General features: G+C 41.3%; 2 protein-coding genes across 7 annotated transcripts; one reads left to right on the top strand and one right to left on the bottom strand.

The window, feature by feature from the left end:
- The first annotated feature begins 1,063 nt into the window (after window positions 1-1,063).
- On the top strand, window positions 1,064-10,697 carry SHH (sonic hedgehog signaling molecule). Its single transcript, XM_065629612.1, has 3 exons — window positions 1,064-1,372; window positions 6,133-6,394; window positions 9,991-10,697. The coding sequence occupies exons 1-3, from the start codon at window positions 1,064-1,066 to the stop codon at window positions 10,695-10,697; spliced, it is 1,278 nt and encodes a 425-aa protein (XP_065485684.1).
- A 31,154-nt stretch (window positions 10,698-41,851) lies between these two features.
- On the bottom strand, window positions 41,852-141,940 carry RBM33 (RNA binding motif protein 33). 6 transcript variants are annotated; one of them, XM_065628251.1, is made up of 19 exons: window positions 141,830-141,940; window positions 130,967-131,045; window positions 127,473-127,521; window positions 125,378-125,454; window positions 122,935-123,235; window positions 121,737-121,847; window positions 115,200-115,371; window positions 107,948-108,156; window positions 105,831-106,140; window positions 100,613-100,671; window positions 84,724-84,883; window positions 83,508-83,839; window positions 82,057-82,299; window positions 80,949-81,236; window positions 72,838-73,482; window positions 59,459-59,671; window positions 57,844-58,032; window positions 45,203-45,291; window positions 41,852-45,006 (listed from the first exon to the last, which is right to left on the bottom strand). In XM_065628251.1, exons 1-19 carry the CDS (start codon window positions 141,855-141,857, stop codon window positions 44,958-44,960), a joined length of 3,603 nt encoding a protein of 1,200 aa, XP_065484323.1. In that variant the 5' UTR covers window positions 141,858-141,940; the 3' UTR covers window positions 41,852-44,957. The 6 variants fall into 6 exon arrangements, with proteins under 6 accessions (XP_065484323.1, XP_065484324.1, XP_065484325.1 ...); XM_065628252.1 differs by having other exon boundaries at window positions 59,459-59,668; XM_065628253.1 differs by having other exon boundaries at window positions 105,831-105,987.
- Window positions 141,941-144,179: the final 2,239 nt, after the last annotated feature.

The raw sequence follows: 144,179 nt of genomic DNA, 5'->3' as shown, positions 1-144,179 counted from the left end.
CGACTTCGACCAAAGAAACAAAGAATACAGCCCCAGCGTGCTCAGGAGACCATCTATTTTTAATCAGTTGACTTTCCATGCACTTCTGAAGATACAATATTATTTTAGACTGGGTTATACTCTTGATTTTATTTTTTAAAAGAGAAAAAAAAAGTGCCATTTAGATCTCTTCATATTGCAGTTGTTTGCCACAGAAGTCAGACACGCTAACTTCATGTAACTGCTGTCTCCCATCAGACTTACTTGTTTCTGCCTTTAAAGTAGTCATTTATCAGCTAAAAAGCGACTGTGTTTAAAAATGTATGTTTTAGGAGGGAGAGCAATCTCCCTTTTCAGGGGGAAGAAACCTGTTACAAAGCCACTGAGGTGGGTGCGCTCTTACATGGCATATACTTCGGGCTTTAGTATTTCCCCAATACGTTTCTATTTGCCTGGCTCCCCGATAATTCGGCATTTTATTTAACTGCAACTGCCCTTAGAAACTTGACGTGCACTGAGGCAGCCTGCTAATCTTATTTATTATTTTCTTCCTCTTTCACAGAGGCATCTGTTCCTCTTGCTGACAAATGTACCATTCTGCCAAGAAAGTTTTTGAAAAAAAAAAAAAAAAACCAGCGTGTAATTGATGTTATCCCAAGAAAGCGCGATCTCCACCCCTCTCAGCTCCAAGCCCTTCAGGTAAAAGGAAAAAAAAAAAATCTTTCAAGAATTTGTTGCCTTTTTGAGGGTTAAAACATCAGAAGACAAGCTTGTCTCGCCTTGGCCAATCAGCTCTCGGCCCTGGCAGCTATAATATAGAACTAAAGGCAGACTCCTCTCACAAGCGTCTTGCTTTGCTACCATTAAAATCAGACCCTTTTTTTGTCTCTCGATTGCTGTCTCCCGACCAAACTCCGATGTGTTCCGTTATCAGCGACCTCACGCCTGCCATTCCAGCACCTGTCTTGCTAGGGATCGGTGGATAGTATAACGATTCAGAAAGCAGACAAGGACATAGGAGGAGAGAGAGCTGTAGAGAAACAGCCAGGGATAGGCACAGAGAGCTTTGAAGTAATTGGATTCAATGGACGAAATGCTGCTGTTGACAAGAATTCTCTTGGTGGGCTTCATCTGCGCTCTTTTAGTCTCCTCTGGGCTGACTTGTGGACCAGGCAGGGGCATTGGAAAAAGGAGACACCCCAAAAAGCTGACCCCTTTAGCCTATAAGCAGTTTATTCCCAATGTGGCAGAGAAGACCCTAGGGGCCAGTGGAAGATATGAAGGGAAGATCACAAGAAACTCCGAGAGATTTAAAGAACTAACCCCAAATTACAACCCTGACATTATTTTTAAGGATGAAGAGAACACGGGAGCTGACAGACTGATGACTCAGGTAGAGCCACAGAGATACCTGTATTTGTGTTTGTTAACCTCTCTGAGCAATCCTAAAGGACGCATCTGTCTTAGTATTTTTGAAAGCCCCCCCTTTCCCTCTCCCCCTCCTTCCCCCGCCCCTCCAAACTCGGCTAGTTTCCCCCATTGAATGTAAATACCATCTATCCAGACAAGTTAGCAGGGGCTGGAGCTTGAGCTATGTAGATATTTGGTGGGGGAATCTGTGTGATACTTACAGTCATTACCGTGCCATGGCGTTCCCTGTAACTTGGTTAGAGATTGCTGTTTGCATTTGTCCCCAAGGATGCACTTTGATCAAACGAATTGCATACAGCTCAAAGGACCCCAAGTGTATAGTGACCGCCAGGCCACTCACTCATTATTACAAACACAGTCCTCGGTTGCTACGCCTGCTGACTTGATTTTTTTTTCTATGATTTATTTTTTTTTCTTAATTTCATTTTAGCATTCATTATTATTATTATTTTTCCTCGCGAGCATATTCTAAATTTAGTAAGCATGCTGTCGTGCACTCACAAAAGGCAGCTGAAGCCGGATCGACCATTCCTCTCCTGATTCCGTATTATATAGCTCGTATTGCAATACCATCATTTGCAATTGTGCCCATCAGAGCGTAAATATATTGATATTTCTTTAAGGATGCTCGCCACCAATGCTCTGGTACTTCCATAGGGGAGGGACTTGCAACTTATCGGCATTGCATCACCTTCTGTTTTAAAAAAATCCGATGGCACAAGGTTTACAACTGGGTAAATATTGGATCTCGGGTGGAATCAGATTGCGGAACCATTTTATGAAAAAAAAAAAAAAAAAGAGCGAGAGAGACAGAACCTCTCCGAGAGTCACCTCATAATTATTATTCATGCTCAACAGAGAGCTCGGTGAAGTCAATTGCTCTGCCAATCCCGGAGTTTCTGAAACTACATGCAATCTAGACACTGGCAATGGGTTTCCTCCAAATATAGGTCAACAGCGCTTTTTTAATATTAATATATTTAAGCCCCACCTTCAGTGCTAGAACAGGACTCGCCTGGAAGGACTAGGCGGGGAGTGGACGCGGGGCAAGGGGGGTGAGGGGTGGAATTTCCCAAACTCTCCCGGTTCCTCGGCCTGATTTTCCGCACGTTTGCCGGGTCTCCCGGGGCGAGAGACCGGCGGCCGCCACCATCTCCTCCCGACCACCTTAAATCTCACCGTACCTCCGAGCGCGGCGGCGCGCCTCTGCCCGCCCGCCGCTGCCCCGCGCAGGGGTGCGGAGCGCTGCGGAGCGGCTGTGGGTTCCCTCCGGGGCGCGGCCCGCTCCGCGCCCTTCTTGCGCGCCCGCGGTTCCTCCGCCCTGGCTACCGCCGGTGCGAGGCGTGCGGCGAGTCAGCCGCATCTCTCGCATTTTCAGCTCCACTTACTCCCCTCGCGTATCGATCGCGGCGGCTCGGGTTTCGCCCTTCCCTCCGCAGCCCGGCGGCGGCGGCGGCTCCGCGGGAGACAGGCTCCCGGCGGGGCTCGGCGCATCCCTCCCTGCGCGGCTGCGCCGGTGCGTGTGCGTGGCGGAGCGGGGCGAGGCGGGGAGCGGGGAGCCGGCCGGAGAGGTGGGCTGCGGGCCGGGGCGGTGTGCGGGCTGCTCCCGGCCCTGTGGCTCTCTCCCGGGGCACGCCGCGCCGGCTACGCGGCTGACCGCTCTCGCTGCATTAGCTGGCAGCATCTGAACCCCTGACCTTCTGTCAACTTCCCTCAGACGAACGAAACGAAAACAAATACTTTTTTTTTTTTTTTTTTTTTCCTTCTCCTTCAGTGCTTATTGCTGTGCCTTAGACACAAAGGAGGGAGGTGGGCTGGGGGCAGCAGAGACGTGGAGGCCGCAAGGCCGGGTCCCCGGCGGCGAAGAGGGGAGTGAGGTGGGGGACCGAGCCGGGCCCCGGCACCCCTCGGCGAGGCAGGGAGCGGGGAAACGGAGTGGGGCTGGGGAGGGGGCGGAGAGGCTGCCCTTGCCCACCTTCCCCCGGGCATGGCCGGGTCCGCAGCGCCCCGAGGTGCCGACCTGCCGCCAGCCTCCCTGCCTTGCTTTTCCGTCCTTCCCTCCCTCAGCCAGCAAGCTCTCGTTAAATCCCAGCCTTTAAAGCCCTGCTTCGCGAGCCCTTCAACCATGGAGAGATCTTCCCTGAGCAGTATCGTTAAACTTGCAGAATAGTTGCCGAATGCATTAGCCGCTAGTTAATATTAACTCCAGAAGGGGGGAAAAAACGCAAACAGAGGTAGGTAAGTCAGGTTCTCAACTTTGCAGGTGACAACCGCAGTTTGCTGAAGGCTCCCCCCTTCCTCTTCTCCCTCCCCCCCACCCCAGCCATTGGCTGGATCCGGGGGAGAGATAAGGAGGCCAGGTCAGTATGATAAAGCTGGAATTTGTATGAAATAAAATGGCAATCTCGTGTAACGCAGGCACACAACCGGGGCGTGATGTGAGGAATTTAGAGATCAACTTGGCATTTAGGAAGCCCACCAGGTTGTTTACACTGACAGGTACCTGTTAAGTGTTTCCTTCAAGCAATTCATTTGTGAAGAGATTAGGAGCTGGCAGGAGAGGGCTTGTTGAACAACTTTGCCTCCACACAAAGCGTCAGTGGAGGCAGCCCTGCTGAGCTTCACGGTGGCTGAACAGAATTGGGCTTGATTTGTGGCACACGACCCAATGAATTAATAAATAGTCTGGGCTTCACGGCTTTTGACTCTCACAATCCAGCTCAGGCGGTATAAAAGAGAGGAAAGTCCTTTAGGAGGTCGTTTCTTCTTCTTTATTTCGCCTGAAGCCGGGAGCTGGTGACGGCAGGGCCGGGGCGGCAGGAGCCCCTGGGCACAGCCCGCCCCGCTGCCCGCCCCGCTGCCCGCCCCTCGGCGCCCGGGACGGGACAGCGCCGTGTCGCGCACGTCTGTCGCCTTATCAGTAGCCGAGATGTTTGATCCTTCACCCTCTTCCCCGTGTAAATCAATGGAGGAGCGTATCCATCCTCTCAGGTGTGCGAGGGCCCAGGGGAGGAAAAAAATAAATCAACTTCCTTGTGCTGCTGGGCTTTGCTGCTGGGAACAGTGCCGAAAACCAAACACCCGGCTCTTTCCATAAAACGGTAGGCCAGAGAGGCCAAAGTGAGCTCACGATTGCGTTTTATATCTCTCGGGGACCCTTGTGTTGGTGGAATTGCTTTTTATGGCTGTTCATGGACACACGCAAAGTTTCTTCTTGAGTAACGTTGTTGCGTTCCTTAAAAGTACGGTCGTCGGGAATAATGGAGAGGCTTTACCTTTCCGGGAGCTGTGACGGGGGCCTTTGGGGTCTGTTACTTGGCATGCTGGGAGCAAACTGGGGAGAGTGGTGCTGCAGAAGGCCAAGCATCCCAGTCAGGCCAGCAAAAGTGAGGGAAGAGCAGCTTACTGCATCCCGCCGTGGCTTTAATCCGCATAGATATTTACATCGAATGAGCCACATCGTGTATGTCCGCTAGTTATTTTCCTCTCAAACAGGGCGGAAAAAAGTTGGCAACGTGTGTGTTTCCAACCCTGTAACCTTCGGTCAGGTGCTTTTCAATGCTTTCGGTGCTGATTTCCTATTTCGAGGAGGCTGAAAGTCCTTTACCTCTACGGCTGGCAGGTCTATTCTCCCCCTTGGCTAAGATAGGAATCCCCCCCAAACTTTGAGGGTTTCATGTAGAAATCGCCCCCCTTCCATGTAGAGCTGTAGCCACTCTTCCCCTACCTCCTTCCCATCCTATCCCCCTTATTTGCTCGGTCCCCGCAGGCCCCCCGGCCCTGCCGGGCACGGTTCAGCCCCGGGGAAGGCCGGCGGCTCCGGAGGGGTGATGGAAAACCCTCTAGTGCTCCCCGCAAGGAGCTGGAAAAAGTTTCACTCCACACAAAGGGTCTCTTAGCTTGCATAGCATCCCGGCTTCGCTTAACTTCCCTTCTTGGCCCTCCCTTGCTTTTCATCTTCCCACTAAGAGCTATATTATTGTGTGGATTTGCTCGGCTTTGTAGGTAAGCGCCGATGTATGTTTGAAGCGGAGGGAATGCTCCCAGCCCATGCTGCTTTGAGGGCTCTAATGAGTGATGGGAGAAGAGAGAAAAAAAAAACCAAAAACACCACAAAACCAAACTCAAACTACCCCTCCCTCCAGCACATAAAGGCTGTTAACATGTATTGAGACCCCTTTCAACACAGAATTAAGCTGAAAAGACCCGGAGAGACATTCCGGGGTGGAATCCGTGACTCCAAGATACACGGCGAGTGTTTGTTCTCGGCAGAAACTTTGCTCTCGGGAAGGGGACAGGGCACTTAGCGGCAGGAATTTGCTCCGTGCAGGTGGCTTTGAACTGACACACACCCCAGCGCCAGTGATGGGGACGGGGGTCCCCCTGCCCCTGCGGCAGGTGCTGGGGGAGTGGGCGGCTCCGTCTCGGTGGGTCTTCATGGTGTTTCACCCCCTCTTCCCCTCGTGTCCCCAAGTTTCACTCTCCTCCTCCTCCTCACCTGCCTCCTCGTCCCTCCCTGGCACGGAGGAGAGGATGCTCAGCCCTGGCTCGGCCCGTCGCTGTTCGGGGCGGAGGGGGGAACACACACCACCAACACCGATTTGCCTGGGGAGGGAAGGCAGGATGCTTCCCTGGGGGGGATGGATGGTGAAGGGGGAGGTCTGCCCCTGGCTGCAGCACCCCTCACAATGCGCCCTTCCCCATGTGCCCGTATCCCCGCAGCGCTGCAAGGACAAGCTGAACGCCCTGGCGATCTCGGTGATGAACCAGTGGCCCGGGGTGAAGCTGCGGGTGACCGAGGGCTGGGACGAGGACGGCCACCACTCCGAGGAGTCCCTGCACTACGAGGGCCGCGCCGTGGACATCACCACTTCGGACCGGGACCGCAGCAAGTACGGCATGCTCGCCCGCCTGGCCGTCGAGGCCGGCTTCGACTGGGTCTACTACGAGTCCAAGGCGCACATCCACTGTTCCGTCAAAGCAGGTAAGGCGGAGAGACTGCTCAGGGACACATCGGGATGGGTGGGTGGGGGGACACCCCCGGGACACGGCTCAGCGCCCTCCCCTCACCAGAGCCTTCTGCGCCCTGCCCGGTGCCCCCTGAGCTCCCTCCTCCGCGCCCCACAGGGTCCCCGTCAGCCCTGCCCGCCCCGTCGGGGCTCCCCGGCGATGCGGAGCGGAGCCCCCCGAGGGCGCAGCCTACCTCTCCCCGCCTCTTAGTGACCCCGCCAGCGCGGGGAGGCGGAAAGGGAGGAAAAGAAGGGGGAAAACAACAACAAGAAAAAGCCCAGCCAGCTGCAGCATTTTTTTGGCAGCGTTTTATTTGGGTGATTTGCTTGCCCAGCCTTCCCGGGAGCGCTACGCCGCAGCCACACACCCTTCTGCTCCCCCCGAGGGATTTGCTGCTTTCCCCATCCCAAGAGCATGTTCAACACAAACACTAGTGGCCGTCTCCAGCCGCCCCGCTGGCTGCACGCCTTACTCGCGATCGCTAATCTCAGAGTGGGAGCCGGCCAGGAAAATAAATAAGTAACGTGGTCCCCTACCTCCTTCAGCGGCAGCCGCTAGGAAATTCCCAGATAGGGATACAAGTACATGTAATATTTTTCTCTCCCCTGTGCTTACAACGCCACACACTGTCTCAACCCGGGAACAGCTTGCGAGAAATCCCCGACTCACCGAGTTAATTTTTTGACACTTGGCACCACTTTGGGGAGCAAAACGGTTGGCAAGTGCCAGCCCACCCCCCGCCGCCTCCCTCCGCCCAGCCACATGGCAGCTCAAGTGCCTTTTAATAGCATCCTCTAGCTCAGCAGCCCGATGGAAGTGTCAAGAAACACTTGGTTGCAAAATAAAATAATGGGCTTTATTTAAATATAGCCGTTTGCTTCTAAATAAGCAGCCCCGCAACAGAGAAACCAGCCTGGCCTTGCCGTGCCTGTCTGCAAAAGGGGCTTATCCCTCAGCTCCAGCCCAAAGCTCCTCAGGGGCTGAGCCGGGGTAGCACCTCTCCTGGCCCACTCAGGCTTTGTCCTGAGAGACTGCTACTGCTTTTGTTCAGCTCCCCAGTCCTTCCTAGCCAAAAAGAGGCCCTGCAAAGCTATCAGCCCTCTGGTGATATGAAACATCCCTTTCAATAGTGAAGATGGGCTTTAGAGCGCAAGGCGTCCGATTGTGGTGCATGGTGACCTCAGCCCAAGAGCACCCCTTAATCCACCCCTATGGGTATTTCGTAGGAGAGAAGTAACCCCAAGCTGCTCATTGAGATTCGGCACACACGGACTTGGGGGCGATATTTAGAGGGTGTCAGGCAGGGTCGTGTGACTGTACCAGATGGGCTGCAAAGGAGCAGGCTTGAATTCCACCCGCTCAGCCTGATTTCAAACTGTCCAAACCTCATTTCATGACAGAGCATCTTATGAGAAGATTAAACCACATAATACCAGGCAGGAAGATTCTTTATCTAGATCTCTGTTTGCAAAAAGTATGATCCCAGAGACTGGAATGCAAAGAAGAGTTCCTCCAAGGCCTGAATTATTGTAACCAGGACAGAGGAGGGAGAGGCAGGGGTGGTAAAAGGGACATTGATAATGCGCTACAGAAAGTATTTAGAGCAAGCTTCTACATTTAAAATTCAAATACACATCTTGAGTGCCTTGGAAAAGTGGCTCTGCTGTGCAAATAGTGCTTGGAAGGTCCTGGGTTTTTTGGAGAGTATGTGTGTGAATTGGCACATAGGGTTTCTGCACCTGAACAAATAGGGAGGGGGAGAAAAGGGGGGGAAGAAGCTGGGAAAAAAATGGAAGTGTCCTCTCTTCCAAGAGTGTCTGCATTTATTACATGAATCAGAATGACAATGCTGATCCTTTATTGGATTTTAATTAGAGAACCCAAACAAGCACTGCTCAAAGCAGCGGATTTTCACACCTCTGCCAATTCACTGGCATGTTTGTAGAGCTGCTACACTACTAGATCTATTCATCAAGTCCCTGAATATGCAAACAAAGCTCAAGCCAGACCTTTACCGCCAGCTTGTAGGAAGGTGTAGTTTGCTAGCAGAGGGCTCCACATAAAGCACATAGCTTGTTTGTTGCCATGTCCTCCCTGAAGAGGCCTTGGAGATCTCGCTGCTTCATTTCTGAAGGAGAAGTGATAAAGTCGTTAGCAAATCAATAACAGTCTAATTTTTGCCCTTCCTGTCCTTCCTGAGAAAGTCATTAGGAGACACTCCGTGGGTTTATTTAAATCATAAGAGCTTCAGTACCAGCCACAGGGGCAAAATATAAAATCTGACCACTTTTAGGAAATAAATTACCAGGACTTTCAACACATATAGGGAGTAACTGAGAGAAACCAGGCAAGGGAGGGATGAAGAATGTCAACAGCTGTAGCAAAGACACTTGTTTCTGTGACATACCATGGGCTACAATCCAATATATAGAAAATCAGAGCTTTTAGGAACATCTCAGCATCCCTTGGTTAAGTCAGAGACCAGCCTGGAACAGGGCAGAGCTCCTCTCCCACTGTCCTGCATGTGGCTGAGCTTCCAGAAAGGGATTTGCAAGAGAGACTCAAAGTCTCATTACTATTTCTGCTTTCTTTAAACCTGCAATTATTCCTCTTGGGAGCACTGGAAAGCAACAACATTTAGTAGCTAAACTCTGAGTAACTCTGAAAGCTGAAGGAGGTGAAGGAGGGATGTGCTTGGGTCTGGAACAGGTGTGGGGTTGCCTGGGGACCAAGTGCCCCACGACAGAGAACAGCATTTTCCTTCCAGTGGGGTGGAAGAGATCAAGGAGATGTTTTGGGGTTTGGTTTTTCTGAAACAGGAATGAACCAGAGAAGTGGAAGTGCCAGGCAGGGTTGTTATAGAGGACGACACGTGCCCCAGCAGCCGTTGTGTTGAGCAGAAGGGCAGAGAGGGCTGGGGGGCAGCGCGGGGTCACACACAGGCCAATGGAGGGGGCGCTCGGGAAATCTGGGGTCTTGCTTTTCCAGTGGGGTGATGTGCAAATTCGTGTGCTCCTCGAGCCAAAGTCTCCTCTTGCCCTTTGCTCTTTGCTGCCCTAGATGGGGTCCTTGAGTAAGAGTGGCGTGGAAACCTTGAGCATTGAGAGCACAGTTGCTCACCTAGAGGAGGAGAAACCTTATTCCAGCAAAATCGCTCGGCTTGGAAAGCCTGCAAGTTATCCGACATCAGGTGTCAGGCACAGGGCAAACAGTATCTGAGTGGGAAGCTCTTCCAGACTAGATTGGTTCTGGAACAGCTTTTTCAGGGGAAATATTTTGGCCCATTTCCATAATGAGACAAGTGACCCCTGTAGCTCCGAACCCAAATGGAGATGCACCACCTCAAATCTGGCAGGAGGGGGACTGTCATTTGACCTGAGTGCAAACAGGGCAAGTTGATAGATGATGATTAAGAAACTTCAGTGGGGAATGAGGCTGCATCCTGCACCCATGCTTCTTGGGCAGGTCAGGGCAGCTGGAGAAGTGGCACATGTCCCCACGCCCCGTATCCCCATGCCCCAGCCTGGTGGGTGCCCTGTCTAACCCCACTGTGCCTCTCTTCTTGCACAGAAAACTCGGTGGCGGCCAAATCAGGGGGCTGCTTCCCTGGCTCAGCCACAGTGCACCTGGAGCACGGTGGCACCAAGCTGGTGAAGGACCTGAGCCCTGGGGACCGCGTGCTGGCAGCCGACGCAGAGGGACGGCTGCTCTACAGCGACTTCCTCACCTTCCTCGACCGGGAGGACAGCTCCCACAAGCTCTTCTACGCCATCGAGACACGGCAACCCCGAGCCCGGCTGCTGCTGACGGCCGCCCACCTTCTCTTCGTGGCCCCCCAACACAACGAATCACAGGAGGGGATCCCCAGCAGCCAGGCGCTCTTCGCCAGCCGCGTCCGACCGGGCCAACGGGTCTATGTGTTGGGCAAGGGCGGGCGGCAGCTCCTGCCGGCGGCCGTGCACAGCGTCTCGCTGCAGGAGGAGGCTTCGGGAGCCTACGCCCCCCTCACCGCCCAGGGCACCATCCTCATCAACCGGGTGCTGGCTTCTTGCTATGCCGTCATCGAGGAGCACAGCTGGGCGCATTTGGCCTTCGCTCCCTTTCGCTTGTTCCAGGGGATGCTGGACGCCCTGTGCCCCTCCGGCGGGGGGACCCTGGTGGGTGCTCCTGCCACCCCTGGCATCCACTGGTACTCTCGCCTCCTCTACCGCATCGGCAGCTGGGTGCTGGATAGTGACTCTCTGCACCCGCTGGGCATGGTGGTACCATCCAGCTGAGAGCATCCCAAGCCATCCCGGCCGCCCGCCAGCCGCTGAGGGTGAGACAGAGACACAGAGAGAGAGAAAGGAGAAATAAAAGGAAAAGAAAGAAAAAAAAAAGAAAAAAGAAAAGAAAAACCTAAAAGAAAAAAAAAGGAAAAAAATTACATATTTTTAAAAGAAAGCACGGATTAAGACTTAAAAAAAATAATAATAAAATAATAATAATTAAGTAGGACAGTCCAAAGTAGACTTTAAGGGAAACAAAGACCCCAGGAAGTTCTGTTCTGTTTAGTTTATAAATATATATATATTTTTATTTGTTCTTTTGTTTTGTTGTTTTGTTCATTGTTTATTTTTTTTTCCTTCTCTCCTGGATATTTATTTCTTTGGTATTTTGAATAGATGTTTTAAAAGATATGAACCGGACCTTCAAGAGCCTTAAATAGTTTCTTTGATAATTTATTATCATGTGAACTGTACTCACAGGGGAAAAAATTATTTTGTGAGGCCAAGCAAAACTGCGCAGAGTCTATTTTTCTACATGTCACGTGTGTCCTGACTTTCAGAAAGCAAAATTCTGTACTTTCCCATCTCTCCATTACATTGCTCCTTCATTTCAGCAAGTCTAAAAAACAAGCAAACAAACAAAGAAACACACAAAAAAGACAAACTTCACGGGGGTCCGTAAATTATATTTTTATACACAGAATTGTAAATTAGATTTTTTTGAGAGATCAATACTTAACTGAATCACATTTCGTTTTTTGAAATAGTGTAAAATATGAGAATATATTATTTTAATTTAAATAGTTTCAAATGTAACGTCATTTTCTGTATTGTTTTCCATGTTTTGCTTTGTAAAAACACCATTTGGCCACGTTCATGGAAGTCAAGACTGTTACACAAACTTTTTATTTGCAAAAACCGTAAGAAACTTTGTTATTTTTAACTTCAAAAAATTTATTAGAAAATAATATTTTTTAAAAAGCGCACATGGTGGCAATTCTGTGACGATGGAGACGGTAGTTTGTACAGAGGGGAGAAAAGGATGTTTTGCATTAATAAATTGAGAAATAACTGCTGTAAATTTACTAAAATGTATTTTTTGAATATTTTGTAATAGTTTTAATAGTTTTATAGAAATAAAATGTGCCATGCACAGTCTGGTTAGTATATAATAACTAAGAGTTCCTGGTGCATCCCATTTTTTTTTTTATCTTTTTGCTTATTGGTTTAGGAAACGTGATGCCTAAAGGAGTGCCCGTTATTTTATTTTGATGTGTTGCTGATATCTTTTAATTCTGGTACTTTAATTAAGGAAATGAATCCATCACATCCGTGCGTAACCTGGAATCTCTTGTACTAACAGTAGAACCTCACTTATTTGCATGAGTGACCAGGACACGTGGTTTCCCTTCACGGGAGCCCCAGCTCCCCATCCACTCTCAGGTGATGTTCTCCTCTTGCAGCTCCAGCCCCAGCTTTGTGTCCACCTCCTGGTCCAGTCTGGAGACCACAGATATCTCCTAAAATTTATTTCTGAGAGTGTTAAGTTTGCCCTTTGAAGCATGTAAATCTGAAGGCAAGCAGCTGCCTTCACCTCTCAATGGTGCCGGGATTTTAATTGGCTTTTATTTGGGCGCCTGGAAGACAGAAATCTGGAGGACCAACACTGACTTCGGTGAATTAGCCAGGATTCATGTGGCTGACGGTGGAAGTATGAGCTGGCCACCTTGCCTGAGTAAAGATGTGGGACTTGGGGCCACCAAGAAAAGAACAAAACATCCTTTGCAAAACAAACAAACAAAAGGGATAAAAATGCGTTCATTTATTCTGAGAGATGTTCCTTAGCTCAGAGTCCATCCTGAGCCATCGAAGGGTGAATGTCTTGGAGATGTGTTTCAGGAGACACGTGGTGGGGCCAGTGCTGCACCCCGATCTGTTCCCAGCTCCACCCCTGCCGAGGGGTTTGTCCTCGTCGGGTGCTGATGAGTGAGGTTCTGCTGCACTGGGTGCTCCTCCCTGAAGGGTTTCCAGGATCCCTTTAAAAATTTTGCAAAACATTGTGTGTGCGTGTGTGTGCGCATCTGTGACAGGACCGTGTCAGAAGGGAGCTTTCCTTGAATGTCTTCTCACCTTTTCTTTGGTTTCCATTACTTGCCAGCCTAGGATGTTCATCCATCGGGCAGCCTTTTGCTCCAGAAATGCAGCCACGTCCTCTGCTGGGATGGACGGCAACTCCAGGTGGCCTCTCAGGATGTCCGTGCCTGGGGCCACCTTGGGAGAGCACAGACCATGGTCTTCCACACTCAAAGCCTGGGAGCTTCCAGAGCAGTGTCAGGAGTTGGTGGCTGAGCCCCAGGCATGAGCACCCTCATGTCTATCCCTAACAGATGGATGTGGTCTCTCCTTCCCAGCAGCTTCTGTCCCACCTCCGTCCTATGGAGCTCAGTCATGGCCAGGGTGGTGAGACTTCGGTGAGACCGCCGGTGTGCTGCAGTGCCCATGTAGACCACTGGGACGGGAACCGAGCCACCTCAATGGTCACCAGGTGTGGGGCATCGTGGGGGAACGTGAACTGTCCAGTGGTTGCCAGGGACCCTCTGCCCACCTAGCTCGGACTCTGCCACCTCCGTGTCTTTGGGGTCTGCTGGTGCATTGCGGGCTGCAAACACGTCTGTTTTGCGGCATGTAAAAATGTGATTGCGGAATGAATGATTCTCTGCTGTAAGAGTTCAGCCTTTGTACGGCAGTGCCTGGGCATTTGAGCTCTCTTACCCTGGTCTTTGAAGGGCAGCTGGCATTTTGTAGAGCCTTTATGGTCGAAAACCAACCATGTCAGAGCCTCCTTCTCCAGAGGTCAGGCACTGGAGGTGTTTAGGCATGGCAGTGATCAAATTTTAAGCTGTTGGCTTGGGGGCTTCAGTCTAAATAGTAATTGAGATGAAAAAGAGCCATTAGACCAGAGCCCAAGCTTGTGTCAGGGCAGGGTACATGCCCTAATAGGGACCATATCAGACATTGCTGTGTTTAATCTTCACAGAAAGGCCAAGATGAGCTCAGAGCTTTGTGGTGTGAGAGAAGCTGAGATGCTGTCTTTTACTAGGACCAACCTGTTTTGCCAAGCGAAGAAATGCCATGCTATGTTCTCCATCACACGTATGTCTAGTGATTATATGCCTCCCACTCACCGTATATTTATTACATCTCTTTCTCTGGCGCCTCACGTCCGGATCATTCCTCCGTGGTATGTGTTAGAAGTGCTTCGTTAGGTGAACCGATCCAACCTATAGCTACAGCTCTCGTATGAAGGATGTACTGTCATAACATTGTGCAAAACGTCTAGGAGATATCACCGTCCATTTTCAGGGTCTGAGTATGGCAATAGTTTGTATGAAATGTACACATAGTGGTGGCTACAGAATAGTTTATGACTAAATACATATCTATTACTGTTCAAATAATGTATAAGAATGTACTTGAAGATATTACCCTTGTGCTCTGTTGTCTGAATAATTAAAGAAATTACAGAGACTTCCTGAAATGTCTGTTATGTGATGAAATTCTTATCACACATGCTCAGCTCTCTGTTTTTTCCCCGATGACACTGAAATGGGGTGTGGGGACCCCGGTGCTTGGTTCAGCGGGATTTGGCACAGGACCTTACAAACATGGCAGGAATTTTGCCCGTGCCATTTCATGTGGTGGTGGCAACCTCCCTCTTCTCTCACTTTGAGCCACGTAGACAGTCTATCATTTACCTGAGAAATACCGCGTGGCTCTGCAAAGCCAACTCATTTGGCAGGGTGCTGTGGGGACGCAGAGATGCCCTGAAGGTTGGCCCATTAGTGCTGCCTCCCCATCCTCCCCCATCCAAGCCAATGTGAGAAGTGACCCTAATGAGACTGGGGCTAGTTCATGTTTGTCTGATGGGTTTTCCACGCAGTGCCTTGATGCCCAGACACCAGATAAACCGAGGGGAAGGTTGGATACCCCAGTAAAAAAAGGATCACGTCCACTGTGCAATTAAAATCCAAGCCAAGCACTGGATCAAACCAGGTCTTTCACATCTAGGTAGCCATGCCATGTCACTGTTGGCAGCCCTTTACACCCTCATATGTGAAAATTTGCTTAGCTATATCTTTTCAGATATATGTGTGCACATGTATGAATATATATATAGTGTTATTATCCCTACATTAAGAGCTCAGCATATCCTACCAGGCTATAAATGTGTTTACATTGGCCCTCCTGAGCATTTAACTTCAAGCCAAGGTTGAGCAGGTGATGTAAATCAACCCAGTTGGGTGATAATTGGGCAGCGGTTTTGTAGCTCTGGTACAACATCTATTTCAATTACAGGAGGAAGGAAATCAGAAAGAGCATTTTATTTTACTCATTACTGCAAGCCATAAGGGACCACTAGATTTTCTAAGCTTTTGAAATTCTCTCTTCAGCAGTTTCTGCCTTAAAACTAGTACAAGCTTCACCGAAAATAAGGTCAGTTTTCCATGTACAGAACATTTCAGAGCTTTCAATGGAGCAGTGTTAATGCCTACACAGGCTGAAAGGGAAAGAAATAATCTTTAAAAAGTGCATCTTAACAAGCGAGGGGATTGTCTCAGATTTTGATGGGAGCAGGATGAGGCCCATAGGCACTGTTTATGGTGAGATTGTTAAATATAATTTTTAATACTTTGTATTTGGGGTGTTTAGGCTTATGTATTTAAATTATTTTGATTTTCAGGACTGAAAATAAATGAGAAAATCCAGGAAATATGAGTTTAATAATCCTGTCCTGGTTCCAGTAAAATCAAGAGTGGCATCCAGAGCTGATCTGGGTGCACAGGGAGTTGTGCTGTTATCTTAAAGCCCAGTGCAGGACCCTGGATAATTTCTTTTCCTTCCATTTTTAGGTGAGAGCAAGCCAGCTCTTTGGATAAATATTGTTGCAAATTGGGAGTCAGACTACAAGGTCAGGAAATCTGTTTGGGGTAAAAATATTTGTTTTGATGTCCTGTGACCTAAATGTGAAATAAATATTAGATTTGCTCAGTTCGGTGTAAACAAATGTCCATTCGTATTACCAAGGAGGAGAGGTGACAAGGGATGCTCTGTGTGGCGTGACCGCAGAGGGTCCCTCGGCCACCAAACTCGCATCTGGCTGCTGCCCAAGGGCAAGAGGGCTTGTACATGGGTCGGGGAGCCGGGATGCTGTGGGACACCGTGTGCTTTGTGTGGCTCTGCCCAGTTCGCTCAGCTCTGGGGATGCCACGGGGACCTCATCCTCTCCTGGGCAGCTCATCCCATAACTGGGGAAACGCTTGTCTGGAACAGCTCTCTGGGACACCACGATGTCTCCCTTGAAAAGGGGATGTGCTCACAGGAAAAATATACTTGGGAACACTGTATTGTTCCAAGCCTTGAGTCTTTTGATGGCGTTCACTGCAAGGGAGCAGATGATAAATCTGTATGCAATTACAGCAACATCCTTTTGGTATCATCACACACAGGCACTATGTCACAGACCTGTCACAGGGTTTTGCTGGGTGGAGGAAGCTTATTTTACAAGCAGGCTTTGGTGACTTTGGAGCATTAGAATCTTTGATGAGGGATTTTTTCAACAGTTTAAACTGGAAGTGGCCTCTGAGGGTCCTGAGTCCCATATGGGGCCAGCTCAGAGCGGGCTGCTGGAGACCTGTCTGGTCCCACATGCCTTCAAGGGTGGAGAGTCACCACCCCTCTGGGTAACTAGTATTGGTAAATAAGCTAACATTTTTCCTAAATATTGCAGTATTGTATTCATTCCACCAAGAATCTGCCTTTATATTCTCTGTATTTCTTCTGAGGGGAAAGAAACCTAAGAGTTAAAACAAGATCAGTTTTAAGAAATCCCAGTTTCAAAATCTGGGACGCTCAGAGGTGTGATGAGCTCTGCTTCTGCTCCTGCAGCCTGCGCCAAGTAGTGACAGCCTAAACATTACTCGCCCAGCTAACCTCTTCTCTAAGTCAGTCCTGTCCTGTTTTCTACAGCAGTAAGCACTGGTTTTAATTATTAGACTGTGATGAATTCAAATAAATATTAGTCTCAGGATTGCTCATGAACAATTCTCTTGGAATAGTCAGCGGTTTGGTGTAAGCTTTGTAGGTTTTGCCAAGTGATGCCCTTTCTACTCTGCAAAGTTTTTCTAGAAACAGGAGCATAATAAATGTACAGTATCAAACAAGTCTATTCTGGCACAGTATTTGTATGAATAACCATTTTGTGCTAAAACTGGTGGAAGCTATGGGGTTCACAGGCATCAGAAAGTCCAACTGTCATTCAAATATTTGCAAATAATGAATCATGTGATCCCACAAATAACAACAAACCAACCTGGTTGCTTTCATTGAAGAAAATGATTATGAATCACTGTGTACTGTGGGCTCAGTCCAACAACCACCAGCGTCAGAAGGAGTCTTTTCACAACTTCAAACAGGCAGGGAGCTGAGCTGTGTTTGCTCAGCTTTACTCGGTATATCCTTCGCTTTCATATTGCACGATTAAATAATAGAATTTATCAGGCAAGCAGGAATTTCCTAGAGCAGCCAAGAGTGGGCAAATGTCATCTCCTGACTGCATATGTGCAGCTCCCACTGATGTCAGTAGGGTTATGTATGGGCAAAATGAGGTCAGGCTGTGTTGTCCTACTTTACGTGCCCTGTGGTATTACACTCAATTAAGTTTTGTCTCCCAGGACGCAGCCTCCCTCCCACTTAAGTCACCAGGAACTTTGTCACTACACAACAGTGCAGGAGGAGGCATGAAATGCTAGTGTTTGATCTAGAGGGTAATAAGGTTTGACTCCTGTATTTAGAAGCGCACAGCTGTACTTTGAAAAGGAGGGGATTAAATTCGGTAGAAAAAAAAATTCATGAAATCCCAATGTGCACCTTCAGGAGAAGGTAACAGCTTTGCAGAGCATGGTGGCCTCAGCAAGACCTTCTTCCTGAGGCAGCAGAGCATCTTCTCTGCCCTCTGCCAACAGCTCAGGATCAGAAAGATCCTGAATATCACAGGCAACACTTTTCAGGCAGCTCAGGAGAGTCAGCCACATCTTCTGTGCAGGTGACCACATGCTAGACTACTTTGAAAATACCAACCACCGGTTATGAAGTGAAACTATAAATAGCTGTAGGAATGCCAGCTGAAGGAGAAAGCTGTAAAAAAAAAAAAAATCCATCATTACAGACAAACAAGTTGCCAGAACTATGCTGTTTGGACCTCGCCCCTTTGATGGGGTTTCTTCTGATTTTGAGCAAGTTGTCTCTCTGCCTTCATCAGAAATGTGCAGAAAAACATCTCTGAGGGTAATTTTCTGTGGTCTATGTGGTCTACATGATGAGAAACACAGTGATGCAGATACCATCTACTACTTGTGTGTCATGCTGAGGGATCTCCTCTGTGTGTACATGATGAAAGCCAAAAGCGATCCAGAACCTTTACAAAGCAACCTATTTGAAAGCCCTCTTATTTATATATTGGTTAACATATTACATTTAATTTTTAAATCTCTCGCAACCACCAGTATGAGGCATCTTTGTATACAAAATAAGCATGTTTCCTACAGGATATTTAAGTCCATTCTAAATACCTTTGGAAAAGAGGACAGCTGGCTTTTTACATGATGTTAAACTTCACACCGCACGTGTACGTCACAAGGAGGACCCACAAGGTAGTATGCAGCTCAAGACTAAGACACGGTTTTGACTTCTGATTGCGTCTCCATGTGTCTCTTACTGCAGTCAGTGGGGCCTGGAGGGCAGTTTGGTTTCCCATGAAGTAGGTACCCGCTGGCTGGCAAGAGAGGTCTGGGTGGACAAGGTGTCGATGCTCTAATGAGGGAGCTGAGAAACCAAGAGCTCACATAAACACCCGCAATTTTGTGCCTGAAGGTAGGTATCCTAACCTAGAGCTGAATCCTGCCCGAAATGTCACTTTAGCCCTCCATTTTCCACGGAGGCTCTCCATGGGGTGCTGGGTGACATTTGGGGCATCCTTGACTCATCCAGTGGTCCTGGTTTGGGGACCATGTAGACTTTCCATAGCTCTGCAGAGTGACAAAGCTCTGGGTGTTAACACGCTCTGCGTCTGTGTCCAAGCTGGGGTAAGCCTGGTGTAGTCCAAAGCCAGAGCTTTCTCTGAGGCTGGTTCTCTGCTGTGGGACAAGCTCAGGACTTCAGAGCAGCCACAAACCTCAGCGCCTCTCTTTCCAAGAGTGAGGCACGCTTGTTCAGCCTTGCCTGCATTGGTATAAACACTGTGCACGTACAGTGTAGTTAATGAAAACTATTCCCACTCAGTTTTCCCCCAGGGGAAGGAAAGGAGAAGAGATAGATACTCATGGGAGAAGTTATCGTCACAGTGCTTAATGTGAACTGGATGGGGGACACACAGCGCCATGGGGATAAAAAGTGGTGGAGGCCTAAGGGAGCACCATGGAGTGCATGGAGAGCTGTCCCTGGGAAATCTTCCTTAATCCCCGTAGTGTCGAAGGGGAGAAGCAGCGTGTTTCTAGGAGAGAAAAGAAGAGACCAAGACCATCCACTCTGCAAGGCAAGGACACATGGATGGAGGCTTGCCCTGACACACACCCAATGCTGACTTCTTGCTCAGGACCTTTGGGATCTCAGGAACCACCTGTCCTCCAAAGCCCAGTTTTTGGGTGACTCATGGAAAGGACAAGAGAAGCCACAAGCGGTTGGGTGTGGGCATGACACAGCCAGGTCTGCGCACCAGCTCTTGGTCTCAGTGACTCAGCCCTGACGCCAGGAGCTGTTCCGGGCATCAGACGCAGAACAAGAACAGCCAACAGCTCTCCCGCTTGCTGCTCTCTGACTTACTCATGGAGACACAGGGAGTCGCTCCGGCCTTTGTTTTGTGGTGTGTGGATGCGAAAGGGCTCGTTCAGGGAACGTGAGTGTCCTGGTCCGTGCAACCAACACTGTGACATGCAGGGCTGCTTTCCACCTCTGGGAGACACAGCCAGCTCCGTTCCCAAGCCTGAGGGCAGGTGTTCTCTGCACTGAGCACAGACAAGCCCTTCTGAAGAATTTTCATTTCAAATCAGCTCGGGTGTCTTGCTTTTGTCAGTGCTGAGCAGCTTCACACTGAGCTGGTGGTGCTGCCATGGGAAGGATGCAGCCGGTATCCACCAGCACGCAGGGCTGTGCAGCTTCATCGGGGCCCCGGTGCCTTCCAGCAGATGTTGAACAACACCAGGTGCAGGAGAAACGGTGAAGCTTTGTGGGACTGGTGGGCCCTGGCAGAGGTTTGCAGCAGAAGTTGAGACACGCACAGCAAGAAGGACCCAGGCATCACCAGGGGATTCTCACCTCCCTGTTCAAGATCCCAGAGATACAAAGGGGCTTTGCTTTTCCTAAAACAGGAACAAACCAACCACACATAGCAATGGGCAGGATGCTGCCACTCATTGGGGTAGGGGGGTGTCTCTGTGGGTGGTGGGGCTGTTTCAGAGGGAGCTTGGCATGGGATCCTCACCTGGGCCTCAGGTACTTGTGACCCCACAACGAAAGGGGCTGGCGGGGTAGGGCCCAAAGGAGCCCAGATGTCCAAAATGAAAGAAAAGTCAGATTTCATGCTATAGGTTCCCAAGGAGGCAAATTGTCACTTTACAAGTATAAAAGAAGTGAAGTTTGGGATCCTGTTGGAGTTGCTCTTTGCAGCAGGAAAATGTTTTGCCTGATCATGAGTTGTTCTGTTTTGGTTTTTTTTTCTCTCATTGACAAAATGTCTGTGCTTTAGTCATCAACTGAAGCTGAGAATGCAACACATCTAAATATTATTTCACATTTGGGTATAACAGAATAAGCATCAAAATTAGAATATCGTCTTGCAGTTTTATACATCGGAGCTATTCTTCTCCTGTTTATAGGGATCCTGACAGGACAGAAGTATTTATTGAGAGTTAAATAATGACATCTGTTATCAAGAATATCAGATCCATTGGAAGCTGTTTCATATTAAAAAAGAAACTCAGGGCCAATTTTCCTGTTGAATATAGGCACAGCTTTATAAACTTCTTTAAAGTTTCACCCTTTCCACCAGAATAAAATTCAGCCCAAGGAGCTTATATAAACAAGTACTATAAAAATGTGCAAAAATGTTTGCTTTTAAAAAAAATGTCTTACTGAAAAAGAAGAAAGAAGCAAGCAGAAACAAAACCCCAGACCTTTCAGGATTCACTGCTTTAGGTGGAATCAAAGTGACCTCTAGTGATTCCCTGTTAACCGTGCAGCTCGACAGCTGCCAGCACAGAGCAATGGTACGATGCTCTCTCATCTGGTATAAAAGCAATCAATACTTGATTAAAGCTAAATTATTGCGATTAATGACTGCTACAGTGACCATTCCTACAATTCAAGCATAAAATATTTTCCCGAACTCTACCATTTCCTTTCATGCAAGTCACACACTGTTAAAAGAAGAGGATTGTTTTTACTAGTCCATTAAAAATAAGCAACACAATGAATTTATTAGTAACTTATCATCCATGTGTCTTCTGGCACTGCTGACGTGCTGTTCTTTGGGAACAGGCAGGATAAGAAGTGCGCTAGATTTGTGATTTAACTCATTTGTTCCTACTTTTTGGAACAGTCACAGGCTGATTGCAAAATTATTACCAGTTGTGTAGCAAACATGGAGTGCTCCTGTGGGGCTGAGCCATTCCCACCCTTGGGTTCAACCAGGCTGGGCAACAGGAGAGTTTCACCTCTACAAGGTCATCTTTTTCCTCCCAAATTATCATATTTAAAAAAAAAAAAAAAAAAAAGAGCATAGAGAGAGGATGTTACAGTTCATCAGCAGTAGGAGAAACTAAATATCTATATCAGCAGCATTATGTTGGTTTACCATGAAAATCAATAGAAAAAGGGGTTAGAAAAGGGAAATAATCATTCAGGGGTAATGCGAGGGAAGCTCAGTCAGCAGTGAGATGGTTGCGTGCTCTGGTCTAATATTCCCCAAGGATATTTCAGGGTTGGGGAAAGCAGTAAAAATCATTGATTCCTTTGGCACAGGCGACAGGGATGGGCACGAAGGAGGTGCTGAGCTCTGCTGAGACTCAGAATGCAGATATTTTTAAAAAACATATATTCTGTAAGTTAGATGTGTCAATCTCTGAACCACAACTGGGTGAAAAACAGGACACTATTCCTGACAGAAAAAAATGGCCCAACTTCTTTAGTTTCATGCATGTTTTGAAGAAGTTAATTTCTGACTTCTGATTCTTTCCTGCCCCAGCTCCACATCCATTAGAGACCACGAGGTTTCACATCTGCTGGAAGAAGGACAAGAACGTTGCGTCCCTTTTGCTCTCTTTCCCTGTTGCCAGCTCTCCATGATGGTCATGTCAAGACCAAATTGCTGTTTGACTCCTTTCCAGGGCTGCTTTAACATTCCCTGTAATTTTCGCGGAGGCTCTGCCGCAGCCGCCGTAATGAATCACGCTCCCTTGTTGTGGTCAGTGTTACTTTCATCACCCATTTGCAATAAAGCTCCTTTTTTTTTTTTTTTTCCCAGATTTGTCAGCACCTTCCACTCCCACCAGCGAGTATTATTTAGGACATTCCTAAGGTACGTCTCAGAAGGACTTTCCATGGAAATGAAAAATTTCGCAATTGGTGTCATTCAACTTGCCAGCTTGGCCTGACCCTCTACCCGCCCCACCAGCCCTGCGAGGGATGCAGGAGGATCCTCCTGCCTCTCTGGGAGGAGTAAAACTGGGCTGTATTCCTGAGAACCGCTGCTCTCTATCCCAAAAATGCCCAAGTTGTGCTGTTCTTAATTATCAACCTATGGTTTCACCTGCCGCCACTCAGGAGCATCTTCTGGACTCAACCTCCTCCATCTTTGGGCATGAAGAAACTTGAATGAGTGAAATTATTCACATGTTTGTCCAAGGCTTAAAAATTAGCCAGAGAAGATGGATTTGTCATCAGATAATGAATCCAGCTACCAGAAAGACTCAGCCCAGGCTCTCAGCTCTGCTTGGGTAAGCCTTCGTCAGGACCACGTCTTGGGGGGCCAAGTAACAGGTTCAATTCACGTTTCTCTGTTAAGTCAAATATGGCTCAACATCTGTTTGCTTTTAAGGCTTAGAGACCAAAGAAAAACATTTTTATTTGTTACAAGAAGCAAAGCTAATAAAAACAGGCGGGTAAGAAGAAGCAGGGTGCTCAGCGCAGGATGGTGCCAACTCTGAATTATCTTTCAGACCCAGATATCCTTATTGGTCTTAAACCAACCTGATATCTTTCTGTATTTGGGTTCATTTTTTTCCAAAAGAAACTTGCACATTTTATTAAGCTCCTTACTAATTTTATTTTCATTTTCAATAAAATGATACAACTTTAATGTAAGGTAAAAGCTAGAAAAATATGTTTTGCCTTGAAAGAGTCACTTTGCGGTAAAGTATCATTCCCTTATTTTTAAAGCCAGGGCTGTGATAATTCAAAATACTTGCACAGCTTTTGAGTCCCAAACCTGAAAGCTGTAAAAATATAATTTATTTTATACATGCATGCTGTGGGTTTATTTTTCCAGCTAAGGAATGAGAATACAGAAGCTGGTTTCACTTTTGTGGTCTAATAGGTCAGTGCAGATTTACCAGTTTAAACATGTGCAGCCATAAATATATAACCAAACAAATTGTTGCTGCTGCTGTGATCCAAACCCCAAATTAAAAACAAACACAACTTAGAAATCCCCTTTAGAAATCTCATATGTCTAAAGCTGCTGAAATATCATCTGATGACAGAACTTCTCAGATAACAACAGTGCATAACAGTTGGACTTTTTAGAGTATTTTTACTAAATCTCTTTTCGTTTGTTTTGAATATCTTGATACTTAGAGGCATTTTTAAATTTCTTATTCTGTGAGCCATGTGATTGTGTGTGAATTTCAGATTGTGTTGGGTTTTTTTCAAGTTAACTTCCAGCCTTCATCGTTTGCAGCAAAGACTGTGAACCTGAAACCTTGAAGACCTGGAGAGAAAAAACCAACAAACAAACAAACTTGAGTTTAAAATTATCTTGTATTTAAGTCATGGTAAAGTTTGCACAGTTGAAGCTGGCATGGGGAGACAAGTCAAAAGTAGCACGGTAGAACATTTAAATTCTTTGATGCTGGAAGCTCTGGAGGAGTATAAAACAGCCAGTTGGAAATGAGCCCCCCCAGCTCAGCCTGTCCACGGGAGAGCAGGTCACCCTGGTTCTCCATGGACACCCATTCGAAGGAAGTGAAACATGATGGTATTACGTATTTCATAAAAGGTTCACCGCTGTCTGAAGGAAAGTTTTCCTAAGGAAAGTAAGTTTGACAACCTGTTCCTTAGAAAAGTTCTCATTGGATTCATTGGGAGTGAAAGCAATGGTGGGTTACAGACACCGAGACTACTCATGGAGTACAGACACTGGGACCACTCGAATAGCCTGGAGAAATAGGTGGGGCATAATATGCTCTTCCAGACCCTTCACAACAATCTGTGGAGTTTTATTTTCCTGCCCTGGCGCCCAAGAGTGGATTTAGAAAGGACGGAGGAGGGAGTGAGCGAGAGGAAGGGCTCACAGTGGGTTCGGGGAGGTCCCTCTGCTCCCGCCTCCCCAGCAGCTCCTGTTTTCCAAATGGAGAGAACCTCCCTGACTTCCCGCATACCAGAGGCAAGAGTGTCGCCAGATGATAACAGCACAAGGCTCCCTGGACATTTTGGGGCCAAAAGAGAAAAAAAAAAAAAAAAAAAGAGTTTGCCAACAAAACCTTGTGTTACCTGAAATGACCATGCCCTGGCATGCTGCCCAAATGCATCATGAAGCCCTTTGGAGGTATTTAAACTAACGGCTGTTCTCCCCATGTCTTCCTGGGCTGTGTCTGTGTTTTAGATATTGTGTTACCAATAAAGTGTTGAAAATGCATTTCTAGTTCCCTTTAGGTACTCTTGCACAAAGCAGAACCAGACACTAATATAACTGCAGGCAGATCACAGTACTGGACGCAAGCTGGCAAAACACTGAGCAGCAAAGAAACCAATCTTTTTGAAGGTTTGAAAGGAAAATTGCCAAAAGTCAGATTTTGTAGCTCAGCTTTGCCTAGGAAAAAGCTAAAGGTTCTTGAAATAAAGATTTGTAAGGATAACTTTGTTCACCCTGCAGAGACAAGGGAGTCAAAGTAACTGAGTTATGGCTTAAAAAGTACCTTGCTGTGGTTTGCAGGAGGATGCTGATGTTGAATGTGGGAGTGACAGAAAAATGGCTAATGGTAACAAGGATATGTATGGAAAATGACTGCATCCACCATGGAAATGAAATTTGCTCTTTAATGCACTTAAAACAAGAAGCCTTGCAACTCTCCATCCAAGAGCAGGAGGGAATCAACATGTGGGTGACACGTCCAGGAAGGATGATGTTAAACACATCCATCAAATCTGCTGTGTTGGCAGGTGACTGGACAACTGCAAAGGTAGAAAGTCTGATTTGTGGTAGGGAGAAAGGGGCCTGAGCAATTGCAGGACAAATACTTCGACACCAGCATTGCACAAGAAAATGGAACAACTTTTAGATGAAAGAAGGATCAAAGATAGAGAGCCAAAAGGAAAACAGGATATAGTACCAGATTGATTGGGTCAGTTGATGTAGAATGGTTCTTTCATAAAGTCAGCGATTTCATTTTATTTTTAGACAGAACAATTGATCTAAGAAGAATTTGCAACCATGTTATATTAGTATATGCTACCTAAGCCCAAGAAGATGAAAAAAGTGTGGGAGCTACAGGCTTGGCAATGAGGGACTGTGAAGGGCTCACTGGGAAAATGGAAGGAGACAAATGGATTTCTTTAAACACTGATTGTTTTACTCACCTATTATAATATCCCTGGCAGAAATTTAGGAGTATGCCATGGTGGATGACAAAGTGAGAGTTGCCATGGTCAATAAAAGTGACCAAATGCATGAGATGACCTTGACTAAACAATGGAAATTATGTCAAAATGAATAATAGAAAGTATTCCTTGTGCACATAAGGAGGAAAAAAACATTATTCCTATTAGAAACTGGCAGCAAGAAAAGAGAAGTTTGTCCTACAGGCATTAGCCGCGTCCATACAACTGTCATGAATGTGGCACACCCATGCAAAAAGCTAATACAATGCTAGGAGGTATCAGGCGAGGTATTTCCACCAGAGTTAGCAGAAGAGCTTTGGGAAGCAACATGTATGCATATGAAAGAAGGGGGTTTGAAGTTGAAGTTTTTCCTTAGGATTAGAGTGAGTCTGGTGATGACAGAGACATTGGAAGAAACCCAGTGGGGTATGAACTCTAAGAGATAAAGGCGTAGAGACAGATCCTCTGCTGAAAGGTTACCTGTCCTTCATGTACATTAACACGGGTCAGTCACATCAGTCATGGAAAAATAAGCACTCGGCAGTAAATCGCATCTCTCTAGGAATTTCATCAGGTTTCACAGATGTCTCTATAGCTAATTACTTGTTATTTAAAGCAGCATTTAACTTGCACTTATATGTCAGAACAGATTTTCAGGGCTGACAAGCCTAACCTATAGGTGTAGGAGCAGTGGTTAAGGGATGGATGGATGCAGAGGTCACACTGAAGATATTCAGCCAGACTTAAGCACAAGTAAATCAGGCACGTCAAACCCAGAGGTGAGGTGTTTGTCACGAGAAAGCTCCCGAAGCAGCTGCGGGATGCGTGTGCAGAGCCACAGCCCTGCACAGATGCCTGGATGGTGTGTCCAGATGAGACGTCCCGGAGAGCTCCCTTATGGCTGTCATTATTTTTGGTGGCTGCAGTGAAAGGACTGGAATAATGGGGGCTAGGAAGTGAAGTTATGACCTCTAAGGTGTGGGCACCAACCGGCTGTGCTGCTGTCCAGGAGCATCACCCCACCCCAGAGGGGTGCACAGGGCAGCACCTAACAGAGCCTCCAATATTGGGCTGTTCCCGCATACAGAAACAGTGTGCACTGGCCAGAGCAGAGCCCAGTTTCTTCCCAGTGTGAGGAAGGGACGTTTGCTTGATCAAACCTTCAGGTGTAAAAAACCCACCCCAAATATCTGTCCCCAGTCCTGAGCAGGTCTGTGTGCTCAGCAAGCAGCATCCCTGCCTGCCCTGCATCCTGCCCACGCCACAGCCTGCTGCAGGAACTGATGGAGAGACATGAGACTGCAAACCTGTGATTATTGAAGATAAATTTGCATGTCATATTGGCACGTCATTTTCTGTTCGATTTGCTGGGTTGCTGCTTGGATCAAGGTGCTTCCAGGGCTCTGTGTTTGAGCACAGAGATCCAGTCTCCATGTTTGCTTTTCCCCTGCTCTACATCTTTCCCAGGACTGATGTGCCTGACAACAGGTCTGAGCCCCACTTGAATGGGCTCTCCAACCCCTGCCTGGGACGAACTGGGATCTTCCAACCTGACTACACAACAGGTGTCCATTTAAAGGCAGCCAAAAGGCAACAGGGAGGGCAGGGGAGCGTCTGGGGCCGTTCCCTGGTCAGGAATGCAGGTGGCTGAGTCACAGCCCCGCTGCCCACTGGGGATGCCTGATCCATCCCCCAGCCCCGGAGCCCACGCTGCCACCCAGCTCTGCTCATGTCTGCTCTGCTCCAGTTCCCAATTCACTGTTTCTCATAGTGCGTTTCCTTCTGTTCAAGAGTCTGCGTTGATATATCCACAGTTATTATTGAAACAAAACAGGCTACTTTTCAGCCTCACTCCAGGTAAAGAAAACGACAATTAACCTGATTTGGTTGTGCGTTAATTCATTTAATCTCCAGGTGCCCTTAGTCTTGAAATTAATACCCCCAAAACACCACTAACTATCATTTAAATCCCTTCCTTTAATTATGTGTGTAATGAAGCTCATTTAGAACTAGCAACCAGCAAGATGAAGATCACACTGCAAGCTTCACGCTTCTTTCCCACTACTATCCAAATCACTTTTTCCAGGTTAGGCTGACACTCAGGACTTCGTTCCCCTGCCCTGGATGCAGCCGTGCCGGCAGCCTGGGGATGCTTTGCCGCCTTGCCCAGCCTCCCAGCACCACCTGCCGACACCGGCCCTAAAAACAGCCTCACACAGCAATCTCTGCCAAATACAGGGCAGAAACAGCCTCTATGGACTCCGTCTGTGGTATGCTATGGTTTTCCCTGCCATCCACCAGCTGGTAAAGAGGTTTCACCGGCAGCAATCACTTCTCATCCCTCCCGCCTCTCCCTGTATTAACCTTCCCCTCTGCCACACATCAGCCAGGCTCCCGCATCCCTCAAACACTGTAACTGAGCAACAAAATCAAGTTAAACTACAGGGTGTTTCAAAAAGATGGATCCAGTTTTCTAGATGATACACTGCCTCAACTTTGGACAGGGTGCATGGGACCCAAAGACCTGGCGCTACACACTTGGCCCCCAAGATCCCCAGAGATTACACCCTGCAACTTTTTCTTGTGGGGGTATGTCAAAGACGGTGTTTTTGTGCCACCATTAGTGACTAATCTGAATGATCTCAAAAACAGAATCACAGCAGCAGTGACCTCAGTGCAAGAAGACACTTTGAGAGGCATTTGGGATGAATTCAACTATCATCTTGATGTTGTCCATACAGCAGGTAGAGGGAATATAGAGCATTTATTATAAGGTTACTAAAACTTGACAACTCATTAAACCATTTGTAAATTTTAGTGTAATTATAACATGTTGCCATTGCAAAATGTGCTGCTTTGGAAGAGGGTCCATCTTTTCAAAACACCCTGTATTGTTTTCTACCTGATCTCCCCTATAAATCTGCTACTTTGATTTCCTACCTGGAGCAGGTCTGTGAGCTGGACCGTGTTTCCAGCGATGCCTACAACAAAGTCCTTGCTTCCATCACCAAGGCTGACACTAGAGTTTGGGAAAGCTTCTCCCCTGAGGCAAAAACCCAGCAAAAGTACAGAGGATGTACAAATCTTGCAGTGACCTCCTTCAGCTACAGCAAGGATGCTGATGGAGAGGGCAAACGCCTGCAATGGGTGCAGCCCACAGTGGTGGGCAGCAAGGGCAGCATGGGGAATGAGGCTGAGCCTGGATGTCCCTGTGCTTGGGGGTTCGAGCTCCCCTGCCATCACAGGGTGGCATGCAGGGCTTATTAATTTAGTTTTTTGGCAAGTTGAATGTTTTCTTCAGGATTACTTTGGATGAGCATCTCAAACCAGCCACCTCTCACGCACAGGTCACCAGGCTCCAGCCTGCTGCCACCTCCAGTGCCAGGACCCCAGTCACCAGCTTCCCTGGGTGTTTCGCTTGGCTTCTACAGTCACAGCTGCCCAGCTCCTGGCATGGGGCATGAGCATGGCTGGCTCATCACCACCGCACGGCATGGAGATGTGTCCTGAAAGGAGCACCCTCCCCGCCACCCCACGCTGCAGTGGGCTGCATTTCCAAGAGCTGGTTGCCTCCTTGCCTGTTTGTTATCCTTCTATCGAAAGACCTTGCTGGGGATGCCAGGGGAAAACAAACAAACAAGCAAGCAAAAACCCAACCAACCAACCAAAACCACAAACAAACAACTAAAACCCCAAACAAACACACAAAAAAACCCCCAAGGAATAAAACCACACAACCCCCTTGTAATTAGTTCCTTTAAATGGGTTTTGAGCCTTGTTACATCTCTGGTTCAGTCTGACCTAAGGTTTTTTCATTCGCTTTGCAAAATCACATGTTAAAACCAGTTCTCTGAGAATATTGTCTAAAGCTGCAACCAGTGGCTCTTTGCATTTTTTCCTTTTGTTTTTCCCTAGGGTGTTTCTCATAATGGCACAAGAACCCTATTCCTGTGGGAAATGCAGTCTCACTCTCCCTGCCCGCCTGGGCAGCCCATCAACCACCACACAGACCTCAGCAACCAGCTCCTGCCCAGACCCCTCTCCTGGCACCTCTGGGCTTGGCATGAGAAGGCAAAACTCCAGCAGAACCAACACCACATTCAGCATCGCCCCCCTCCAGTGGCCTTGGCAACACTCCTTCCCACCCCACTGCTCCATATGGGTCTACGTCCCTCCATTGTGAAATCTTACTGTAGAGGCAGGAGGAGGGATGGGAAGGTATCAGGAATAGTGTGGCCAGCAGGACTAGAGAAGTGATTGTGCCACCGTACTCGGTGCTGGTGAAGCCCCACCTTGAATCCTGTGTTCAGTTTTGGGCTCCTCGTCATAAGAAGGACATTGAGGTACTAGAGAGAGTGCAGAAGAGGTGCCAAAGATGGTGAGGGGCCTGGAGCACAAGTGCGATGGGGAACAGTTGAGGGACCTGGGGGGTTCAGCCTGGAGAACAGGAGCTGAGGGGAGACCTTCTGATCTCCGAACTGCCTGAAAGGAGCTTGGAGCATGGAGGGGGTTGGTCTCTTCTCCCAAGGAACAAGTGATAGGACAAGAGGAAATGGCCTCAAGTTGCCTCAGGGGAGGTTTAGATTGGATATTAGGAAAAAATTCTTCACAGAAAGGGTTTTCAGGCATTGGAACAGGCTGCCCAGGGCAGTGGTGGAGTCACCATCCCTGGAGGGGTTTAAAAGGTGTTTAGATGAGGTTCTTAGGGACATGGTTTAGTGCTAGAGTTAGGTTATGGTTGTACTCCAAGATCCTGAGGGTCTCTTCCAACTGAAATAATTCTATGATTCTAAGGTAAGCACTTAAAATACAAAATGGATTAGAGACGGTCTCAGGGTCTTCTTGGGATGGAGGGACCCCTTCCCAGGTGGGCTGGGGCTCCCCCCATCCCATTGTCCACCCATGAACAGGTCAGAGGAGGAGGGAGGGGGGAGATGCTGTCCTGGGGGCAGAATTTCTCCCCGTGTCTGTGGGAATTGCATCAAAAACTGTTGGCCTGAGAATGGGCAAAGTTGTGGTTGGAGGACATATACCAGACTTAATTCTCTATACTTTACGAGGCTGAGGAAGAAGAAAAGCCCTTGTACCATCATGCCCAGCATGAGTCCTTGCAACCAGGGCCAAAAATCACCTTTCTTGATGCCTTCTACAGAGCTGGCAGCAGTCCTTCCCTCTCTCTCTCATGCTGGCACATCTTCCTTTAAGATACACTCGCCAACATACGGCAACTTAAAAAACTCCTGGGGACATTTGTGAAGCTTGGCTTTTGTGCAGCTTGTCACGAGTAACTTCACACCTTCATTCAGGAAGAAAAACCCAATATCTTGTGACTAAATACCACCTTCATGGAGGAGGTTCCTGTCCCTTTAGTTGTCTGCTCCACAATGAAAACCCAGGGGATTTGAATAGAGCATGTTGGGATTTTTTCATTTGCTTTCAGATTTTTGATGTTTCAAAAAGTTTGCCTTCAAAACCTTGACCCCATGGGCAGGAGCCAGTAAGGAGGTGGGTGCTGATGAGATGGCTCCTGGAGATGTGGCTTGAAGGACACTCTGGAGTATGGTGAGGATGGGACTCATGTCTCCCTTCTGGCTGAGCCTTCCTGGTGCATCATGGCCCAAACCCTGCCCGGGGCTGTGTGCTGGGGGCTCCTGTCACCCCAACCCCTTCATTTGCTTCATAAGAGATTTTTAGAAAGGACAGAAGCAGCTGGGTACAAAGGAAAAAGCCTGAGGGAGAATAAACCTTGAACCACTTGCTTTTCCTAGGAGGCAGGAAAACTCATTTCTTTCTAGTTGTCTCTGCACCAGTGTGTTTGGTCCCTTGGACCATGCTTTGGCATTGAAGGTTTCTCCTCACCTTCCCTCAGGTCTCCTCCTGATCCCTGATGTTAGGATCACCCTCACCTGACTCCTCACTCTGCTGCCAAGACCCCTGAACTGGAGATCTTGGGTCTGATTCATGTCCTCTATGTCTATTTTTTAGCAGACGTGAAGCTGGGAGAGCCACAGGGCATCCACTGGTGACCAGGACCACTGGCGGTGGATGGAAGGATAGAAGTCCTTTCCTGGTTTGGGGGATTTTTTTTTTTTTTTAATTTGGTGGGTTGGCTGGTTTTGTGGGTGGGTTTTTTTGTTTCTTTTGGGGTAGTTTTAGGCTTTGGGTGATATTTTTTAATGCTCTTCTGAATAAAACAAGTATTTCTCTTCTCACTAAATCACCCCACCTTGATTAACCATTCCAACAGAAGAGGGAAAAGCAAGGGTGCTGCAGCTCCCAGATACATTTCTTAACCCTTCCCTTTTCCAGCGAAGAAAAACGGGTGGCTCCTTTCCTACCAAAATGGAGAGACACCAGCAGTGCAGCAGGGAGAGGATGCTTGGAGGATGCTGTGGCTGCTCTCCCCCAGCTTTGTGGAGATGAACCCTCTGATGAAGACCATGGAGGCTGGTCAGGGGCTGGCACTGGGGTGGCCACGGGGCTTGGCTGTCTCTTTCATGCTGCTTTGTCACCAGCGATCACCCCATCTCCTTCTGAGACCAAACCAAGGGGGAAGAAGCTAAGAAGGCAGTAGCTCACATTAAGAGGAGCAGCTCTCATCAAGATCACATCGATGCTGTGTGCGCGCTAAATGGCCTGTTAAAACCCCTGAGGTCTTGGCCATTTATTGGGATAATCAGGGGTGAAATTCTCACCTTAAAATCCAGAGTCTCATCAGGCACAGCCACATAAAAGAGGAGTAACGAAGCAGAGGCTGATGCAGAGCCCCACTGAGTTGGTCCTTCACTGCTGAGGCTCCACCAAGCCCTGTTTGCACCATGGTGGCTCACAGCAGCTATCTGGTGACCATGGCCACCATCTTCCAAAGAAATGAGTGATGGTGACAGAGCACTGCCAGGATGTGGCCATAGCATCCTCTTGAGCTCATCTGTGATGGTACCTGGGGTTGCTTGGGCAGAATGCAGCACAACCCTGGACAGTCATCTGTTTCACTGTATCAAAAGTGTTTGGATCCTCATCAATGCAGTAACATAACTAATAAAGCCAGAGAAACACAGTGGCATTCAAGCCACCATGATCGTGCTTATTTTTGTGTCTCATTTCATCTTTCTTGCATACTCAAAATATTTAGGTTTTGATTTGTGTTTAAAAAGAAAAAGGATGTGGCTTCAGTGTGATTTGTGTGAACGCAGGTTTTGCACTGGAGCTCTGCAAGTCCTTTACTTCCCAGATCTAAGTCAAGGTATTCACCATCTCCAGCCTGCAAACAAATGTACTCATTAGGTTTGTTACCTGCAATTGATTAGAAAATAAGAAAAAAAAAAAAAAAGAAGTGCTTTTAGATCCTAATGCACATCCTTGCAATAAGAAACATCAGGCTCTTGCTTTGAAATAAAAAGGGCTAAGAGGTAGTCGCCAGTTTTAATCAATAATGCAAGGAATATTTTGGCTCTGGGCTCATCCCCGCAAGATGATGTTGCGTCAAGGTTTTGAACCTCTCTGGGACTAGAAAGACAGGAGAGGTGTGCTGAGTCACTGAAGGACATCACCCTGCACAAGAAAAACCTTAACGCAACATGCTTGCAGGGGTTGAAGCAGCTGAGATGTGTAGGCATAGAAACTGTCGGTGAGGATCGTGCCTTCTCCTGGGACGGCCCCTTCATCAGCAGCATTCACAGTGTGAGGACTCATTTCACCTCTCTGAGAGGGGCTAATTATTTCTTGTCAGTTAGACTCAATCACTGAACTCTCAACAGCTGGTGGTAGAGAACCATTTAGCCTCATTTACCGCCGTGATAGCCTTTTAGCTCTTCCACATTTCACACGGTGTCTGCTATTTCGCCCATAAATTTTCTTTTTTTAAAAAAAAGATCATAAAAATTTGAGGGGGAAAAAAAAGGTATAAAATGAAAGCGGCTCAGAGAAAAGGTACTAAAATTTTCAAATGAAGATGAGGTTACGTGCCCCCAGCTGTTTGAAGTGCAGTGATTGAGGGTCTCGCTGATGAGGGATGATTACATCCCTCCTGCTCCTCACCCCCATTAAAGGCAACTTGCATCCTCCCCCTGGATACAGCTGATTAACCGTAATGCAGGGAAGACCTGGGAACAACTGCATCTTCCCTGTTTTGATGCGATACGTGAATCTTCCTGACCGTAGTGGATTAAAACAAGCACTTTCCAATCAGCTAGCACCGTTAAACAGGTTTATAGCAATAGGAATGGGGGAGGTATCACTTTGTAGAGAGGCCAGCTTGTGGCAGTCTTTAAGACGAAGAATATACAAAGAAATGATCTCCTAATTCGGCTAAGCGGGGTTTGGCTTCCAAGATGGATTTGCTATGCAAAAATCCAGGCTAGAAATAGAAGAGGGCATATTTACAATGCAGGGGTTCTCAAACAGCACCTGGGGCTCCATCGACCAAATCCTAGTTACTTCTCTGGGACCCAGATTTTGCATCCAGCTGCTGTTTGCATAAGCCCCAATTCCAATAAGAAAGTTAATAATGATAGTAATAACAAAAAAGAAAAGCAAACGATAGGAAGTGACAAAGAACAGGCAGATATCAGAGCCACTGAATATCTGCAGAAAAATTTTGAATCCATCCTGGAGCAAATTCACAGCAGACCCCATTTTATTAAAGACCTGTCTAAGCACAAAGTAGTAAGGATGCAGATGACAAGTGTTCAGAGTGTTATTTGTAATTTGATTTTCTATCAGCTTTTCTTAAGGTGTTAGATTTCAGAAAGATATTCTACATGTTTAACAATTAGATCATGTCAATGAAACAGATTTTGCCTGTGTGCAAAATACTTGGTGCCAGCCATTGCTACCAGCATAAATATTACCCAGAGAGCATCATATGATTCCTGACCCAGGACCATTTTGCTCTGTGTGGTGCTAAATAGATGATTCGTATTTGAGAAGGTGCCCAAGCTCCCTGTGATCTGTCTTTTGCTGGAAAACACAGGGGGACACCCCAGCCTCCCCTGCCACAAGCAGCCAGGCATCCCGACCCCCTGAAAACCCGTCGTGGTTTGATTGCGGGGTGGCAATAAAACCGCAGCAGATGTATCTTTAACCCTCTCTCTCCCCGCTTCCCACTAAGGACAGGCGATTGGGAGGGAAAGGAGGACCGAGAGAAGAGAGTTGGAAAAATTAAAAATGTTTTACTAATGCTACCAATAAAAATAGAGAATACAATACAAAATACACAAACCCAACCTTGAAAGTCCCGGCAGCTGCTCCGACAGATGTGGGGCCGGCGCCCGAAGTCCTGGACTGGACTCTGCAGCCAACCGGAGCTGGATTCAGTCTGTCACTACCCCTCAGTTCGCGGGGACAACTCGCAAGGCCCTCTCCCAATGTCGGCCATAAGGAAAAGGGACAAGATCCTTGTGATCCCCCACTTTTATAAGAAGTATGACGTGAATGGGATGGAATGCTTTAGTTGGTCAGTTTTTTGGTCACCTGTTTCAGCTCACTGCTCTCGCGGGATGTGCATCCATCCTTATCAATGACCTCGCATTCCATTGCTATGTCTACCAAAACATGTATCTAGCTTTCAGGAAAACTGCAGTTAGTAAGAAGACTTTAGCTGACAGGGAAATTCACTAAAAGAGAAACTTGTTTTTTAACAAAACCAGGACAAAAGCTTTTGACTGCTGTCAAAACAAATGGAACAGCTACCTTTGACCTTTTTCCTCAAAGCTTTTAGCTATTTCTACAGCCCTCAGCCATGCAGAGGGGGATCCACTTTAACTAAGGCTGCGGAAGGCACAGAGCTCTGTGTCGTGTACTTGACTCACTGCAGATGCATGAAGGATAAAAGGCTCCAAAACCCCTCTCTCTCTGTTCTTACCAGCTTTGCTGCAAGTGCAGGTTGTGTGGTGCTGTGTGGAACACCCAAGTTTCAGAAGACACAGCTGAATTTGTTTGCAACCCAAGAAAACAGGGCTGGAAAAGGCTGCTGGGCTATTTAGTCCGTCTTCTTGCTGTTGTCTTAAAATCCTTCTTAGGGAAGTAGAATCCTCTCCTCATTAATTTAATGAAAAGTGGTTGTTAATTTCCTAACAATCAGTGGAATACGGGACTAGAACGAGAAGAAATGGAAATGCTCAGCTCCCAAGTCCTCCCCACAGCATCCGCAACACAGACCACATCTCACAGAACAGTTTTCCTAAGTCAGCATCTTTAATTCTTCACCAGTTGAAGGCGTTCCTTCCCCTGAGACCTTTTCAAAACAGCATGGATGGGTGAAAATATTTAATGTATAGTCAGCAGTTACCAGAATTGACATTTGAAACCAAGGAGCAGTGGCACCGTGTGACCAGTCAATTCTCATTGAACCCATCTAAGGATGTTTTCTGTAGCTTAAGCCCTGGTCTTTGAAAGGCTGAATGTGTAGAGCAAAAGCAGAGAAAATCTTTGATAGCTGAATCATTGAAAAAAACTCCCTAAAATAAATATTCACAATGGGGTTTCTACTTAGGGCAGTAGCGAGATGGTCGACTGGGTTGCTGTTTTGAAGTCCAGCACTAGATCTTCACACTACACATACACACGTTGATAGTTCAATTCTGGAAGTGCCTGACCCATCCATCCTAAAGAGGCGGTCAGCTTCTTTCTCACAGTTCACATCTGTACATCAGTTATCTGCGAATAATTTACTCATCTTTCTCTTTTTCTCACTGACTTCTACAGCAAAAATCCTTATTTATTAATACCAGAGTGCATGGTCTTGCACTTTGCAAGATTAAATTTAATCTCATCTCTATTATTCTTATTCTCTAGCTCATGCAATTCCTCTAAAATGCTCCGATCCTCCTCCTCATCCGAGCCCTCCCTCTTTTGCTTGGTGAGCACACTCCAACTCTTCCTGCACAAATCATTATAAATTAATTAAGCTCAATCAAGACCAATTTTCAAAGCACTTCTCTAGGCATCTTAAAATTGTATTTTAAAGGTTGATTTGTACCTCCCTTGGTCACTCCCTTTCCGTCCCCTTTAACAACTAGTTTTTAGCCCCACTGATTTCCTCCATCACTTTGTTGTCAGCCTTCTGACTCTCAGAAAATCAATTTATCTTAAATGTTTTACCAGTTCATCAGCTGGAGATTTTAACTTCTAAAGACCACATGGACTCATATGCCCAATCCTAACCTGTACTCTCAAAAAGGGAGGTTGTTTTTGCCCTGTGCTGTGCAATAGTTAACCTGTTCCGTTTATTGCAAGAGTGAATCTTGTGCTCAGGGATGTAGCAGATTCACTAAAACACAATTTGTGCCCCAAAACTGCAGACTGCCAGAGGCAGGGAAAGAAGGTACAAAGAAGCAAGGAGATAGAACTCACCAGGTTTGGGTTTCGAAGGTTTTTGGTGAGGTTTGCTTACGTTTGGAGCTTTCTGTAGAGGAGGAGATGCTGAACAGGCGATGCTGCAGTTGGATGGATATTTACAGTGTGTTCTTAGGGTTAATTCAAAACAAAATCACATGTTGAAAGCTAAGTTGGAACTTTGTAAGCAAAGATGGTTATTCTTACACATTGCTCACTGTAAGTATCCTTGCATCAGAGGCATTTTTTTTTACCTTGATGAGCTAAGGTCACTGTGTTGCTGGTCACTAATACGTCATAGAATAATAGAACAGTTTGGGTTGGAAGGGACCTCCCAAGCTCACCCAGTGCCACCCCTGCCATGAGCAGGGACATCTGCACCAGCTCAGGTTGCTCAGAGCCCCGTCCAGTCTGGCCTGGGATGTCTCCAGGGATGGGGCATCCGCCACCTCTCTGGGCAACCTGGGCCAGTGTTTCACCACCCTCTTCATAAAAACAATTTCTTCCTCATGTCCAGCTTGAATCTCCGCTCTCTTTTACTTCAAAACCATCACCCCTTGTCTTGTTGTAACATGCCCTTCTAAAAAGTCTGTCCCCTATCAGGGTACAAGCAGAAACAAGCAACTGGGAACATCACTGGTCTCATCCCAGGTAACCATGTTCTCTTCAGATCTACCCCCAGGAATGACGTGACACGCCAGTGATGCTTCCCTGAAAATGGACCATCCTGGATCACAGGTTGCCACTTCCAGTGATATCACGGTAATAGTGATTGTGAATAATTTTAACATACTATTAAAAAACCCTACAAAGTGCAAGGCGGCCAACTCTGACCTCTTTTCTTGATGCACAATATGCCAGTGGAATTAGCTTTCATTATGTTGCTATAATTGTGTTCAGAATATAATTGACGGTGACCATACTGAGCTTGCTGAGAGCTCCTCTTCATGTCATAAATTAAGATGGGCAATATTTGAAAGTAGACACCTTTTATCAGACATGTCAGTACAGCTGAAAAGAAGCCAAAAAGCTTCTACACTCACAAGTTTTCCTCCTACACCCATGTTGTGAGATCCTAGTTTGCCTCCGGACCCCCTGAATATTCACACCAACACTAGCCCCCTTTACCACCCCCGATCTATCCCCCGTCACTTGTTTTTCCATCTGGTTCTGAAAGAACATCGCACTACAATGCTGACGTAAAAGAAGGGGCCCAGAGATGCCACCCTAATAAAAAATTGTAAAAGAATACGACACGTGAAGCTTTTTCTGACAAGTTTGAAGTTCAAGTTGTACGTCAAGTGACAACAGATGAAACATAATAAAGATCAAGATTTATTGACATGTTTTAGGTACAATAAATATATTTACACATTGACATTTTAAACATGGAGTTACACGTAAAAAAAACTTGTACATGAGATCATCTTTGTGTTTCCATTTTTACATTCACTTAAATAGGTATGACAGAAAGATCTCTTGTGCAAGCAGAGGATTTGATATAGTTCAGTATTACATTTAAGAAACGAGTAGTAAACACCTTGTGCAGATGATGCTGTAGAAAGCATGAGGCAGACGAACCCCCAAGTGGAGTCAGTATGATACAGTCGGCTGTTGAATTTATATCCTGAACTGCTAATAAACAAACTCTGCAATCCAGATTAGAGCAATACATTTGAAGTGATTCTCAAAACACCCAAATATATGCAGTGTTTAAGACTTTACAGGTTAGGAAGGATCACATTCAGTAATAGTAATAGGAGGTAGAATTGTGGTGACAGTGTTCGTATTTCTACGTGGTAATAAAACAAAAGTGCTATTACTATCACTGAATTCAAGAACAGAACTCCTGGAAAAGTGAAAAGGATAAAAGAGTTGTTAGTCCTGTTTCGCCTGGCTTGCCACAAACACTACAGCATGTAAATAAAATGTTTTAATTCTCCAACACAGGTAAAACTGCAAAGCAAAACAGTTAAGTGATGCTTCTCCAGGGCTTTGGGATGTGCAGCATGTCCCAAGGTGTGACACCTGTGAAAGCAACCTGAGCTTTATCTACCAAAATCTGCAAAAGTGCAGTACAATGGGCTTTCAGAGTGGGAGATCCAGGTTCCTGGTATCCTCGAAAGAGCTATCAGAACAGAAAACAGAGCAAAAAGCACAGGAATGTAACAAGGATATAAACATCCTCGTGGGAATGGAAAAATGGGAGCAGATGAGACGGAAATGAGCTAAAACATAGGCGGGAGGCAAAGGGTACCACAGGAGAAAAAGAAAGTTGACTTATTCTAATGGCACTTTGTATCAACCAAAATTGTATGCAATGGCACAAAAGATCAGCAGTGAATAAATGCGCATTAGCACCTTGTCTTCGCTGTAAGTGAAAATGTGTATTAATTAGAAGCTAAACGGCTGAAAGACGTTTCACTGCCTGCAAAAGAAATCCTGCAAAAAAAATATTTTTGTTATTATATGAAGAGAAATGAAACTGTAAAGTTCCAAAGTCAGCCTGACAGACACTAGGAAACAAATGCAATGATGTTAAAAACCATTAGATGCACAGAAAGCAAATCCTGAACCACTGACCGAACATAACATTAATACAGCAGCTTGTTTTAAACTGTGATCTTCCAAGTGACTACACACAACATTGCGATACAGCCACGTTCAACTGCACAGAGGTTCTTTTACAAAAACATTCTTAATCTGTAATATCGCTTAAAATTATTTAAATGGTAAAAATCACTTAACCCGAGTGCTGCTACATTAAATAAAAGCAGTGTAACCTGTTGAAAAACAGTGTGTATAAAAAAACCCCATTTCCAGTTAGTTAGAAAAATCAGTGCATCCAACCAAGAAGTGAGAAAGCAACACAGGCACATATAAGACCCAGTGAAATCAACTTTCCCCTTGAGGTTTTCTTTAGTGCAATAAGGACCATACTTTCCACCAAAATAAGCACAGAAGTAGAAAACGGGTGTGTTTTTAATAAAAAAACCCCAACCCTGAAAAAAGCAGCATTTTAAAGAACAAAATGATCCTTCCCAACCATATTGTACCAGAAGCTGGTAGACGTAAGGATCCAATATGAATCAGTGGTTTTGTACACAAGACCCTGTGCTTATGTGGACAATAAGTCATCTCCATGATTAAAAATCAGGTTACAAAAAAACCTTACATAAAATCCTTAGGATTTGATAATAATTGAAGATAAAGTACTTTCAAGTATTATGTTTATGAGTTAGATAGAGGTTAAGGCATGATTTAAGGTAACACTGAAACAAAAGCCTTATGTTACCCTAAATGACCTTTATAATAGAGCTAACTTTCCGCAATCTGTTCAGTATTTGTTTCCTTCGCATTTAATTTCTCATCCAACACGCTGCTAAAAAAAAAAAAAAAAGGCAAAAAAAAAAATTTAAAAAGGTTCATGTCTCTCTGAACAAAAATCCCTGTTTGACAGTGAACAGGTGCACTCAGGTTTCTACCTTTGAGTATCACAACCCACATAAGATACACAGCACTACGCGAAGGACAAGAACAACACAGTGCTACGTCAGAGAACAAATCCAGGATATCTCCTGAGTTAGACAAAAAACACGCCAAAAAAAACCCCAACCCAACAATAACCCAAGAAATGAAACTCCGCACCCTCCCGCCCACCCTCGCACCCCGGCTATACGGGCAACGCACCCACACACACATACAGACACGCAGTTACCACGGGGAACTATAGGAAGCACCTACAGCAGCTTTTGGGAAAATTGCACAATTTCTAGCTGAACAGGTAAAATATACCATGTTTTTAAAAAATATTAAAAATTCAGTACCAAGTAAAAGGTTTTTTTCTTATTCCAAACAGCTTGATAATGTTAAGAAAAAGCAATGAAAACCCTCAAGGTTATTCTGATTTATAAAAAAATATCTCATCTATGTCCTTGCAGTTGAAACCTAACATCAAAGACCTTAAAGGCTCAGTCTACTCAGCATTTTAATGGCTAGAAGGACCTTTTAACAGAAATTTGGAAATCTGAAGTGAATCTTCAGAATTAAACTGGGGAATAGACTACGTATCTGAAGATATTTTAGAGAGGGGGTGCCAGCGTTTACTCTTCTTTTGTGAAGTCGTATTGGCGATGAATGTCGGCCAAGAACAATATCCCTGTCTAAATTTATTCTCTGCCGTTACTAAAACATTTGCGTGGCAGCTCCTCCTCCCGCTATGAAGATGGTACAGACCTGTCCTCCTCCTGCCAGTGCCACCGAGCTTTGCCAGCACCGCACATCCCTCCAGCAGACACTACATGTGCTGCCTCCGCCCGCACTGCGATGAACCAACGCGTTACACGACCAACTTGAGTTACGTGTCAAACCGAAATATCCCAAACTTTTGAGAACAATATTATGCGACAGACCTAATTTGCACTTGTACAGCGCAATGGAACAAACCTAGAAACCCCATGTCTTGGTCTGACAGTGCACTGTATTTCCCCTTGAAAGTTAAAGGACAGAGGTTTTTTTTTTTTTAGTTAAAAAAAAAAATAAAACATTCTACTAAAGTACCACAGATCATACGGCCAATCCAATCTTTTAGTCAAGGCAAAACATTAGTTATAAAGTGAATTCTCCAGTGCTACAAGATGAAAACAAAATAATTTGGAAAAAAAAAAAAGTTGGCTCCATATAATCACCTACCGGAGTTGCCTATTAAAATCATTATAAAATTATGCTAATAAAAACTGTGAACAAATAATACACAGATCAGGATATATGTATTGACTTACTAGCATCTTTATAAAAATTTGAAGATATACACAAAAACACATCAACATTTATGGAACTGTATCCATTAAACTTAGATAAGACAGCACAAAAAAACTAACAAATAGCTAAGATGTGTTTGACTGTAAGCACTTCGAGTAACATTTTAATTTTAAAAGGTCAATATGTACATACTACATTAAATGTCATTTTTGTCTTTTTTTTTTTTTGTCATTTTGCATCATATTTTGAATGCATGATAAAGAAAGAACAAGATAATGGTTGCAACAGATCTTCCAAGAAAATTAACTTAAGGTGTTCAGATTTAACTATGCGCTGAAAGAGAACATGGCAAGAACACGTCCGACTGGCTTTACCTCTACTTCCCTTGGTGGTTTTTTTTGGGGGGGACAACAAATGGATCTAAAGGAGCTGTATTATCCAAACTCATCATTGCCAAGAGATCCATGTTCAAGTTAGGATTTGAGAACTAACGAAACACAAACATTTTAACAAACGACTCACCTAACTGCTACTTTTGCTCCCGAGTTTTCAAAGATATTAGAGAGATGGTGACAACACAGGGTGTGTGTATGTATGTGTATAATAAAATGCATATAGACATACATACATATAGTATGTTTGCAGGCAGTAAGATACCCAGGTGCTGCAATAAGCAGCTAAATCATCCCCAGCGATCTGCCCGTACTCTGCCTGCGCACAAACAACATCTCCTGCAACCACCTTGAAAGAGGATGCATCTGGTCATTCCACAGGCATTGCTTATGTTGCCTCCTACATTTAAATAGATCTAAGGCAATGTTTTTATTCCAAAGCCACACATCTGTCTCTAAAAAAAAAAAAAAAAAATTAAAAACCCAACTGAATAAAAATTGTTAAAGCTTAAGTTGGCTGAACCTCAGCCTCTTTGGGATGGATTCAAAACCCAAAGTAGGAGCTTTTCTACAATCATCTTTGACTTTTGAATCAAACCCGCATTTCTCAGGCTCCAAGAAACCCTCTAACCCCAATAACACTTGCTTCTGACAGGACAGCTGATCAACTGCAGATGTTCCTACTGCTGAACTCAGCTGCTGGCTTGTCTGGTGGCTGCATCTCACCCAGATTTCCAGACACGCACTACGCTCGCTCCGCTCCGAGATGTCTCCCCATCCTTCTCATGACAGAGAAAGCTGGACTCTAATGCTGGGAGGAATAACTGTTTAATGACTCGTCTTAAAGATACTAATTTATTTCTTAAAAACAAAGATGACACGACCTGAGGAGGTAGCGTAGGGGTCCTAGTGCTCCCGGTGCGAGGAGCTGACCAGCACGGGACATGTCACCTCGCAGGAGTCTTCAGGGTCGGCTCCCACCAGGCACCTCCTACCTGCCGCTCACTCTTTGTCCTGGGCTTGGGTCGACCCTGAAGCGCTACCAGCACTTTATGTAGAAAAATTGTGCTATATTGTATCAAGTACTACGCATAAATGGGGAGCTATACAGACAGGTGTAAAACTCCCACGTAAAAATTCTCATGAAGTTGCTGCACCTCATCACTAAGTTGTAAGTAAATGGGCTTAGAGCAGTCTTTCATATTTTTTTTTTCCCCAGTGTGAATATTTCCAAAGGACCACATTATTCTGTATTATTTCAATGAACAAAGAGAAGTTTTATCTAGAAGTCTTTCGACAGCATTTATTATTCGATCATTACTTTCAGTAACTCTTACTTAATGGAAAAATCTGGAACAAAACTGTAAGAAAGCCAATTAGGTCTTTATGACTTGGTTACCATTAAATCTTAAGAAAAAAAAAAAAATCTATGCTACTATAAACTCGCTTAGTCCATCCTTCCATGCCTATTTTGGACCCATTCACAGCTGTTTCACTACATACCAATAGTGTTCTTCTGCAGTCAGTCAGGTAACAAACCTATAAGGTTTCTATAAGTCCCCCCCTTCAAATAGTAGGTAGAGCGTTTAAAAGTACTCCTAAAATAAAGGATGAAGCAAAAGCTCAGAGTCTAAAAACTAAAGAAATGTTCATAAAAACTGGAATCCAATATAAAGATGACATTTTAATAAGTTTATTCAAAAGTAACTGAAAAAAACTGTTCTTTTGGCAACACCATCTAGATGGTTCTAACCAAAAGGAAATACTATGGATTTTACTTTGAATAAAATGTAAGCTCCTTAATGTTTGCACATAATTTTTGGGAACTGCCACGTTCACCAGTAGATTCACAATGTCCTTACAGTCCTGTATTTATCGGGAACAACACATCAAATCAAGTCCTTTTCAGTTATGGGTTTCTTATGGTTCAGCATTAGTCACAAAATAAATCTCAAAGAAAAAAACTAATCAAAATAAAGCATAAGACAATCATGAAATGCTACCCCAAAAAGAACTATTAGGAATGCGTCACTCTTCTGTGTAACATTTTTGAAATGAGCCACCAAATATTTATTTTTTCTTGTATCTGGCAAAGCCATTTAAAACAACCTAGTTACAACTCGGAGTTCACTACCCCGTGATGCTACTGAAGGGCAAAGATCCTTGTTTTTAAAAACCAGGGGAAAATACAACAATGTTATTCCTACACGGGCTTTTATGGAATAAGTGGAATTAGAAGGAGAAGATGGAAGTCTGTGGTGGAATAGAAAAATGGAAAGACAGGCTTAACATATTTACAAAGATCGAAACTACAGTTTTCCAGTGTCACCTCCAAAGCTTCTCAGCATACTGCTATTCAGTGAAGTAAATCACATTTAAATCTATGCGAGAATACCTTCTGTGCTCTCAGATATACAACGTAACTAACGTGTTTTGTTTAGAAAAGTGAGTTTTCATTCAAATACCTCGTGCTGAAGATAAGAGCAACCATTATCAAATATTCTTTGCTATGAAGAGAGTTTTTAAATCTTTCGATGTAAACGTTCTCTGTCAAGTCACTGTGGTGTCACAGCAGGATCTTGAGGAACAGTGTCTACATGCATTGAAAGCATTTTGAAAAAAAATCTGTAGTTCCATGTGGTTACAACAGAATGTGAAAAACCGAACAGAAATTCCACCTTTGCAGATCCTCTCAAGTTCAGCTCTTCTGCAGGACATCTTGTTGCCTTTCTGTAGTTCAACAGAGCAGTTAAAGACTAAGCTGAGAGGTTTCACAACCCGATGGTTTTGCCCCTGTGTCTCCTGTAGCTCCACAATACGCTTCCATTAGTGTCAGGGTTTCTCTCAGCAGACATCACTCAACTATCAGTGCCACGTTTATATGGGACAGATCTATCATGTGCCTGTTAAAAGTTAAAAGAAATTTAAACCTGGTACTCAAACTGATTCTAGGGTTGGAGAACAGACAAGGAGGTTCTATGAAGGTCACTAATAAACAGACGCTTGATTGGCTTAAGAGAAACACTGAGCAGAGGAGGTTGATTTAATCTTTTGAAGGGAGGGAAGGAACCGAGGCGGCAGCAGCACTTAATTATTTACCTGTGGAATTTCTGTTGAAATGCTAAAGCATGCGCTGGCTCCTTAAATTTTGCTATGGCTTTCCGCTGTTGAGGAAGCATCTGTAAACTCTGCAGAGACAAAAAGCCAAAATACATTTTTAGCATTCACTTAAAGTTCCACTTAAACTGATTTTGCATCAAACCCATTGAAACGTTGTCGTGTTTCTTTTCTCAGGAACAGTTAATGGTGTCCAGGGAATGGAAACAAACTTCTGAGATTGCAGTCAGGGACCCAGCTCAAGGTGTTTGAGCTGGTGCATGAAGCCACTGTAATAACTGGAAAACCCAGACCCATCAATGGTTAATCAAAGGCAACAGCTCTGCAATTCTATCCATACAGATGAACCAAACCCTGCAGCCAAACTCCCACCAGCTGAATGAGAAATATTCCAACAGGCAGAGCTCAACTTCACATGGGAGCGCATGGGAGTCATTCACCTGATGCACATTAAAGGGCTGGGGCTTTCCACAGGTTCAACAGGACAGAAACAGGAAAAAAGTGTTAGGTTTTGATCTCTAGACTGTGTCCCCTCACACTATTTTAACAAAAACATGCAGCTAGCTTTTGACAGACACCAACAACCACCTGATGCCAATGAGACGGCTTCGGTCACCGCTTCCAGGTCCTCCCAGTAACGGGAAACCACACAACACACATCTACCCCCACAAGTCCACGGGATATGTGCTTCCCATACCATGAGAGCAGCATTTCACAATACTGCAACTACCAGAAACCCCCGGTGTCATATAGAGGTCTCCAAAACCACAGCATGCCTCAGGCAGGGCTTTGCAGAGCTCATGTCCCTGCTGCAGCAATCACCAGGCAATGCCACGGTGATCTTAGAGCGCAGTCCTGTGGCCTTGGCAGTGAGAAGTTATCAGACTTTTTGAGGTTACAGTTTGTAATTTTTTTAGCACTTCAGTTGGAACAGCATATTTTTCAAAAAGACACTTGATAAATTCAAGACAATTAATTTTTACACATGAAGTATGTGCATGTCCAACAATGAGAACGCACAACAGGTATTCAGCATCACAGAATATTCAGGATGGAAATATTGTGATCCTGTCATCCCACCGTCTGGGAACACAGGCCACAGATTTCACCGTAGCTCGGCTAAACCAGACCTTCTAAAGCTCCACGTCACAGTGATTCCAGTATCTCACACCAGGTTTTGGATGTTCGATGGCCTACGCTCCAGCACGTTCAAGACAGAATTGTTCTCATTCAGAATACAGTTTCCAATTGTTCTGATAGCTTTGGATGCAAAAATAAGGAATTCCTAACATCTCTCTCTCCTGTGCATAAGTTTCTACACAAAGCAAATCCAATTTTGTACTGAGCTTTGCACACAGACACATAGATGCACAGAAACCTTAAAACTTCTAGATTTCATCATAACCTCCTGGTGGTTACATATAAACACAATTCTTTGCTCCTGCATCTCGCCTGGAACTCAGTAGCATCCCCCCACATTTGGGTGTTTCCAGCACTCTGATGGACAGTCTCTAGGATTTTAAATTTCACCTGCAAAAACTCTGTATCATCATCTAGACTACTAAAAAAGGTACCATACATTGTTACACAAACAACTATTCCTTGGGAAATGACACAGAACCCCACTTGTTGATACATTTTAAGGGTGACATACTTTGAGAATTCTCAGTGAAAGAATTTTTAATTCGGCTTGTGTTCCCTGTTCATTCAATCTAATGCAGCATTTTAAGCAAGATGTGAAATGCCTAGATGAAATTTGCGATTTAAATGGCCTACTTATATATTTTTTGAACAGGTATGACTCTCATTGATACGATGCTTATTTAACAAGAACCATGGTACCTGATAATCACGTTTCTTCATTTCTAAACCTGACAATTCAGCTCCAGGCTCTCTCAGTGACTTATCAGTCGGTGATTTAAATCATTCATTTTGGCAGCAGCTACTTTGCACCTTCTTGTAATTGACAGGAAACTTCCCTCTTGCCAGGAAAATCACAGAAGTTTAATACTTCCATCACTCCTGTGATTTCCAAGTGAAAGCTGAGGAAAAGTTAAAGGATTCAACAAACCTGATAAGTGGGTTATTTCCACTGTATAGTTTTTGGAAAGGTGCTATGAGGGAGAAGTTTAGCTAAATCGCTGCAACTTCTTAAGTCTCTGAGCTGGTAGGAATGGGATTTATCTTTTTTAAAAAAACAAAACACTTGGCAGATGATTTTTTTTTTTTTTAAATCAGGAAGCTCTTGACAAGGTTAAGCACATCTTACCAAAGAGAATACGGTCATGCCACACAAAGCACCAGCGAAAGACCTCGGACAAAGCTCAGTTCTCCTGGAGGTTAGTTACCTGCTGGAGTGGGTGAGGGAGCTGCTGAAGTTTGTGTTCTTCTCCTTGACCGATGTCTCTCTATTATGATTTATAGAACTGTATCTAACACACATTCTCTTGACACCACTTTTCTGGCTAGGAAAGGACTAAAGACTAAGTAAGTCCTAGTACTAAGGACTAAGTTTTGAAGACTAAGAATTAACCACAGACATTAAATAATGAAATTTAGAAACAAGAGACTTGTAAGAATTAAAAAAAAAATCTCTGAACTACAATTAAAAAAAAAAAATCAAGAGAAGTAAATCTGGCTCTTTCATTCTTTTCAAAGAGCTTGAAACTTCTAATATGAGAAAAACCTATTTGAATCACTGAAAGGATGAATATTTCAGAGAGCAGTGGGAGAAGAGGAGCTGGAAAAGAACCCAGGGATGCATGATGCATCCCTGCGGCTGTACCCTGCCTGTCCTGCTGTCCCCTCTCCCGAACCACCTCCAGTCGCCCAGCACACAGCGACCCTCCCAACAACATCAGGTCTCGCTCAACCACCACAGGACATTCTCCCAATGCTTTATACTCCAGACCCCTGTTGTGATCAACTGAAGAGGAGGAGCTGCATTTAGTGACTTTTTCCACAACAACTGAGCTATCGTTGCATTAACATTCTTGAGAGGCACAAAAGCAAAATGTGATCTTGGAATTTATACACCCATAATGATAAATTATTAAGAAACTGCTCAGTAATTAGCATATAAAAATTGACTAAAGGAAGGCAGCCTGGTGTAGTGCAGACTTCTTAGTGAAATTAGGTGAAGTATCTAAATCTTATTGTAGACAACTTATTTATACTTTCTTAAGAATTAATAAATTTTATTAAATGACTAGTTTGGATATTATGTCACAGACTGTTCTTATGTTGTTTTACTGCCTTATTTTCCAAAGAAAAAAAAAATGCAAAGCTCTAAATACATTTTAATTTTAATACTCAATTGCTTCGACAACAAGGCATCATTTCTTGGATAAATCTATTGAAAAGCATCTTTATAAGATTTAATTTCACTTGTCAACACAGACAACTGTGGAAACAAAAAGCCAACCCATCTGATCCTAAACACCCCCCGTTACACAGCCCACGGGTAAGGCTGCAACTTCCACTGTCAGGTTCTTCTCAACTACTTCAGTTACACATTCCTGTGCCTTAACAAGAGAGAATTAAGAAATACAAAATCAAATATTAACGGTACACAAACAATACATCTCCAGTTGGAAACTGTTAGAAAAAAATTATTTCAAACTGTTTTAATTCAAGTTCTCAGCCTCCACAGCACTCAAACTATGGCAGTGAAAATGATGCAGGATCACTCTGTGTTTGTTTAGGTATATTAGGGATATACACCTTATTTAGGTATAAAAAAAGTCCTGGTTTTGTTTTAACAAGAAGCAAGTTTAAGGCAATTACTAAGCTAAGTTACTTTGATATGAACACCACAGCCTGAAACACTGTACCCTGAAACACCATAAATCTTTGCTGACAAACATTTCAAATATCTCAAGGTGAATCACAATTGACGCTGTGCTTTCCAACACATCCTCATGCATCATAACTTGCAAATGTGAACATTATTCATCCTGCTAACAAAAATCTGAAAATTTATGTTCTGATTTTGGGACAACATCTGCTTACTTGCATGACTATTTGAACCCCGAGTTTTACGCTTAACATTGATTGTCAGGCACAGAACAAGTAGGTCTGATTTTGATGGAGTGTGTAGGTCCCGAGCTGCTGCTGTCCCACCCTGAGCAGATGGGTTATCGGCTGGGAATACAAACTAGTGTTCCACTTCAGTGGAAACCTGAAGTAAAACAACACCATACTCATCCTACTGGATTATTTCTGTCTTCCGCAATTCAGGATGATACGCAGTTTAGAGCTGATCCTGCATTTAGATGATGTTAACAGCGACGGTCTGAAGAAAACACTTTTTTTTGTGTAACCTGTGGAATTTAATTAGCTCGAAATGTTGTTCAAGGCATTATCTTAAAGATTTACTTCACTAGTTTCTGATTTTTTTTAAAATTCCAAACACACCTGCTAGGGAAACACATACAAAACTAATTCTGCATATATTAATTATGCCACCTCATTAGCTTAATATCCGTAATTTTTCCAACTTCTCAAAATAATTTGGCAGTCATTACTTTCAGCGCTAAAATTCAGTATTTCTAGCATCCGTAACATTCTCAGGACAGCTTGGGTGCTCGCACATTCATTACAAGTCGAGCTTGAAATGACCTCCGAGAAAGCTGTTATTTTTAACCATGCCCTTTCATCAACCAGACTACCCCCTGTCTTAGCCAGCTTACTTGTAAAGAATGCTCTAAAAAGTTTCCAAAATTACTGGTACAACTGCCAACATATATCATTAAGGTAAAAACCTGTACACGTGCAAGCATTCATCTTTTATTTTTAAAGTAATATCTGAAGTAGTGCATTACCTATTGTAAACCTGGCACAAAAATAGATGCTAATCTATAATGTTTTCAACACTATTTTTGTTTCCCAAAATCCAACTTTATTTCCAACACTATACTGTACATTAGGATACATATAAACCTTAGTGATTTCTTTTCATATTGCCTATTTCAGAAGATTTTTTTAACAAGTTAAACAAGAGTTCCACTGAACAAAAGTTATTTTTGCATGATTTAATATATAACTAAATCAAATAATCTAGTATTTGTACATTTTATCTATTGATCTTGTTTACTTTTTAAGTTAAATGACATTAGGCTGAAATTACTACGTGTTCAGAGACAAGAGCTTTTTTAGTTAATGTCTAATTTCAAGAACAGAAACTACATTATTTTAAAGGAAGCATTTAAGTCTGATTTTTGGACTACCAACCTCAATGGCTGCTAAAACTTCTACATGTAGCATGAAATTATGGGTGTCTCTCCTACAAATCACCATACAAGGAACCTTGAAGCAAGAACTAACTATAACAGCAAGAGGCTGGAAAGATCACTGCCAAAGTAAGGTAAGAAAAAATACAGATCTGAGAGGAAAAAAAAAAGAAATATAAATCCTCAGTGCGTGACCATTAGTAGGAAGCACAACAATTTTTAATCCTGAAAAAAATATTCCTGCTTGACAGTGTTTAATATGGTCAAGATTTATAAAATTCTAGTTTGCTCAGAAAATATTTTATCCATCATTTGAACCAACAAAGCTGGATGGACATACAGCAAGTCTCTGCAATAATACCAGCCCCTGGTGACAGGTGCTAATCCTCCACCACCCCACTTCCAAGAGTGCCCCAAGGATGGCCAGAGGGGACTGTGCCAGTGACCTGTCCCAGGGTCAAGCACTTAAGAGCCAGTGCCACAACTGAAATGCCTTATTATTGGTGGTAAGCTGGTTTTTTTTTTTTTTTCCTTACAGAATCTAGATGATTTCTGGTTTACACTTTAAGGCTCGCGCAATGCCATACCAAAAGCATAACTGTATGTTAGAGGCAGACGCATTCAAATCTATGTTAAATCCTCCTGTCCATAATGTTCAGACACAGTGAGTACCACAGATTAATGGCATTTCTGAAAAAGTAATTCAGCGCGTTTGTTTTAGAACTGAGGCAGTATCTGAAAGAAGCCAAGAGCATCAGACAGGTCTTCATACGCTACCAATGACAGCTACTTGCTCATTTTCAAAGAATACATCATAGTAAAGTAGTCCTTAGTCGTACAATCTTCATTATGATGATAAAAAGATGAGTCTATCTTTCCCAAAGTATCAAGTCCCATTAGGAATTTGATCTGAATTCAGTATTACTCTGTTATCTACTGATTTTGCAGGATGCCAAAGGCTGGTCGGGGAGGCAGGACAGGGCCAGCCAGGCAGCGCTGCCTCCGGAGACCAGCGGGTTCCACCCAGCATCGCTTGACTTCCCAGTTAATGGGAGGACACTCACGTTCCCTCCACGGGAGATTTCCCTGCTGCCACACTGTGCTCCACTGGAATCTCCTCCTATCATGAATTCCTAAACTGAAATATCACAGTCCTCCCGAACGTCACAGCTCTGAGCAAACAACTTCATTCACATCTTCTCTTTCAGTTGACCCAGTCAGACGTTCATGAGAGGATGAAAACCCCTTCCCGGATCCGCTCAGGTGTAAAGGATTGACAATACACACAATAACTTCCAAGGGATTTCAAACGACTGGTTACTTTACAGATTCGGGCGTACAGATCTACTGCACAGCACCCCCCGAGATCAGGGGTTTTCTGGGCATATTCCCATTTGGGTCTGCAGAACAGAGATTACATTCTGACACATTCTCAGCTTTAAAAATAAAAAAATGGTTTAGGTTGAGAACGTCTATGTTATACGGAAAGGATTTAGGCAGCACGGAGCTCATGCTGATCTTGGTTATCTCCTTTTTCTGCTTCCTTAAGCACCGCACTGGGAAGATGCAGATCTTGTGCTGAATGGAAAATGCAGCAATCAACCAATATTTCATGACCATCCATGCTTTTGATTTAGAGTTTGCCTACAACTGCTTTAAAACATACTACCTAATTCAACAACTAAAAAAAAAAAAAACCAAATCAAAAATCAACCTTTTTCTGCAGCTGAACTATTACCAATGACTAAAGCATGAATATCATAAAAGGACCATTCCCTCTGCAGACATTTCTTTAGACCTGCAGACCTACACTGCCCTCATATTTCTCCTTTACACACATTCCGTAATTAAATCTACGCTTTTACAATCTCAATGAAAATAATATTGAAACAGCCTGTATGACAACAGCAGCGCAATAATCTCTAGTTAAGCTTCACTGCAAAACAAAGAGCCTTGAGAGAAGCAGCAGGTCATCCATGAGCAGAAAGCAAGAGATCTCTTGCAGAAAGCAAATATCTTTGACACCAAAACTCTCAGAGGTTACACAGAGAGGAGGAAGTTACAAGGGAGATAACAGAACACTGGAGATGGAAACCAAACAGCCAGGAGTGAGACTGGAGCAAGCACCCATTTTAATTATAGGAGACATATGGGAAATAAAATAAGGAGGGAAACTTTTATTTTTTTTCCCTGAAGCCAATGGACATGTACATTCAGTTCATCGGTCAGTTTGGGATTAGGAAAGGCAGTGGCAGTCCAGACGAAGCTGCTAAAAAAGGGTCTATGCAAAAAAAGTATAAACTTCTCTGCCCAACATCATCTCCAGTGAGTGAACAATCTGCTCTGCAACAAGTGAAGAGTAGCACGGCAGGCGTTCTAAAAACTATCAGATTCTACTTATTCTTCCCTCTCATCACTAAATGCAGACACATTTATTTATCCTCACAGTCTCCTGACACCTGAAGCACCTTTCCTGGGAGCAACTTTCTGGGACAGAGGCTGGGACAGAATCTATTTATTTTATCCTCGGCTGTTGCACCTGATCTCTTCCTCATCCTGTCCCTCCTTCCTGCTTTTCTTCCACCTTTGACTTCCTACCATCTGCCTTTAGAAGCACTTAACTCTCCATCTCCGTATGCAAGATGAGATGAGAAGGATCTCCTGTCACTGCAATGGCATCTCCAGCTCACACACTGCTCCACAGCTGGACATTATGGACCATTCTGGAGCTGCTCCTTCCCTTCCTCCAGCCCCAAGGATGGAGCAGGACTGCCCGGGTCTTCTCCCACAGCTTCTGCAGCAGCTGAAAACGTTCGTACACGTAGAAAGACCACGGAGGTCGCCACGCCAGCCCTGTGCACCGTGTCACATGGAGAACTGCCCTGCTGATCCTGCAAGAGCACTCGTGTTCCGGGCACTTGTCATCTCCACCGACACGTCTTTGAACTAAAGATAAATTCAGCAATTTTGAATACAGTCAGTGCAGATGGCTGTCTTTACCCCAACTGAGCACTAGGTAGCACTGTCACTCTAAGAAAGCAATGAAAAGCGCATCAACATGGCAACTGGTTTTCCCTTTTGCAACCAGAAAAGAAATGACTATGTTATCAGAGTAAAATTCATATTTGTAAAACTACTCAAAATACACCTACAATCCCAATATTCTCATCACCTCTGATATATAACCGTGGAGTTTTTTGAATATTTCTCCCCCCCGCCCCCCACTTGTTTTTAGCATCAGAATTTATGCTCTTAAATCCTCACGAAGCAACACTTCGATTTTGCACTCATGTTTTATGTTTGCAACCACGCAAGAAAATGTAACGAAAGATGACAGAACACCTCCACAGAACGATCACTCAGTACTCAAATTACCTGGAGATATGGTAAACGATCCCCCTTTACCTGCCACCGTTCTAGAAAAAGTAATAATCTGAAGGTGGCAATAACTAGCTGAACACAACCCTCTTTAGACAATATAAACATTAAACCTGGATTCAAGAGCACCAAAAAATATGCCGAGTTTTTCATGACCTTTGCAACTTATTAGTAATCTACTTCAGCAAGTGGTTCTGGATGGATGTGCACTGAATGTCACTGCTCCGGCACGGTCCCCAAGAGGCTCCATTTTGGTGGTGTGCTTAGAAATCTTCTGTACTTACCAACACTTTGGAATGCATAATTTTATTTATAGTATGTAATTATTTTAGATTCAGCCCTCAGATTTTACTGCAGGTACATTGTGTGTATCTGAAAGCTTATTCTCCCCAGAAAGAGTCTTACAGCAAACCGTATGCTGAAAAGAAGAACTTTTCCTGCTAATTTAATCATGTTTGAGTTGTAAAATGCAGCTATGACTAAGGAGCTGCTCCTGAGGCCCCAAAGATTTTCTTCTATCCCGTATCTGGAGAATCTTACTGGTATTTTTTTCTCCCGTTAATAACAGAGCAGCTTTAATGAAGCAAGGATGAGAATTGAAGTTTTCAGTGACTAGGCAACAGAGGGTATTTCAAAGCTCATATACGAGAAAATATAATTTTCTCCGTATTTGGGTACAGAAGGGAAAAAATAGTGAATTTCCAACTTCAACCGTAGAAATCTCCTCTATCTTCTCTTATGCATGCCCAGCTACTCCCAAACCCTGACCTACAGAACCACCACCTCAATGTGAGCTGATGGCAAAGCCGGGAGCACCGAACGTCATAAACTGAGGGAAGTTTTCAACTTCCCTTCCCCAGGTTTGTGCAAGGTACTTGTACCTCGATAACAATACTAACACGAAGAAGCTAAAAATAAAAATCCAACCCTCCTGTACACAGAAAAACAAAGTAATCTCTTCCTCCCCATTGATATATTATAGACTTTTTCCATAAATATGTTAAAACTTTCTGTTATGCCAGTAAAGATCCTCATCCTGAGAAAACACATTCAGGATAAGCACACTGCAACAAAATCAGGGGCCAAATTATATATTTGAAAATAGGAGCTGCTGTGGCATCAGTTGCTCTAAGGATGCACCAGGAGGGAAGGTGCAGATGAAGCAGAGGTCCTGTACCAGGTGGGACAAGCACTCACAATCTGTCCTTGTAGTCAAAGAGCAGAGAGCTCACGGGGAAGTATCTCTTTGCCCCTCTTCACTCCCACATTCACATCTTGACTGCAGCAAATATTGATACACAGGAGGCAATATTCAGATTTACGAGCTCTGTTTGCACTGCACGTGGAAGCAAGATGCTTGTTTACCACGTACTACAGTTTAGGAATCTTTACGTTAAACCAGGGATTTGGGTGTTGCATAATTGGTACATGTCATTTCAAGACACCATCCAGGCAGGAAGGTAACTCTTTAAGTTCTGATTCAGATTAGAAATTTATTTTATGATTGCAAAAAAATAGGCATGAGTTTGACAGACCCTCTCCCAGGCTAAATAAAATTCAAGAAAACAATGTCTCAGAGTTCAGCTCATTAGGGAAAGTTTTGTTTAATATAGTCAACAGCTAAACACAGGATATATTATATCTTAAAGATGGAGTCAGCTACAACTGACTCACCTTTCTCCCCTTTCATTATCTCTTGAACTCCATCTGAACCAGCTAAAAACCTGGGCACCTTGCTTAATTTCAAAAAAGCGGCTAGAATTTCTCACTGTGCAGTTTTCTCACAACAGCCATCCCCCCGAATCCCTCCTATTTCAGTTCACCAAGCTGCCACCCTCCATCTTAGAAGACCAGAGCTCTCCACCACCCGAGATCTCTTTTCCCTGCTCATGGCCATGTCCTGTCCTTGCCTCTCCATTACTGTCCCCACACGTGAAAGTCCCAAAGCCCACCTGGGAAGGAGCCCTTCCATTCATTACTCATTCTCTTCAGCAGCTCACTTCTATACTCTGCCTTGTAAATCACTTATATGAAACACATTTTAAAGGAACAATGAGGAAATAACCAAGTAGAGTATCCCTCCACTGTCGGAGCCTCCTGACCATTTCCAGTTGCAGGGCATTTTGTACAGCACTGTAAAGCACAAGTAAAAACATTAATTTACAGCTACAAGAAAATTCACTTGGGTGCTTCGGGATTTTGACCTGTTTCAAAACCTAGCACCATCTGTATAGAAGTGATTACTGCAAACAGGGACAACATGGATTTTCAAACATTTTGTTTCCAGTTCTTGCCTCACAAGGCACTTAAAAGTTGCTGCTACCTCTTCCTCTTCTGGTGTGTTACCACTGCTGTGGCACATCATGGTACGATGAAAAAAAAAAAATATATTGCTTATGATGGTCCCAGTCTCACATTCTTCCTACAAAAGGATCTGTTCCCTCCTGCATCTCACTATCTACATTTTTGAAATGTTCAGTCTCAAACAAGCCAGGAATTTTCTAGCTTTCTACAAGTCAGACTTGAATTCAGGTGCAGAATTAGCACAAGCTTTCTGCGTCATTAGCTAAATTCGAGCATCTCTTTCAAGTACAACTTCTAGATATCTGATAAGGGGAAAACAGCTGATTTAGAAACCACAATTGCCAAAGCTATAGTTGACACTGCTGCAAGAATACAAGTTCTGTAGGACGCAGGGATGTCTCAAATCCCACTGGAAAATGAGTTATCCATTTGTTTCCTATAACAACACCCTTCTACGTTGGTCTGTGACACTGAATTGAGACACCAGAGTTTGGAGTCTGCAATGGGGCAGCAAGTACCAAATAAATTTTTTAGCACATTCTCTATAACTTCTCTTAATTGTGACTATTTCCTAGCAGGGTTTCTATGAATCTCCTAATATTCTCATGCAAGATTCAGCAAGTATACATTGAATAAATGTGCTTTCAAACTGTATGAATAATTTCCTAAAGTACTACAGAACATGAAGGGACAAAGTATTTTGTGAAAGTATTTTTACTTTCACAAACAAATTAAACCTCTCTGAACTGACAAGGTAAATAAATCAGCATTATTCCGTTTACTAAATTGGGAAGGAGTGAGGCAGACTGTACATCTTTAGGAGAGTTGTGTGATCCCTCTCATAAAGAAGTCCCACAGAACAGCTCCAATTCCTGCATTGCATTTGTATGAAAATGTTGACCCTGCCAAAAGAAGCGCCCAAAACTGAAAAAAAAAATATATAGGAAAAACTCTCCTCATCTGTATATTTCATTATTTATCGGCTGATAACTTTCAAATGCAGTAACAATAAGTCAGACAGGGCTTCCTAAGCCCTTTGGTGCTTTGCAAACCACCTGTTTTCCTCAAGTCAGCTTAACTGATCCATCGGTTCTAGGAGGCAGTTTATGAACAGAAGCTTCACTGAGTGTGTGTGCGTCATAACCTTGCTCACAGGCCTCTCCTAAAGAGAATCTTGTAAAAACATTAAAGGAAAAAGAGAATCCTTCAAAGGGGACTGTGTTTTCATCTGAAAAAGTAGATGGTGCTACACAGTACAAATATCTCTGCTGGGCAGTGGTCATTAAGTGCTCTTACTCCAAAACTCCAATGACAGGAAAAGGCAAACGTCAAAAAAAGAGGGTAGGTGCAAGTCAACAATAAACACAAGGACAGCAATTTGCTTTGAACTGATTATTTGGCTTTAACAGCCTCACAGAATTGACAGGCTTGTATTGTCTAAGAAAATAACAGCGATGGCACAGGAATTCTGAAATGAAGGCGACTCTTTTGCAGCAGGAACGTGGTGGTTAGCAAAATCCCACCGTACCTCCCATGCCGCAATATCATCACGTGCTTGTCTTTGCTACCAGGTGTAGCTTGTGTGGGTGGGGGTGCCTTCAAACATAAATTACCAATAAACACACATTGTATTTAGTGTCAGGGAATTAATTGAGCTTTCCAGAATGAAAGCCTTTTGGCACAAAAATGATAAACGGAGGCTGACCTACCTGAATGGGTCCCACTGACATCAGCAGGTTTTTCAGTTGGACATCAGTGGTTGATGAAGAAAGCCCTTCAACTGACACAACACAGGGCTGAGGTTTGCACTCCACCACTCGCAGGTTCTGTTTATTTGGCATCAAGCGTCCTCGGCCCATCTGGCCTGCTACTCCTCTGCCTCTGCCGTGCATAATGACCTGCCAACAACAAAAGTAACAGTATTTTGATTTACTTACCTAGGGCTTCTGCTCGCTGCATTTGACAGATGATACAGAAGTTGGCGATTTACTTGAAGGCTTGATTAAAGTACATGTTGATTTAAACCAGCTTGTTGCTGTTTGCTGATTTGAGAGGCCACTTATTGACATACTCATCCATTGCTTATATAAACCTTTTTTAGGAGGATAGCAAGTTATATATTGTGTTTTTTATATATATATAAAAAACATGGAGGATAAAAGCCTCAGCTTTAGCACAGATCAACCAAGCAATGAAGAGTCTCAGACCAAAATATATAACCTCATTTTCCACACTGCTCACATTAGCAGCATGTGTTCAGCTCCCATATTTTGAGTCTGGCCAAAAACCAATCAGTGATCTCCCCTCCTTTTTCTCTTCTCAACCCACAGGTAAATTTAATGTACCCACAGGACCAGTAAACTGCTTCAAGTGCCTCCAGCATCTACTGCTACCAACTCTTGGGCTGTTATCAGGATGGAGTACTTGCATACAGTGAATAACTTTGAAACAATTTTTTTCAGTTTCTTTCCTCCAAATCCTGTAGGATCTGGCACCACAGTATCCTTGGGAGCAGGATCTGTGCAGATTTAATTCTTATAAATTAAAAGTTGAACAGTTGGAGAGAGGAAAAATAACAACGAAACAGTGACAAACATTAAACAGAGTTAACACTCAACATCTAGTTAACACAACACGGTTTCTCGGTTCCTACTTAGAAACCCTATGGAGGGTAATGACTTTTCACATCCCTCCGCATCAGCAAGGGATTTTTATCCTTACATGAAGCAGGAAGATTATGGCAAACAGTTCAAAACCAAGGTATAACTTAAAAGCCAAAATACCAGCTATTTTCAGGGATCGTGCCATTTGCAAATGCAGAGAAGGCACAGGGCAGTGCCACTCAAATTGCCTCCCCGCCTCCTCCCAGTGCAAAATCCCAGTTACGAGATCACCGACTATTTTGGGCAATACCAACTTTGAGGATCGACCAAAGAGCATCCTGTAACAGTTGGTGTGCACTCCTACCTACGCAGGAAAGAGCCAGAATAACTTAAGCACAACTTCAGAAAAACTCTCATTTTTCAAGCCAGAAAGCACGTCGGACACCACCTCCTACAGCAGCTATCTCGGGATGCACACATTTCTCCCCCAAGGAGCAACTGTGCTGGCCAGCAAGTCAGCAGATGAAACAACCTGCAGGCATCTTCAGTATGTGCTGGGTACAAACAGGCCTCTCTAGATTAAAAGATTTATATGCAATTATGCATCTCCTGGGTCATGCAGCCCTGCGCTAGCAATTGACAAACAGAATGCTAATTATTAATAGAGCAACACAGCCAGACAGTCGAAATTCTAGCAGCAATATGCATCCAAAAAAATCACCTTTTTAGGCTGATGGAATCCCTGGATGTTTTTGACTCCTTGAGGAGCTGGTGAATGGATCTGTGCCTGCTGCTGCTGCTGTTGGTGCTGCTGCTGTTGCATTCCCTTTGTCAATGTGACCTTCCGCACTGGCTGCTGTTTCGGCTCCGGGGGTTGTTGAGGCCGCTGGGGTTGGCCCTCTGGGTGAAAAAAGCCATCATCCTCTCCCCCCTGCTGAGATCAACAACACAACAGGCGGCTCAGTGTCCAGGCACTGCAACCCTCCTCCTGAGCAACCTCCTGCCACGTCCAGCTCGCCCAGCCCACAGAGAACCTGCTCGCTAACGCAAACGGGGCTCAGCCTGGCAGCCTACAATAAATCCATGGTATCTGAGTACAGTTTGCTTCATTTTGACTTTATTAGAATTACAATGTTCAATAATGTCTTTTCAGATACAAAGCAGCAAGGTGTTTTCACTTCTCTTTCCAGATCATTCATTCTTCTTTCCAGGGTTACATGTGAACTATGGTGGAGTTGTAAGAGACATATACGTTGTAGGAGGAGGAGCAAAGAACTGCAAAGGCTGGAAGAACCTGGCATAAACTCTGCTCATCTTTAAAACTTCAACCTCCCCTTAGTTAAAAACTGATATTTATTTTGAAGTGCATATTTATTCTGCCAACTTCTATACCAGCAGCCTTTGAAGCAGCTTCCTTCTTCAAACACTGTCTGTACTTGGAATAATTCTTCTCCAAGGTTTTGTTTGTTTCATTGCTCTTATAGATATTTATAATCACAAGCACAACAAAACACCACCTCAGTCCCTCTCTCATCCAACGTAGCTCTTTCCACTACATGTCTCAGCGCAATGAAGTACAGTAAAAGCATAAACTGAAAGCAGTAAGAAATAATTCCCTTATGCTGCCTCTACCCAAACAGTTCAGCCTTTTCTACAGAGACAGGTGATCCTTGAATTTCTGTCCCGCTATCCAGATGAGATCAATCACTGAAATACACTCTGTAGGGCAAGAGAAAGGAGAACCTGAACAAAAGATCTAGTACTTTTGCATCTATAAAGCACATCATATTATTGCATGGTTTCAACAGCAGTATGTATACCCTAACTGGACTCCAACTTTAGAACTCAGACACTAGTGAACATTATATCTGCACATGCAAGGTTTTGTCAAAACCCCTAACCCGCCTCAGGCACCCCTGCAAAACCTCTCAAATAGAAGGCACACCTGAAGGGTGGGGGGCGGTATTGAAAGCACCCTTATTTACACAGGTTTTTTTTTTTTCCATTTCCTTATATATTCAGAAGTCAAAACTCCTTTTGCATCTGTAACATGTCACCAACCAGAGGGCTTCACACTAACTGGCATGTTTTGTGTGGACAAGGAGACAAAATACAAGGCTGCAGAAGGAATAGGTTTATGGTCTAAGAGTGAGATTATTTTGCTAGAGAGTATAAAATCATTACGTCTCTACCACGATTACACAAAAATGAAAGAAACACTTACTGAGGACTGGTTACCAGGTCTCTTCACCATCATTTGAAGATAAATAGTCTGGTACAGATGATATCCAGGATACTCCGATGTTTGCAAATTCACATCCCTAGATCACGTTCTCTGTGTTATCAAATATATACAGGCAACGGTTTCTCTAACTCAACTACTTAAATCCCAGACAACTGAAATCCCAAACAAATCAGCTTCATCACCCGCCATGTACCATCTTCAAAAGCCCAATCTGTCATTGGGAAAATAATCTTGAAGCTCTTCCCACTTAAGGGCTTTCGTCCACAGTGTCTAAAGCAAGAAAGCAACAGAAAACTGCATCTGTTTTTTCCACTTCTAATCAAATATATGTTTTTCTCTGCTAAACTGAATGGCTCCGTGGCTTCACAGAAAATGTTATACATAAGCCTTTGAGAGCAGTAACAACTGAGAAATTATAAAGCTTTCCCTTCAGAGTCTCCCTCTTCAATTGCTGCTCAAAAATATAAAAGCAACAGCTCTCCTACTCTCCTGAAAAACCCAAACACATGCACACAAACAAAACTTTACCAGGAAACCAGCATTTAAGTCCTCCTCATTTTAGTCTTAGTTCTAATACCAGCATCACCATAAGCCCTGTACCCTGATCGGATAATTTATTTCTTTCAACACTACAGAAGCTAGAAAATAAAGCTGGGAACAAAAAAATTCTAGCAGGAATTTAAACACAATAACCGGGAGTTAAAATCTAATCTCTGCTAACTGCCTGCTGTGAAAAACGACCACAAATATTTGCAACCATTTATTTCCGAACCAAAGTGCAATCCCAGCACATAGGAAGAGCATCTGAGAGTGAAGCCCTCAGGTACAAAACACATCGAACGTGCTCATTACTGAAACTTCAAAAGCAAATATTTGCCATGAAAGGTTAGGATGGCCAACAACCACCCAATATTTAACTACCAAGCCCAATTATCACCAAATAAAACTGTATACACTAAACATACAACTATAACAGAGTCAAAGGGATAAGGACACAACATGGGCTCACATTCCTGAAAAAATGGAGAGTGGTTCCCTGCTGAGGTTTCAAATGCCACCTTTGGTTTTCAATGCCAGCATGATGCTCCCACAAAACTCTGAAAAGGCAGAAACATCTCCAGACTTTTTAATGAATTAATACATGTCAAAATTAAGAAAACCTATACAAAACACTAAAGAACATCCATAGGGTAAGGGAAGGGGATGGAACAAGGTCTGCTTGTTCCTGCACCAAGAAGGAAGAAAGGGCAACTGGATCAAAGCCCTTCTCTGTCCTACTGCTCTGAACATCTGCTGCTTTTTGAGAGGACTTGGAGAGGGGAAGCAGAGACGGACCTGCAGTATCACTTCTCAAGAGAGGTCCGTGAGTGAGGGACTTGGTGCTCAAGGACTAACACCAAGTCAGCAATACATTGCTTCACCTCGCAGACAGCCCTGGCTTCTACTGAGAACAAAATCTAGTGGTTTCCTTAAGAAAATGAAAATCAAACGTGACTCCTAGGTCACTTAGAACACTAACAAGCAAAACAGCAAAGCCTCAGATGACAAATTTTAGCAGCGATTCCTTTTTCACTGGTTAAAAACAGGGCTGTGCAAGGACAAGCACTGTCCAAGCCAAAATGAACCACTGATGTAGCAGTACTTAGTGGCAAATTAGACCTGCCACCAACATCATCCTCTAAACTTCTATGCAAGACAATTAGTGGCTTCTTCAGGCATCTTGATGAAGAACTAAGTCAAGCAAAACACCCACAAAGAGCTTTTAAAGTCTGGACTCAAAGCTATAAAACCTCAGAACATTCCTTACAGGTCTCACGCTCATATAAGAACATTAACATTTTGGAGGAAAAGATTGTATAGATGACTATACATATGTTGACTCCTGATTTTCACTCCTGAGGTATACAATAAGCTGGCACCCAGAAGGTAAATCAAAAACGCAAAGCCACAGGCAAGCAGGTCAGTGAACCCCAAATGACGTCTAAATCCTGGAAGCTAAATTGCTAGCATCTCTTCTACTTAAAATGTCTCTGTTCTAGTTCATTTGAAATTAACTTTTGCTTTTCCTAAAGACAATTTCCATATTGCTATTTTTTTGTTAGCTTACACCACCGCCCTTTGCAAATGTATGCGGCAACGGACGGAGGTATTAAAACTTTACTTCTTCTCTTGTCAAAACGCATTTTTATCTGACCTTTTCTATAGCATTGTGGGATGTACAAGGCAACACTACTTTTTTCAGACATGCATCTATTCATCATCATGGCCTGCCTCATACAATTTGATGCACGAAGTACTGAAACCAGGCAGAAAACTTCTCAGTCCACCACTGAGGCCTGAGACTGGCTGATACAAGCTCTGATTTTATACTGCAGATGTCCTCTGCAGAAAAGTGAATTTCCACTCTTTGTCTGCAAACCAATAAAGGAAGAATGTTTTTCTGTTATTGTCTATTACTTAATTTCTATATTAAGTATCATTCTGACTTTCATGGTCTGAACTTCCAAGTTTTACAAAAGGTCTACCTTCCTAACGTATAGCCAGGAAAGAGTTCTCTTGAATTAAACTTTACCATTACTCGGTTAATTCTGGAGTAATGACAATGCCTTTTTTTAAGTGGCAGAAGTTCCGTTCAGCGGAAAGTGTAAGAACTATCTTTCAAATTTCAAGTACTGCAAGATTGTTAGCGGTGCCAAAATGTCAAGTTAATTTCAAATACTGTGTGTAATTAAACAAAACTCAAACGATCGAGGCAAAAGGATTTTATCTACATGGTGAATGGTTTTCAAACTTCTACTGAGAAAGAGTCTACAGTTTGATCTGAAAACTGGAATAACGAAAAAAAGAAATTATGCCATTCAGTGCCCATGAATTTTAAAACTGATTCCCTGATAGTTATCGAGGCTGGTTTTCAATAGTGAGACTCACTACACACACACACACATATATATAGTCAGTGTTGTGTTCTGAGAAACATAAAGACCATTCTGTCAAATATTAGATCACAAATTCTAAAAGCAGAATTTTATGAGGGACTGCTTGAATTTAGCAAGCTGAAGCTCTCTACTCTATCATAATCATTATGACAGTTTTACAATGAAGATGAAGTTTATTTGCCACCAACATTAGCAGGACAAATTTATTTATAACAAATGCTCTAAAATGTACTGATAAAAATGCCTATTGATACTGTCAGAGCGGCTTGCAATTTGACAGATCAAATCTTATTTTCATTCTTAAACCCCATGAAGGAATGGTATCACCAACTTGCATTCTGTAGTGAGCAAATTGATTAATCCCCCTCTATAGAAATCTCAACTCTTGATTACACCTATCAGACGTTAAGCAGCATTATTCTAGAGTGACAACACTTGACAAATTCCCAAACCATTTTTCTCAGCCTTTGTGGCCCTGCTAGCTTGTATTAACCCTGATGAAAAATTAATTTTCCTTATCTTCTGCTAAACCCCAAAATCCAAATCCGCCAAACTGGCAACTCTTTCTGTAAAGGTATTATGAAAACCTCTAAAAGATTAATTGCATGTCTTCAGGTGACATTAAATTAATTTCTGTACTCGTGACAGACATTTGATACTCCGTACTGAGAGGACAGATAACATTGTCAGGGTACACAGAAGGACAGTGGTGCGGTGTCCCAGGGCAGCCTCTTATGAATTCTCCTTTCGATAAGGCCATACTTCACTGTCACCGGCACTGTTAGGGATCTTGCAGCCCATAGACCTCACTGCACAGGTTTCTATTAACTACGACAATGCTGTGTCTATCCACGTAATCTTTATAAAGCTAATTCAAAAAAAAAAAAAAAAAAAAAAAAAAATCACTCAACAGTAAAGGGATGCGCATGCTAGATAAAGCACTTAAAGGAAATAAACTCGGGTTGATTTGTGTAAAAATCACACAGAAAAGCAAGATGTTTTCAACTTTTCTGAGATGCACTATAACTCAAATTCTCTGTAGCATGGAGAAGGTTTAAATCTTGCAGGGAAATCTCAATCCAGAAACGTCTGGTAATTGATTTCCTTTAAAAAAAGGAGATACCCCTCATCTGTTACCAGTTTAAGTCAATATTTCTAGAAATGAGTACCTCTACAGTATCACAATAGTTAAGAGGGAAAAAATGCCATCCTTTGGGTTATTATTTTCATCTTCACTTCAAGGAGAAGAGAAATTACTATTCATCAGCTATATAGGTTTTCAGATGCAAACTTAAATTTTACTGATACTGTGATGTCTATAGTAAAAAAAGACATATCTACACAAACAACTGCGATCTCCACGTAACAAACAGATAAAAACAGTAAAAGAAAAACCATGTAGAGCAAGACTGACTATAATCTAATACATCCAAATATTTTCTCACTACAGTTATCAGAATTGTATATTAAAGGCAAAATCCTAATAATGATATATTTCTCTTCAACTGGTGCGCCAAATCCTTTACCATTTGGATATGGCCAGTTGACAGACAAGAAGCCTCAACGCTTGCCAAATATCCCACAACAGATGACACAACCAAGCCCTGTTCCCGAACAGCCAAAGATGTGTTTTCGATCTGTCAAACGCCAAAGAGAAATACCTGGAGACCTTTTTTCAAAGGCCTTCTAAGACCTTTACAAGTCTTTTTTTTTTTTTTTTTTTTTAAATTCAGACTAGAATACACTACCCAATTAACACACAATTCATCAACAACTGGTTTAAGGCATACAAGTGGTACGGTTTTGACTCAGAGTAAACAGAAATAAGCTACACCAGACTCCAGAAGTGGTAGAATAACCAAAGCATTCTCTGTTCACACCAGAAAAAAAGATACTTCTAGTGCTGGCCAGTAAATTATTGCTTATTTTTCCCAGCCTAAAACATCTGGATGGGGCAAACTTATCTCGAATAAGAGCACCCAGACTAAGCAATGAATAACTAAAATGCAGAAACAATTCCCTTCCCTTGATAAAAGGACATTTCTAAACGGCTGCAGCGAGCCAGGATGTGATGACTATCTTCTTGTCTGTGCCTAATGGTGTATGAAAAGTCAGAACAGCAGAAGAAAATGTCTTGTAAAAAAAAAAAAGCAGCTAATTCCATTTAATCCCATGTACTAACAGAATTCTTACCTTAAATATCTCCTCATCTGCCTGAGAGGAGAACTAAGGCATGGAGAAGAACTGGCCGAAGAGATGTTAAGAGAATCCTGGCCACCCCTGTGCTACAGTGAAGTTTCAGCAGGAGTGCCAGAAACACAGGTGATGAAACAAAAGCAACAAGCAATACCAGTGCCGAATCACAACTACGCCTTTTTCTAATACAATAATCCATCAGTTCATTACGAAAAAAAAAAAAAAAGTTGTGTCAAAGCTGCAGCAAAATCAAGGTTCTGGACTGGGCATGTAAATTACTCTCAGAAATACCCTGATTTTTATGTTTCTGTCTGCAAAATACATAATGTAGATGTCAACAAATATGTTTTTGAGCAAAGTTTCCTGGTTCCCTTTTCAGTTGCCTGTCTCAGGGATAATTTTTTTTTTTACACAGAGAGTTTTAGTGAAGACTGGAGAGAAATCACCAAGAGAAAAAGTTCCTGTTGGAAAATTTCAGTGATTCCAAAGCTCCTGAAGGAGCGCTTCCCAGCCAGACACCAGCTATGGCACAGAAAGCCAGTACTGGATATCGGAAATCAGCACAACTGGAGCCTCCTTTGTCACATCACATCTAGTTTTTCTAGTTCATCTTCCTTGAAGCTTAAAATTAATGGCAAGTCGGACTCCTCTGGCATCTTGCCTTAAGCTCCTTGCAGTCTTGACAAGGACAACCCACGTTACCTCCTTCCCCAACCACTCAGTGCCAGGATTCTCCCAACTCAGAGTCACCGCTGCACTAAAGGCATATTCCAAGTGGTCAAACCTAAAATACCATTTAACAGAGGCATGTATGACTTCTGCAAATATTAAATTTAAATTGGACAAATCTTTGTGTTTCCCTTCCAAGTTCAGAGATGGCATGCAATTAATTTTCATTTGAAAACTGGCTCCTTCTCTTCATAATGTACTTCAACAGTGTTCCAGCCGCCTTTGTTCATTTCTCATCAGGAAACTGGGCTATTAGACACCAACATTGTATTAGTTGAATTTTGTACTACAACACTTAGGATGGCAGAAAAAAATCTCCTTTGAGACTTAACAAGAGCAACAAGCAATAGCAAATGCCATATTTTCGGGGTGTCCAGGAGGAAGCAGCAGTCTTCAACACACCATTTAAAAGTCTCCTGAAGAAAAGGAGAGACCTGTTCTACAGTCTCCAATAGGAAATACTTTATTGCACTTCAGTTATCCACAGCAAAGTTAAATTCAATTTAGGTAGATATCTCTTCCCCCTTTTGAGGATTTTATTACAAACCCATAAAAAGTACCATCTACGCCTGGTTTGGTTGCCACCCTAAGTCCCTCTAGTTGCTAAATGTGTCCACACAGGCCCTTACACTTCAATTTCCCAGTAACCAAACATGCCCCAAACAGCACGGCACAGCCTGTATCACCACCTCCGAGCTATTAAATACTCCGTCTCTATAGGGACCATCCTCACTGCAGGTCTAGAGAACAGGACAGGGTTTATTGCTCATTTCCAAACGTTTCATGAAAATACTATGCTTTTTGCATAACCAGAATACCACAAAACTTCATCTTTCTTTTTTTAGGTGGAATTAAGAAATTAATGTCCATTTGTGAAATATTTCCAGAGTGTAATCTTGCAGGTTTTGGCCCACAGAGACCTTTTTCAACCGCATTTCCATCAGTACTGCTTCAAAGGTCTTGCCCATTTCGACATTATCTAAGCGACAAACATGGTATTTGGGCATTCAGAGATTGTGGTTTCTGCAGCCCCTTCAGCCCACTGCTGATAGAAAATGCATGTTATCCATACCTCCTTCATATAGTGGGATACAAATGCCATTCTGCTTCTTAAAAAGTAATAGTATGGTATTCAGCGAGAGTTCCTGTGTTGTTTCTCGCAGCTGGCAGCACTGCAGAGCTGGGTGAAGGGCTCCCTCAAGAACTTGTCACGCAAATGCCAAAAAATTTAGTGTTTGCAAATCCTGACATATTTAGATGAAAGGCGCTATAGAGCTTTCAAGTCAAATATTTTAATTACACTTGAACATACACACACAAGCAGAAACAAGTACAAACATTAAGCAAATTTGGTTGATAAAGTTACATTATCAAACAAGAATCATCTCAATCAGTATCTTTTTCCATATTTAGAAGACCACATTTATCTCTTACATTTTTCAGTTAGTTTAGATAGGAATAAAGTCGTCTATCTTCCATTCCAATTCTCTTGTTCTTTTTACAATCCAAGGACATTTTTTTTGTGACAGGCTTTTCAAACAAAAGAACTTGCCAACTCTTTCTTCAAGTTTTCAGAGGAAGATTCTCAGGTTTTCAAGAACTATGATCACTAATAAGATATTGCTTCTAATCCAATAGGGAACACTGAGATTTTTACGTATTTTTATATATACGTATTTATGAAAAAAGCTCATTGTGCAGCTTTCCACAGAGACAGATTGGTGTGTTCTTGGTGCAGCATAAGAACCAGCATTTTCAGGCCTTTGGGACAGACACACATCTCTCTGAGCATGGCAGGCCATTTTCTGGCTAGGGAGAAATCACCCAACAACAATATAAGATGACCAAATGATACAGAGATTTAAATATATTACCATTTCCCACAGAACCGCCAACTAAATGAAAAACACATTCAGCCATATTTCATAAGATTTTAAGATATTTAAGGTTGTAGCTGGTACAAACCTGTTCTTCCAGGATTAAAGACACTTCCAATACATTGGGCTTAAGGAATTCAATTGTACTTGGTACTGGAACTATTTACCAACAGACTGATCACAGAGAGACCAAAGGAAACCACCACAAACAGCCAAGGTGTCAGAAAACATGCGCCATCAAGAGAGAGTGAAGGATGTTAGTGCTCAGAAATAGTCAAAAGATCTATAAAGAGGAAGACAGCCACAAAGAGCAACATAAAATCTTTCCCATGTCTCAAAGTGTAATAAAATTAGTCATAGATTCAAAATTGCAGCAAGGAAATGTGGTTTGGTCACTAAGAAAACTCTCCTAAACATACAGGACAGACACTGGAATAGGTGGCCAAAGAAATCTCCAGTAACAAGATCTCAGAAAAAGGTTGGTCAAATCTGTCAGGAATGCTACAGAGTTCATTCCCCCTTCAAGACAGAATAAATTATTTCTATGGTCCTTTCACCCTTTTTTTCTATAATTTTATGATCACATTCTTAAGTGATTTATTAGGGTGTTTCTTCCCATCAAACAACATTCTACAACCTCACTGAGTTTATTCTTATGCATATCTTCAGGATAGACTCCGGGCTCCTCACCAAGCCAGGAAAATCTCAGGCATCTTTCTTAGCAGAATAAGTATACTAGTATGAATACTCAGCAAATATGCTGAACTCCTTTCTCTGGAAAGGATGGCTCTGAAAACATGCCACACAAACTGTAAAGCAGACCAGATCCATCAAAAGACGTTCGGGCCTTCATAAAAAACAAACCAAACAACCAACCCAAAACCAACCATAACTAACAAAATACCAAAACCCACAATTCGAAATTTACCTATCTGCTAAACACCAAGCACTGCCTCATTTTCCAGGAACATAACATTTAAAGGAAGAATTAAAATTTAAAACTATTCACTGTAGTGCCATTCCTGCATAAATTACAGAAGCGTTAGAAATGGATGGGCATATCAGTATTGGGGGGAAGGGAATTTGTTGTAAGAGGCAGGCAAAATCATTAATGATGGTATATAACATGTCACCTTGACATGCAGATGTATTCTGACACACAAGAAAGGCTGAATCATTTTATACTTAAAGAAAACGGAAGTATAAGAAGCCATAAACTAAGGCATCTTATGTGTCAGACAAAATGAATGAATTAAAGTATTTATTGGAATTTAATTAGTAATTCTTACAATTCCAGAAAAATACTTAAAAAGCAAAATCCTCTCAAGAGAGAATACTGTGGAAACAGATGAAAGGCCATTTTACCTTCTTAAGTAACAGGGCATACTTCTACCTGGAGGTCACCGATCCTCAGCAGTTCTGCAATGCCCAGCAATATAAATAAATACCATTAGAATCTCAGACTGGGAAAGATACTGCCCTCAAGAGAACAAACCATTCTCTTCTGACCGTATTTGTACATTATAAATCTCACCAATACACCAAGTATATCTCCTTAACAACGAAACAAAAAACATCACCAGCAACACGCCATCATTTAATCTTGTTCTACGCATAGTCCTACTAAACCTAGAATAGCCCTTGCTACCAGCTCCTGGTTTAGGTTAATTTGGTCTGGATGAAGTTACTAAAGGTCTGGCCTTAGATTCTTCAATTGCCAGTTCTGCCGCAGTGCTGTACCATGGCTGGGACTTTCCAAGCCTTTACGAACATGAATCAAAGAGCTTTGAATAAACAACCTCCATTTATCTAATCACGAGCCATCACACTTGTCCATGGCATTTCAAAACATCGCTGCACTAAAGAGCTCTAGAAAGGAAAAGAAGTACAAGAGCAAGAACAGAGCTGTTTAACTGCAGGATCAAGTCAGTGCACATGGATAAGAGATACCAGGCCTCCCTTTGGCCAAAGGCAGGGAGCAAGAGGAAGCACAATTAATATGCTAAGGAGAACAGTGAGAAAAATGAGATTTGGCTTTTGCTTTATATTTAGGGTTTAGGCAAAAGTTGTGAAAATAAATAAATAAAGCATGTGGCAGGACTAAACAGTAGAGACGGAAACTAAAGGTGATCTGCGATCTTTACAGTATTAAGAGTCCAAGCAGCTTTTAATTCTTCTTTAAAATACTGTCAAAACAGACAAGATTGACCCCCCAAACCCCGCTGCTCAATTTTTTTCTTTTTTCCTGTGTGGTCAAAGAAACAAAGTCATAGATTCAGCTTGTCACTAACTGATTAAAAATTAATCAGCTATCTTGATCAGTGTTAAACGGCTAATTGCAAAGCTTGCTTTTATTCTTCTACAGTTGGAAGGAAAACTTAAAATGTCTATGGCAATAAGAAAAAAGTAACAAAGGCTACGTGTGAAGAACCTGCTTTACCTTGCTAAAACCTCGGTATCTGAACCTTAAGAAGGACAGCGCAAGTCTGCGTCTGTATAAACGAAAGAGGGCTTCCACATGCATTTAGTGAAGCTAATTGCTCTTGCTTACCATGAGACTTATCTGAAACATACAATTTATGGTTTTCTGAAATAAAGCATTATGACAAAAATGATTTCATTGTTAATGCTACTGTGGGCACTGATAACCATTTGTTATGAAGAGCTGTACACAGTGGTGACTGGCATCATTTTGTTTCATCAGATAATAAAAGAAGTTGTGCATGATTACTTTATTCAATTATTCATGAATAACAAACCTGCCAAACCTCTTGTAGGCCACTGGGATTCGTGCAGACGTATTTATATAAAAATATTTTTAGCCCAACAAAATCCATTTCTTTCAACTTTTTGTACTTTCTTCTTCTGTACTTAAGTTACTATGTCTGAGGAATCAGATGTCCCCATAGTCAGGTTACTGTCAGCTCTATGGAGTCAATAAGGCCCTTTATGTTCATATTTTGAAAGCCCACATGGTCATTATGCAGTTCACAATTTTAAGTGTATTTAAATTTTATGAGCTGTAGAAAAACATTTATAAAAAGTAGTTAAGACTTTGGCATTTCAACTTCCCCCTCATTTCTATAGAGTGAATCCTAGCCTCTGAGGTCTTGTTCAGTCCCTGTTAACACACTGTTCATTACAGATTTACAGCAGTTCTGCAAGTCTCCCTAATTAATGCTCTGAAAAATTTAAGAAGCATTTTTCAAAAAAACCAAACACCTCCAATGTACCACAGCATTAAACCACATCGAATGCTTCCTTCCTACTCGGCATAAATCTGAGGACAGATTTCACCCTGACAACACGATCTGGCTATGTCCCCCCATTTCAGTTTCTTCCGAGCCCTAACAAATTAACTTGTCTTTTCAATAAGACAGGAGAAATTTGGTCAAGATACTTTCTAACCAAATCCCCAGATCTTAAATATGCACATCACCATCAAGACCAGCATTGTGAGTCCTCCACAACACCAGTGCTCAAGGGACACTCTGCAGATAATAGACCCCTCATCAAAAGATAAGGAAATCTCATTTAGATGCAGAAGTGAATTGGTAACGTTTTAAACCCAGCTTCTAACAGAAAACATCCCCCTGCAATATACTGCTAAAATTAGTTTCACAACATGCTTCCCAAGAAAATAAAAACAATCTTCCCTTGAGTACAGAAACCACACTAACGCCAGCACCTGCACACAGTTAAATCAGGTGGCTTCAACTATCAAATAAGGAGAGCCTGGCATTTTAACTGAGCCTTAAGAACAGCCATCCAAATAATTTTCTCTGACCAGTTATCAGAACTACCAACTGTACGCAAGAGCTCAGTTGAGGAGTCTTTCAGACTCAAGTTACAACAAACTCAATAGAAAGGAGGATTGTTTCTACGTCATTTCAGTGATAGCTGCCTGGCAGTAAAGCATTACAGCAAACATTAATTTCTGAATAACTGCTAATAACTTACAGTTCTGAAAATACAAAATAAGGATGATTAGATCTGTTAAACCTGCTACTTCCCTCATCTGCTTCGGCCCATTTTTTATTTTGGGATTACACAGAATGAAACACACAAAACCAAACCATGACAACACACACAAATGAGATGAGCCTTGAAAACTTACCCCTCCTGACAACTTAATCACCCTGACTTTGCTGCCGACATGGGGCCCATCGCCACTACCACTGTGTGTCCGCTGCATGACAGTCCTTTTCACGCCAGGTTTCAGCTCCTGGGGCCTTGCTTGTACGGAAGCCACTCGAGCAGTCTGTGTGCCGGGCAGCGACGCTGCAGCTGGTTTTGTCTGTAAGACTTTCTGCGGCGTCTGGGGCTGACTGGGAGCTACTGGTCTTGTCTGCCTCAGCTGCTTCACCGGCTTCACCTGCTGTCCTTGATACTGCATGTTCGTCCCGACCGGTGGGAAATCTGTGGGTTTGGGTTGGAGATTTGGGACTACCATATCTTGCTTTTTAACAAGGAGTCTGTTTTTCACATTTTGCCTGGTCTGAAAGCCAGAGTGGGGTATGTAAGGGCTGCCGTTGGTGGGGTACTCAGAGGAGTCGTCGTCCTGCTGCATGTAGGATTGTTGTGTGGAAGGTTGTTGTTGTTGCTGCTGCTGCTGCGCGAGTCTCTCGAGCAATTCTCTCTTTCTAGCACCAGCCTGCTGCTGCCGCCTCAGCTCCTTTTGTTTCAGAATTTCTTCTCTCAGGCGCTTCTGCTCTTCTATCTTCAAACGATACAATCTAGTTTCTTCATCCTCGTCTGGATACTACAAAGGAAAATACAAATGAATTTATAAAATTCTCAACAAATGCCCAGCTTGGTCAAACCAACGTTAAATTGTGGTTTCAGATGTAGTAAAGCTGTGTCTCTGAAGAGGTTTTTAAATTATACCTGACACCAAACTAAGACCACTAGTGGAGCATATCTCCTGGTAAGGTTTATTTGCTATTCATTACAGGCAAACAGCTCAAATCTGGTTTAGGACTTAGATATACTACTTCCTAGACAGAAAGAAAAAAAAAAAGCTTTAATACCAGTTGAAAAATCTTATCAAGAGTGCTAAAAAAAATAAAACAAAGTTTTACAAATTGGAACTCATTTAGAAGTTTCTAAAACTAATTAAACTATTAATATAATTCAAGATATCAAAATATGTTTCAAATGGAAAGTAACAATACGGAGGCAACCCACTGTCACACAGGTTTTATCTTGCTCTTTTCTGACAAAGTAACAAAAGGTAGGGTGGTAAATGACCTGAAAGGCCCTGATTAGAACTATTGATTTTTCTCACAGAATTTTCAGCCTGATCTCAAACTCATTTGTCACACAATAATTGGTTATAATGAACAGCACAAGTCAATCTCTCTGACCTTGAACTCATGCACTCTCTTCAGAATCAAAATGTCGCCAAATGCAGTGTTGGAATATTAATGGTATATCGAGAATGCCTTTAATATTCTAGCCCTGGGCCCTTCGGAAAATATTACACACCATCAAATAACCTTTCTTCAACTTTGGCACAATGAGTTCTTATGAAAAGCTGTATGAAATGGGCAAAAGTCAAGGAAATACAGATTCTCATCATTCCAGAAAAGAAATCAAATTGCTCTTGTGATAAAATCACATGCATTTTTCAAAAATACAAAGCATATTTTTTCCTTATACTGTTTATTTTCAACGTTTGAAATATTAAGTTAGAGATGTGTAGAGACTGCTTATAGATGGTAATGAGCATAACATTCTACTCAAGATATTAATCACTCTCAAAGTAACCATACTTTGCATTTTGGTAAATTACAGCATAAAGAATGCTAAAATGTTTCTCAAAAACTGTGAATCCATGATGAACAGTTATTTACCTTGCAGTAACTGGATGCAAGCTCTCATCAACACAAATGCCATTTTTTGCACGTATAGGATCCCAATGTGCAACAATTTTTTTTTTTTTTTTTTTTTTTTAAATTCAAGTGCTTTTATCTCTGGTATATCCCAGAATCCTACACAGCCCAAGGAAAAAAAAAAAAAACCCAGAACAGATGTAACCATGAAGTTGGTCACAGATGTAAAAGCTCAGTAGACCAATACCTGTAATCATAGAATCCAGATGCACAAATCCTGAACATTCACTTCCTTCAGATGTAAATGCTTCTTTCCTGAGCACCCACTGATAAGGATTATTAGCTGCATGTCTCACACTAGAATTCCACCCTAAAAAATGGCTAAAATAAGACTTCGACAAGAGTGTTTTGTTTTGTTGGTGGGGTTTGTTTGTTTTTAAATATGGGCTATAGTTCCAAGATGAAGTCTAACACTGTCCTTTTTAGGAGAATACTTGATATATCAAAGGATTCTCATCTTCCTCTATACTTTCCAGACTATGAGGATGGTGATGAATGGCTAATCATTTTAACAACTAGATTACATGTCCTCACTGATAGATGGTAACGGGAACGTATTTCTAATAAGCTAAAATGGATAGTAGTAGGAAATTCAATATTTCATCTGAAATTGAAAACTGGATATGCTGGACTGTAGTAAAAAAAAAAAAGCCTTTACAAAATACAGTGAAAAGAATAAGACCTTTAAATATAGTTTGCATAGGACAACAAAACACAGGTAAGCTCCAGACAGGAGGAGGATGTGCTGTTATGCAGATGCTGATGCAATGAATAAAATTTTCAGTCACTTTCAGAGACAGTAAATATCTCAGTTGCTGAAATCGTCCAAACACAAAACCTCTTCCACTGAACTTAATAAATTAGTTTACTCACCTGCTTTGCTTTAGATCAGAATATTCCACATTTTATGTAAACAGGCTTCATGGATGCCAGTGAGCCAGTAGGAAATTTACCTTTGGAAGTAGACTGTATTTTTTTTCTTTATGTTCAATTAAGAGTGTCAATACCAGCAAGAACCTGCATGAGACCAGTTCTTCTATCAGCTTTATTATCAGGGACCTGTCTGCTCATATTATCATGTAGCCAGTTCTGAAGGCCTTGGAAAATGCAGATCATGATCTAGTAAGTACAAAACACTAATTCAGAGGCTACATACAGCAGTACAGAGATGTGACTTTGTGGCACACTTAAATGAGTCTTGCCAGCAGACAAGGAAAGAACATTCTGTGGGACTCTGACCAACATGTCTGTTCAGCATGGACAGATAAACTGGTTTCAACTACACTTGCATTAAATGCAGAAGAAAACTGACAAAACTATATTACTGACACATACAAAGTTAGAGGAATGCTTAGCAGAATCTTCAAGCAACTTGATCTCAAATATAATCTGAAATTTTCCTTTCAGGAACTCAATACTTAGGAAGCCAATATGGATCCTATGAAGCCAAATCCTTCTTCAAGCATAAGCTTTGAAATCAAGGTCCAAGAGCTCTGAGGTTGTATGACAACTGCAGATCAGCCCATTAACAGGCTACAGGTAGAGCTAAATCCTTCATCTTTATAAACAATTTGCTACTATTATTCTCAGTAAAACACTCTTGCAGCTAGAGTAAGACAAAACAATATAATGACTCTGTGATCATTAACAAAATATTTGAATTGGGAGTCAGGTTTTATTTGAATTAGTTGTGCAATGACCCAACAGTACAGATTCAGAATGGGCAAACTTCTCACTAGGCTGAAAACAAGGGCAGTTAAATCCTCTGCTGCTTAGCTTTAAGAGCACCTTATCTATACTACACTATACTATACTGTAGCGTGTGTATCTGTGTATAAACATATGACCTATAGTATATATATAAATGATCTATACTATGTATTATAATAAAGAACCTCATCATACAGAACAGGCAAGACAGTACATCAGGTCAAGACAGAAACAGTACGCAAAGTCTTCTGCTGGTGATTTTCGCTCCATTAGTTTAATAAGCCCAGTACAGATTTCTCCAACAAGCAAAAAAAAAAAAAGGCAAGAGGCAACTGCGAGAAAGTAGACATACCTCAAAGATGTCATACAGTTCACAGCTTGTGTTTGGAAGTTCCCTGCCAAAAGCAACATTATCTGTAGGCGAAGAAGCATTACAGCTTGAAGCAGCCTTTTTCCTAGATAAACTCTTGACACTTCACCTTATTCTGCAGAAAACTCCACAACATAAAGAAACAGTATATTGCATATGGATCCTCCTTTTACAGGAGGCTACAGAGTACCAGGCCAGAGACACAAGGCAGTTTCCCTGGTTTTGTGGAGGGTTTTCTTTCTTTGTTGGGTTTCATAGTGGGTTGTTTTTGTTTGGTTTGTTGTTTTTTAAGGGCTTGTGTGTGCTTAGGGATTGGTTGGTCTTTTGTTTTTTGAAACAGAGATACTCAGATGTCTTTGAACAGTTCTTGAATACAACACATCTCATTGTAGTCTGAAGAGAAGACCTAACAGTTTTCTTTTGCCTTAAGGTCCAAAGAAGCCTTGATGAGTGCTAAAAGAAAATGTTCCAGGCTGGTTTTCTGAATGTAACTGAAGAGCAGCTGTCCCACATCATTCTCCAGGAGAACTTAGAATGGCACTATTGATTAAGAAAAAGACAGCAAAGACATGCTCTAAAACAAATTACAGTAGAAAACTGGATCTCTTAAGTCTTTGCTTGATTTAACAAACAAACAAATATACCAACATTTTTAGAGGTCTGCAGGTTTTATTACTAGTTAACAAAATTAAATGCAGAGTCCTAAGAACTGGATACTACAAGTGTTCCAGCTTGCTATCAAGGGACAAAAAAAACGAATCATGCAACCAGGCTCACCTGTGTCTCTCAGTAGAATGGGTGCAAGGACAGAGCAAAATGGTTTGATATGTGCCATACACAAAGGCTATTCAGCAGTTTTATCTTTCCCCGCCCCCGCCCCCAGTGGTAACATTAGAAACAAGAGGCCAGAAAAATTTGTCCGAAAATCCATGACAAGTCTTCATAAAAGGCAGAGCCAGATCCAAATCACATCATTTGGCTGCTTATCTTCAAAACCACAAAGTATCTTAAATAAAGACACCTACATACACATAATACGTTTCACATTACTGATTGTATCAGCTCCTGAGCCCTAGGAAGGTGTGAGTCACCCTACTGAACACAGCTGCTGTGCGCCTCAGACAAACAGAAGAGAATTAAGAACAAGGTTAGAAGTTGCTCAGAGAAGCACGCTGCCCTCTTGAGATCTCTTAACTGGAAAAAGACTGTGACAAGAAGAAGCTTCAAGACAAGGAGGCACCATTATCAAAATTTGGAAATCAAACCTGTTTAGACTACAGAAAACTCAAATTTAGACATGTACAATTTTTCAGGTAGTTCATTTCCAAAAATATGAAAAGGATTTAGATACATTTGCTCCAATAGCAATGTAGCAACTATTTTCCATTTCACAAGTCATTTTTAAAAAGAGACAGTAACATAAAACCCAACAACCCAACTTAAAATTTACTGGATTTGGGAGACTGGAACATGAAATTTGAAATATAAGTGGTAATATCATTACACCTATGATCATACAGCGCTTCACTAAATTCTCTCCCATTCTGAGCTCAAATATATCCACTTATTCTAAGAAGATTCACATCACCTTTCTACATTCTCCCTCTTCTCTAAACTCAAAAATGCTTAATATCACCTTATTCCCTCTTAACCTAAACTGACTTCGGCATGACCAGAATCAGGCCCACAGACATCACCCGTACTTGCCAGCTTCATTGACATACAATTTTTCAGACTGAGAATATGCAAGTGTAAATCTTGGAGATTAACAGATTCTATTCTAAACAGATGAAGGCATTTAAAGTCAGTATTTTGCAGCCTCACAGGAACGGGAACATGAGCACAACATTAGTAAAGCAGAAATACAGTTTTTAATCTTGTAGTCACTCAGGTTGCAAACCTTTCAAATATCTATTTTGAAAGTGAACAAAACCTTTGATAGCCAATACTGCTATTTCTTTGGTGCTTCCTGAATGATAGGGTATTCATAAATATGGCCACTGACTCTTCAAGAAGACGGATGAAAAGTCTTAATAATTTTCCAGTTGAAGACACTTGCAAAATAACCTGCCCAATTCAGTTATGAGCAATATAGCTAGAAAAGATGACAGAACTTAACTCTTTCTCATCTTCATAGAAAGCAAAAGAACAGGACAAAGTTAGCTAATCACAAGCAAAACACACACACAAAAAAGACTGGAAAACATTACAACCTGCCTAAGGAGAGAAACGTAATAGCTTACGACGACAGTGAAGTATATGATTAAACACTTGGAAAGGAACATCACTAGTGCAGCAATGCTGGCTGTAGAGGTCACAATGAGCAGCAGAACCGCAGCGGCACAGCTCAGAGACAACTGCTACCACCCCGTGGTTCCCAGAACAGGCTGTGCTCCACAGCTGCTCGGAAAGGAGAAGGGTTCTTGTGCGCACTTGTCCACGCACTTTCCTAGTACTTGCTCAGTGTATCTACGACGGCTTTACTTTTATGGTTAAAATAGGAAATACTAGAGGATGATTTTTTTCCAAAGCAACTTATTTTTTTATCCTGTTTTGCAAAAATTTACATGGAACAGGTATCAAACTGTTTTCAAAGATAGCTTTGACACAGAAATAAAGCGAAAGCTTTATTTGTAAACCCAAGAATTCACATGAGTAAGATTAGTTAGTCTTATAACTACAGGTTTGTTAGAATATGGAGAGAAGAAGATGACTGCTTCTTTTGCCCTTTTTTTAAAAATCCATTTGATTAAGAAGAGTGAAAAATATTCACTCATTTTTCTAAACACCGCTAGAGTTTTTCACAATCAGTGCCTCAATTTTCATGTACTAAACTACAAAAGAACTTAAAGATGTTTAGATAGGGAGGTCTATCTGTGATTTGTTTCTAAACTTGCCTTACTAATGTCCTGAAATGAAAGGCTTCTCTAAGAGGCACTGCATTTTCTGTGACTTGAGAGTACTCCAAGAGACTGAGTTGAGCAGAAGGGGATTACATAAGTCATTAAAAAAAAAAATCTAAATTTAAAGCTGAAAAGCTCAAATAAGGGTTTTCTTTCACATTCCCATTGAAAAGCAAGTGCACAAGAGGTCAAACACTGCTAGCTATGGGTTTCTTTTGTGACTCGTTTGTGAAAATTAGTTATGACCATGCTAATTCAAGAAGAACCTGAACAGCTAATCATGAGCAGCTCAAAGGGAAGACAGTATTATCACAATTAAAGCCTTCAACAGTTGTTGAAGAAAACCTGGTGTTTGAGACAAGATTCATGGGTCAACTAAACTATAAAGATTTACAGAATAACCTGACACTCAGAAATTATTAAAAGGTGCATTTAGCCATCATGTTCCTCTGGTACCTCCTGACGTTCAGGGTAACAGCACCATCACTGCAATCCTACCCTCTCTCAAACTAACAGTGCTCACAGAGTCTTCTCTAGCTTCCAGGAGGACCTGTGCAGGGAAATGGCCATCTGTTCAGACTGCAAGATCCAGTAGAGACCAAAACACTGGCATCTCATTTTTTGATTGTTCACAGCACTAGCAAACAGCATCATTTTCTCCAAAATTAAAAACTTGAGAGCATCTCCTATTTCCCCTAATGTCAATGGGTTTCATAAAAGAGATTTTCTTCTTTAAGAGCAAGATGCTCCATGAATGATGCAGCTGCAACCTCCTGCGTGAGGGTTCAAGACCCTGAGGAGACTGGGCAGCCTAAAGGAAAACAGCATGAGGAAGACAGTTCTCTTAAACAGCCCTTTTTTTTGAGCCATAAAGCATCATAGGATATGGAAGAGAAGAGGTTTGTTGGCTTTAAAAAAAAAGTGATTATCTGGAAAACCCAATCACAATCCTGGAAGACAAAAATGGGCATGATGGGTTATTTCAGAGGCTATTATCAATGATGACCTTTAGACAATCTCTCTCTTTTCATAGTAGAAATGACAACTCCTCCTGCAAAAGAGATTCACCACAGCCCCGCCAACCTTCCAGACTTTTTTTTCCTCCTAAATCAATGGAGACTGGTTTTGCTGTCACATTAAAGAGGAAAGTGCAACTCAGAAAGAAGTCCTCTAACAGCACTAAAAACACTGGGTAAATAATACATTAAGAGTGCTTAGAGTTCACAAGTCAGACTAGAAAAGTTTTAAAAAGGTGGGAGTTTTCTTATTTGTTGTTGGGGTTTGGAAGTTTTTGTTTGGTCGGGTTTTTTTGTGTGGTGTTGGTTTTGATTTTTTAAATAAAAAGTCTTACCTCTGTTTCAGATTTTACTTCTGGTTTTGCTTGGCCCACTGGTGTGACTGCTTTAGCTTTCATCTCAGGCCTTCCCTGTGAGTTTCCAACACCAGTTACAGACTTGGTGGCAGACATCGTGCTGGTAATGGGTTTGACCTGAGCAGCTGGGGTAGAGGTTCGCCTGTTGTTGCTCATTTCCATAGCGTGTGATGGTGCTATTGGCAACTCACGCAAGTTACTATTTCTTGGAGCAGTTGACTGTAGCTGCTGATTTGGACGCTTGACAATATTTTGTGATGGTGTACTCTGAAAAGGAGAAAATTAAAAAACTGCAGACTTTCACTACAAACCAGACTAAAGTGTTTCCTGTTTCATATTTTCATGATTTAGTTAAGTTTAGGAAAAAAACTTTTTGATGAGGCACAACATTTTCAATGAAAAAATAAAATTATAGAAATGAGAACATTTTAAACAATAGTTTTATTTTTCTTTAACTGAAGGTAAAACTGAATCTCACTTGTTTAACATATTTCTCAGAAGTTGGCTTCAGTGTGTGATTTATTTGCCTAGACAAAGCAATTATTCTGAACTAGTCATGTTGCCTTGAGCGCTGTTTCACACTGTTGTGCTACTCCAACCTATTGAGCAACAGAATACCCTGCACTGGGGAAAACTCACAAGACCTGAGTGGCACCATCTGAACCAGAAAGCTGATTAGCACAGATTAGTACACAGATTTCAAAACGAAAGACAGTGTCAGACAACTGGGCTCCTACACAGTCACAGGCTACTGCAGTTTTAAAATCCTCCTAAACAAACATATCCTCCAAAAGTCCTTGACTGCCACTTCTTGGCCAATTGTATCATCTCTTATTGGACCCAGATCATGAAAAACATTGAAGACCAGGGAAGAAGAGGAGAAGGGAAAGATACACGTGCTATTTTTGGATGTAGGTTATAAAATGATGAATGCAAAAAAGGAGCAAGAAATGGTGGAAGAAGGTGACAGAGCACAATGGAATAAATGGGACTGCAAAACCATGCTGGTGAGTTCTGAAACCTGTGCTTACATGCATGTTACCCACACAGAACTACGCAATGCAACACTGGTGTATGTGGTACTTACATGCCTTGGCTTCATTGGACCCTGTCGCGGCTGACACTGCATCCTGTTGTTATTTGGCTGCTGCTGCGTGGGCTGCACATGAGGCCTGAACTGCGGCTGGTTCATGGGCATCAAGGGCTGTGGTGGCGCTTGAAGATGATGGTGGTGTTGCTGCTGCTGGTGATGGTGTTGCTGCTGCTGCTGGTGATGATGCTGCTGAGGTTGAGGTTGTGGCTGAGGCTGTAACGGAGGATGCAAGGGACCCTTCACATGAAGAGAAAGATTATTTGGTTTTAGTTTCAAGGTAATAAACTCCTGAAAAGTAGCTTCAGTCTCCCAAGTCCTCAAAACATCTGTAAGCAGCTATAGACCAGGCTTAACCAAAACTATACTGGCTAAAAAACAGACTAACAGAAGCTGTGCACTTAAACCTGTGTAAGTCAACAGCTGAAGCGGAAAAAGACAAATGCAAGGGTTCCTGCCCTCTGTGCCCTTTTCTAATGCCTCTAAACTGGCTTGATTTTTTTCTTCCCCTTTTATTCTTTCCTTAAACATCACCAGATTTCAGGACTTCGCCACGTTCAAAACACAGACACCATGAAAAGCTCCCGCACAAAGCTCACTGAACATGCAGGGCACCTCCACATCGCCCTGCACATCCCTGAAACATTCACCCACGTCAAGCCGCAATTCAGCTTCCTCCCGTTTTCGGGAGGCAGGGGGCGCTCCCACCCCGCCACTGCCCGCCCGGGCCGGGCCGCGCTCCCGCCGGAGCGGAGCTGCAGCGACAGGAGCCGGGAAACACCTCAGTGCTGGAAACCGGGGAGAGCCATAGAACCATTTCGGTTGGAAGAGACCCTCAAGATCATCGAGTCCAACCATAACCTAACTCTAGCACTAAGCCACGGCCCTAAGAACCTCATCTATATGCCTTATAAATACCTCCAGGGATGCTCTCCTGGGCAGCCTGTTCCAGTACTTCACAACCGTTTTCGGGGATAATTTTTTCCTGATATCCAATCTGAACCTTCCCTGGTGCAACTTGAGGCCATTTCCTCTCATCCTGTCACTTGTTCCTTGGGAGAAGAGACCAACCCCCTCCACGCTCCAAGCTCCTTTCAGGCAGTTCAGAGATCAGAAGGTCTCCCCTCAGCTCCTGTTCTCCAGCTGAACCCCCAGCTCCCTCAGCCGCTCCCATCACACTTGTGCTCCAGCCCCTTCCCCAGCTCCGTTCCCTTCTCTCAACTCGCTCCAGCACCTCAAGGGCTTTCTTGTCGTGAGACGTCCAAAACTGAACACAGGATTTGAGGTGGGGCCGAGTACAATCACTTTTTAAGGTGCAGCAATAAAGGGTTAACAGGTCAATCTGCCTCACACCTGTGATCTTGGATCATTCCACTTTGGTTACGTTACTCCTGTAAGCCTACAAGGCAGCACTGGGCCACTTCAGACACCCCATCCGTGCCCCATACCTGCATGCTGGGCTGTGTGTGCGGGGCGAGGAAGGGCTGTCCCGGCGCCTGCAGGAACTGCTGCCGGGGAGGGATGAAGGGCCGCGGGGCGGCCGAACCCGGCTGGTTGAAGTGGAGAATCCCCACAGGACCTTGAGGCTGCATGTTGGGCCGTACCGGCCGCTCTCTGGGAAACACAGGTGGTTGTCCCTGCTGGTTAAAGGCTGGCCCGGGCTGGGTGAACGGCATCGGGTTCTGGGTAGGGACGGGATGCGCGCTATTAAGAAGAGGGGGAGGTGGTGGTGGGGGGGGGCTCCGCTGCTCAAACAAGTGATGGCTTGGAAACCTCGGATCTGTGGGAATCAGAGAAGTGATTAAATGACAGCCTCCCTAGGACACAAACATACTTTTGAAACATAAAGCTCTTATCTTGATTTGGAAAAGTAACCCGAAATTTGTAGAAAGCAAAACTGTATGGGATGTTTTAATTTTAAGAGCTACCCTCAAGGTTATGTTTTTCTCACTTCTGCCACTTGTGAATAAACAGAATTGATGCTTGAAAGACCAGCACAAGTGATACTTTGCTGGAATTACCAATACTTTAAGAAATTCTACTTTAATGAAATCAATGAAGGATACCAGGGGTTATACTTTAAACCACACGAGAACTCATAAAAGGTTGATACCATTTGCTGACGAGATATTTAGCAAAGTTTTACGTACTTCGTGTGTTTAAAATGTCTATAACATATACACTGTATATTTACATATTACATATACATGGTATATACATATCTCTATATATACACACACATACACTTACAAGCTATTTTGTTTGCTATGCCGTATCATTTTAGCTAACATTAACAGATTTTTTTACAGTACACACATAGTCGGGGTTTAAAGAGTTACTAGCGGAAACCAAAAGTATGGAGAGTACTAATTATCTAAAATGTAACAAATTACAACAACTTTATTGCAACAATCACTTAGATACTAATTTTATCTGTATAACGTTCAGACTGACAGTAGTTACAGATGGAGACATACAATTACACCAAAAAAAGTAAGAAGATATCAGAACACTAGTATTTTTGGCATGTAGTAGTCTGGCGACATCAAACAGGATCTTCCAACCTCCAGGTTCTTCTGAACACTTCAGGTTACATGACACACACATTGCATAGCCACTTACATGAAATGGATTTTATATGTTAGTGGCAATGAAAATGTTTACCTGCGAGGAAGAAAGGATCTCTGTCCTGAGGAGGTGGAGGAGGGAGCGGTGGAGGGGGTGGCGGGGGCCCTCTCCACTGGTCCTGGATTGGCAGCCTTGGGGCTTGGGAGAAGTTGGTAGGAACTGGTCCAGGCGCATGCTGCTGGAAGTCTGGAGGGCCCTATTTAATAAAACAGAACCAAGATTAAGACTACCATGCAGGAATTTATCTACTGCCTGCTATAACTCTTTTCTCTTAAAAATACAATTGCTTTATGAGTTATCTCCTATCATCTGTGCAAACTGACAGCCCTTACTGAGTCATTCTTTCACAACAGAAGAGCCATTAAACCCCAGTACAGTATCTTGAAATGAATTCACAACGTTTTATTAATCACTAGCACCACAGGAATGCCGCTTCTTCTTGAGCTTATTGAAATCCACGCAATTATTGACCTTCTTTCCCATTAATCCAAAAAAATCTGAATGTCTACTTTAGAAGACATTCCTGACATTTATCCTCTTAAACTGTGCTATTCTTCACCAGCAATTTAGTACAATGTAAGCTAGAGAACTGAAGCAGCTTTACTTAAAAAGGGGGTGAAGGACAATTCGTAGCATCCAGAAAATTAAAGAAATCATCTTTCAAAAAGTAACAGGAGAGAAACACTTCTGTCTATTCGCAGTTCAGCATCTGATGCTTGAGTGTAAAATTCTCTTTCCTCCAAAAAGTTTTTTTTTTTCAAATGCAAAGTGAGCCTTTACATGTTGCAGAAAGCAGGATGTTAATCCAGAAGCCAACCTATGCAGAAGATACACTTAAGCAAGTAATTCACACTATCATTTTTTTCTTTTATATCAAAAGTTGGCAAAATATGTTGGCAACCTCTGATAAACAGAAGCAGCTTCACTTCACATAAATCATTATATTCACAGGCATTTCCTTACGTTTAAATCAAGTAAGTAATGAAAATAATCTACAAACATCCTTGTTTTCCTCTTTATACGGATTCTGAAATCAGTTGTGGCATCTCTTCTGTCTACATTTGATGCTCACCTTAAAGCTTAAAACTTGCCGTTGTTGAAGACCAGCTTTTCAGAACAGATTTCAGACCAAACACTCCCTACTAGACTGAAATATGGTCATCAGCAAAGGACCGAATGACCAAGTTGCAGTTGCTTATCATTGATCTACTGAGTTGCCCCCACCAACAGTACACAGTCTCACTCTATCCTATTTGTACTGCAAAAATACTAGCATTTCAGGAAAATAATTTCTCACACAGCAAAAATGGGTATTTGCCCTGGGAACTGAAGTCTACTCCTTACTTGAAGACAAAGCTGCTTCACGCCCTTCTACCAGCACAACACAACTGGCACTGGCAAGGCCCAAACAAGTAGAGAAGAAACACCCAGACTTGAAGCCATTAGGAAATCTGTGGCTTTCTTCAAAATGCCTGAGCTGAATATATGAGATACTAAGAACACTTGTTTGGAAGTGAGGCCGTGATTACTTGTTTTCTATCATTATACAGCCATCAACTCTAAATACTTTGTCATTCCTAGAAATTAAAGGGTCTATATTCCATTGCCTGTGCAATGGCATCAGTCAGCCAGTCTCCTGTGGCTATTTCATCTAGTGGAAAGACATTACAATAAACTCAAGCATGACAGTCCTCATAACGTACATACTGTTTGTAGGAGGAGCTGCTACCCTTCTGCAAGTGAACAGTTACCAACACAAAATATTCTTGCCACCTCGGAATAGACTAACACCTTTGAATTTTACAGCCTGTGTGCAAACAGCAGCAGTCAGAGGAAGAGGGAGCTATTTAGGACAGAGAAAAGCGATGTTTATTTGTCCCATCAGAGTCTGTTCAGGTTTAGCTGAATAAGGCTGTTTAAGTGTGTTGGTGTTGAGGACAATGCTGGCTGCCTGCCTAAAGAACAACTGAACACAAACCTTGAGGGTCCTGACCCTTCGCTCCCCAAATGCAGCTCTACCATCACCCCACATAGAAGCTGCCAGAGGTGCTTTCAAACTAAGGTTAAACACAGTCCATCATCATGGAAGCCTTGGTGATAAAAGCCCATTTCTGAAAGCATTGCTCTTACAGCCATCCCAGGGAACACACAGCAAGCTGCACGGCCTCAAGGGAGGCACCCAGCAAAGCAACAGATATTTAGCTATTTTGTTATTAGTTTATCACTGGATAATGCATAAAGTCATTGCAAGAGAGCCAGGGGAGAAACCAGATCATCAGGGCAGTTTGACAAAAGATGATTTTTATCTTCCATCTTATTTACAGCACATAGCCACATAAGCATAGCACACCTAGAGACACAAAGCGGCCTCAACAGACAACCTGCTCTTTTCTGGTTTCGGAGACCTTGACTCAGAAGCTCTGAGATTCTCCCAGAATTTTTCTCCAGACACAATATATGCCTACGTATATCTTAGTTATTTCTAAAATATCCAGTGAAAAAGAAAGTACGTGAAAACTTACTGAAACCTTGGCTAATAAAGCATAAGTATCACATATTTGCTACTCGAGCTGAAGAACTGGCAGCAGTAATAGCCTGGCTGGGCTTGTTTCCAAGCACCAAATGGCACCACAGTGGCTATAGTCCCCTCTACCTGCTTTTTCCAAACTCGACATATTCCATCCTGGTCGAGGTAATAGATCCTTATCGGTCTCCCTCCTCATTCCCAAACTTCAGCTTCAGTCCTATGCTACGATATACAGGCTTGGACTACAAAATAAGCAGGTTTCTCTGTTCCTGTTCCCCTAATTTGTAACCCAGTCTCAAGCATCTTCTTTCTCCAGTTAGCCTCACTCTTCTCCTGGCCTTGCTTGCTCTTCAGATCCATCCTCTCATCCCCACCGCGTCTTTCACTCTGCCTGCTGGTTCCTAATCCCAGCGCGGATCCAGCTCCCTGACTCCAAGCTGGCGGTCCTGTCCCGTGGCTGCCGCCCAGCAGCTCCATTTACCCCACCCGGCCCCTGCTTTTTTGTCTCTATGCTCAGTCCAGGCAATTGCCCTTCTTTTTCCTGCCAGGAGAGGAGAGGTAAGCGACATCGGAGTTTGAGAGAGATCCTCTACTTGTCTCTTAAATAAACATCTCTTCGTACCAGCTCTCCCTCTCCTGCCAAACCACACCCTTGTTTCTATGCCCAGCTCTACCTCGTCCCAAAGGAGCCCTGAATTGCAAATACATGGGAAGTCCTGTTGAATTTCACACACCTCTTACACACTGAAACATCCTCAGTGCAGCCAAACTCCATTTTCTTCCCTGAAATACTGAGCAGTAATAAAATATTACTAAATAGCTCACTTGGACATAACAATGTTTTTCCACCATTTCAAGCTCGGAATGAAAGTATTTGGAGAATTTCAACCAAAGTGATTCAAACTGAAGCAGGCAACCGGCACAACATCTTGGTTCGAACCACAGAGGGCTGGTAGCTCTACACAGGCTGAGAACAGCTTTATATTTCCTATCGTAAGGGAAGGAAATAAGCTTTAGTTCAGTTTTAGAACTTAGTATTACGAAGTTATTTTAGACCTAAGAAAGGCCACACTTTAAAAAAAATGAATTACAATTTGTTTACAAAAAAATTACAGAAACCAATAACTAGCAGCATATTTTACTGTTAAAAATACAAGCAACACTGATTTCAGGCTCCCTTCAGTATCAAAGATGCCCATTTGACTTAAAAAGCAAATATTTACTGTATTCTAAGTACTTTCACTGATTTTAAATTTGCTATCCAAAACCTGCTATTGAAAAATCCCCCAAAATGCCCACCAAGATACACTGAGAAAATGTGGTTTTTTGCTCTGGTTTTATTAGTGGTATATTTCATATGATTTATACCCCCCAACGCAAATTTGCATCGAAATAACTCTGAAACAGACCAAAACAACGACCCTTCCTGCCAGAGTACTTACTCCACGTACAATGCAACAGAAGGTTGGGTTTTTTGAAACCTAAAAGTTTCAAAAATGGCAAAACTAGTGAATTATGGCTGATCTAAACCACACCACAATAAAGCTGCAAGCTATACAGACAAATGAATATTGTTTAGAAACACTGGCATATTTGGATCGCTGAACAGTTTTAACTTTGTGTATGTGACATTTTGAAGAGCTACTAAAATATGACTGATCACATTTCTTGGATGATAACCAAAGGCCAATCATGAAAAATTAATTGCAAAGACATTTGTTATTTGTCAAAACCAGAATTATCGATATTAGTACAATCAAATTAGTTTGATTCTTTTCCTTCTAACATATGTGAAAAAGACCGACCTCCACTTTTTTTTTTCCTCTAAACCAGCTTTGCTTCTACCATCCCTAAAGAGTGAAATAAAATTCTGCCCTAAATTACAATATGGGGGGGAGGTGGGGTTGTATTTTCATATTTTACATTGCTGAGATTTTTCTTCTGAAAGAAATTCCAGGCCAATTCCAACAAGAATTTGATTGTGTGATGGATTAGTGTCATATACTACATGTGAAACTAAAACTCTAAAGTTCAGCCAGAGCTGCTACTTCCAGACACAAACTTCTTTTTTTTTTAATGAGAACATGTGAACTACTATGAGTATTTTTCTAAGTTATGAGGTACTTATCTATTATTCTGAAATATCATTACATTTTTATTCATTTTTTAAAATGTAATAGGGATACACTAAAAGTACAATTTCAGCTTTTACTTATGCCAAATTCTAATTGTCCTAAAAATAGTATAAATTAATATAACAGTTCTCTATTAGTTAAAGTTTTTACGGGTTTTGTTTTCAGGTTTTTTTTGCTTAACAGTAGTTACACTATAATTCTAGGAGTGGATTATTTTACCATTAGTGTTAAACTCTACATTCAGCAAGCATTTGCTGCTAATAACCCTCAAGTGCCCTCTGCTATTCTGTAGAAAAGACCACGCAGAGCTATTTAACTTCTAAAATTAATAGTGCAAAAGCCAGTTTTCATAATGGTCTATTTTTGATAAAATAAACATACTGTAACACAGATGCATAATAAATCTTTATATGCACAGTAGTTACTCCCATTTTTCATGGTTTTGCTATCCAGACAGTTTCAAATTACAACTGACTATTCAGTACACACATCAACTAAGACTCCCTACCAAAAAATAATTTTAACTATTACTTCACTGTTATTACACCTTTTAGGAAACTTCCCTACTTAACAAACCCCACATTCTTCATACCACCTACTTTCAAGATAACAGGTTTCAACCTAACAAACGAGAGAACTGCAAATTCATATGATCAGCCAAGGCTGCAAAGTTCTACCTTTCAGTTCAACACTGGGGCCAGCTCCAACACTGGGGAACATACAAAATATTTATGTGCCTTCCCAGCAAGATCCCATAAGGCTGGATCACATTTCATATAGACAATGGTTCCAAAGATTGAGTTACCAAATGTCTGCATGAGAAAGATCCAGTAGAGCGCATACATTAAGTTTTGAAGGAGGTGTCTTATAATTGTTATTATATAGTATCATTAATATCGATTATTCAGTATTATTAGCAGATTGAGTACATAGTAGAAGTGCACTAAATTGCAAGGAAGACTCCTAAGATGGAGTTTTTAGCCAGATTTAAAGCCAGCTGCACAAAGAGCACAGAATGTGGAAACAGCACAAGACCTGAAGCAGATGGACCCGTCGGGCCACAGCCTGGCCTTGGGTCCTCAACCAACACGTCGCCTTCACAAAACTGCAGCCACTCCTGCACCATTGTCCCCTCTAATCCAGTCCCCACAGCCTGGGCATTAATGAGTATTTCAAAGACCTGAGAAATTGTCATTTTGGAAAGCTGAAGGCTTTCTCAGACAGGCTTTGGGGGCTGCAAGGGGACACAGCTCTGGCTGTTCTTCCTCTTCTTCTTGTGGAAACCAAAACATGACCATGCCTGAACACTGAAAGCAAAGTACTGTACATCAAGATTTTTCTTAAGCTACCGAAGAAAGCAATTTTTGGTCTGTACTTTTTCCTGTTTTTAAGGAGTGTGTTGGACTCTATAATTTCATCTATCCTTGTGCAATTTTACTTTGAAAATTCTTCAGTATCATCTTTTTATGAATACAAGAACTGCGGTCTAGAAGGAAATTACAATGGAAACAGGGCTCTGTGTGGATTTCCAGAGACCACAAATCACAGGCATTTTAGAGATACTTCAAAGGAGAAGATAACCACACACTGAAGTGCTACTGACAGGTATTTTATTGTCTTGAATCTTTAATTTTGTGAAGTTTACCCTGACAAAAAGAAAAAAAGAAATCTACCAACTCTTCCTCCTCCACACACTATAATTTACAGCGCCTCAGACTGACATTTCTATACAATTCCGCATGTCTGCAGGTTGTACAATTTCCCCTTTTACTAACTTCCATTATTCAATATAGCTAAGGCATAACTTACACCTTATCAATCACTTCTGGAAAAAAAAATGCAATGCCAATTTGTGTCTACATTCATTAGTGTTGTGAATAGCTCATTGAACATGACTTTCACACACACAGGCAATCCCACCTTCTGAAAGAACACGAGATAAGGTTACTTTAATCCTTTCAAAGAACTGCACTATTTGCCTTCCTTTTATCCCTTTAAATATCCTTCCTAGTTAAGAAATTAACATTCTCTCTCATACAATTCTTACACAAATTGTACTTTTACTTTTCTGCATCTCTTGTTAATTACATGATGTTATCTCCAATAATCTATTCATGAAGCACAGATAACTTTGGTTACCAATAAAAGGGAAAACTTAGCATAAATTGCTTAGCACAAAGTTAATCTCATAAAGCAAGGAATAAAGAGGATCTAACAGCTATTATATGACTTATCAGCTTCTCTAAAGGGTCACTCTACTTTTTTTTTATGAGACTAATTAAATACCTTAACAATGTCATTGAAACTTCATGAATCTTTCAGTAAAATACACCCTGCCTCTACAACATGTTTTCATTTATTAATCTCACTTAAAATGCAAAGAGCTAGGAGAACCCCACTGACAGTTAAGTAGGGCCACTCAGTTAATTCTTCTTATATGGTTTAAATGCAAAGAATAATGACCACTATACCCTATGACAATTAAAACTATAGCCATCTGTCACAAGATGTTAATCCTCTTATTTCAGCAGCTACTAGACTTTTTGAAAAGCTTTCCTAAAATGCCTGCATTCCAGTGCAAGGAACTGACTTACCATCCTCTTATGTAAGAAACCCTGCTTCATATATCTTGGATGTGGTTCAAAAATTTGCAAGTAAAAATATGTACATCCTACAAACCACGGCTCTTCACATTCAAGTTTCACAGTTTTCTCATTTACTGCATACAGAAATGGAATGATTTACTGAAGTTTTATTATAAAACATTTTGGTATTTCCTTAAATATGGTTTAAATGACTCATTAGCATACCTGTGATGTCTATGACAATCACATAATTCCATCAAGGTGAACTAAAACCTAGCAAGCACCATGATTTTCCCAGCTGATTCGTTAACAGTATTAGAAGAGACTCTATATAAAAAATCCTGACTTAAAATACATATGAATCAAGAACAAAAAAAAATTGAAGTTCAGAGCAATAAGAAAACTCAATACAATGAATGTAAGCTACCCACACACTAGTCCTTTCAAAGCTTCTGGAATCTATTTTCTGAGCAGAAAACACAAGGAGATTGCAACTGCTGGTTCAAGTATGTGGCCTGCACAGATCCTTCTATTACAGGTAGATTGAGTCTGAGAGAGAATGAGTTGATGTTTTTTCCTCAACTGAGCCAAAAGTAATTTTTGATATTAAAATGTTCCACATAAGGTGGACAAGCTTCTCTTTGATACTACACAACTCCAAGAGATAAGAAAGTGTGTTGGGACATTCAGGTGCAAGTCCAGGTGATATGTAAGAGAAATCACCAACGCTCCACTTCACTGTTTAAGGGCCCCAAAAGGAATTCAGCCATTGTGGAAAACCAGTACACGCAAGGAGAGAAAGGCATGGAATCCCTTGTTATTTAAGACAACTCTGATCAAACAGCTAAAATAAGGACACAACTGATACAGAAAAAGACGGGTACTCCCAGCACACTAAGACAATCCCAAACAGTTCAGGAGACTAAAGCTAAAAATCAGATTCACTGTATACTAAAAGTATCCCTTTCCAGCAAGTTTCGGGACATCCCTCCTAATACATCAAGCAGGGACATATTCATTTTGCAAATGGAGACAAACACAACTTCAGTGTGTTTCTGTAAGAGAAGCAAAAAAGCAAACTCGCCTACAAGGAACCAGTTTTACACAGACAGATTGATTCACAGATGCTTGGACCCCCATCTGCTTGACCATCGAGGTACATACATTAGAAAAGGAAAACCTGCAGGACAAGTGGTCCCATTCAAGAATCATTCTCAGAAAACACTCCTAAATGAAATGCAGGCATAGGAAAGATATTGTTAACTAAATCCCAGTTCTGGTTTTCAATTTGTACCAGTGCCAATCTGCAGAAAAACCATGTTCCCATCTGATTTGTACGGCTGAAGGAACAGCATCTCCAGCAAGGAGAGGCAGGCCATAATGAGAAATAGTGTGATAGACAAGTTGTGCAGCCTGCGCTGCCTGAAGAGTAAACCTAAACCTCTCAGATTGGAGCATAAATCTAAGTAATTTCTTAAACAGGTGTTTTAAATTAATTCATTCGGAAGATTCAGTTTCATTTTAATTTCTGAAATCCTCTTCAGGGGTGTGGTGTAGAAGAGCATGAGATCATTTTTGTTTAGTGCCCTCCAACTTTTTAAGATTAAGTACAATATAGAAATATCACAAATAGAAATTGGAGAAAAGGCATGTGTAAAAAATAGGGGCCCAAAAATTGTGGACCTCCTCTGCTTTCAGAGCTATTGAGATAAAACATACAACAAAATTCATACTTTATCCTTGGGCTTACCAGAGACTACACTGTGCAAATATTATTACAGTGTTTATTGACCTAGTGTATTTTGGTGATCTGCAAGTCACTGTTCGTTAGAAAAAAAACCCTGAGTGAGGTCAGAACTAAACTGGGTCATAAGTATCAAATTCAGGATTTCTACATTGCACTCCAAGCTTGAAGGTACAGTTATAGTTAATTTAAAAACAAAATGAGAACCTCAAAGACACATATGTGTGACCTGGGGACGATGCTCCTCTCTTCAGCAAAAAAATGCTCAGATTGGTATGAAAAAGCCAAGAAGCAGTCAGCTTTATAGACAACAAATATTAGAATTGCTGCTAACTTGGACTTTGATCTGTATTATAAAATGACATTCCAGACCTGACTATCTAGTAGTCAAATTCCTTGATTCTTGATTTTTAATTGTGTAAGGAAATCTAATTTCAAAGATGTTTTACACATCTCTGACCTTGCAAACATTTTGGTACGAGAAGTTTACATACCCAGAGCTCCCACCCAAGTGACTGCAGGTACTACCCACATGTTGCATACGAAGGCCTGAACACCCTTCCTTTTTGGGTATCCTACAGTCAACCCACAGTATTCCTCTAAATGAACTCATTTTACTGTAAACAGTAGTACAATTTACTGTTTTATAATTTATGAAGCATTTTTTTCTTCCACATTCTGAAGAAACAGCAAGAAATTAAGGTGTGGAAGGTGAATAAATACCAGTTTATAGATCTATTTTTTTAGATTTTTTTATTTTTATTGGAATAACACAAGCGTATTGAATTATCTTTTAAAAGGACATTTTCTCAGCTCTGTGAAAATATCTTAAGAGAACTACACTATCATCTAGGACTCTATAATGTTATAACCAAATCTATTTTAGTTCTCCATTGAGTGTTTAAGCACTAGATTAGCCTTACTGCACTGTAACAAGTCAACTGCATGTTCTACTTGGATTTGAGTCTTGACTTCTGCAAAATCTCTCTTTAACAATGTCTAATTAATGACTATGTAACTATACGTATAATAGTTTTTCCTCTTTGCCTCAGTAAAAATTTATGCTTTGCTCACAAGGCTTAAAAAAGTTCAAACTTCATTCACAGAAATACCTCAAAATCACAGCATATATGTGTGTGTGTATATATATAAAAATATATATATATAAATAAATATCTATACCAAAACTTCACTGTGAGGGTGACTGAGCGCTGGCCCTGGTTGCCCAGCGAGGTTGGGAAGTCTCCATCCTTGGACATACTCAAAAGCCAACTGGACACAGTCCTGGGCAACCTGCTCTAGGTCACCCTGCTTAAGCAGGGGGTGGGACCAGATGACCTCTAAAGGTCCCTGCCAACCTCAACCTTTCTGTCATTCTGTATTTAGCAGGTACTAAATAAATCTGAGACTGAAGAAAATCTAGCATCATTAACACCAGAAAAAAAAAAAAAAAAGAAAAATCTACAACTCTTGTTTCTTTGGCAGTGTTAAATAGCAATTACTTAACAAAGAGGTAAATGACAACAACTATGAAATACAAATTCACAAGTTTTCTGTTTGATTTTAATATCTACAGAGCACGTGCATAGTGGAGCTCACAAGACAAGTTAAAGGGTTACTGCATTTAGAAACCATGTATTTCTTTCTTATTTAATAGCTGTTACCATCATGTTCAGCTGCTGCTGCTCCTCCTGCAGATGGGAATTCATTGATATGATTAAATTTGATGGTATGATAATGTATGGTAATCGTGATTAATCAGAAGCCCACTAGCAAATGGAGGATGTTGGGTATTATGTCACCTGCATTTTAAACTGCATTCCCTCTAAGCCAGCCTGACAATATTTGACAGCTGGAGGGATCTCATGCTGCATCTGCTTGCTACTACTTATAGATCTGATAAGAGAAAGTGCCCATCATTCCTTCACTATCTTAAGTGCTGTAATTATAGGGCTTTACAGTCAAGTTGTGAAAATACTAAGTGTTAAAAAAGAAAGCTTTTTACTAGCTGCTGAACAAGCTCTGTCTCACATCTGCAAGGGCTATAATCTGCAAGAAATGTAATTTAATGCAGCAGTCTCATTCAAACATGATTTGCATGAAATGCTGTGTAAAGCACTATCCAAGAAGTGTCAATCAACACCACCTGATACCACGTATGCTGTTAAATGAAAACAAAATGCTTTCTACACTACCTGTGATCTGCCACTGTTACACAGTAATAGAGTGAAAATTTCATTTACTGTTGCTCATTATAGTAAAGCCATAGCTAAAGCAAAATAATTGTGAGGAAGTAGGAGAATCATTCGCACAAGTGACTTTTTATTTCCATTAACAGTTTGTCTGCTACATACACACTGTTGCAAACACGCACTAGTTAACTAGTTACTAAATACCATTACTTATTAAATATTAGTTTTAGATGATTGACTGTACTCAGATGCAGGACTGTTCAAATTGTCTTAACTGTGAATACTGGAGAATGAGCCATGATAAAACCCTTATTTACGTGTAGCAACTCGTGATCAAATTTGAAATGACGGGAAAAAAAAATTGTCCTCCCTATTTGCATTTCCCACAACAAACACTATTGCAAAGGAGTTTTGCTTTCAAAAGCACTGCAAATTTATGCGTCTACATACTGCAAGACATGTTGACATAAAGGCAATAATATCCATTAAATCAGCTCAAGTTTGCTAAAATGGCGTTGCAGGTTGATTCAAGTCAGCCCAAAGATCACTTTGGGGAGAAAGAAGTAAATTGTATTCTAATGTACCTTTTATAATAAATTTGTATAGCCCTTCTAATATATTGCTTGTCTAAAAAAAAAATTTCAAGCAAGTGGCAATGAAGGACAGTAGCCTCTGTTTTGAACAATGACTGGTCACCTCCCCATCCTCCTCTTCACTTCACATGCCCCAGCCCAGCCCCAAATTCGGATACTAGGGGTACCTCACCATTTCTGGCTGAAGAGTGTTGGCAGTGAGGACACCTTCCCTCTGCCACGCTATCCCAAAGTGAGCATGACACTCCATTTTATATGTCCTTAAAAAACTGCACACAAATGTGTCACATAGGAATATTACCTCAGTGTTCTTTAAGTTAAAGAAATAATGTTTGAAGCAAAAAGTCTTTACAATTTTTTCTCCAGGCAAACACTGAAGTATTTCAAACAAAGAGCTGGTGGACTCACATAAGGGATGGAAAGATCTGGACCATCAACTCAGCTCATAGTTTCATATTAAGTAATGATGTGGGCTCTATAATAGTCAGTTAGCAGCAGCGTTTAGAAACACCTATTTTCTATTTAATTTCTTCTTCCCTTGTTTCAGCCCATCATTCTTCACAGAACAAAGGAGTTGAAAGATAAATTAGCCCAGATAATAAACACCAGAGGACAGGAACCACAATGGTCTCTTTTGCATAACAAGAAAAACCGCAGGCTCCGTACCTGCACTGGGGCAATCACAAGAATTAATACTTTGGTCAGAAAACACATGAAAAGTTCAGAAGACCCATACAACTAGTCTATGAATAAAGTCTTCTGTCCCCAAAGCAGAGTGTTCTCTGTGAAACACTGTGACACTGAGACAAGAACTCAGAAAAAGGCATCCTCACCACTTCAAAGAAAAGGCAGATGAAAAAGCAACATCTTCAGAAGGACTCTGCCAAAGAGGTTAGCTCAATCTGTTCTTTAAAGAGCTTAAAGAAAACAGACAGTTGGCACTTGCACAGTCCCAGGTTAATTCAAATACCTGGAAAAATATTCTCACTGACTGTGCTTCAAGACTGGATTACTATCACTATAGCCACCTGTGCAATTCAGACAAAGCACAGAAGCCTCCGCAGAACTCATGTCTTTAACTCCCAGGTACCACAAGTTCACCATGTTTCTCAGCTGTAACATGCCTCAGATCCACCATTTATTTAGTCCTATTCAGCTGGTTATAGCTCCCAAACATCACTCACACTAAGTCATCTTGAATGCTTACAGAGTGAGACAACTTCCTTGCGTGATTCGAGATTACTGTAAATGTTAAAATAACTCCAAGTACAGATCACGGATTCATTCCACTATGTCCTTTCTAGCACTTCCTCTCTAAACATTTCAGGAGTTAAGCTTTAAGTAAGAAATAATTGAACAATGAACCCTGCCCTGAAATATCAAAATGTAGATTCAAGGTGAAGTGAACTTAACCAGTTCCAACTCCAAGCAGGTTCAATCTTGATCAACATTACCCTGGTTTACTACTACATTATTTCTTGTAATTTAGAACTCACACCGATATGCTAAGATGCTCATTACAACTTTGTTCAACTCTTCAATTACATCCTTCTGCAGAAGGTTGTAAGAATTAACTATTACATGCTTACAAGTCACTGCATTAGCCCTAAATTACAAACACCTGGTTTCCAATGGATTTATGACTTGCGACTGATTAGCTCTGATTGAAGCTCTTCCTGTGTTCAGCGCACACACAGGCTCTCTGTGCTGAGAGCTTTCCCTCCTAGATAAGGCAGGAACTCAGAGACAATTTTTCCTTCAATTTGGGCACTGGCCAATTTTAGGTCTCTCCCTTGCAAGAATGTCATTACCTTTAATGTTTCCACCTCTGCCACGTTCAATCAAAATAAACCATCCAGTTCGAAGTTAAACAGGAAAGCAAGCTACGAATATTTACTTCTAACCCACAGTTTTTTAGAAACAAAGCAATCAGAAAAATCAGTTGACTAACACCCTTTGATTAGGCAATCCTATTAACATGAGCAAATTCAAGTTATTACATATCCAGACATTCTTTCTACAATGAGGAAAAAGATGAATGAACTATACTCTGAAATACTACTTTGATCTTTTTCAACTGGCTTGTAAAAGTTGTCTAACCATGGCTATAAGTCAACATTTATACATAAACAAGTGAATTATAATGGCACAAAGCATTTGACAGGTAACAGAGCAAAAAAGGTAGTTCTGCAAGATAAAACGTTCAAGTCGGAAAGCAAATTTGACTTCAGCTCACAGCTAACATACTACATTTAATAAAACAAACATGAGATATGTACACAGTGACACTTAATTCCTAATGCTAATATGACTGATAACCTATGCAAAATTTATGAAGTACTTCATAAGGGAAGTCCATATTATACCCATTTTATAACTCAGTGAGTCACACAGAAAGATTAAGTAACTTTCTCAGGGTCATATAGCAGGTCACCAGCCAAAGCAGAAGAAGAAAAAAAATAAAAGAAGAATCAAAAAAAAAAAAAGACAAACAACAAACCACAAAAAACCCCACACTCGGGGCTACCAACTCAAAGTATTGGATCTTGTTAGTTAAGACATCCCTCCTCCTCTTTATGAAAAATGATTACGCTTTTTGCTAGGGCATTGCTTACATAAAAAGGCAGCAAGCAGTCAAGTGTTTTCCTTCAGGCAAAAGGAGCAAGAGTCTTACCAAAAATGTTCCATCTACTTTATTCCATTTTAAAAACTGTTGCATACAAGATTAGCTGCGTTTGCAGTACTTCTCAACTTGCAAAAACCAAAAATGAACAGAATTAAAATCTAATTTCACGGTCAATTTAAAAAAATTAATTTCCAATTTTTCTACACTGATGTAAACACACTTCAAAGATGTCAATTACAATGCCTTTACAGATATTCCTTGTCCTCCAATTTCTTTTCCATCCCAAATTGTGTTTATTGGTAAAGCAACATTGTGTCAAAGGAAAACAAATGCAAGATACTTGTTTTCATCAAAAAAACCCAATTACTTTTCAAATGTCAAAAAGGTTGTCACATAATACCAAAGGTTGTGGAAGAAAACTATTCCCCTCTGCGAACCACAGTATTTTTTAATAGAAAATATCTCCAGTTAAAGTGTGATGAAGTTACATAACAGGAATTTACTTAATAAAACTGCAATTTTATTTCTTAAACCTTTCTATACTTCACAGAAGAAACATGGCAATTTAAAAGCTTGAGTTACTGTACAAAATACGGACATCGCACAACCAGGTATGCACATGGCAACCTAAAGTCACAGCATGTTTCTGAAATCTGCTTCTTTCAAATACATCTGATCTCTATGCAAGTAATTTACTGCATTATACTACACAGATGTTCACAAACATGTACTTTTCTCCTTCAATACTACAAACATTAACAGAAGATAATTTTTGTTTGTTTTATATATTTGGGAAATACAACATATGGGTCTTTGTTTGAAAATATTTAAGGCCACATTGAATGAACTATTTTTTCTTTTGCTTATTAATATTTGCAAACCACTTGAACTAAAAATTTAGGGCAACAAAATTGTGAAATTACGAGAAAAGGTCCACAAGTATGCACTCTTCGCCATTCACAGAACTAAAGAAATTATCAACTGAAATTAGTCTAGTGAAGCAGCTAAATGCCTTGTTTGTTTTAGAAGTTAGAAACATAAGAGAAAGCAAGGTCATGCAGTGGCATTCCCATTTTTATATAAAAACCATGAGGGCATTCAAATGCCTAAAGTAATAATAAAAATGATTGCTGATTTTTACAATAAATATATATTACTGCTTTTTAAGCTTAGGGGTTATTTCAAATAGCCTTTTATTATATCAAATAAAATAAGGATTCTATTTATACAGAAAGAGTCAAGTAATAAAATGAAGCCCATATTCTTCAAGACAAGACGCATTCATGTCTCTCCCACTGGAGAGACTGGTTCAACAATTTTACAGTTAAACAGAATTAATTCCACTCTCGAAAATCCATTGACCTTAAGCTTTTAACAAACATTTTCAACTGCAGAGTGTATTGTCAATATTTACCAATCGTTAAAATTATATTTCACTAGAACAGCTTGTATTTGCTATATTAATATTTCCTTGCAAATGTATGCTTATCCATATCAGAGAAGAAGAAACAGCTGCTACTCACAGGAAATCTCTGGGGTCCTACAGCAGGTCTTGGCTGGGCTGGAACTGGCAGCAAGGGCACTGAAACAAGAAGCACCTTTTAACACCATTTGTTTTACCTCACAGTTGTTGCTGTTATTTCCAAAAGCAGTTGCAATAAGACGCCATGATTAAAATCTGCTACATTTACCCTCACATGTCACAGTTCCTACAATTAATTTTCAGCAACCATTCCCCTCCCCCGTAACATGCAACAGGGCAATTAGGATTCTCTCAGTTAATTTACATAATTTAATTCTGCATTTTCCAGAATTAGATTGCTCCTTGTTCCAGGAAAGAAAACCAGAATACTTATTCAGCCAAAGACATCTCTTAGACAAAGCTGACACAGCCTCTAACTACAATTCCATGTTTCAAATAGAAGGATACATGATTAATTCACCTTCTCAGCTTCACGCCCCTCAAGATTTCCTGAGTATCTCCTAATCTCACGGCCAACCTCCTACAACAAGCACTGGCATCAGAGGCTCTATCTGGTATAAATCACTGTTCAGAGGAGGTTTTAATGAGGCAGGCAGTGACAATTAACAGCAAGTGAAAGTACTTAATCTGGCCTTGGCACTGTAATGGTGTATGCAACTGTGATCATAGTTTGTGTAATCACGGAACTGATCTCAGATGAAAGACTATTTCATAAAGAGATGCCAAGAAGAATTAGGAGACTCTCTTCCTGAAAAGTAACCTGTCCAAAATTAGTATTTCAGGAGAATTAATATGGATGACTTATCCACAGAACTGTACTTCAAGAGACCAGTCAAGAAAAATGCTTCCCAAATACTTCCCAATATTCGCCTAACATTATGGCATAATGCACAAAGCATCTACTGCTGGATCACCTTGGGCACTGAATCTATAGTTGAATACACAGCAAAAAGAGTAACGAAAGACTCCTCACTGCCCAGGGCAAGTTTTTTTCTGGAGTTGTCTACATAGTTAGATGTACAAATGTATCAATGTTAAACAAAAGGCCCAGAGTGTCAAATAAAGCATTTCAATCAAATGGCACTGAACCTGCTTGTTCATTTACTAAAAACTTTTATTAAGTTTATGTTTCTTCCATTTGTTTTTAGCATTTTTGAAAGTGACAGGAAAACGTTTCCCCACACAGGGTTAAAAATCAACTTCATAGACAACTACTGTATTACACTTCGGAGCAGGAAAGACGCTAAGAAATGCACCCAGCTTCTCCCTTAAACAAGCTGCATTTCCCAACAGAGTTTGCTAAGATGCCTCAAAAAATCCCTTTTTCTATTGGTAACTGAGGCACGAGAACTAATGCATTAGTGGTTAGTTTTAGCTCATGTCCATGTCTGGCTTCTATCCAGTTTTGTTAAGTACTTGCGGTTTACTAGTTCAGGGACGGAAAGGGTAAACTAATTGCACTGGTCTTTCAGCGCTCAGGGACTGCATGCAAACTCTGTATTAGGTTACAGCAGAAAAATCAGTTGAATTGTCTCATCTCAGGTTCTAATGAACATCTGCCAATATCAAACAGTCACAGCCACCTGGAAAAAACTGACAGGGGGCTCTTAACAGACCCGGGATTAAAATAACACGGGTATCACAGGCCAGGAACGCACTGAGAAAAATCACATAAGGTGGGAAAACTAGAGAAATGTCAACTGAACAGGGCACTCATGTCTATTTCAGTAACCTGCCTCTGGTAGTAGCATATAGATATATTTATACATTTTAAACAAATGAATTTGATACTCATGAAAGATGGTAGGTCAAACTCTGTGCCCTTTCAATCCTTGGACACTTGCTGAAGCAGCAAAGAAGCCTCAAGCAAGCATTCATTTTCCTGATGTAAAATCTCCTATTGGTTTGAAAAGTATGTTTCAAAAATAATACACAGCATGTCGTGAGACACTATTTTAAGAAGATTAAGTTGCTTTTGGCTGTAAATTCCAATGCTATACCTGAAAAGATGAAGAAGCAATTCCCATATTGATTATTTAGGAGAACTATGATGTAATTTTTCCCAAGACACCAAACCATTTTTAAAGGGTAAATGGCATACTAATCTACCGAGCTGCCATAAATACCTCATTAGTTCATGTCAATTTTGGCAGCATCACAGTATCCTTGAAACAGTCATTTGTGGTATAAACTTAAAAGGGAAAACAATCAATATCTCTATGACAGGTTAAACTAGTATTTCATAGTACATTTATATGCAGTCCCTCAGTATTTGTAAATTGGTCATAATCAAATCGGAGTGTGCATTCAGCCAAAAATTACTACTTACAACTCAAAACTAATTTACAGAATAGGACACAAAGAAAAGGGAAAACTATATGACAAGCAAGCAACCAAAAGCCATGTGATTCAAATGCCACAAAAAGTAGAGCTGAATAGCACCTGAGCAGTATCTGCAGCAGGAATGCGCAGAGACTCACGTAATCGTTTTAGGGGTTTTGATAGATTGAGTCCTCCTTAATAATTTATGAAGCTTCAAAGACTAAAACTAGTAGAAATTTGTTTGAAACAAAACTGACTTGAAAGTAACTATTTTTTTGAACCAAGATTCAAGGCTGGGCAGGGAGCTCGTGGTCACTCTAAGAGACTTGCCTTTGAGACATCAAAGGAATAAGCTGATGATAGGATTCTTCAAGAGTGCTTCAACTCGCTTTCAGGCTGAAGTAGCTGCCCACTAGAGCTCTTATACATGAAGATTTCATAACAATTTACGGTAGGCTTAAGTCAATTTTAGAAAAGACTGATATACTCAACACATTTCAAGGCTAACTCAAACAAAAAAAGATGTTGAGTAAGTATATTTCTATGATTTGCGGTTAGAGAAAGTGTCCCTGGTGCTGACAATTAGAAGTATGTGAGCTTAATCCTGCCATAAAATTAGAGGAAAAAATGCCAGTCTACACTAAAACATGACAGCGCACCATTAAAATTACCAGAACCTAAGTGTGCATATCATGCACTTCCAGACGTGGCATTTTTAGCTTCCAGGCATCACATTTTCAACAACAGAATCCCAATAAAACCTTGCACCTGACTGTATTCTCTAGTGTTTAAAAACCCTCAAGGATCTGGAAATATATTCAGCCAAGAAGGGACAGGACATCATCAAGAACATGAAGTCAACCCGATCTTTCATACTCTCTGTCACCCTGAAATAAATGATGCTGCATGTGAAACACCTCCTCATACTGCCAGCTACCAGTCTCTGCCTACTGGGGCCTCAAGCAGACAGATTAAACTGAGAAGGAGATTTTTAAGTGGAAGTTTAGAACAGCGCTCTCTACACTTGAATTTCTGTCTACTATCTGATTAAAAATTCATCTTAATATGCAAATGCCATTGAAGATTTTAGGATTATGTTCCTCTTCCTCGAAGAAGACTACTGAATTCCTACATATTTTCCTGAGATACTCAAACATACACTTTCATGTAACGTAATTGTACTGCTGCTGACAAAAAGACTGACATGGCCACCACTCTCAGTCACTGCAGAAGACTCAGCTCCCCATACATGCTCTCTAATCAATAAGATTAAAATTCTACAGCGATTTAAAAGATTGTGTTTAGTGGTACACTGCACAGCTATTAGCAGAAATATTCAGTAGTTTTGCCAAGGAGTCCTTCAGTAAAATGGATGGCACAAAGGTATTTCACATGAAACAGCTGCCATCAATACACAAAGATCTTCCTCTCTGAAATACAGGTCTTGGACCACTAAAAAATGGATCCCTCATTCTCCAGGGCCGCTCATTCTGAGAGGATGACTAGACTTTTACCAGTCTAGAAATGAATGTGCACACAAAGTCAGCAAGTACAAGACCTAAAATAAAGACTACAAATACAATATCGAAGATCATCTAACATGCAGGAAGGTACACAACTTTGTTAAAACGAGGATCTGCAAGTGAAGATACGAAAATAGACCATGCTCAAGGTAAAGCAAGGGACCTGGAATACCCAGGCTCAGACAAGCCTGAAGCCACCTGATAAAGTGAAAAAACTTCAGACAAAAGAAAGAAAATACACTGGCACCCGTTTGACTTTAGGCAAAAGTAAAAATCCTCAGTAGCCATTGCTGGCATTAGGAGGACACTTGTTCACCCAGATGCAGAATATTTGTTGACTCACGGGGAGAGAGAAGAGGCAGCAAAACAATAACTGTTGCTTTGGAAATGTTAGGAAAATACACAGAAGGAATAAATCCAAGACCAAAGCACTGTTTGGACTGCTTCCAGATAATCTGTCCTGATGCATAACTTGGTGGGAAGCACTGATTTTATTAGACAGGAAAATGCAAAAGAGTCTCTACAACACAGCTACTATGAAGCCAACTGCGAGAAGCCTAATAGATGTCTATCAATTAGCAATACCCTACCCTGCCAAATCCCTACCTTTCAAATAAATGAAACAAATATAGCACTGGCTTGGAGTTCTGCTGATTTGAAGGGGGTAAAAATACAGAAACCCTAATGGTAAATATGTATAAAAACATATATATTTCTTCACTTTGTCTAGTCGCAACAGAATCAAGGTATGTAGTGTCTCTTTTATCCTCTTAGGGATTAAACACTTCCTAACTAAGGAGTAATGTTAACAGCTCTGCTGAGAGCTGCCCTAAAAAGTGTAGCCTAAAGATTGCTTGTGTTAAGTTACAGAAAAGACATGCCAGCAGGCTGTGAATCAAACAATCACAAATGTGGCACTGAAAGGAGAACTGAGGGCATGTATCTCGTCAAGTAAGGACAGCAGTTGGTCCCCTTCCCAGAGATTACAGTGCAAGGAGCGCCTTGGTGTGATCTCACTTGAAATAGGTGGGTGGTCATTCTGTGAATGCTTGGCTGAAGCTGGAATGATGTGGGAAATAATAAACTGCAGTACTTACCTAGTCATGACAACTGACATTTGCTACTTTTAAAAAGCACATTCTCTTTTCAGTTTTCACTTTTACTGCTCTTTGCAGACTTTACAGTAGAGTAACAAAAATGACAAAGAAGTTGGAATGGCTTTACTATTTCAGCTGGCCGCAGTTGAACAACGTTACATCTTACTTCAGGCAAAACATTTGTTTCACGCTTAAGGAAAAAATATCAGCCTGAAGCACAATTTCATGAAGTGATAAACAAACAAACTGTTGCATCTCTAGCAAAGAATAAGATGAGTCACGTTCACATGACTGGGAAGGTATTCAGAAAGCTGACCTTGTACAGGCGTCACTACTGTCCCCTTGAAATGTGGGTTTATATGTATGTTCTTCGGTTGCTGAGGTGTCACTGGAGGTGGAGTCATCATTATTCTAGGCGTTTCTATCTGAGGGGGCATATGTAGCCCTGGAGGAGGAGAAGAATGATGCTGATGCTGTAAAGGAAGCAGAGATTGTAACTGTTGCTGCTGCTGCTGCTGCTGTTGCTGCTGCTGTTGTTGCTGTTGTTGTTGGTGCTGCTCTTGGTGATGCTGGAACAGACTCCTAACAGGTTGCTGGTGTGTTGGAATTAACCTCTGTGAATGAGTCTAAAGTCAGACAAAAGAATAAAGTCAATAGGCTTTAAAGTTAAAATATCCTGACATAAACCAGCACAAAACCAAAACACCTTTGGAGAACAACTAAGGCCAAATATGAACACAAAAACTTCTTATATCGTCAACTGAACTGTTAAGCACCATCAGGAAAGCAAAGGAATAATTGAAGACATTCATGGGAAGGAGAGGACAGTGAAGAGCAAGGAAGCACATAGAGAATGCAGATATTCATTCACTTAATTTCAACAGTGAAACTAGCAAGTTTCCTATGTTAGGGTTCTGCATATGTCACTGGAAATTGTCATTAAATGCAACCACGTATATGTGATAATCACCAGAAATCTGAGTCCTAGTATCAAAACAAATCCACTCACTTTGCCTCCTGTATAGAAGAGCCCCTCTGAGAAAACAAACTTAACAGTAGCAGAAAATGTCAAAACACAAGTTAAGCTGGATTCTTAAGATATCAGTGTAGCCCACATCTCTACACTGCTTGAAGAAAAAAAAAAAACACACAAAACTTTAAAGATACCTTTCAAAGGTACCTTTTGTAACAAAGAAAGTTTCTTGCTGCTCAACATTCTCAAACACAAATGGCCAAAATCAGTTATAATTAAAAAAAACCCACAACATTTCCTTTCAGAAACATTCTCCTGCTTCTAAGCTCACTGATACTAGGTATCAGTCCTAGTCCAGTAACTTCCAAATGGTACTGCAAGAAGAGTCCCAAATGGACAACCTTTTAGTAACAAAGATGTGACATTTTTTCAGCAGCCATATACATAAAGCAAAGTAGCTATAAAGTATGAACAAGATATTGTGATGAACACAAAAATGTTTACAACATTTAATAGCAAAATAGCTAGCAAAGACTGCAGCAATACAGAAAAAAAAATATTCCACCTTCGCTGTTCTAAAAGCACAAAATATTCTAGTGCAGGGCTCTCAACTGCTGAGATATCCACAGACTCTGGCTAGTACTCAGCACCTACAGTTACTGCAGTTGGAAAAAATCCCCTTTGTTTAATACAGATGACCTTGTCCTGCAAAGACATACATAGGCTTTGTTCTACAATCTCAGCTTCCAGTACATTTTATGGCACTTAACAAAAACAAGTGTGGGCTACGTCTTAATCACGCACTTGCTGGGTTGTTTGTTGTGATTTGTTTGGGGGGTTTTTTTGTTGGTTTTTTTTGGATGGAAAAAGTACCATCTTCCAGTACGTGACACAAAACATGGGGGGGGGGTAAAAAAGAGTAACAAAGACAAATTTCATCTGAAATCCCAAGATACTAATTTATCTAGTGGTGATCACCTTCCTATGGTTTTATTTGCCTCCACAGTTGGTATACGATTTTTTTATTTTAGAAGTATCAGCAAAAATATTAGTTTGACAAAACCCAAGAAATATTTTACAGAATCATATTTTCTTTAAACTAGATTACTATTAATAATGTAGGACCAAACACGTTTCCATGTTGCCTGTAGAAGACTTCTCAGAGGAATGAACTTTTTCCTGTATCCTTATGCAAACCAGTAGGTAAGCCTGATTACGTTGTACGAGTCAAAATCCATTTTTCATATGGAGGCCTCAAGTTGAGGCCGGTAGCAGGACTAAGCACATACTTTCACAATCACCATGTTACGCAAAGTCCATCTTACCCAACAGTGCCCTGAAAGAGCAAAAAGCGCACATTGGAGTATGTACTTCACCTTTGTAAAGATTCATGATTTAGAATGCATTTCTCCATCATTTCCTGAAAGAATGTTCAAAGAATACTAAGGATTAAAAGGTACCATTGTCGATGGCTGGTTTGGCAGCAGTCCAGGCCTGTGATCCTTCATTCTTCCCCTATCATTATTGTCTCTCCTTTGTTCTCCCATTCCGTGGCACATAACTGAGCCTCCTCTTCGCCCTCCTCTCCTTGAGCCATACCGGCCCTGTTTAAGCTGCCTTTCCCTCTCTTCAAATTCCATTAATGCTGCTTTGGCTTCTGCAGAAAGTTCTGTTAAAAGAGAGACATAGGGTAAAAATATTTTAGCTTCATGCTGAAAAGATGGAAAACATCATGAAGAAAACATCACTAGAACTATAGACACATCCCTGCAACTAACATAAGATTTGCAACTAACAAAATTTGCAGGCACTTTGATCTCCTTTAGGTGGCATGTTAACATTTCATTAAAGGCATCTTTAAAAGGAAAAAGCACACAGATATTTCTGTCTGTTGCACAGGAAAAAAAGCAGGTAAACGAAACAAACAGGAAGAAGTTTGTTTGGTTTTGTTTTGGTTGTTTGTGGGTTTTGGGTTTGGTTTTTTGGTTTGTTTTTAAATGCTATTGAAGTCTACCCTATGCTGCAAGAGCAGGCTGTGGCTCCTCCTACATTTGTGTTATCTTAAACATCTCGCTTATCTGCAGAGATGTCAAACAATACAATGAAACCCACAGTAAACTTCACTGTAAAGGATATGTTGAGTCTTTCATATAAATAGCTTTTATTCGCCAGATTCTTTTACATAGGCCTGTTCCAAAGGAGAACTTTCTGGTTGCTGAAGAGTTTTTCTAATACATAACTACTTAATATTTATTCTATTATATGAGGTTTAAGAAGTGACTGTACTTTACAGGTGATAATTCCACTGAAGAGAGAGCACACTTCAAAATCGGTGCTCAGGTCAAGTCAAATACAAGGCCACTGATAACACCCACCCAACATGCATCACAGGTAAACACCACAGAACAGATGGTACTCAGTGAAGATTGGCAAATTTCCTTGAAACCTGAGACAATGCTGATAGCATTAAGAAAAAACCAAGCAGTAACAGGCCCAGGTAATCCAATTACTTGAAAATGCAGAGAAAGTCTACACCAAACTTCAGTAAACATACCACAACGGTATGGGCAATGCTACCTAGCAGGTTTCAGTTAAAGGGGAAAAATGTAACCCAAACATGGGATTTTGCCATGTGCCAGTCAGATCCCTTGTTACCCTCTAAAATTGTCTTCTGCCTCTAACACAGCAAAATTAAACTACTTTAAACTAAACTACACTCCTTACACATAAAAACATATTTTGAGTTCATATAAATGGTAATTATTGCAAGATGTTCAGTCTTCCATCTAAAAAGTTTGCTCTTTAAGGCGACTAGTTAGAGGGACAACTTTTCAGGACAAAGTGTTTTTACTTGCTAATATTACACATAGTGGCTATAATATCTGAAGATCAGAATAAAAATAGTTTGCATCCAGCAGCTGAGACACTGCTACGACATCTCCACATCACTTCATAACCTATTAGAAAACTATTTAAATTTCTTACAAGTCCAAAAGCCAAAGCTACTTAAATCACCATCTTAAACATCTTCCTAAGTAATCTCAATTAGTCTTTGAAGTTGAGGATTGACAGAAGGGCAGAAAAGGGTGAGTGCCACACATTCCCACCGCGGCAGCTGTTCTTACTTGGCTACAAAAACTACCTGCACAACTAAGCTGCAAAGACTGTAAATTTGCATGTCCCAGTTTTCAGAGGTATTCGGCACCTCCAGAAAGCAGAGGCTTTTTGGTTTTTAAAAGAAAAGTTTAGAATCCGCTGTCCAAGAACACGGTAAACATGACAGACTCCAAGAAGCCCAGGATTTATTTTCTATGTCATTTCTGCATGTTCGTGATGAGACAAGTTTCTCTACTTCCTTTTCTCTCATCCCTCTGACACTCAATTAAGTGGCATAAAGCCTTAATTTGCAATCACACCAGATACTCTTATGAAATGCTACCTTTGCCCTAGCACCTGCCTCCAGAGACCAGCAGAGCCCAAGACAATCAGGCTTTATCAGGAAAATTTCATAGCATGCTCAGAAAGGGGCAAGAAATCACATTCCCTCAAGTCTTAGTATGGTATTAAACATGCACACTATGGATTTCTGAGGAAAATTAAGACAAATGTACTCTCGTCCAAAGCAATCAAAAGCATTAGATGCAACTAAAACAACCACTTCATCCATCCTCAACTGTCAGGGATGAAAAAAATTTAGTTTAATAGGAAAAATAAGAGCTCTGATTTCAAGCCTCTCTCCTGTCCACACCTGCAGAAAGTTCATTGTCTTCACAGGTTTGCAAGAGTGAAAGGATTAACATGGGCTCTTAGTTGGTCTGCAGGAAAAAGAAGACCACTAGCTCACATCTACACAGAAATGGTGCCACTAAGTCACAAAGTAACAGCTTTACTTGCTTTAACCAGAGCAGAGCCAGCATCCTGGGCATGGGGCATGCTGCCAGCCGGAAAGGTTTCTTCCCCCTCCCCCCCCACCCCCTTTTTTTTTCTTCTCCGTGAATAGGAAAGGCAGGGCAATTTTTCTGCCATCTTCCACACTGCAATCCTGATCTCAGCAAGGTAGCTTGGAAAGCAAAGTTCAGTTATTGCAACGAATACCTACCACTGATACTCACTCAAGATGATAAGGTGCTGTTTCACATGCGAGGAAAGCAATTTTTAATGAACCTGGGAAGAGACAACTTTAGAAGGAAGAATGGGCTGCTGCAAACTAAACAACTTAAGAGGGCTGTGTTGATTAAGCTTGGGGAAGGGATGACAGCATCCAGGGAAAAATCAGTCCTGATGATCTTCCATGTGCAGGTGCTTTTCACTCTCCTTAAAATGAAAACTAATAAATTGTTTTCCTAATCCATCTACACAAATGTTCTAAAATCTTGCAGGCTGTGTCTTTAAAGGCACGGTCCATGTATTCAGTTTATCAGCCAGAAGTAAAACTATATATAACACAGACCTTGGAAAAAACACTCCAGCCAAAACAAAAACTGCCATGAATTCACTGCAGCCAACATCATTACATTCATACTATATCTATGACCACAGAAGTACAATATAACCACTTGATTTTAAAAAAATGACGACATTAACATCAAGCATACTTCCCCCATAACATGCCACTGAAGGCAACCCTGTCCTATCTGTGAAGTATTCTGCTTACAGACAAAACTGCAGGCTCAGAGTCTCAGAGACAGACAGCAAAAGTGAGAACTCATGAAGTGAACTAAACTCATGAATACCGCAAGTGCTTTATATTGCTGTCAGTCACCATGCAGCCCGCCTGTATATTTTATACAGTCAGGTCAATTACTAGGTGAGCTGTTTATTGAATTTGAGAGCATCGTGCCACACATACAGAGAACGAGGAGACAGCATGGAAGATGGTTTTGCAGGGAGGGGAGCAAGGAAAATAGTTCCTGTCTTCCCTGAAAGCAAGACACGACTGTTAACCAGAGAAGAGGTGAGGAGCAAAGGAAGAAGAGATCGTCTTTAGCCCCCTAGACTCTTCCACAGCACAGCTAGGTATTCACATGAAAAGGCCCACTGCTTCTCCCTGGCTAAGAGCCCGTGTGCGCTGTGACAAAGCACCCTGGGCCAGGCTGGGTGCTGCCGCGTCCCCTGGGCACAGCGTGCAGGGTGCTGCCACACGCGGTCACTGACCAGCTCCTGCCTGTGCCAACCCCCAGCACAGGTCTCTGCAGCTACATCTGCCTGGGGTGGCTCCCTGAGAGCAACAACATTTCAAATCCCAAGGTGTGAGAATCCCAGAATCCCTATTATCCTGAATTATCTACAGATTCACAACATAAATCACATTCCCAAACAGCTACTAAAAAAAAGTACATATATATACTTTTTTTTCATTTGCATACATATGCAATTTAAACTGAGAGACACAGCAAATGTCCTCCTCTAACTTTTTTTCTCCCCATCATCCAGACTTGCAACCTGCACACAGTGCAACAGGGCAACAGTAAAACCATTCATTTTGATTTCCTACTTTTGCCCAAAATCTCAGCCACTCATTATCAGAGTGAACAGAAGCCAACTAAGTAGGACGTAACAAGAAGTACTAGCACATCCAGTAATTTTTGTTACTACTTTGCAAATGGCTCTGCAGAAATGTAGGGGTTTGGTTTTGTTTTAAATTAAGTACGGAGAGAATAGTTTGGTGATGCCAAACAAAGCCATTTTTCTTCTTCACGTTCCTTAACAGGTAACTAAATCCAGAGCGTAATAGCAAATCCAAGTCTGGGAAGACATCAAATACCTGCACTGAAGTTATATATTTCTCAAAGACGATAAACTCAGTACCTCTAGAAATCAATTGGGCAGTTATCCTACAATACCCCTCCTTCAAACTTCTCAAAACCACTACTTACATTATATTTAGGAAAGATCTCAGCTACATTAATGAGAACACTATATTTTTACGCATTTTTATCAACACACACTTCTCATCTTGACCGTACAGTTCTCACACAGTTAATGCAGTGCATCAGCAATTATTTTTCTGGTATCTCTAAGTGTCAAGATTAATTTCACTATTGCTGGTAATAAAATGGTTTCAAATGACATCTTTAATCAGCAAGTAAGAATGCACTCCTCCAATAGAGACAAGCTGTCACAAAAGGTCACGAAAATGTGACAGGATGGAAATTACGTTTGTAACTTCAACTGAAATGTTAATTCCTCTTTAAGTGTTTTCTCAACTATGTTCAGACTTTAAAGTAAGGAGATGTAGCTCTGGAATGAAGTTTCTTTTTTAAATCAGTAGCATCTGTAAAATTTTGCTCTATAATATCAAAAGCAAGCAGATACTTATATGCAAAAACCAACTATTTTTTGCTGTTTAGCTTTCCACCACATGGTCCATTATTTGGTCTCTTTATCAACAAATTAACATGAAAAACTGGTATGAACAGAAACTATTTCACAACAGCAACACTGTATTTTTGCCAAAGATTAGTTTCAAAAAAAAGCTCATTAGTTTATAGACTCATCCACATTAGCATCACCTTCTCCTTGTATCTCAGAGCTATATCTCAAATCACTTAAAATTACATTTAAAAATAAGTCCAATTGGAATTACTGCTCCTTTAACAGTCAAACTCTGCTATAAATTTTCTGCTCGTTGGCTGGTCTTGTCTATTTTAAACTAGAGTAAATCCACAGAAACATGAAAACGCATGCAACTATCGTTTACCTTGCAATTACATGCAGAGATTTAGCTATTCCAGTGCACTCTTATTTTTTAAATAATCTGTTTTGTAAGGCCACCAGAACCTCTTGTATAAATAACATATGGTCTATATGTGGGATGTAGAAATATGGTTTTATGGTTGAAAATACATTTGGAATGTACCTCAGCTAAAATATCCCTTGCCCATATAGACTAGGTCTGCGCCTCTACAGGGTTCCCTTCAGTCTTATTCTAATTAGAATCAATTTCTGATTATTAAAACAATGCTGAATAAAGACCTTTAATAGCCTAAAGTTGCAAGTAAGAAGAAGTATTTGCTAAATACGAACAACAGATGAGAACGATCTTGATTCAAAAGCAGGCACCAACATCTCACTCACAGGATGACATGGCCTATGTGAACACCGCTGTCAAAGTCTGGTTCAGCCTTTGCAGCTGACTCTTTGCTGCTCACAAACAAGTCCTCTTAGCCACAACATCTCTGTTACAGAATTAAGGCTTCTCAATTTTTGCAGGAGTAGTAAAAGCCCAAGTTCCTTGCAAATGAATTAAAGAATTAGGAGGCTATGCAAGTCAAGAGAAAAATCCTTAGAACTAACATCCTTTACAAAGCAAAGCTTTTAAGGTAAGAAGAAAATTTCATCAGGAGTTCCAATAACCCAGGTATGTTCTCTGGGAACATAACTCCAAAATGCCCTGTTGTCTCAAAGACACTGACTCATCTGGAAGGAAAGAAGCAGCACCTAGATATCAAGCTCACACTGCATGAAATCCATCTTAAAGCAATCCTATGAAGAATTCATCCCTACAGTCTGGCAAAACTTGAAGTATCATAAAAAAATACCTCTTCTCCCAGTGGTATCTGACAATTAGCCAATAGTATCTGACAATTTACCTCCATTACCAGTTCACCTCCCTTGCATATCTTGATTCTCTTCAAAAGATCAGGGCTTTTTCTCCATAGTTGGAATTGATATTTGGTTCAGTAGCAAAATTTTGAGAACAGTACACCCTTCTGAAAGCAAAACTTAAAAGGTGATATTACGGAGATGGGCAGAAATTAAATTTGATTTATTATTATTATTTATTAATACCACCATTGTAAGACAAACATGCCCCTCACAGGACATGCATAAACCAGAGATCTTTAAAAACACCAGTATCAGCTTCTTGGGTACTCAGGGTACATAAGGGGTGTCTTGAAGTTAACTCTCAAAACCATAAACCAGTGTGATTTTATTTATAGACTAAACCAGAGTGGCTGCAATGAAGTTGCAAACATACCGCTTCTTCTGAATTAGCACTGGCAAATTCATTAGTTACATGGAGTAGTCTTCCTAGAAACACACACTTGGGTTATGCTACTCAAATACGAAGGAAATATACCCTTTTGGACACTGCCTAAAGAATCAAGGTGGTATAAGAGATCCAGATTGTTCCACGTGAGAAAAGCTGAACCCAGAAAACATGCGTTTCCATATTTTTCTAACACACTCCCAAGCAAGTTACAATTTCTCTAGGCCAATCCAGCAGCAGGAACACAACAGATTCACAGCACACTTATGTTCCTGGGGGAAAACATCAAAACACGCAGGTATTTCACAGTAGAAAACAAGTAACAAGATTTGTGTTATCAACTGAAAAAATCTCCCAAGGATGGAAGTCCAAAGGAATTCCTTAAAAATGTATTCCACTACGATATGTAGTGAAGCACAGAGCAGATAGCTGCTGCTTGAAAACAGGAAAGCTTTTAAAGACACCACAAAAGTCTCAGTGAAAAAACACTGCGCTGTTTTTCAAAACATGATACATTTAGATATTATTCCCAAGGAGAGAGACCCTAATCATACTGCAACAGACTATCCATTACTTTGGTCAACGTGGATATAGGCCAGTCTAAGAAGGTGACTGTTCCATCTTTTGCCATCAAACTCTTTTCTTAAAGTTTTAGCAGGCCTGAGTTTACTTTCATTTATTACAGCTCCTCAAAATAGTTCAGTGTCACAAAACCTCACCCAAAGTTTCTGGAATGTTTCTCCTTTCTCTTGTCACATCTGAGAGCCTAATTATCGTTCCTTCTTTCCGTTCAGTTTTGAAACGTAATCGTCCAGACTCTTCGTCGTCATCCTCCTCTTCATCAGATTCTTCTTTTGTTTCTTCTTGAAGTTCCAGAGATTCAATAGCTGCCTGAATCACAAAATACAAAGGACATGCAAACTGAAAAATCTACTTTGTTGTGATCAGTGAGTGTCAAAAGACAAAGCTTTCTTTAAAAGCCCCTTTGTACAAATTTTGCTGGCATTATACATTATTCTGTGAACATTCAAGAGTTTGGTAAACTTTTTAAAAATACGAATATATGAAGCATGTAATAAATTATATATTTAAATCTATTGAGAAAATTCATTTTGCTGCAATCTTTAAGGAAACACGGAAACTTCATTTAGAACCACCATCTGATCAGTAGCTACTTTTGCACACAGAGTGGCAATTTATCACTGAATTGACTAAGATTTAAACTTGGGATACTACCAGACTCAAGCAATATAAAACCACTAACATTTATTTTATTTATTAACAATCATCAGTAGCATGTTGTTAAAAAAAAAAAAAAGAGATAGCCTTACATCTCAGTTTTATTTCTCTAGGTATGTATAACTGTACTTGTCTTTACTTTTTCTACTCCTTGAGTATTTCCCAGTTTTGAATCAGCAACTGGAGAATGTAGAACAGGACTGGATAAAATTTTAGTATACTAAATTTGTATATTGGAATGCTACTCCCTTTTCCTCATTTACTTTCTAGTTCTCTAACACAGAACATTTATTTAGATGAAACTATGTCCAAAGTGAAAACATAACCCTCAAATTAAAAGAAGTAGGAAAACAAAAAAATCCATTTCATTTTCCTGTGCGGGCATAATAAAATTAATGTTCAGAAAATTATACAAGTTATATTTGATTTCTAGAGTTGAAAATTAGAGGTGTTCTAATATAGTGTGATTTTCCATAAAGTCTTTGGTTATTCCTTGTACAAGCCCACTTGCTCATCTTCTAGAGCCTGCACAGGAATTTTGCTTCTTTGTAAAGGCATCAAATGCTTCATAACTCCTATGTTGCCTGAGGGCAGTTAAAAAATAAAATATATAAATGAAATATCTAAAAAATGGTTTAATCTTCTAATTATACAGATTGGTGCAGTAACTTGTAAGCAAAAGGTGTGTTGGTCAAGTGGACAGACACTAAGTCACAAGTCAAGAAAAAGAATTAATGGCAGAATTTTGCATGAGATTGTAAATGTCCTTATTTAGGACACAAACTTCACCCAAAATCAAGAAGAAACATGGGAAGGAAGATCAGAGACAGGATTTGGCAAGACAATTTCTACTCTAAAAGACAGCATACCATATAAACTCATGCTCAAAACTTCTCCATCTTTGGTGTGGTAAATAAATGACCTGTAGACTGACTTAGTGGGATTTAATGGGCTACTGGTCCCAAGTTATTTCCATTTTATAATCTCTTTATCTCAGAATATGTTTTAACCATTCCAGGTAAACATTGAAGCACTGCATTTCCTGACCTCACAAAAATGCTTCAAGATATAGCTAAGAGAATAGCCAAAGCTAACAAAAAGCTGCAAGGCTTACATTTTAAAAAGATATCTGCTTTTATATAATGACTTTACCATATCAAAAATGCAGTTAAAAACAACAGACAGGATAGCAGGCAAAAAAAAAAAAATACTTCAAGACTGAAAGAAAACCAAACCTCAAAAGCAAACCCAAATTGAGAACACCTGGTCTGATTAACATATCTATGTATAATCAAAGCACCTCTGAGGACAGGCAGTTGAAACTCACGGAACAGAGGAGGGATGTTAGCAAGGAAAGAGATGTTAAGGTGGTTTAATCAAAACAAACAAAAACAAAGGAGAAAGACAGGATTAGCATTTTATTTTCAAAAGAGGGGCTCCCAAAAGAGAAAGCAGTAGCAGTATCTCTATCAAATCTAGATTTTAAATATAGTAAAACCCCATAACTTTATTGTCTCAATGCTTGAGACATGCCCTCTTACTACACTGAGCCTCCTGCTCTACTTTAGAGCATAAACACCAGACACATCCACTCTCTATGACCATGCCCCTTAAAAGCTATATTGGAATTCCAGTTTTTATTCAAAGACTGGTTTCAGTCATGTAATCTCATCTGTCAGTGCAAAAGTTACTCGTGCAAGGTCCTACATGTGGCTCAGGCTGCAGAATCAGGACTAGAAAGGTAAATGCAGTCTGCATTGTCCTGAAAAATTTTGCAATGCTTTAATGAAATACTACAGAATATACCTGTGGAAACTCTGTTGCCTTTTGACAATTATTCATGCTGGAAAAAAAAAATATATCCATTCTAAAAAAACCTCAAACAACAAAAAAACAACCAACACACCACGCAAAGTTGTAACAGACTACACCACAATTAGTTTCCTATGCAACAACAACAAACATTTCTCAAACTTTTTTAGACCAGCACTATTCTATTCTGAGCCACTTATGCTGATTCTGTAGTCTTCTGGGTCTAACTCACTTTATTCATCAGTATAATGCTCAGGCATCTATTAACAAACAACAGCTGTACAAGCATTAAATATTAAAGAAAAAAAAAAAAATCAAAAGATCTAATGAAAAAGCAGGCACCAAGCAAAGGCAATGCTTGAGAATGATAACTGACCCATGTCCAAGTATTATTGGGGAATGTATTATTGGGGAATTCATTTTAGCTGCAACGGAGACACAAGCATGTCTCACAATCAACTATATGTTCTCCACATACAGCTCCAGGAAAGGTTATTCGAGCTGTGTAGGAGTATCCACCCTTCCTCCGCAATTTGTTCAATAGGTGTAGCATATAAGATTTCTTTATACCACCTTTTCCAACTTCCAGCCTAACAGGATGAGTTGTTCTGCCAAGATTATAGTATATGAATGGATTCTATGTTTCAAAAGAAATGTACACAGGAAAAGACACAAGCGCAGACACAGAATTAATACATACTGGTACTTACAGGATTCTGTTTAATACTTGCTAACGATTAGTACCTCTGAATATACATAAACAGTCCTTGAACAGTCATTTGAGGTCACTTGACTGGACTAGCCAGCAGAGGTTTCTTAGCAGCTCTCCTCAAAGGGAGCTGAACATTTCCCATTATGACTCCCTGCACAAAGCTACCAGAGAGCTTTGCTGACTCTTCCTTATGATGAAAAATAAGGACCTTTCTTCCATTGCAAGGTCAGAGTTTTCTGCAATCCGCATTAAATAATTATGCCACAAATCCCAGTCACTGACGAGAACTCCCAGTGCTGGGTTATGATCTCCTATGGAGCCAGAGTGAGTGCTCCTGCCCCAAACAGCTTCCCAGGCAGCTGCAGGGCTGATAGAAGACACAGCCCAAGGAAAGCAGGAGAAAACACTTGTCAGCGCAATAAATGCTGATCTGAGCACAGGATCCTCCTAAACATCAGACTGTCAAGCGTGCTGGAGAGCTTTGTGCCAGAGAGCACTATGAGGTACAAAACAGCTAAGTGTTGTAAACATTAAACCAGATCCCTTCCAGGTGAAACACTGTGAAGGTGAAACAAAGAACTTTTCTTAACTAGCTAGAAAATAAGCAGTGGTGGCTTCTACCAGGGGCTAACACTGAAGCAGCTGCAATTGCTCAGTCCCAAGGGATCAAGAAATAACAGAGAGCAGATAAGAGGATGTTACACCTATTCCAAGGGCACCTCCACTTCACAGATGAAAAATGGGAATAAAAAACAAACCTAAGAGCTTCTAGGACACATTTTAAACTTGACTGTTCTGATTTTCGCTCTTTTCATCATTTTCCTCCAGGCTGACAGGTATTGTCTAAAACCTTCAACAAAAGAACTAAGATGTGTAACTTTTGACTAAACACAGATAGAACAATCTCTCAGACACACTGGCTTTTTTTTTTTTCCAAGTTGTATACTATTAAAAGAAAACCAGTATGCAGCACTTGTTCATGACATGTTTTCTTGATTAAAGTCCTCATCATTTCTTAACAGCGTAACCCAAGAAATGGTTTAAATTTATGCAATGAGAAACTCCCTATCATAGACTTAACAGGAGATTAGTTCCATATATAAAAAAAAGTTATGAATTCTAACTTCAGCAGGTTACATTTTTATGAACATTTTACAGAAATAATTAGTGACACTATTCCTCTCAAAATATTTTGGATGTGATAACTCATGTAACTGACAGTTTTACCACATCTATTTGCTGCTGCAACTTCTGGGTATTGGGTTTTGCTTTGTACCTTAGGAAGGCAAAAGTGTTTTCTGAAGCATTGCCACATTTTTCAAGGAAGCTCCTCTCATTGTTATTTACTCATAATCCAAGTTCTAAGCACTATTTCAAATTAAATATCAAGTGAAAAAGCATGCCTTGGACCTGATTTTGCCAAGGACACAAACTTTTCCTGCCTCTTACTCACACCTCCCACCTGAGTGCCACTCTTAACAGGTCTGTCACTTCCCTTATTACTGTTTTCTTCCCATCATGTTCCAATTCCCCAGCCAGTCAGCTTTTCTCTTGGTTTACACCACCTCTTCATGCAATATAAGCAGCTTTGTTTGGTTTTAATGTGTAAACTGCTTAAAATACAACACCACCAAACACCTGTCTCTATCGGCTCACTCTAAGTTACTCAGATGCTAAATTTCAATCAAGAAATAATGCTATTTATTTGTACTGCACCTATTACAGCTCAATTCTTGTGGTGCATTTTCTACAGGAGAAAGCCAACAATTACCCTTGTTATACAAGCAGTGAATGTTCTGAGAGTTAAGGGGGAGTGCTGTTATATAATACTCAAAAAAAGAACAGAACTATTCAGAGTTGGAGACATGCATCTAGCCACATAATGAACTCTACAAAGGTTATCCCTTGTGGCAGTACTCTCATTCAGGAGAGTGCAACTGTGAGCCTACCAACAAATGTGAATAAGCTACACAGGAAATAATAAAGGAAGAAGAAGATGGTACTATTTTGGAAACAAGAAACCTGTGGTAACCTGCAAGCCATCAGAATAAAGCCAGAATTTAGATTAATTGAATAAAGACATGGCCAAAATGTTCACATTACATGACGAACAAATTCTCTAAAAGCTCTATTAACAAAATCAATTAAAAATTTGCATTAATGTTATCTTTTGAAAGAAAGGAATTTAATTCTGAATCAGACAAATTTAGACAACATGACTATTACAGAATTCTCACTAGTTCATACTCTAAAAATAAAGCCATGCTTTTTAAAGCAGCAAGTTTGACAGCGAACCTCAGCTATCTAGTTAATTTTACAGTATGTGAGGTGCTTTCATTGTCTTATACAGACTGTGGCTGCCAATAACACAAATGCATGTCTGCTCTCAAAACACCAGAAGGAAAACTGTATATAGTCTAGTGAATGAATTAAAAGTGTTTAAGTGTTTCACAGTTCTTTGGAAGGGTAGATTTAATCCTCAGGAAATAGAAAATTAACTACGTTGAAGTATATTTGGTGTGAGATCTCATGTTTGCAAGAGCAAAGACTGAACAATGTAGGTGGCCCCTTTCAATGCATCTCTCTTCACCTACCAAAGAATGTTGTTTTATAATAGTAAGTTTGATAAAACTAGAGTATCGGAGCACACCCATTTGTTAGAACTTCATAGAAGAATGCTGCTGTGTCTTTGAGGAATTAATTTCCTGATGAGTTAAAGCTCCAAAGAGGGAACACACTATGACTACACTTCTCAACAGGTAATCCATTCAATCCTATTTAATTAAGAACTGGAATAAAAGTAATATTAATACAGATTCCTGGTGGGGAAAGGAAAAAAATCCCACATCAAAAACTTGCTGCAAACTAATAAGAGGTATGATACCACTGTTCCAGGCTATAACTAGTGAATGCTTGACAGCTTTTGGCATAAGCTTTCTCCTTGCAAATAAAGGAACTTACACTTTTTCCTAATCGAAGAATTAAGATAAACTTCACATAAGTTTCAATCCCAGCACGATTTACTTCCAAACAACAAACAATCTGACTTTTGTCTTTCTAACATACAGAACTTGCTGTGCTCACACTCCTGCTCAAAGTAGGATACCCAAGAACTGTATCTACACTGCCAACAGCAGCAAATTATCCATGTGGAAAGTGAGGCACCATAGCTATTAGAGATTTAACAGACAGCAAGCAGTATTATCATTCTCCTACTCAAAAGGGCCCCTGAAGTGTTGAATGTTGAAGCTAAGATTGAGCATGGACACTTTGAGCTCTCCCTTATGATTTTCATTTCAAGAGGGAAAAGGGATCAGATGTATCTGACAATATAGATGCTATCATAATTCATCTTATACAAAGAGTAATGCCACCAGTAATTAAACACTGATGCAAAGTTGCATCAGTTCTTACTCGGCAATAGGGACAATTCTACAAATTCAAATTCTGAAACAACTAGTTATTTTAAGTTTCCACTAAATTCATAACATACCTCTTCTGATTCATTTGTTATTGCCTGGGATTCTTCCAGCTCCTCGTCAGCTGTATATTCTTCTGGTTCTTCCATTCCTTGCTCATTATATGATTGCATGTAATCTTCATCCTAAGGCAATAACACAGGAAGGTGAAAAGATACAGACCAACTCTACAGAGATGGGGTCTGTATGCATCATTACTGTTTCCAAAACTGGAAGAGGAGTTTTGTATCTATCGGAACAGTCAATTATAAGCGATATACCATGTCAGGTATAATCAACAGGGCTTTTAACTAGACAATTTCAGTATTATCAAACGCATAACCAAAACACTTTACATTCAGATCCCAGCAACGTCATCATAAAGATCCCATTTACTTCTACATGTCTACAACCTTTGATTACAAATTTATGAAGCAAATACCACAGTACTTTCTTACTAAAGGGAACATGCATCTATAGTACATATACATTAACATCAGATTTTACCCCAACAGAACCACAAACTTTCTTAAAGCACTCTGTAAGTGCTTACACATGAATGGGTTCAATTCTGAACAATTATGAACATAAAATGATGAGCAAAACTTTTAAGTTTGCTTGTATTTTAAAACACCTCACTGATCACATACAGTTTTAATTAAGATTAAATCATTTCGCTAACAATTAAAGCCAGTGCATGTTCTCTAATACACTGCTTAAATTATATTGAATTATGCAGGTGACATTTTCTGAACTAACCTCCAATCTCTTTATTCAGGTTTAGACAGTTCTCAGTTACAAAAGGGATGAAGCAGGACATCAATCACTTTGGGATATTAGCACCTTAAAGATGTCTTTAGCAGGTCAATAATCTTTTCACCTTCGAAGGACTTTATCAGATCTTGTCTAAAGCCTGGATAAAAGCTTTTGCATTAAGTACTTCTAACAATTGGCAGTGTATCTCCACCACACAAAGCTGTTTTCTTCCTTAAGGATACAATCCTCAAGGTCACGATTCTCAACTGCCTTGCGGCATGACAAAAGAGCATTACCTACCGCCAAACAAGCTGTCAACACAAACTTTGTCACAGCCTAGATAAAGAAACTGGCAGACAGTGATAATAGGTCTAATTTCCCCTCCTCCCTAGGGAAGTAAACAGATTTCAAATCAGTCTAAAACCCTATGCACGTGAAGCAATGTTATCTTTGAAGATACAATAGAAAGAAACTCACTGGAAATTCATCCAGGGGTTCATTGATTTCAAGGTCTAGCACTTCATCTTCTTCTCCAGGCTCTTCCCCATATTCTATTTGGTCTTCTGTCAGTTCAGGATCGTTGCCTTCATAATGTCCTTCCTCTGCATACTCTGAAGCATATAGTTCAGGTTCTTCAGATTTGTCATAAACAATTTCATCTTCCCCTTGGTCATACTCAGACTCATGTTCTATTGACGGATCACTGATGGCCTCAGAGAGGTCGTATGATGTAAGTATGCCAGACGTAGCATTAAGGCTGACTGTGACACCGTGAGAACTAGGGCATAGAGGGGGGGAAAAAACGCAGAGGTTGAAGCATAACAGTCAACTACTCACAAAGATTTAGAAAAACAAAGCCAACAAATAAAAATTCTCTAAGTTGGTCGACAAAATTATACCTCACGCACTATTTGACTCCATGCCATATTCTCGTAATGCATATTGTACCGCAGCTTATCACCAGCTGCAGGCTATTTGACCAGGGGAATCAAACCACCCAGATGGTTTAGCAGGTCAAACTGGCAAAAGTCCTGCTTGGAAACCAAAGCAGACTGGATTCAATTTTAATTCCAAGACTAACAAAAAAAATACATAAAACTACTATAACTGCATCTGTTTTCTCAATATTTCAGAATAAACTAGTGAATTACCTTTTATTAAATGTATTAATATTGTTCCTTCGTGATTATCTTTAATTCAAACTTACATTTTTATGCCAGATTTAATGTTCTACTTGAAATCATGCAAGATATATAGTAAAGAACTGTTATTTAAATGCCTAAGACTTATTCTAAATTTAGTAACAGCACACTGGCAAAAAACAATCAATACAGAAACTGGCAAGTTTATAATCTGGAGGAAAAGCAAAACTCAGAATTTACTGTTTACAACAGCCAGTGCCATCAACACATAAAAGAGCAACTAACCAACTGCAGACTAGTTAGAAATGCAGGGGGGGGAAAGCTCTTCTTGATTTGAGGGCTCTGAGTATAAGGAAAACAAAGATTTTTTTTTAAATTATTCTTATTTTTTAATGTAATTACATTCTTATTATTCACTATTTTTCTAAGTTTGGAGGAATGAGATCCAGGCAGCTTTGAGCTATTTGCATCTATAAGATGGAGAAGATTTAACACGAAAATGAAGACATTATGCAGGATTATCATTATCCTTCCAACTGCAAAGGCATAAATGAGTTGAATGGAAATGGAGGGAGAGGAAAAGGAGTGGAGCAAGGCTCCCACTCTCTGGCAATAAAACTGCTAAAAATGCAAGACTTGTCTACAGAAACCTGCTTCCACTGAGCACTGTTATCACACTTCAGATACTTTATCATCGCTCCTGCAGTCACATAACCATCCCTGCTGCCCAGGGCTCACAAGGAGGAAATCCAGGGAAGAAACAGCAAGGACTGTAACCCAGATTCCCCATTTGGAAGGGAACAGTCCAGCCCTCACTCCTGCAGGGAGCAGAACAGCAGCCAGTGGAGGGATTGATGGTTGAGGTATTTCACCACATCCTCATCAAACACAGGGACAAGACTCTTCCTAATTCTAGCCAAGGACAGAAAGGAGATCTCAGAGCAACACAGATATATATATAGAGATATATATATATATATATATGCTACACATATATCTTTTTTCATATCCCTTTGGAAGACATGCCTGCATAGCATGCAACAAGTAAAAGTTGGCAAAACACACAGGCCATTAAAAGCAGCAGTGCTATTGCATCACAAGCATCTTCCTTCCCCCTTCAATCCAGCTTGAAAAGCAAAAATGTCAAGACGCTCATTTTGATCTGTAATGTCCATAATTCAGTTGTGGAGCTGTATCCCCACAGAGGATTCACAGGGCAGGATCCTTGGTAATCTCCCATGGAAGTACCTGCTCAAGCCTATAAACCCTGTACAAAATTTTCTGCTGTGTAATTGTACACAAATATTTAGGCCACAAATCAAGCTTTACGAACTAGGGAGCTCCCCTCCTTAGGGTCTCAGGAGCTAAGATAAATTTTTAAAAGAAATACGGCAGAAAAGGACTTTACAGGAGAAGGAAGCCTACAGTGATACCAAGGCGGCACAGCACAAGAGCCCTGTAAGTATTTACAAATAATTCTAAGTGCATAGATCACACTCTTTCTTCTTTACAAGTTTATTTTTAATATATTTGAGTTAAATTTATTAAATTTGAATTTAAAAAAATTAATGAAATGCTAACAATGCTACTGAACACATTATATATATAAAAATATATAAACATATAAATATATATAAAATTAAGTAGTTGGCTAGGTAAAAAGCAAAACTATCTTAAGTATATACCAGTAACTTGAGCTTAGCCATTATTAATTATCAGTAGTAGTAGTCATTACTAGCTTTGAGTTATCCAAAACACAAGATTTAGAAAAGAAATACCCAAAATCTTGTTCCTCTTCATTGTCACTTTGCAGAAGATCATCATTCAGCTCTTCATCTGACAAGTCTGACTGATTCTAGGTTTCAGAAAAAGTCAATCATGAACATAAAAAAGGATATAAACTTTTAACTAGGTACTGAAACTACTGAAACTTCTGAACACTAAGTATTTTTTAATGAACGCATCTGACCATACATGCCATGAAATTAACTAATTTGATGAAAAAAAATATACTACACAAGACAACAGTCTAAAAATAAATGTTTGACAGTCTTACGTAAATTTACAAAACTCCAATTTGCTTAACTATCAATACTTTTCACTGATGCATTCTCAAATATAGCCAAAGATGACAACTCAATTAAGAAATACCAGAAAGAAAGGTAAGTTAACTTCAGTGCGCTGCCTTGTGACCTTGATGCATTAGGCAAGTCAAGAAAAGGCACTAAGTTACTGCAGTTTCTAGAGACCAGAGATACTTAGGAGACTCTAGAGGGAAGAATATGATGATATGAAAAAAATTTAAAACTATAATTAGTTTGCAAGTGGAGAAAAAAATAAGTAGAAGAAAATATCACGCCTTTTCTGAACTCCCCCTCATTTGTCTATCATACTTACAGTTGTTGCATTTATTTTTTTTTCTTAAATAATTACCCATTAGGAAGAGATAACTGCAGTTTTGCTCAGCAACATTATTTTCATCCCCTAAAGTAATAGGGGCAGAAAGGTTATAACAAGGGTAGATTTATCTAAAAGTACTGGGATAAGATTAAGTAGAAGCAAGTTCAGCCTAAATAGCTCAGGGAAAACTTCCTGAGAAATCTATTACTCTGCCATATGAGTCCATACCCACAGATACTGCTCAAAGCCCTGTAATACGGCAGACTGAAAACAAGAATAGAAAAAGCTCAAGAACGCATAATACATTGGAGAAATATAGTATTGGTTAGTATTCACACAGATTTTATTTTAAGGTAAGTAGCTTTATCAACTCATATTTCAATTACAAAGATGTATGCAATGTTCAGTGCTTGTATTTTTGATAACTGCATAACACACATCTGCAATCCCTATCCTCCTGGAAATTTATTTTCTTTTTTAAATCAGTACATGAGACAAAGGAACTTCCTATCTTTAATAGGGATTACTTACAGATTAATTTCAAGAAGCTAACTGCCAACATTTAGAGTGTGATTATTAAAAAAAACCTGCATCAATTAAAACTCAACTTTTACCAGATCTGGGTTTCTTAATGAACCTATTCACCTCCAATTAAAACTTTAAAAACTATTTTCCAAATGAATTTGTTTGGCAGACCAAGTGGAGAAAGAGGTACCAGCCGGTTTTGATTTCCCAAATGGAAGCCCTACCTTCTCCTGTAGATACCTGGCAAATCCAAACATATGTTTAGTTCTTTTCATAGAGTTCAATTTTGGAAATAGATACCAGAATGAGGAGTCTACAGCAGACATGGGGGGACTCGTTTATGTTCTCCAGTGCTAGCTGCTCCCATATTCTTCCCTCACTGTAGAAGGAGAAATCCTCTGCCTACTTGTCAGACAGAGCAGTAGTGGATTATGTGTAGTGAGTAAGTCTTTAATAGACGCTACCGATAGTTTTTTTATTTACTCGCTGGTAAATACTTCTGGTATTTTGATGAGTAATTTTTAATAGCCAGGAAGCTGGCAGCTGAAGTGAATTATCCAGAATGCTAATCAGCACTCAGGAGGCATAATTGTTTTTTTGTTTTGGTTTTTAATTGTTAAGTCAATACAAGCTACAGAGAAACTGATTTTGAGAACTATCTCATTTTTGAGTAGTATTATGAGAAGAAATACTATCTCAGAAAAGAATAATTTTTCTAAAAGTTTTATTTTAAAAAGCCACACTTGGAGGTACTTCACAAAAGGAAATAGAGCTCTGGGTGCCAAGCACTCTGGCAACAGGGCAGATCTAACGTACCTGTGGCTATCAGGCTTTGGGCAGGTGACCGTAAAATATGTAAAAGGCCATAGCAAACAACTAAAGTGGGTAAGTTGGATAACATTCACTTTTTAATATCTGTAACAATTCACTTTAATGCACGTATCTTACCTTTTTGCCAGTTAGCAAATCCTCTCCAAGCAAGTCATCATCAAGTTCACTGGAAAACATTAACAAATGTAAGAAGCTGAATCTCAGAAAACAGAAACGAACACCATACAGGGTATGCGCCTTAAAAAACTAACTTAAGAAGAATTGTTGCTGAGTGTCCACAAAGCTTTCCTTCTAGCAAAGCACTTGGGAAGCTGAAAAAGGAGATGTTTCCAGTGAAACGATAGTCACTTCATTCACATGCTTTCCTTTCCACATCCCTCCAACTATAACAAAGCACACAGACCTAGGCAAAGCGCAGGCATTTAAACCACGGTTAGCTGGGTCCTCGCTCTAGATCCTTCAAGGCCCTTTGGGCATATTGTCAAAACTGCTGTTTCTCAGCTCACCAGGGAAGAAGCACACAAGACAGTAATGTCCTGTGGGCAAGATTCGGTCTACAGATCACCACATGGCCTCAGCTGCACTTCAGCAAGGAGGCACTGAGAGGCCAGTCGGCATGGGAGCCACTTAGACCTAGATCTTTTGTAAATATTTTATTCTCTCCTCCTCCTCAAGTTGAGGCTAAGGTCAAGCAGGCATTTGTAGGATGACAAAACCAAATGCGTGTTTTACCATCTTTGTAAGTGTGGCTAAGAATTCAGGAAGCATAGAAATACCTGGCTTACAAAACTTCTGCTGTCACATAGCATCTGTCCCATAAACAGGATGCAACACAGTCCAGATTAGTTAAAATGTAGGACAACTGCTTAATCTCATTCTTCCTTCAGTGAAAGAATTATCTAGTGACAGGAATAAATAGCTTCCCTCTTCTATAATAAACACTTATTACTAACAAATGCCTGTATTAGAACATGCACGTCCTAATACTGAGATGCCAGCGATTTGAAATATGAGCTGTAATCCAGGAATGTGAACCTATTTCTACCTGTATACCCTAATTAAAAAACAACCACCAAACATGCCTTAGATAGCACATAAAAATTAAATACCCCAAAGTGAGAATGGGCTATATGAACAGAATGAGAATATGTATAAAAATTCCTTAGGACTACATAAGAAATACTTGCAAAAGGGGAAGCCAATCTCAAGACACAAATCAGTGCTAAAAGTTGTTTTTACAGATAGATACATCTCTTTCAATGTTGGTTCCCATACAGATAATGCAGGGGGGGAATTAAAATCTTGTGGGCTAGAAAACAACAGATGATACTCCAAATCAGCACTAAATAGGACGTTATCATCAGTACACAGTATTTGTCCATAGTTACCAATCTCAAACAGTTCCAGGAATGGCTGAACATTAACAAATAGCCATTTTTTTGTGTTCACTGCAATGTTAAACAAAAATTGGGACATAAAACACATACATCTCAAAAAGCAAGCTGAAGGGAATTTAAGCCTTTTATTTCAGAAACAGAAAACTCTACGTAACAGAAATGGTTTCAGAAGAATTTAGAGCCAAAACTGAAGTAGGAAAAAGTCACTAATCTCTTCAGATGCCAGTAATCTGACAAATGCACCAAAAGGTTTGAAAATATTTCCCAGCACTATGGTCCACCACTGACAGCTTTTGATAAAACTGCACTAGAGAATTCCAAAAGACAGCAAGAGAGCGTGTTACAGCAGCATTCAAAGCTGAAGAATAAGTTCAGGTAGTAAGAAATTCAGATCAAAAATAAATAGAGAAGAAAGCAAAAGATTAAATTAATTATCTAAACATAGTCAGGGCTATTCAACATGTTACTAAAAAAGACCATTGATTTTATTTTTTAAAAGATGATTAAACATTTGGTCAATAGAAGTAATTGCATATGTACTCTAGATTTTCAAATGCTTTGGCTTATCACTTGACAGTCCAAAAAATTTGTGCTAGCACATAAATGAAGCTCCTAAAAGTACTTCACAGAATACCCCTCAAAACCTATTAAAATATTCAATGTCATTCAATATTTTCTTTGACAAATTAAAAGAAGAAAAATCACCATGGGTAATTTTTTGAATAAACAGAGTAACAGTGAAAAGCCTGCACAATAAAGCCATCCTATCTAAAGCTTCTTTTAAAATAGCCAAATCTGAAGTTATCTGTCAGAAAGAAGAGGGACCAGAATTACCAGATCTGACTATTAAAAAGAATTAAAAAAAATAAATGACCAGATACTAAGAGATCTTAGGCTACTTGAGAAACAGACAAAAACAAATGGTTGCAATCTAATACCCCATAAAGTCACACATAATAAAATGGAATAAAAGTACACAACAGCGATAGTTCCAAAGGCAACTCACTCTCACCATCATCAAGACAAAAAAGTCCTTCTAAAAGCACAATTCTAGGAAATTAGTGTTCAAGTAATCCAAGAGTTCACTGCTTTCAGAAGAAACAGACCCATTTCTTCCCCTTCCTCAACTCCCAATACTCAACGTTCCCCTCACTGAATAGATTCAGCTCACCAAATGAGAAAGAGAAAATAATAATAAAAAAGAAAGCAACAAAAAGTGGAAAGTTTTCTGCCTGTGTAGAGAAATGAATAATCTCGGAGAAGGGTCAGAGTAAGCAAATTTCAGCAAAAATCAACTACTAAATCAGCCCTGTCATCTCACAGGATAGCACAGAACTGTATTTTCCCAAACTCAAGCTTTGTGCTACTTATAAGGATAAATGTATAAATTAACAGCCTGTGATAAAGACGTCAGACTAGCCGCTTCTGGTCTCCAATTTCATGAGCATGCCTCATTAAACACAAGCAGTAGCAAGGACACAAGTGTTTTAGGAAAAGAATTCGTAAAAAAAATGTAATGGGAAAAAATTTCCAAGAACAATGTTACATTTGTACTCCCAAACAATAGGGGCCTTCCAACCCTGTTATCACGCTCTTGTGTTTGAGAAAGCAAAGAGATCTGGAAATTCAAAATTATTTAAATGACTGGGGGATGGGACTCAGTTAAGTAGCAGCACAGTAAGAGTTGATAGTTGATCAAAATGTACAACTCACAGCATAACCACTTCACCCTCCCCCACAAAAAAGTGATTTAGGTTCCAAAACAAAGCATGAAGGGTTAAAAACCCCAACTATGTCTGCTGTGTTAATTCAGCTTTTTTTTTTTTTTTCAATTTTCAAGAAATTGTGTCCTAAACTGAATTAGGCCAATAGTTAAAAAAATTCAAGCAATTACATTAGGCAACATATCCATGTACAGCATTTGAAATCATCCAGACAACCACAGAACTTAACACTTATAAAGACAGCTTGGCAATCTAAGAAGAAACCACTTCCCTTAGAATTTCACTAAATAAACAATATGATTTTTTATCATCTGTCATAAATTATATGCAGCTAACAATAAACACAAACACATGACATGCATAACAAGCAACATCTTCATTAGTAGCTAAATGTAAGCAGCTCTAAAAGTTAGAATACAAAATGCTACAATAGGAAAACAGAGCAATGTAATTCAGCATACAGAAACTGAACATGAAATATTCTACCTACCTGTCCCAGTCATCATCTCCAGCTCTTCTTCTCCAAGATCTTTCTGCACCAGGCTTATCAAACTGATCAAAGTCATCATCTGTAAAGAAGGTGACTACAATAAATAATTCTCACCAAAATGAACGGTTTCTGAAGCAATCACTTGGGTGATTTTTTTTGGGGGGGGCGTTCTTTTTTAGAAGATTTTAACATAAGGAAAACAGTTAATACCAATATGCTTCAATAATAATAATAATAATAATAATAATAATAATAATAATAATAATAATAATAATAATAATAATAATAATATGTACTATATAGCTTTCCCTCTTCTCACTGTTGAAGTAAGGATGACCCAAGGAAAACAGAGCATGAGATATATCACTAGAAAATGTTGCCAACAAAGATCATCCCAGAGACAGAAGCTCCCCAGAAATGTATGAAACCGAGGTGGAATGGAGGTGAAGGGAACAACACCTGCCAGATTTCTGTTTGCCTTGGGGGCCACAAGCTCATCTACCCACACTGAGCCTGCAAAGGCACTTTGAAAACAGGAGAAAACCTCAAGTCAGCACAAGAAAGGATGGTACCAGCAATCCAAAACTGAAGAGGGAAGTCAGGTGTGATATACCATCAATTACCTCAACTGGGGCATTAAAAATAATAGAAGTCACTGAAGCAGGTTACACTGTGTACACAAGCATGCACATGCCTTCCAAGATAAAACCAGTGCTCCATATATTTCAACAAGTACCCTTGCTCTAGCCAATCAAAGCACAAATTACTCTTGCATAGCTTGGTTTGCAAATGACAGTTTTGCTACTTAAAAAAGCTTCCATTTATCTACAAAAGAAATGCAAAGCTCATCCGCTCTGTTCAGACATCCAGATGTCATCTGTAAACCAGAAGCACATACCTTCAGAAACACTCAACCCTCACTCTCCCATCCTGTGGCTACAGCCCAATAGAAAATGCGCACCTGGAATTAGCATCTTTGCACACATTTTAATAACTTTTATAAGAATCAAACAAGTGCACAAATAGAAGTTATGGTCAACACATAGGGCAACTGGCTGCAGTTTAATGGTCTGCAAAATACAATCCTGTCCTTCCATTACAATCTGAATTGGTGAATGCTAAACTGCCACATATCCAGTCATTCTCCTGACTCTACTTGGACCGAACTCTTTGACCAAGTACAACACCAAGGATCAACTGGTAGTGGTTTTTTAGGGTTGGTTTTTGTTTGTTGGTTTGGTTGTTTGGGTTTGTTTGGTGTTTTTTTCTTGGGGGGGTGGGAAATGGTGTTAGTTTTTGTTGTTGTGGTGGTGGTGGTTTTGATTGGTTTGTTTGGTTTTTAATCAATGATTTTAATCAAATCTATCTGCAGCTTTTTAAACTCCACCCAGATTCCTTCAGTGAATATTCCACACATGCAATGATAAACCTATTCACTTGTTACTTCATATAATCAAAATACAGGTGTGTTAGTGACCAGAGGTAAAAGAAGGCAAAAACAATAAAAACAGAAAAATTCAGTTCTTGCAATGTCACTAAATTAAGAGCTTTCAAATCAGAAATTTCAATTATAAATAGCTACGAAAATAAGACTGCTCAATATGAATTACAATGCAACACAATTCAAGTGTGGCAACTTTTGTTTTGAAACAGTAGGTAAAAACAATTCCCCTTGATCAGGTTCCCCTGTTTATTGCCTACAGATACTTTTCTTTTTTAACTAATCTTCTATATTTAAAGTAATTTAGATGGGCTAACACCATTGAAACAAACAGTTGTTTTACATTTCTCTGCTCAAACATCTACATGTTGCAACCTCTTTCAATTCCAATTTCTATTCCACCCACAGGGGAAAGCCAGACAGATAAACAAGCGTTTCCTATCTTTTTCTTGAACACTAAATTATCCAATTTTGTGGTTGCTGAAAAAAATGTCACCTTGCTCTTCTTACCATCATTCAAAACCATGCTGCAGTGATTATCTTAGTGCACTGCCATTTGAAGGGCACAAATATCCTGCACTGTCATTGTTCCTACAGCTGGATCGCAGTAATCCACTGACTTGATGCGACCACCTCCAAAGATTATTTTTTTTAATGTAACATGACTGGTTTTGCAGCAACGCAAATTACGAGTGTCCACATCCTGACTAACACAGCTCAAGACAACGACCACCACCAGGAAGACAGTAACTTCTTTTTAAGCTATGCCTGCTTGCTTGAAAGGTATCATACTTTTTCATGCCAGGCACCGCTTTCAGAACTACAGAGAGCTGTATTATATACCAACACCACTTGAAGACAAGCTCTTAGATCTTCAGCACACAATTCTTACACAGATGGACTTTCACATCAGCCAGGTTTAAATCTAGACAACATAAAGTTACGTGCCAAATCCTTTTTCTCTGTTGAGATCTCTCTACAACAAAAAAAGCAACATGCTTCAGTATAATTCATAATACTTTTCCAGGCCAGATAGCTAAGTTTCATGGCTATAAAAGTGCTCCGACTTAGTAGTACTGCTACTGAAGAAACACCACCAAGAGGGTTCAATTTCCTGCCAAGTTTATAGTGTCGAACAGGACCTCCACCTAGCCGACATCACAAATATCCACCCCTCCAGCTCTTCCAACCCTCCAAATTTCTCACATCCTATTTCTTATTTATGAGCAACTCCTACCAAAATCCAAAGCTGAATTACATCCATGCAAAGCCCTTTTCACAAGTCCCCTCTAGCAGGACGCATACGAAAGCCTCAAAAATGACTCAGACTGTGTGTGGTGACTGCAACTTATAAGAATTGGACCACAAATGCCCCCACCACCACCCTGTTCTCATCTCTTCTCTCCCCATCTCATACACTTATGACATAAAGATGTCTGGGACAGAGGGAGCCAGTTATTCCTTTTTATGCTCATATGTTCTGTGACAGCTGATGCTGACAATGAGCACAACAATTTTGACGTTGTGTTGTCAGAGCCCTGAACAGGTTGCAGCTTTCCTTTAGAAAAGGGGGTCACAACAGTCACACATCTACAAATAGCGTTTATTGCCAGGTTCACTGTGAGATAGCAAGCACTGAACTGGACACCTGCAGCGCAATGGGATAACTAGCAAACCTCACTGAGGCACCATTTTTTTTCCATTTCTGAAACTACACATATTTTCATTTTTCTTCTACCTGTCTAGGCCTTTACATTTGGAAAAAAAAAACAGTAAACAACAAGCAGCATAACATCTGCGGATGTTTCTCCTTGAGAAACTCTTACAAGTCAATGTTTGCGTCAAGTGTGGTTAAGTGTCTGTAAAACATTAACTTGCACAAAAAGAGGAACACTCAGCATCAGCAGAGCGCAAAACCACTGAGAGCAACAGCCAAACCTTTTTTTCTTTTTTAATATAATTCTCAGTACCACTGTGCGGGAGGTGAGAAGAAAAAAAATGAGAGGGGCGGGAGATCCATGATGCTAAGCTTTTTAAGCAGGAAAATGTCTGTCGTAGGAGTTGGAAGAGGTTTTGTATTTCTTCCAGCAGTGTCAGTGCAGTAGTACACAGTAACTGTTGCCAAGACATGCAACACAATAGCTGCGGCTCCTCATTTCTACCCAAGGCTCCCACGGCAAAGCTCACTGAGATGTGTGTGCATTAGCTGGGTATCATCTGGAAGATTCTGACAGGTGATCACTAAATGCACTAAGCCTCCTCTCTAACTTCCAGGCAGCACTAGAAGGAAAATAAAACTAAGACCTATCAAATACCAAAAAAGCACTAACTGGATAAGGAAGCAGGACAGAACAGTTATACAGGAAAACTAAAGAAATAATCCACCACTTGGCTCTTCCTACTGCAGCTCTCAGAAATAGCCATTATCAAAGCGACAGAGAAGTTGCAGGTTGCTGCAGAGACTAACGCTGGCTGTTTTGTTAGACCAGCCAACCTCGCAAGGCTCTGAACCAGAATAAGCACAAAGACAGCCAAACACACTCAGTTCCCCACACTAAAAGGTTCTTATTTGTTTTATACTTACCCTGGTGTAGCACCAGCAGTGCTAGAGGCTGTTCTGTACAGCTTATTTTGGGGTTTTATGATATATGCCCAGAACCGTTATCTTTTTTCTGATTAATAAAAACATGTCAGCCACACTACAAATCAACAAAAAACAAGCCCCATTTCCTCTTTGGCTATGCTAGCGGTAGCTTCTAACTCTGTGGACAACCTTTCAACAAAACCTTCATTCATCATTTTTCTATGTAAAATGGGACTCCTAAGCTACAGAGTCAAGTCTCACACGCGTAGGATGTGAATCAGCAGGAACACTGCAGAGCTCACAACGTCTTAAAATGGTACCAACATAGCCAAAAAAGGTAATCCTACATAGCAACTGTTGCTAAGATGGAGTGTATTACTGCAACAAGATGGCCAAGACTTCTTGACAAGGAAAAACATTTGATGATGGCATCGTTCATCTTCCCAGAAATACACCTGCACACTGCCTTGAACACTAACCACATGTTGTCTCATAAAGCTTAATAGTTCCAAATTTTGTATTTCAGTTTGCTTCAATGTAACACTATTGTGAATACCAAACATACTATTAGTTTTAGGCATGGAAAAAACATGAAAGATCTCTCCTTATCCAAAACAAGATGGAGGTGCCACACTGATCCAATAGTTCAAGAAATAAAAAAGTATTATGCACTGTTTACCCAACACATCTTTTAATAAAGTAACTAAGATGCACTGCTTTTGGGCAGAACAAGTAAGGAAGCTATTAAAAAAACAAACAAACAAAGAAAGAAAAAAACCAAACAAAAAACCCTAGAGAATAAAAGTAATTCACCACATGAAAAAATGCAACTTCTCCACGCTTACATTTAATGCTGAACAAATCCATCTTCATCTGTCCCATTCCCTGGTACCCTATTTAAAACACTCAACATGATAACTTGACAGAATTTGAAGCACAAGCCTCCAGATCAAAAACAGCTTACCAGGTTATCTTTATGTAATAGTTTATTTCTACAGAATATTTTTCTTCATATTTCATTGCAAAAGTTTACACAAGACATAGGTATTGTAAAGCCTTGATTTTCAGGAATTGAGTATACCATTTAAAAACAGACTTATGTTTCTGCCCAACAGTGAAGTGAATTTTAGTATGTCTTTCTATGCGATACAGAAAAATAATAGGTTTCACGAGGAACAGCCATGTCTAAAACACAGGCTGGCAATGTAACTGTGCTATTAACCAGTCGAATGAAAACTGATAAACTGCAGTAGCATCTACCAGTAAAAGCACAAGGTGAAGAGAACTCATGAACCGGAGCCTGTGATGCAAACCTAACACATTACAAAGCACGCTACAGTCTGGTCCCATTTATTACAGATATTCAAGCTCTCTACCCCACCATAAAAATCACATCCACTCCTAGTACCACATTATGCACAAGAACACATGTACACAAATACACCACACACAAACACAGTTTATTTTTTCAGGGACAGACATCATGGGAATGTTATATTGGTAAACAATTACTCATAGAAGCCTTAAGTATTCAGTGACTAAGTATTTATAACAATGTAACAATTGCACAATATGTCCCTCTACTAGTGTATGTCATGTTTTCTTTCCAAATTACTCGTATAGGATGTTTAGCTTCCCCAAAGAAATAAAGCAGAAAACATTAATTTCTACAGGAAAGGAGTACTTTTAACCTTCTCAAAAATAACTTTTTTTAGAGAGTTTTTCAGGATGCAAAGCAAGCCACTAGCAATAAGCAAGAAAGGAATTATGATATGCTGCCAGGAACTAAAGTTCTCTTTCTAATCACTGCTTGAAAGAAATAATACCTTTATTTATTGATGTCTTTTGTATTAAAAAAAAATCCAAAGTCTGCTTGGATTTGAAAACATATTTGCTTTGGAAAAACATCTTAAAAGTGTCATAGTCCTTGCCTCACAAACATGCTGAACAGTGAATGAAGGCCAAGAGTTTAAATGAAATCCACATTAACTCAGTTCTCAAATGGCTTTGGACACTGCTGAGAAACTGTAATTCTCACAGAACTCTCCCGCACCTTTTACAGCCACCAGGAGCTACAGTTAAAACTGAGGCTGCATTACAGCAGAATTTACATGACCAATCACATTACTTACTTGGAGGTATTTCTGGTCAAGTCAGTGACAACCATCACCTTAAATTATTCTGGAAAACAAGTTCTGTATGAGCTAAAATCTGAGGTTTCATGTTTGATGCAATAAAGCATGGCTTGGCTTTTGCATTAAAAAAGTTATACTATGGCTATGTTTAATTTAGATGACCTGAAATGAGAGAACATTCAGAAAAACATGACTTTTAGTGAATGCTTGTCAAAGAAGCACAGAGACTAAAAACTGCCATGCTTTAAAGCAAAACTGCCTGCCCCAAGCTCACTCAAGTAGCAATGTTTTCTGGCACTAGTCCTTAGCTGGTACAACAGCCCATGATCATATATATGTATTTCATGGACTGTAAACCCTATAGGCCTTTGACACTTAGAGAAGTTTTAGTGTGTGCACATTCCAATAAAACTTTTAAGTTATAGTGACCATTTGCATCAGTCCACATAACAAAGTAGGATGCAGTACCCAGAGACCAAAACACAGCCAGCACTCCAGCCACTTTCATCTAGACAGAAATGCAGAAATCTATTTCCAGTCCCTGTATACTACTGTTGAATAGTGTGAAGCACAATAAATTCAAATTAATTTGTCAGACTGGAGAATTTTTACTACATCCTTGAATGGGAGAGTGACCCACAACACAGAGGAAGGCTTGCTGTGCTAGCAATGTAAGCTTTTTTCCAATCTTTACCAACAGCTTCACAAGAGGTTTTTAAAGCCACTACACTGCTGAGAGTGTAACAGCAGCCCTCAGATTAAAATGAAATTAAATTGATAACAGCTTAACTTCAAGCTGGAGGAATAACGTAACAGTCTCCAAGGTAAAGAAATATCCATTCAGTTACTCTTGATATGGGACTTCCAGCAAGAATATGAGGTAGACGTACATTCAGCTCCTCCTCCATCCCATTCACTGTCATGATTTGCACCCCAATGATGACTATACTGAAGTTCATCAGAAGTTAATTAATCTGACAGAGGAAAACCTACAATAATTTCCCCTTGCTTCAGTATGGCAGACAACTGAGATAAGAAGTGTTCCTTGCTTTGTTTTAGTGATGGTTTCTTGTTTACCCTGCAACCATCTCTCCCTAAATAACTTTAAAATCTAGCTGTAAATTGATTGCAGTACACATCAAGATTTCCGCATCTATACAACACAGTTGTTATGTTACACTATAAGCAGATGATCACTAAATTCTAGAACAGCTCAGGTAGAAGGGACCTCGAAAGACTGTCTGGTCCAACCTTTCATGGGAAGGGGAGCCTAGATGAGATAAATTATCTAGCACCATGTCCAACCGGATCTTGAAAACCTCAAATGATGGAGCAAGTGATAGGACAAGAGGAAATGGCCTCAAGTTGCACCAGGGGAGGTTTACATTGGATATCAGGAAAAAATTCTTCACAGAAAGGGTTGTCAGGCATTGGAACAGGCTGCCCAGGGCAGTGGTGGAGTCACCATCCCTGGAGGAGTTTAAAAGGCATTTAGATGAGGTTCTTAGGGACATGGTTTAGTGCTAGAGTTAGGTTATGGTTGGACTCGATGATCCTAAGGGTCTCTTCCAACCAAAATGATTCTATGATTCTATGTCCCTGGGAAGGTTGTTCCAGTGACTGACTGTTCTCACTGTAAAAAAAGTCTTTCTTGTATGAGCGAAGCCTTTCCTGGTACAACTTGTAGCCGTTTCCCCTTGTCTTCTCCACATAGCTCCTTGTGAAGAGAGCGCCTCTGTCCTCTTGGTAGCCACCCTTTAAGTAAGACCATGTTACTCAACATTTAACGTGTTTCCTCTTGTTCTGTTTTCATATGAAAGCTAGAATCAAAAGTTTGGTAACCATTGTCTTAACCATATCAACAGACTAATGAGCAACTACAAGCCCTCAAAGTCCCTCATCACCACTAGCACACCCACCCTGAACTTCCATGTTTCAATAAAGCCATTCTAAAATTTGAAGCAAGTTGAATCAGGTTGCATAGCAGAAAAACTTGTGAAACACTATGAAGCTGTGAATCACTCCGAGACCTCACAGATCACCACTTGAAAACTTGGGAGCTTATGTTTGTGAGACCTGTCACCAGAAAAGCCTTTCGCTTCATCCTTAGAAAGCTCAGCTGCACCAATGCAAGTGTCTGGTCACCAAAGGGCATATGAATACTTTATTCTTATTAATCAAGCGAATATTTCCCAAGAGCTTAAAAAATTGTAAGTGACCAGAGTCTACATGTGCTGTCGAACAGAAAAATCACCTTCCATCCCATCAAATATACTTAAATGTTCAGCAAACACAGCCATTTCACATGTCCGGCATCATGTCCTTACAGAAGATTTTAACTTTAATCTGCATCTTCAAGCCACAACTATCTTATTTTGTCAGCTGTTATCCTGAAATGTCAAATTAACCCATTTTGTACTACTTTACCAATCACTAGACAGTATTTTTTTTCTTTAAGAAAACACGGAGGTGCTGTTATCTCTCCCTCAAAATTCACAAAACTAAATCCAAAGCGTTAGTTCCTACAGTTAAAACTTTAAGAGACCAAAAACATTTAAGCCAAATAACCACTTAGAACTGGGCTTTTCATCCTCTACACCTTTCCCATTTGTTACCACTACTGACTTTAGATAACAGCTCCTTTCCAAAGAGAGTTGCATATACCCCTGCTGGAAGTGGGTTTTAGGAGTGTATTTAACACTTGAAAAGCGTATTTAAGCAAGAATTTTCCTTGACTGGTCACACAGACATACAGAAACCTCTGGGTTTCTTCATTCAGGCAAATGCTGCACAGTGATCATCTAGACTAAACTCTGCTTATATGGGGCAAGGATCATATTTAATTGGCCACCATTTATTGATGAGCACAGCGTTAACGCTGAACAAACAACTGCTTGTGCCGACTTAGTACAAAGCGATCCTAATTCACAGTTATATGCAAACAGTACTCCAAAACAAAAAAGACGAGTCTTCAAACTTCAATTTCACCACTTAGTTGAAGGTTGTCTGTTGCATACAACTTTGTATGCGAAAACATGCTCATTCAATTTGCAGCAGTTTTAGACACAAAAACTAAACTGCTTCAAAACTGACACTTTTTTTCCTCTGTCCTCATAATACTAGGAAAAAACTTCCAGAGACAGAACATGCAGGCAAAGTGCACTTCCACATCACAAATAACTAATCCGAACCACAGAAACTGGCACAAAGTTTTCTGCAAAATAACTTAAACATTGCAATACATTTTGCGCCATTAAAACAATGATTAAAAATTTGCTGTTTTACCAATCAGTGCTGCCCTTCCTAGCCCTCTTCCCAAACTCCTCAACTCCTCTAATTTGTGAATTTATTTGTAACTTTTACCTTTAGTAAGACACTTAATTGTGTTCATGTACTTCGGTACTAATTAAGCTAACAATGGTGAACAGTCTGACCACTTAAGTGAATGATCACAAGGACAAGCCAAACTATACTCCCCGACATCTACTCACAGGAAAAAGAGTGACTAAAACCACTACAAACCTTTGTACAGATGACGACACGTGCATCAACTGACAACTCTGACCAGTCTTTATCAAAACTCTTACTCCTAGTGAAAGCAAGGCCTATAGCACCAAACCCAGACATTTCCTTCAACTATTTGAAGACCCCAGCATGTCCCCTGCAAGTCTCTCTTTTAATCATTCATGCATTCCCATTTTAAAAGTTGCTTAATAATCAGAACCATAGAAGGTTTTGAATTGTCATTTAAAACGCTGCGAGAAGTGTCCTTAGCCACGAAGAGCAGATGCCCGACTGAGAGGCCTGAGGTCAAGCACTGGCTTCATTTTACACTTCCCAAGTGATACTTTCTGCTTCTGGGCAGTCTGTAAAATAAATTATAGCTGTTCCCCAGATGTGAGGTAAACTGTTCAAACACATCACATACTGTAGCTGTAAAAACTATGGGAATGAAATATGTAAAGGGTGAGTGTCACGAGGATGGAACCAGGCTCTTCTCGGTGACAACCAATGGTAAGACAAGGGGCAATGGGTATAAACTGGAACACAGGAGGTTCCATTTCAATTTGAGAAGAAACTTCTTCACAGTGAGGGTGGCAGAGCCTGGAACAGGCTGCCCAGGGAGGTTGTGGAGTGTCCTTCTCTGCAGACATTCAAACCCGCCTGGACACCTTCCTGTGTAACCTCATCTGGGTGTTCCTGCTCCGGCGGGGGACTGGACTGGATGATCTTTTGAGGTCCCTTCCAATTCCTAACATTCCGTGATTCTGTGAATGTCTCTAAATAAACACATCCATGCCACCAGAAGCCCCGCACCAGCGGAAAGTGACGAAGCTGCTGCCCCTTCCCGGCCCTGCCCCGGCCATGGAGAGCCAACAGTTCCCATCGCCGCACGACGCCGACTCCCACTAACAAGAGAGGAGCCCCTGAGGCCTAGCGGTGCCCGCGGGGCTCCTACTGCCCGCCGGGAGCGCGGGGCCCACCCGCTCCGCACCCCCGAGAACGCCAAACTCGCCGCCCCCGCCCAGGCGGGACTCAGAGGGAGCGGCGCCACCGCCCCGGGAAGGCCCCGCAGCCCCCGGCTCCCCTCAGCCCCGCCGGCCGCTCCGCCCCGGACAGGCCCCGCTTCCCCAGGCGAGGCCCTGGGGCCCAGAGCCCCCCGCGCGTCCCCAGGCGAAGCCCTTTGGGGCCGCGACACCCACCTGCGCCTCCTCCCAGGGCGGCAGCCATGGCTCTTCGCCTTGCCCAGGCGGCGGCGGCGGCTCCCGGCAGCGACCCCGTGCCGCCCCCAGGAGCGACGGGGTGCGGGGGGACGGGGAAGGGCTCGGATTCAGCGCCCGGCGGCTCCCCCTCCCGCCGGCCCTCCGCACGCACTCACCGCAGGAGAACAACAAACTACCACAACATGGCGGCCGCCGCCACCGTCACTGTCGCCACCGCCCCCGCGCTGCATCATGGGACGGCGGCGGACCGATCCCTCCCTCGCGGGGAGGGCGAGCAGCGGCCGCCGCTGGTTGGTTGGCCGGAGCCCGGGCGCCCCGCACGCCGGCGCGCGTCATCGCTCTTTGCGCATGCGCCCAGAGGGCTCCTCCCGGCGGCGCCGGCCGGGCGGGCTGCGCGGGAGTGCGCGTGCGCCGCGGCGGGGCACGTGCCACCGCGCGGCGTCGGGAGCGCGCAGGCGCGCGGGGGCGGCCGGTACCGCCGGTACCGTGAGGGCGGGGTGGCGGCCGGGCCGGGCAGTGCCGGGGCTCTCTCGGGCCTTGGGCCCGCGGGGTGCGCGGCCGCGCTGGGGAAGGGCTGTGGAGCTGTTCCCGAGCGGTTCCGCGACCTGCTCCAGCGTCCTTGCGGGGAGTCCGGGGCCTTGCCTCCCTCTCACAGGGGAGCGGGCCCGCCGGCCCTGAGGGCGCGGCTGCGGTGGCGCTACCTGACCGGGGCACAGCGGGAACGGGAGAAAGAGGCGCAACTTGTCAGCGCTCCCACGCTCCCCTGGCGGGATCTGAGTCCGTGATTCTGTGTCTCTTGCCAAAGTTGAAGGCTGCTTGCGAATGCCCAGCTCACACTGGGCTGCGCTGCGCGGAGGCTCCAGCAGGTCATAGGTCCAGCTTGAACCCTCAGCTTCAGCTCTCCTGTGGGAAAAAAAAAAAAAAAGCCTCGTGAGTTAATGGGATTAAAATACACCATGAAAGGGGTGTTTTGGGCTATGTTAGGTGGATCTGCGCTTTTCCCATCTTTTTGAGTGTGCAGGGGAATTAACACTTGCATAAACTAAACTAAACTAAAATAGTTCAGGCCATGTGGTTCTTGCTTCTCCACTCAAGCCCCACCTGGGTACATACTTCGCAGGCTCAGTGTCATGACATGCTAAATCCAGTTTCACTGCAAGCTAAAAGTCCTGCCAGCCCTTTCTCAAAGCACTTCCCTCCTGGCTGCTTTGCTGTGAGTTCCCTCTCTCCTTCTCAAAGTAATACACCAAAAATAGTTTTCCTTTTGAGTTTCCTTCCTGCGTTTTACTTACTGATTTTCCTCTTAACGGGGGAATCAGGACTTGTGACATTCTGCACAGAGCGGGTTAAACGCAGTATAAAATTGTGCCTTGATATGAAACAAACTTTTAGGTTACATGACTTGTGGAAAAGCCCAATTTGTTCTAAAACAGTTTAATGGAGCCTGCTATAGCAAGACTAGTTCAAGTAAATGGCAAAACTTTCCCAGGTGGACAAATCTTCATGGAAATAATTAGCAATGTTAGTATTTAAATTATCGCCGTTATCTGATTAAACCCTTGCTATGAGAATAGGGAAGTTCTCATGTCACTTTGTTCCAAGCTCCCTGCAGACTTACCTCAGCATTGCATTTGGTCTCATTTTTCAGGCTTTCTTCACAACTGTACAGCTAGAGGTTTATTCTTTACATATTCCTACAAACTCACGGCCAAATTTTAACTTTAATTTAGGAAAGAGACCATCAGTAGGCAATTCTTGCTGGTATTTAATACGCAGTCCATCAGTCCAGTTCTGATTGCCTGACATGCAGGTGGTAAGTGAATAGTACTACTATAAACGATTTAAAAAATGGTGATTTCAATGGGGCCAGGATTTCAGCCATCACTCCTTTGTATCCATCTTTCTTTGGGTAGCTGGTTTGCAACGCCAAAGAATTTCCAGGCAAGGGAAGGCATTTTCTGGACCCTTTAAAGGCTGGACAGAGAAGTGCATGGGGTGAGACTCAGCCAGTCTCAGCAGCAGTCTGGTACAGTTCGCAGCTCTCTTGTCATAATTCTCTGTCTCCTTCTGTTTGAGGCTGGGAAATAAAGTGTTAAACACAGGCAATACTCACAATGAGCATCTTTGTGGCATTCAAATGCGTAGAAGAGTGTGTTTTATAAGTATTTTATGCTCTGTATTTTTGCTCATTTTAATAGCTGATTTGATTTCCATGACTGACAGTCCAAACACAGATCAAGTTACCATTTGCTTAATGCACCAATCCAATATTAAAGAGGAATAACAAGACAGCTCACAGTTATTGTGTTTGTTAATATACAGACTCTTC

This window comes from Caloenas nicobarica, chromosome 2 (assembly GCF_036013445.1).
Source record: "Caloenas nicobarica isolate bCalNic1 chromosome 2, bCalNic1.hap1, whole genome shotgun sequence".
Classification (NCBI taxonomy): Eukaryota; Metazoa; Chordata; class Aves; order Columbiformes; family Columbidae; genus Caloenas; species Caloenas nicobarica.
This window is presented reverse-complemented; position numbering and strand designations above follow the sequence as displayed.

Bases quoted from the DNA above. Each gene is read 5' to 3' on its own strand.
- SHH (XM_065629612.1), top strand. From the start codon at position 1,064: ATGGACGAAATGCTGCTGTTGACAAGAATTCTCTTGGTGGGCTTCATC. The intron at 1,373-6,132 runs GTAGAGCCACAG...GTATCCCCGCAG, and splicing joins CTGACAGACTGATGACTCAG to CGCTGCAAGGACAAGCTGAA. The intron at 6,395-9,990 runs GTAAGGCGGAGA...CTTCTTGCACAG, and splicing joins CCACTGTTCCGTCAAAGCAG to AAAACTCGGTGGCGGCCAAA.
- RBM33 (XM_065628251.1), bottom strand. From the start codon at position 141,857: ATGGCTGCCGCCCTGGGAGGAGGCGCAG. The intron at 100,672-105,830 runs GTCAGCTTTCTG...TTCTTGTTTCAG, and splicing joins AGTAGTGACGCCTGTACAAG to TGCCCTTGCTGCCAGTTCCA. The intron at 83,840-84,723 runs GTAAACATTTTC...TGATTCCCACAG, and splicing joins AGATCCTTTCTTCCTCGCAG to ATCCGAGGTTTCCAAGCCAT.